At 38.6% G+C, this 144,179-nt stretch overlaps 1 protein-coding gene across 1 annotated transcript; it reads right to left on the bottom strand.

The window, feature by feature from the left end:
• Window positions 1–33,043: 33,043 nt before the first annotated feature.
• On the bottom strand, window positions 33,044–125,792 carry MME (membrane metalloendopeptidase). Its single transcript, XM_047099889.1, has 22 exons — window positions 125,636–125,792; window positions 124,869–124,904; window positions 95,351–95,512; window positions 94,098–94,178; window positions 93,916–94,011; window positions 93,679–93,797; window positions 91,832–91,897; window positions 79,840–79,974; window positions 77,538–77,639; window positions 75,852–75,988; window positions 75,649–75,742; window positions 74,374–74,502; window positions 73,306–73,404; window positions 70,266–70,346; window positions 68,879–68,982; window positions 52,056–52,114; window positions 45,993–46,112; window positions 44,829–44,962; window positions 43,934–43,999; window positions 40,925–41,020; window positions 40,518–40,594; window positions 33,044–33,143 (listed from the first exon to the last, which is right to left on the bottom strand). Exons 1-22 carry the CDS (start codon window positions 125,790–125,792, stop codon window positions 33,044–33,046), a joined length of 2,250 nt encoding a protein of 749 aa, XP_046955845.1.
• Between the last annotated feature and the right edge of the window lie 18,387 nt (window positions 125,793–144,179).

Below are 144,179 nucleotides of genomic sequence, written 5' to 3'. Positions count from 1 at the left end.
GAGGACTGTGGCAAAAGCTCCAATGGGGAAATGACACTTGGTAGAACCCAGAGTAGGCAGTTTAAGTTGACCTGAGGATATTAGAGAAGATGTCGCAGAGGAAGAGTCATTTGAGTTTGTGTGAAAGGATAAGCAAGATTTTGACTAGAGACAAGTGGGAGGCAGCAATTTCAAGCTTAAAAGTAGCTTCAATCAACAAGGAGGAGTGGGATTTGCAGGTAGTTAAAGGTTGCATCTTCAGTTAAAGGGTGCAGATCTAATTGAAAGACAAAACAGAAAACAGACACATTTATTTCAGATTCAGTCTGTGGATTGCTAGTTTTCAACCTTTGGGTTAAAAGATCAAAGGGCTCACAGTCAACAAACCCCATCCACCACTCAGAGCTTCAACTCATCTTTTTTATTGTCTTTTTCTTAAAAGGTGAACAGATAATCAGGTACCCGAGAAAACTTAGCATAAAAGACAAAGGCTAAAACACACACACAAAATGGACAATTTGAGGAAACCCAAAACTATGCATAAACATGAGAACATCGAAAGGAGAATTACCATTACTCCCCTTAGAGAGGTAGGAAAAGATATTGCATCTCGGAACCATGAGCAAGATGCTATTATAATTAAAAAAACCCAACTCTTAGAAATTACAAAATACTATAGCCAGACATAAGAAAAAAAATAAGAGTAATGTTATAAAGTAGAGAAAAGATCCTATAAAGCAGACTGTATTCATTTCCTAGGGCTGCTATAACAAAATATCAGTCTGGCTGGCTTAAACAAAGGAAATTTATTTTCTCACACTTCTGGAGTCTGGAGGTTTAATATCAAGATGTCACTAGGATTGGTTTCTTCTGAGGCCTCCTTCTTCTCCTTGTAGATAACCACTTTCATGTTCACATGGCATTCTCTCCCTGGGTGTGCCTGTATCCAAATTTCCTTTTCTTAAAAGTACCAGTCACATTGGATTAAAGCCCACTCTAATGACCTCATTTTAACTTAATTATCTCTTTAAAGACTCTGTGTCTAAATACAGTCACATTCTGAGGTACTGGCAGATAGAACTTCAACATTTTAATGTTTGGGAAACACGATCCAGCATATAGCATAGACTAAAAAGGATTAGAAATGGAAAACTGGGAGAAAAAGTAAAGAATGGTAGAAAACTAGGAGAGAAGATCCAATATCTGAAAAATATGAGCTCCAGAGTAAGAGAACAGATAAAAAAACAAAGAGGAGAATAAGTCATTAATGAAGAAATTTAACAAAAATTTCCAGAATTTTAAGACCCAAGTTGCAAGATTAAAAAGCACTTTATAGGGGAGCCTGGATGGCTCAGTTGGTTAAGTGTCTGACTTTGGATCAGGTCATGATCTCATGGTTCATGGGTTCGAGCCCCATGTGGGGTCTGTGCTGGCAGCCCAGAGCCTGAAGCCTGCTCTTGATTCTGTGTCTTCCTCTCTTTCTGCCCTTCCTCTGCTCACACTCTGTCTCTCTCTCTCTCTCTCTCTCTCAAAAATAAACATTAAAAAATTTTTTTAAAGTGCTTCATAGCAAGAAAATGGATGAAAATAGGCCCGCATCAAGACAATTATAAAAAAATTTTTAAATACCGAAGGCAAAGGGAAGTCCCTATAAAAATGTAGTGGGAAAAGCACAGGTCATATTTGAAAGACTAGGAATCAGAACACTTTCAGACTTCTCAAAAGCCAACATTGAGAGCTAGAAGATAGTGGATCAGTGCCTTCAACAATTTGGAGAAAAACAATATTTTCCAGTATGAATTCTATATTCGGCAAGTTATAAATTGAATGGATGGCAGAATATAAGTATGTTCAGAAAAGTAGTCTCAAAATTCTTCTTTTAAATACTCTTTCTCAGAGCTTCTGGAGGATGTGTGCCACCAAAATTGGAAAGCAAACAAAGAAAACTACAGACAGAGTAGTTGTTCTCATTCTTGGTTACTCACTGAAATCAACTGAAATGCTTTAAGAAATACTGCTTTTTGGGTCCCACCTCCAAAAGTTCTGTGTTAATTGGCCTTGGATGAGGCCCAGGCATCAGGATTTCTTAAAGTTCCCCCAGATGATTTTTATATATATTCAAGGTAGACATAGCAGAAACAAGAGACAGGAAGGGAATCCCCATGGTGATACAGAAGGAATTCTGAAACAAAAGGTCTACAATGAGAATAGAGTGCAAGTCATTTATGATGGAGCAAGTAGGAAAACCTCAAAAGAAATTTCTTCAAATAGACAAAATTGAAATAAGACATACTGAAAAGTATAGAGAAGAGACTTGGACAACTGATGGAGAGTTTTGTGTTGAGCCAATGCTAAGTACATAGGAAACCAAACAAATATAAAAACTAGAAAATTATTAATCCCGCCAACACACACACAAAAATTCAGGTAAGGAAAACTTATCAGAGCCTACTACATGGCTTCGTCATGGAAAGAACCTACATGAACTCTGAATATTGGGAAGGAAGGGCAGAGGAAGTCTACAGGTGTGCAATGGTATGTGTGTGTGTGTGTGTGTGTGCATGCACAAGAGTTGTGTTTACCTTTTCTATGGTAAGAAATCAAGATTTAATGGTTAAAAATAAAATATCAATGAGCAGCCATACAAGTGTGGTATTTAGAAAGCCAAAATCTTGGAAGTTTTGCTTCCGGAGAGTGTGAAGTAGGTTGGAAGGCTAGGGGATTGTTTTTTCTCATAAAAAGTTTTGTAAAACTGGGGCGCCTGGGTGGCTCAGTCAGTTAAGCGTCCGACTTCGGCTCAGGTCATGATCTCGCAGTCTGTGGGTTCAAGCCCCGCGTCGGGCTCTGTGCTGACAGCTCAGAGCCTGGAGCCTGTTTCAGATTCTGTGTCTCCCTCTTTCTCTGACACTCCCCTGTTCATGCTCTCTCTCTGTCTCAAAAATAAATAAATGTTAAAAAAAATTTTTTTTTAAGTTTTGTAAAACTATTTCACTCCTTAAACCATTTACATTTTTAATTTTATTAAAGTAAAAATCAAAATATACAAACAGTATAAGAACAAAAAAAGATGAGATATACTACTGAGGGATGACAGAGACAAACATGAGAACAGACAGGCTAGATCATGCCTTGACTTAAACATTGGTGTTAGGAAAATCAACCAGATCCTTCTACAGAGACCTCTTGGAGTTGAGATACCAATATGGAAGACTTATTTTAGGATGAAGGAGGGGAATCTTTCAGGGAATAGATATGTTCTAGATTTCCTTTTAAGGTCAGAGGATTTTATCAGAGAATAAACCTATCTAAGGACACTAAAGAACTCAGCATTTAATCACCCAACTATTTATTCAACAAACATTTATGGACCAATGGCACTACCCTGGATATTAGATATAATTGGGAAAGGTGACTAATCCCCCTTTGGACATCAATTTAGCAGAGGAATAAAGTGATTAAAAAAACAGGGTAGTAGATTCTGTGATGGAAGATATGGTGCTATGGACATATTTAAGAAGTTCATATAAAGACAGCTAAAAAGGAATTATTCAGAGGGTAGGTCAAGTAGCATCTTATGAACTCTGATAAGAATTGTGTACTTTTTTTTTAATCCTCAGGCCTTATTCATCTTATAGCTGAAAGTGTGTACCTTTTTGATTGATTGATTGATTTTTTAAATCAATCTCTTCCCTTTTCTCCCCACCCATAGCTCTTGGCAACCACTTTTCTATACTCCGTTTCTATGAATTTGACTTTTAATTTATATTCAATATATAAGGGAAACCATGGAGTATTTTCTTTTTCTGCCTGACTTATTTCATGTAGCATAATACCCTCAAGACCTATCCACATTGCCAGAAGCTTCAGGATTTCCTTCGTCCTTGTGACTAAATAATATCCAATTGTATATGTGTACCACATCTTTATTCATTCATCCATTGATGGGCATGTAGGTTGTTTTTGTTTCTTATAGACTTTACCCAAAGAGAAGCAGGTAGACATTAAGAGTTATACACAGAACTGCTATTTATAGAATAGATTAGAAAGGACAAGGATGAATAAAGAAAGGCTCTTGCCGCAACCATGTAACAAAGGCTTAAACTAGGGAAGAGTAAGAGGAATGGTGAGCAGATAAAGGACATATTGGAAGGCAAAATCCATGGAACTTAGGACTTCATGACTGATTGAATGTGGGCAGTAAGGGAAAGGAGGAAATGTACAATGTGGTACAATGTGGGTACAGCAATATGAACGACAGCACCATTCTCAAAAATGTGAAGAGGGGCAGATTCCAAGAGAAAGTCTTTAGTTCCATTTTGAGCATATTGAGTTTCATATATAATAGCCAAGCGAAAATGTATGCTCCAGTTTATGTGATTAGACCTTTAGAGAGAGAACTGTACAGGTGATATACAGCTGAGAGTCTTAGATGATAATTGGAAGCATGTATGCAGGAAAGGTTGTGAAAGGAAGGTATAGAGAGTAAGAAGAAAAGACACTGGTAGAACCATGAGGATCACTACTACTTGAAAAATAGAAGATTAGGTGGCTGGAAAAAAAAAACTGGAAAGAAGTAGCCCAATAGATAAGAAGAAAACTAGAAGACAAAGTATTAAGAAGGAAGGATCCAATTAGGAAGGATGAAGAAAATACAGAAGAATGGGAATAATTAATAGAACAATGTACTTGAGGGAATGAGAAGTGAGCTTCAGATAGAAGAGGAGGCAAGCTAGCTTCTCCAATTCAATGGGAGAGAAGAAGAAAAGGATAGATGCAAATACATGTAAGCTTTCATTTAAGATGGCAGTAAGTAGACTTGAGTCCAAATCTGCTTGATCCTTTCTCATCTTGGAAGTAGGAACCAGGGCATTTGCGGAGAGTGAAAGGGAAAAGTAAGTTTGGAAATCTGAGGAAAATAGGGAATGCTTGACGTTCCCTTTGTGGAAAATGAGAAATAAAGCTTATTAAGAAAATGCCAGAGAATTCCAGGTACCTATGATGGCTCCAGTGCTGTTGGGAACTATGTCATATCTGTGTTGCATGATTTTCTCCAGCAGCCTAAATCTAGCATTTAAATCTACCAGACCTCACAACATGCTGCCTTTAATTTCTTTGGTGTTCTCAATCCACACGGTTACTTCCAAAGCATTCATCATTTCTATCCTTCGCCTTGCTGTAAAAATTCCTGTCCCCTTCCACAACCAGGCTGGGGCAGAGGTGGGCATGGTTACCCAGTATTCACCTGAGGGATTTCTTATTATAGATGGATAGGGAAGCTCTGATAACTCTAAAAATAATGAGTGGCTACATTTCATTCTAGTTGATTAGTATACATAGAAGAAAGTTTTGAAAGTTGGTAATGATAACTGAGACCATCTATGACGATAAGACTATAGACAACCTAAGTCAACATGATTTTGTTGTTTACTCCAGAAAAGCTTTGCCTTGCAAACAAATAAACCAATAATAGAAACCAATATATAACTTTACTATTTGTTTCAGAAAATTCCTACAAATTATTAATTTGAGATAGCCCTATCTGCTCAGAAACTTACTTACAAACAGCTGTTTATATATCAAGGCTTACTTCAAGACTCTTGCCTTGTTGGGTTCACTGATTCTAAACCACTGTGTCACAAAATTTGCTGAATCCCAGTCTGTTCCCTATCTTGAAAGATATGTCTTAAACCATTTTACCTCAGACCCCAAAAGCCCTATATGTATCCCATTTCTTCCCATTGTTAAGATTCTGTTCATATTTTGGGGTGTTCAAATAGGGAAAATTTAGAGATATAGCAGAAAACAAATAATTGAAATTTAGAACTTTTCAGCACTTCTTAGCTATAAAATCTGTCCCCCAAGGACTGGGTCAAACTATTTTCAATTCTCCAAACTTGCATCTACTCCTCTTTGGTGGAGGAAGTTCCCCCATGTAAACAATCTTCCAGCTGAATCCATTGTTGCCCATCTTCACCTCCCACAAAAACTCGATTACCAACACCTGTTAACTCTACCTCATAAATAGCTCCCAAGTTCATGTACTCTTTACCATCACCACAGCCACACTCACATCCAGCTCACTTTGGCCTCTGCAACAGTGTCCTAATCCTCTTCTAGTGCTTCCTGCCATTTCTACAGGATGGGACCCACAGTACCCTGATATCAAGGGAGAAGTTTGCTTACGGTTTGAGAAAATTGGGTAGAGATTCTGACTATCTCAGTTTCCTCCTACATGCTCCCAAGACTGAAGAGATTAATATTTTGCTTTGGACAGAACAATTCTGAGCAATGAAACTGAATCATTAATAAAAAAAACCTCCTGACAAACAAAACTCCAGGATGAGATGGCTTCCCAGGGGAATTCTACCAAACATTTAACGAACAGTTAATACCTATTCTTCTCAAACTATTCAAAAAAATAGAAGAGGAAGAAAAACTTCCAAATTAATTCTATGAGGCCAGCATTACCCTGATACCAAACCCAGAGATGGACATGACAAAAAAAGTGAACTACAGGTCTATATCTCTGATGGATATAGATGCAAAAATTCTCAACAAAATACTAGCAAGCTGAATCCAACAATACATTAAAAAAATAATTCAACCATTATCAAGTGGGATTTATTTCTAGCATGCAGGGGTGGTTCAATATTTGCAAACCAATCAAAATTTTATATCCTATCTATAAGAGAAAAGATTAAAACTATTTGATCAACAGATGCAGAAAAAGCATTTGGCAAAATACAACACCCATTCATGATAAAAAAAAAAGTCAACAAAGCAGAGTCAGAGGGAACATACCTCAACATAATAAAGGCCATATATGAAAAACCCACAGCTAACATCATACTCAATTGTGAAGAACAGAACTTTTTGTTTAAAGTCAGGAACAAGACAAGGATGTCCACTGTCACCACTTTTATTCAATATAGTACTGGAAGTCCTAGTCATGGCAATCAGACAAGAAAAAGGAATAAAAGGCATCCAAATTGGTAGGGAAGAAGTAAAACTCTCACTATTTGCAGATGATATGACACTATATATAGAAAACCCTAAAGACTCCACCAAGAAACTACTAGAAATGATACATGAATTCAGTAAGGTCACAGGATACAAAATCAATATACAGAAATCTGTAGCATTTCTATACACTAATAATGAAGTAGCAGAAAGAAATTAAGATAACAATCCCATTTACAATTGCACTAAAAGTAATAAAATAGCTAGGAATACACTTAACCAAGAAAGAGAAAGACTTGTACTCTGAAAACTATAAAACATCAGTGAAAGAAATTGAAGATGACACAAATGGAAAGATATTCTATACTCATGAATTAGAAAAATTAATATTGTTGAAAATATCCATACTTTAACAAAGCCATCTACAGATTTAATGCAATCCCTATCTACATACCAATAGCATTTTTCCCATAGAACTGGAATTAATAATTCTAAAATTTGTCTGGAACCACAAAAGTCCCCAAATAGTCAAAGCAATCTCGAAAAAGAACAAAACTGGAGGTGTCACAAACCCAGATTTCAAAATACACTACAGAGCTATAAGAACCAAAACAGTATGGTACTGGCACATAGATCAATGGAACAAAATATCAAGCCCAGAAATGAACCCATGATTATATGGTCAATTAATCTTTGACAAAGGAGGAAGGAATATTCAATGGGAAAAAAAGATATTCTCTTCAAGTGGTGGGAAAACTGGACAGCTACATACTAAAGAATTAAACTGGACCACTTTCTTACATCATACACAAAAATAAATTCAAAATAGATTTAGGACCTAACCGTGAGAGCTGAAACCATAAAAATCCTAGAAGAGAACACAGGCAGTAATTTCTCTGATATTGGCTGTAGTAACATTTTTCTAGATGTATCTCCTAAGGCAAAGGAAACAAAAGCAAAAATAAACTATTGGGATTAAATCAAAATAAAAAGCTTCTGCACAGCAAAGTAAACAATCAACAAAACTATAACAATAAACAATATACTGAATGGAAGAAGATATTTACAAACAACATACCCAATAAAGAGTTAGCATCCAAAATACATAAAGAACTTATACAACTCAAGACTGAAGAAACCAAATAATCCAATTAAAAAATGGACCGAAGATATGAACAGACATTTCTTTAAAGAAGACATCCAGATAGCCAACTGACACATGAAAAGATGCTCAACATCAATCATCATTAGGGAAATGCAAATCAAAACTACCATGAGATACCCCTGCACAGCTATCAGAATAACTAAAATCAAAAACACAAAAAACAACAAGTGTTGGTGAGATTGTGGAGAATAAAGGAACGCTGTGGGTAGGAATGCAAACTGATGCAGCCACAGTAGTAGACAGTATGGAAGTTCCTCAAAAAATTGCAAGTAAAACTACCATATGATCCAGTAATTCTACTATTGGGTGTTAACCCAAAGAACACAAAAACACTAATTCAAAAGGATACAAGCACCCCTATGTTTATTGCAGCATTACTTACAATAGCCAAATTATGGAAACAGCTCAAATGTCCATTGATAGATGAATAGATAACGAAGATGTGGCATATATACACAATGGAATATTACTCAGCCATAGAAAAGGATGAAATCTTGCCATTTACAACAACATGGATGGAGCTAGAGAGTATAATGAAAAGTGAAATGAGCCAGTAAGAAAAAGCCAAATACCATATAATTTCACTTACATGTGTAATTTAAGAAACAAAAACAAACAAGCAAAGGAAAAAAGAGACAAACGACAAAGCAGACTCTTAACTGTGTAACAGAACAAACTGATGGTTAGTTACCAGGAGGGGAGATGGATGTGGGGGATGGGCAAAATAGGTGAAGGAGATTGAGACTAAACTCATCATGATGAGCACTGGGTAATGTACGGAATTACTGAATCACTATTGTACACCTGAAACTAATATAACACTGTATGTTAACTAACCGGAACTAAAATTTTAAACAGCTCAATATTTTGATGCACACACAGATGTGGATGGTATGTCTAACACACTGCATAGGAATCTTGGCACTAAATTCTTCTCAGTATATTAGCATTTGAAGCATTTATTCATCTTGTATCACCAATTTTTAGTCATCTGTCTCTCACATAGTGAATACCTAACATGTGTTGTCGAATTGGCACAAACTAATTTCTGGAGCTGATATCTTGAAACACAGATTACTCGGGGCACCTGGGTGGCTCAGTCGGTTAAGCGGCCTACTTTAGTTCAGGTCATGATCTCGTGGTCCGTGAGTTCCAGCCCCGCGTCGGGCTCTGTGCTGACAGCTCAGAGCCTGGAGCCTGTTTCAGATTCTGTGTCTCCCTCTCTCTGACCCTCCCCCGTTCATGCTCTGTCTCTCTCTGTCTCAAAAATACATAAAATGTTAAAAAAAAATTAAAAAAAAAAAAGAAACACAGATTACTCATGTCATGAAGAGCAAAACCTTTTGGGGAGCCAAGATAAAGCCTTACTTCCACAAACCATCTTTCAAGATCCTCTCTCTCCCTCACAAGGCACCTTTGCAATCTGACCTGGAATTCTACTAGTGAGTTATGTGGGATTTCACTTCAGGCTTCTGGACTCTACTCTGCATTCTTACAGTTTTGTATCCTTTCTCGTGTAATACCCTCAACTCAGCATGCCCTTCATCTCATTTTTGGCTTGAGGAAATTTGCTGATTCTTTAAAACCCAACTAAATGTCACCTCCTCATGTAAGTCTTCTCTAGATGACTGTGTCCTTTTTATGTTTTTTTAAAGTACTTCGTTAATAGTCTGTAGTGGAGATTAAAAAAAAAATACAGTTAACAGCTGACAGTATTCTTCTTAGGGAAGAAGATGCCTTTGGGTAGGATAAGGTCTTGACAATGCCCAAACAGGTAAAAGGAGAGCAAAAGATCTGGAAAAAAAAAAAATAAGTAGCCCAACCTCTGTGTGTGAGAAACGGGTAGGAAATGGCTGAGTAACATGGTGGAGTAATCTAAAGGGTCAGGATAGGGACTTTGTTATTCTATTTTAGGTTGTTATATCACTATGTGCTATTTCTAAAGATTTCAGTGAAGTATGCCACATGTTTAAAAGCCTCATGAATGTTGGTTTTATTTTATTTTATTTATTTTGGGGAGGCACAATTGGTTTGAAAGTGGTAGAAATAAAGGTACATTCACAAGATAGAGTAAAAAATAAGACAGCAGAGCAGAATGTGGAAATTGAAGGTGTTACGAGTTACAGGACAAAAATGGGGATTTAAGTCAGTCTTCTCTGTATCTCAAGGGACAGCAAAGCCTTGGCTGGGTTTCACCTCAATTATAGCAGTTATCATAGTGCATTTTAGATTATAGACGATTATAGGTGGTAGGTATTTTCCCTGGGGGGCAGGATCCCATTGAAACATGGATGCCTCGGCTGCAATCATGGATATGAAATGGGGACTGAGACAATTCATAGAAGAAGGGGAGTTCTAGGCAGAAAAGCAATGTATGTCTGTGACAAGCAATAATTTTCTTCATGTAACTCAGCATAATTGTTAATGTCACCTACTGGACTCTTAATCCTGTGTTGTACATTGTACTGCTGTTTGAGAGATCTTACTAGGTGGAGTCATCACAACACGCCATAAATTTCTTGTGGTAACTACATTTCTATGCACTCCCTTTGCACCAAATGCAAGTTTAGAAACAAGCTGAAGTGTGCCTTTTATGAGGGCAGAGATTGTATCTGTTCTGTTTACCACTGAATCCAAGCACAGTGCCTGGCTCACTCTGTAAGCAGAATAAATATTTGTTAAAATAATGAAAAAATTAATAGTTGCTCTGTAAACTTTTAACCAGTTTCTTGAATGATGCATTCTCATGATCTGGAAGTGGAAGAAATGTGGTGATTGGCAGCTGAAGAGAAATAAGGCATAGAAAAATACAGAATGTGCTGATCTATATAACCTATTTTTAAGGTTGCTTTTTCTTTTCTTGGTGCCAATTAACCTCATATGATACACAATTGAAGCATGGTTATCTAAAATCTGTGTTTGATGATTTTCCAATTAATTTGCAAATGAATTTCCATGTTTGCCAGCAAATTGAATTGGGTCCACTAAAATACAATCTTGCTTTCTGGGTTTTTTGAATTCTATTCCCTTTTCACTTTAAAGCAAACTAGAAATGCATATGAAAGTATGGCCTGAGTTGGGTTGCTGGAGACTACTCCGAAATGTTCTAGGAAAAGGTATCTATGAAGTGTATCCTTGCCTGTTGCTGTTCATTCCCCAGGTTTTCAAAATCCTAATCTGCCTGCTACTTAACTGAAATTTGTGACTGAGTTTCAATGGTTAAATATCCTCCAGTTTCTGGGCACTATCAATTCCTCCAGTTTCTGGGCACTATCAATTTCCTCTGGGAATTGAAAACACGTTTGTCAATTTCACATGCACGAATCTTGCAGAAATACAGTTCTAGGAGGCACTGAAAGTACTTACCAGACTAAAAGCTTTTTTTTTTTTTTTGTGAGCAATTAACGTAATTAAAATACTTGGTTACATCTGATGGCCTCATTTTCTGAATACTGTAATGATCAGAGTAGAATAAATACATTTGATACATATTGATCAAATATTGCAGTACTTTTGCCCTCTGAATTTTTATTTGATTTTTCTGAATAATTTTGTGTTATATAATTTGCAGCTGTTCTCTTGTTGCCCTATATACTCTTAGCCTTTACTGTCTTAGTTTCCTGGGACATGCATAAAAAGTACCACAGTAGTGTAGCTTAAGCAACAGAAATTTATTCTTTCACAGTTTTGGAGGCTAGAAGTCCAAAATCAAGATTAAGCTTAGTTACTTCTGAGAATGCGCTCCATGCCTCTCTCCTGGCTTCTGGTGGATTACTGACAAATGTTGGTGTTCCTGCCTCATAGAGGCCTCACCAGCATCTCTGCCTTCATCTTCATGTGGCTTTCTCCTTGTGTGTGTGTTTGCTCTTGGTGTCCAAATTTCCCTTCTAAGGACACCATCCATATTGGATTAGGGCCCACCCTAATAAACCCATCTTAACTTGATCATCAGCAAAGGCCCTATTTCCAAATGAGGTCCCATTCACAGGCACTATGGGTTAGGGCTTCAATATCTTTGGGAGACACAGTTTGGCCCATCATGGTGGCATAACATTGTCAGTGATGGCTGTAAGGGAGGATGAATAAGAAACTGAAATTTCTTTGAAGCATTGAGCTGGGCCCTGAAGGGGCCAAGTGCAAGGCTTGGTGGGGAGAGACAGAACACTTCACAAGCTATGAGAATAGAGATTCACTGTAATTCCTTTGATTACTGTCTAATACCTGAACCAAACACAAATGGAAGGGTTTTTTGGAAAGAGATAAATAGTCAAAAAAAAAAGGGCTGGATTTCAGTCCTGGCTCTGCCATTTTTCCAGCTCAGTAATCCCGTATAAGCAAACCAACTTCTGCAAGCCTCTCTTTCCTTGTTTGTAGATGGAAGATCTAATAGCTTGAGGGTTAAGTGAGACACTCTATGTAAAGTACCCAGAACTGTCCCTAAAATTTAGCAGAGCTCAAAAATAGGTCTTTCCTTCTCCTTACTCCTTTTTCAATGCTCTTTCCCTCTATCCTTGAGGTCCTAAAATTGCTCATACTAGTGGCTTTCAATAAGTGAAAATTTTGGAGCATCATATTGCAACTTTTTAAGAAAAGTGAACGAAGGATGAAGTGGTGTATGCATTGCAAAAATTGAAGGATTTTGAACTCTTCTGTCTCCCATTCTGACTCATGGGTTAAGCATTAGGGTTAAGACATAGTTTCAGCAGTTCTTTTAAAATGCTTTCCTTGGGGTGCCTGGGTGGCTCAGTTGGTTGAGTTACAGACTCTTGATTTTAGCTCAGGTCATGATCTCACGATCATGTTGGACTCTGAGCAGAGTGTGGAGCCTGCATAAGATTCTCTCTCTCTCTCTCTCTCTCTCTCTCTCTCTCTGTCTCTCTCTCCCACTGCCCCTCTCCCTCACTCAAGTTCTCTCTTTCTCTCTCTCAAATTGAAAAAAAAAATAACTTTTCTGTCTACTGGGAGATTGTCATACGAACACATTAGCATCTAATAACTCTTAAGGGGGGCTATTTATCAGATGAGCCAGCAGGGGCTTGAGGGAATGGGATAAGATCAGGTGGGTTTGTTATATCTAAAAGGATGAGAGCCATTTACCTGGTATTTACTAAGCTCCTCCCCGGTGCCAGGAATTGTGATTGAGCCAGGTGTCTGCCTTCAGAAAACTTGCCTTTTTCTCCCATGGGAAGCCTGTGTTTCTGGAAGCGTCTGCCATGCATGGTCTGTATGTGAGGGCTGGCTGTAGGGAGGGTACTGAGGAAAGTTATGGGTGAGAAGGGTAAGCCTCCAAGAACTTCACTTATGCCTCAGAACATTCCTGATGGAAGGGAAACAAAGACCCAAGAAACAATGTCTTATCAAGGAAATGAGTAGAGAACTTTGAATCTAGTTACAATGGGCCTCATTCAACAATAAGAAAGAAAGCATGGGCTTCCCTTGGGCTCTGTTTCTTATTGTTCACAGTTAGGTACCATTCCCCTTATTTAGTCACGTGGAGACTTCTCAAGTTTCAATGACATGCAATGTTAGATTTTAGACATCATCTATCCAACTCCCTCAATTTAGAAGAAAAATTGAAGTGGGGTGCCTGGGTGGCTCAGTTGATTGAGCGTCTGACTCTTGATTTCAGCTCAGGTCATGATCTCATGGTTTGTGAGTTCAAGCCCTGCATCGGGCTTCTCACTGGCAGTGTAGAGCCTGCTTGGGATTCTCTCTCTTTCCCTCTCTCCTATTTCTCTCTCTCTCTCAAAATAAATAAACTTTAAAAAAAATAGAGGAGAAATTGAAGCATTTAGAGACTAGGTTGCTTGCCCAAGGTCACAGCCTCCTTCGTGACAGGTTTCCTTACCTCCAGTTCTGCTCCCTTTCCTTTTGGAGTTGTTAACAAGACACAGCAATAATTTTAATTTGTATTCATTTTGAAGTTCTAATTGTCAATTTCTCTTTTGATATGCATAAATGGGACATGGATTTTCTGCTTTGTTTTCCCTCACTTCTATCAAAATTGAGTTGTTGGTTGGTGCCCAGATGCTCTGTCGTTTAAGCTTGGATTATTTGAAATAGAATTCATTACCTTGGGAAACTAGAATTTTTTTCATCTCCTTGCAGTGATCCTTCTTTTTTTTCTGTAAAGAGTCATCTTGACATGGTTTATTACCATGTCTTCCAACCATTCCTCTAGCTATTCTTACCATTTGATTTTGATTTTCATTAATGACCAGGTGTTAGGCAGCTGCTCTGCTCATTTTGGGTTCATCCTAATTTTCGAGTTCCTTCTTTATTAGCCTGGACTGTTTTGTATAGGCTATCTTTAATGGCTTGGCCCAGTTTCAAATTACAAAATAGGTTTTAATTAGTTAGATTCCTGCCAAAGCCAGTTGATTTCAGAATGAGGCATGGTTTTAAAATATTTTTCACTATTTTTCACTACTGGCCTTACATGACAACTTTATTTGTAATCTTGGATTTAAAAAGAAGTTATCTCATAATGATCAAGGCTGGGAATGCCAAATAATTCTAAATTTGTTTTTTGTGGTGCATAAGACACAGACATTTAAACAAAAGAATTATTATGTTAGTTTTATATTTCCTAATGAAGCTAGTATCTTACAGGAATTTATTGCAGACAGACCTAGTTTTATTAGTTCCAAGAAAGAAATAGTCTCTCTTTCCTCAGTAGAACCAAGTAATAAATAACCTTATTAGCTACCAGGTCAACCTGTGGTGATAGACATTTTGGAAATCTATGTTGCCACAAATGTTGTTTTATTTTGACTGTTGCATAACATATTGACAAGTCTATTAAAAATTTCTTGGGTTGACAAAGTCTTCACTGGCCCAGTTTATCTGCACTGACCCCTACATGACTTATCAAGGAAGACCTGGAATCCTAAGACGTGAGAAATATAGGTTGGTACTTGCCTGGCTGGGCTGAGTCTGGCTTAATGGGCCAGGTGTTTTCCTCCTCTCTACTCAGGGTCAAAGGATCTTTGGGCATAAAGTCCTTTGGAAGAAGTGCTGTTCTTTTCACAAATACCTCAGTAGTGTCTATGTCTGGATTGCCCTTCTGGGTAATAGAGCAGATACATATACTTTAGCAACAATTCTCTGTAGGGAGCTAATGGAAGACAGTGTGAAATACTGATTGAGTGATCTCCCTAACTTTTTGTAGAAAGGGTTCAACCCACTGAATTTCTTTGGATCAGAGACCAATTAGTTTGGCAACCCATGCAATTTTTAAGGTATTGAATTCCCATTTACTAGTACCTCAACTAGTGTAAATAATGTTTCCACATAAAACTAAATCTCTAGACCCATTTAAATATGCCTAACTTGTTCCCACAATCACATTCTGAGAACACTAAAGAACCATCAAGTCTGCTGACCCACATTGCTTGAATAGCTCTTGGCCTCCTCATCATGTTAGGTTACCCTTATCTACCAATCCTATTCCAGCTTCTTTGGTTTCCCAGGTGAGTGTAGTGACATGTATGGTCACTATGTTTAAAGAATAGAGTGTTTTAATATATGTTCCATTCCATAGGATCTTTGTACGATGGAACCCACAGAGCCACACTGAAATTTCTTTTGTGAGAATTTGGAGAATGATTCTTTGGAGGACCAATACTCTATCAATACAACGTTAAGGTCAATAAAATATTTTAGGCTTGAAAAATGTTTTTGGGTCCAAAATATGAAACTCATGTAAACTCACATAAATTATATTTCATGTGAAATCTAAGTATATTTCAATATGTTTGATATGAAGTAGGGTAGAACTTTTTTTTTTTAATTTTTTTTTCAACGTTTATTTATTTTTGGGACAGAGAGAGACAGAGCATGAACGGGGGAGGGGCAGAGAGAGAGGGAGACACAGAATCGGAAACAGGCTCCAGGCTCCGAGCCATCAGCCCAGAGCCCGACGCGGGGCTCGAACTCACGGACCGCGAGATCGTGACCTGGCTGAAGTCGGACGCTTAACCGACTGCGCCACCCAGGCGCCCCTAGAACTTCTAAAAGTAAGAATATTCAAAGTCTAGGAAGCTTTTAAAATGCCTTGGTTTTGTCCCTGCATGGCTCCCACAGCCCAGCGGAAGCTAATGGGCCAATGCCCCATCCCCGGCCATTCCCACAGTCTCACCAAAGCCAGTGGGTGTGTGCAGCTTACACAGGAAGATGCCCCTTGTGTGCCTGACTCTGGTGGCTGGTAGAATGGTGTTTCTGGGCCTCATGTGTCTGAAATAATCAGAGATACATCTCCAGAGCACTGGGTAGACAGCAAATGGAAACACACCTCAGTTTTCCTGTGAAAAAGGCCTACTTACTTGTCCCAGAGCTTCAGCCTGAGAGGCAGACATCAGGTTTGTCACACATATCGAGCTCTGGAGGTATTCCTAAGGAACATAAGCCAGGAGACATCATCTTTGCTGTCCCTTGGCCTCACTGCAGTTTGTCAGTACTTCTCAGAAAGGAGAGGAACCCGCATTTTTGCAACTGTGTCCAAGGGACCACCTTCAGATCACCTGGTCTGGAGGCCAGCAGGATTTATGATCAATTAATGTGATAAACTACATTAACAAAATGAAGGATTAAAATCATATGATCATTTCAACAGATGTAGAGAAATTACTTGACAAGATTCAACATTCATTTATGATAAAAACTCACAACAAAGTGGGTGTTGATAGAAAGTACCTCAACAGATTACAAAGGCCATATGTGATAAACCCACTGCTAACATCATACTCAACAGTGAAAACCTGAAAGCTTTTCCTTTATGATCAGGAACAAGACAAGAATGCCCACTCTTTCCACTTCTGTTTGACACAGTGTGGAAGTCCTAGCCACAGAAATGAAGCAGGAAAAGGAAATAAAAGCCATCAAAATTGGAAAGGAGGAAATAAAATGGTCACTATTTGCAGATGATATGATTTTATATTTAGAAAACTCAGGATCTGAATGGAAATTTTTTTCAGAAAAGACATACAGATGGCCAATAAGTACATGAAAAGACACTCAACATCGCTAATCATCAGGGAAATGCAAATCAAAACCATAATGAGATATTACCTCACACCTGTTAGAATGGCTATTATAAAAAAAAAAACCAACAAGAAATTACAAGTGTTGATGTGTGGAGAAAAGGGAACCCTCATGCATTGTTGGTGAGAATGTAAATTGCTGCAGCCCTGTGGAAAACAGTATGGGGATTCCTCAAAACAATTAAAAGGAGAACTAGCATATGATCTAGCAATTCCACCTCTGTGTATTTATAAAAAAAGAAAAGAAATAAGGGAAGAAAGAAAGAAAGAAAGAAAAATGTTAATTCAAAAAAATATATATGCACCCCTATATTTTTTTGCAGGCCTTATTTACAATAGCCAAGCTATGGAAACAACCTAAATGTCCATCAACGGATGAGTGGATAAAGAAGATGTGGTATATGTGTATACAACAGAATACTATTCAGCCATAAAAAGAATGAAATCTTGCCATTTGAGACAAAATGATGGTATTCTGCCAAAGGAAATAAGTTAAACAGAGAAAGACAAATACCATATGATTTCACTTAAATATGGAACAAATAAAAAATAAACAAATAAAATAAACAAATAAAAATAACAAATAAAAATAAATAAATAAAAATAAATAATAAATAAATAACAAATAAAAATAAACAAATAAAAAATAAACAAAACTAATAGATGTAGAGAACTGGTGATTTCCAGAGGGGAATGGGGTGGAGGGATGGGCAAAATGGGTGAAAGGGAGCAAGAGAAAATATATTTTAACCTCTTAACATTTTTTTTGGAGAGAGAGAGGACAGAGAGAGAAGAGAGAGAGGGAGAGAACAAGCTAGGAAGGGGCAGAGAGAGAGGGAGAGAGAGAATCTTAAGCAGGCTGCATGCCCAGTGTGGAGCCTGATGCTGGGCTCAATCTCACGACAATGAGATCATGACCTGAGCCAAATTAAGAGTTGGATGCTTAACTGAGCCACCCAGGTGCCCCTAACCTCTTACCTTTGATAAAATTAGGGCCAATATTGTAGAATAGGGACCATTCTGAGTCCTTTATACTTCATGGCATATTTCACAGAACTGTGGAAGATTGGGAGTTTCAGGGGACAACAGATCATAACTGATACATTTAGGGCTGTTGCTTTCCAAAGCAGTCAAAATGGCTGCTGCAGAAGTGACTGTGAATGTCATGACTCATGAATGACAATGAGTCTTTTTCAGACTCCTTTCTCAGTCTTGTGACTAGTTCTGGTCAACAAAGTGTGAGTGAAAATTGTGGCTCTCACTTTTACGCCTGGGTGTTCTATGTGATTTCTCCAAGATCTCTGTGTTCCCCCCAATCCATCTGGTGGGAAGTGAAGAATTCCAAGATGGTGCGTAAAAATGCTAGAAGGAGCCAGATAACAGTCATGGGTCAAAGAACACCTAGGGAAACTGTCCAGCTGTATTGGATTATTTTACTATAATTCCCTTTTGTCATATAAATTCTGAATAGGATTGGCTTCCATACTATCATATGGTTTGTAGCATATACAATCTAAAGTCCACAGTTATTCTTCTTGATAGTAATTAATCTCACATTGGCTGTGTGATCCTGAGATTTTATCATATAGTTTCTCTGGTCATTCATATATGATATTTAAATTTTTGTTTCTTCCTTCCAGAGACCGATGACTTTATAATGACTCCTTGTATTTGTTAGCACACAGATTAAGCTGCTGTAACAGACAGTCTCCCGTCCTCCTCATAAAACAAACTCAAACAAGATAGAAGTTTATTTCTTTCTCATTCAGTAGTTCAGAATAGGCCCAGAGTGAGCTTTCCCAGGGACCCAGAGTCTATCTATCTTGTAACTTTACCACCCCACATCGAAACTAGCTCCTCAGCACATTTGTATGCTCCAGGATGTACTATGGAGTGCAAGTAATATCCTTAAATAATATGATCCAGAAGTTGTACCCTCTGCTTCTGTTCACATTCTATTTGCTGAAACTTAATTATGTGTCCAACCACCCCTGGTTGGAAAATATAGTTTCTAGCTGAGTAGCCATGTGCTCACAAAACTCAAGAAATTCTGTTATAAAAAGGAAAAAAAAAGGACAGTGGCCACGGGGGCACAGCTGTTCTTACCTGACTAACCACTTTGAGACATTAGGCTACATTTCAGTATCAGAAGGGATCTATTTGGCATATCCTGTACTAGTCGATAGTAAAACTCCTTGCAGAGGAAAAGCATTGCCTCCCCTTGAAATAATAATGAATACATTTATTATCATACAGCAATCTTACATTTTTCTATTAAGGAACTAATCCATGGAAAATGCACTTTCCTGCAATATATTTAAAGTGCCATTTTGTGAGCCTGCACTGTATTTACACTAGGATTTAGGAAGTCCAAAATAATTTCTACCAACCAATTAGAATGGGTGCCAGTTGTGAACACAGGGCACACTCATATAGGTGCCTACCAGCTGAGTATCAGCCCTGTCTAGGGGTGGGTTATGCTCAACAAGAATTTGTTTACAGTGAACTGAGGAACCTAATGGAAGATAATTATCCTAAGGGAAGTGAGAATTGAGATTTAAGTTTGGTTTAGCAAAAACTAAACAAAACAAACGAGCAAAGGAAGAAAAAAAGAGAGAGAAAGAAAAAAGAAACAGACTCTTCACTATAGAAAACAAATTGGTTATCAGAGGGGAGGGGGGCGGGGATGGGTGAAATAGTTGATGGGGATTGAGGATCACATTTGTGAAAAGTACAAGTGATAATTATGGAAATGTTGAATTACTATATTGTACACCTAAAACTAATATAACACTGTATGTTATAGTATAGTACACTGGAATTTTTTTTTTTTAATTTTTTTTTTTTTTTTTAGCATTTATTTATTTTTGAGACAGAGAGAGACAGAGCATGAATGGGGGAGGGTCAGAGAGAGAGGGAGACACAGAATCCGAAACAGGCTCCAGGCTCTGAGCTGTCAGCACAGAGCCCGACGCGGGGCTCGAACTCACGGACCGCGAGATCGTGACCTGAGCCGAAGTCGGACGCTTAACCGACTGAGCCACCCAGGTGCCCCTGGAATTTTTTTTTTTAAAGTTTGGGTTAGGAGAAAGGAGATTCTGAGCTCAGTACATTGTCACCGAGAATGTGGCCACTTGTCTTTTTTTTTTTTTTTAATCTTAACATTTATTTATTTTTGAGAGAGAGAGAGAGAGAGAGCGAGTGGGGGAGGTGCAGAGAGAGAGGGAGACACAGAATCTGAAGCAGGTTCCAGGCTCCACACTGTCAACACAGAGCCCAGTGTGGGGCTTGAACTCACGAACTGTGAGATCATGTGAGATCATCACCTGAGCTGAAGTCAGACACTTAACTGACTGAGCCACCCAGGAGCCCCAGCCACTAGTACTAATTTGAACTTAGGTCAAGAGGTATGCAATAACAAGGCACATAAAAGCAATACACACGGGGCGCCTGGGTGGCGCAGTCGGTTAAGCGTCCGACTTCAGCCAGGTCACGATCTCGCGGTCCGTGAGTTCGAGCCCCGCGTCAGGCTCTGGGCTGATGGCTCGGAGCCTGGAGCCTGTTTCCGATTCTGTGTCTCCCTCTCTCTCTGCCCCTCCCCCGTTCATGCTCTGTGTCTCTCTGTCCCCAAAAAAAAAAAAAAAAAAAAAAAAAAAAAAACGTTGAAAAAAAAAAAAAAGCAATACACACACACACACACACACACGTATTCTATACTATATAGCACCATATATTCTATAATTATAGCATGTGATATATATATTATATATTACATATTATATTAGAATATTATTATATATTATATATTAGATAATTATAGCATGTTATATATATATATGTGTATATATATATATATATATATATATATCCTCTCTTTAAAAATAAAAATCTTTGTGGGATATGGAACACAAGGTGTCAATAACATGGTAGCTGATGCAATGGAAAGATTCTACACTGGAATCTTTGGCAGTAATAAGAGACAGAGCCCACAGGTCAGATGACAGCGTCCTCAGTGTCTGGCATTGGCACTCTGAGAGCTGTGTCACGGGGCATAGGTAGCTGTGGCTCTCCCTTTCGTGGGGATTAGCAGCAGTAGCGCCCTTTGTGAGCGCTGGAGCACAGCTACCACATTCGGAATTGGCACTAATAAGGAACATCTTTGCAGAAAACTGGAGCCAAAGAGGAAGGAATTCTTGAGTGGTCAAGAGTACTGAACTTGGTGTGACATGGAACATGTATGTGGTCCCCAAAGGACTCTCAGAAATATCTGGGAGGAAGTTGAGAAGGTCGGGAATTTGTTCCTACATAATGAATGGCAGTTAAGACAAAGTGAAACTGTTTGATGACATTTATTGTGATGCTTTCTCTACCATCTCTCCCTGCTTTATGAATAGTTAATGTTTTTGATCTATTGTATCTACTGCTTGTGGCCTTATCTAATAGAGCTAGCTCCAGGCCTTCCTGCCTCACTGCCCTTGGACTTTGTCATTGATTTGCCCTGATTTCCATAGGAAGGAGCAGCTCCAACATAGCACACTTTCTTTTTTTTTTTTTTTTAACTTTTATTATTGTTAAAATACTTTTTTATTTTTAAATTTTATTTAATTCCAAGTTAGTTACCATATAGTGTAATAATGATTTCAGGGGTAGAATTTGGTGATCATCACTTTTCATTTTTACTTTAGAGAGAGAGAGCATGTGAGTAGGGGAGAGGGGTAAGGGGAGAGAGAGAATCTAAAGTAGGCTTTACATTTAGGGTGGAGCCTGATGTGGGGCTCCATCCCATGATCTTGGGACCATCACCTGAGCTGAAATCAAGAGTTGGACACTCAACTGACTGAGCCACCCTGGTACCCTGCATATTCTATTCAGGGAACAGGTGATCCTGAGGCTGAAATTACGTAAAATATCCTTTCCCCTCTTCTACTCAACTGTTTCTTTTGTGTTGCCTTGACCTCTTTCTGAGTACCATTTGCAGCTTCTGATTCAAGGCTCGACAACAGAATCAGAACCACACTTCTAAAAAAGTCTCCCTTGTTCTAGCCTTTTGCCAGAAGTTTCTATTCTAATTATGTCTGCTCATCATTAGTCTTGCCTCTGAACTTTAACCTGTTAATTTTAATCTAGCAAAATGTCTTACCAGAGGAACGGATATAAAAGTCACTTTATTAAATGACTCAAAAAAATGGTTGGAGACCATCTTGGTTGGAATATATTGAAAATATTTTGACAGGTGTGTTTGGTGGTAGAATTAAATGACATAAACTCGGCTCATGGTCTCCAAACAGAAAAAGAATTGGAGTGCTACAAAGTACCAGATGCTGTACCCAGCCCAAAAGGTACAGTAGTGAAGAAAACAGGCATGAATTCCTGTGCTGTTTACTAGCTGTCTGGTTTCATGTCAGTACAATCCCCTCTTTCGGCAAAAAATCAGGCTTTAAATTTCAAAGGCACTTAGAGCATTTAAACTTTTTGGATTGGAATTCTAGATTCCCATAATTTTGGCCCCAAACTACTTTGAGAAGTGAACTTGCTTCTGATTAATTTTAGACAACTCCACTGGCTATGTGAAGAACTGTCCCAGCTACCAACTTTGACTCAGGTCATTCTCTTGTCTTGAAATTCCTGTCTTGTTATTTTCCCTTTAAAAATCTTTAAACCTAGTCAGTCCATATTTAAAACCTAGCTTAATAATGCATCTTACTAAAGTCTTTGCAAATGATTGCAACTGGATGTAGTCCTCTCATTTGAACTCCCTTATCATTTCCATAACTAAATCCCATATCATAATTATTCTGACTTAACTCCCTTGAATTGGCATTAACTCACGTGTTGCCATTGCGTGAATTGGAGAAAGGCATCCCTTTCTCAAGACACTTTACATTCATCTATTGGAAAATTGTGAGTTTGTAGAATAAGAAAATTATAGCCATCTGTGGGAAAAGTTACAAATACATAAATCAGTTATATCTAAGACATACAAGAAGCCCCCTAGATTGTGTCACTTTTGATGGCCACCCTGGTTTCACTTATTAGGTTACGAGTTGCCCTTGGTTATGCCAATGGTGTGCTGGTAAATGTTGAACAGCTGGCTCTCTGGGAAAAAGCAATCAACCAAGCCATCAGCCAACCAGCCAACCCTGATGCGTAGTGTTGGTTGATCTCAAGCTTCCAAAATGACATCAACTAGCTCACAAAACTCATAAAAATTTAAAAATCAGCTCTCATCAGCTGTCAATAGCTGGCTCCAGCATATCACAGGCTGGGCTTTGTTCACTCATTTTTCCATCTATAGGGCTCAGTAAGAGTTGAAGTCCTGCGTGATGCACGTATGGAGCTTACAGGTGTTATACGTTGAAAAATCAGGAATATTCTTGGTGTTGCTACCAAGGACAGCATGCACTTGCCAGTGTGACTATCTCCTCTTTATTTCTAACGTTGCAGGGCAATATGTCTTTTTTATGGCATACTCCTGAGGCTGAAGTGCAGAAGTTCCTGAGAACACAGCAATTTATTAGCTTGCCCTAAGGTAAAAATAATACCTATAAATAACTTTTCAGTAAAATGCAATATGCCAAGTGCAGTAAAATCTCAAGGCTGCTTTATGATTAGTATTTCCATGGTCCTGGGTTTCTATTTTCTCAAAGCTTTGCTTAAACAATTTATATTTTAGCTACTTTAGTGGATAAAGCCATAAATATTTTCCTGACATATTAGTGCTTAGACAGGGAAGGCCCTGTTGCTGGTTAATTACTTTGCATGCTGAGATGAAAGGTGGGTGATCGGTAAGGCTTGTTAAGTGTCAGATACCTAACCTTGGCTAAGATGAATTATGTTTATTTTATAAAGACCAATGTTTTAGTCTTCGTGTGAGTCAGTTACAACTTTGTATTAGTTGAGAATAATGAAAATTCATATCTAGTTATCTCAAATTGATGTCATACCATATACTTCACTACCTAATAACAGGTAAGTGAAGAAGAGTAAATATTCTTTGATATTTTTTTTTATTTAAAAAAATTTTTTTTAGGGGCGCCTGGGTGGCGCAGTCCGTTAAGCGTCCGACTTCAGCTCAGGTCACGATCTCACGGTCCGTGAGTTCGAGCCCCGCGTCGGGCTCTGGGCTAATGATGGCCCAGAGCCTGGAGCCTGTTTCCGATTCTGTGTCTCCCTCTCTCTCTGACCCTCCCCCGTTCATGCTCTGTCTCTCTCTGTCCCAAAAATAAAATAAAAACGTTGAAAAAAAAATTTAAAAAAAAAAATTTTTTTTAACGTTTATTTACTTTTGAGACAGAGAGAGTCAGAGCATGAACGGGGGAGGGTCAGAGAGAGAGGGAGACACAGAATCGGAAACAGGCTCCAGGCTCTGGGCCATCATTAGCCCAGAGCCCGACGCGGGGCTCGAACTCACGGACCGTGAGATCGTGACCTGAGCTGAAGTCGGACGCTTAACGGACTGCGCCACCCAGGCGCCCCAAATATTCTTTGATATTAAAACAGTTGCATATATTTTGCCATCAGAAGATAATATCTGAGCTTCGCATAATTTTCAAAACGTTTAAATAATTCTGAAGTATTGTGCAATGACTATTAGTATCATGTATATTCTATAGCTGCCTTAGCAAATTACCACAAACTTAGTGGTTTAAAAGAGCATGAATCTATTATTTTACAATTTGGTAGGTCAGAAATCTGATACAGGTCGCCTTGGGCCAAAAAAAAAAAAAAAAAAAAAAAAGGTATTAGCAGGGCTGTGTTCCTTCTGGAAGCTCTAGGGGAGAATCTGTCCTCCTTTGGTTTTTCCAGCTTCTAGAAGCCAGCTGCATCCCTTGGTTTGTTACCCTCCTCCTCTGCCCTCAAAGTCAGCCACAGCTGACTCTCACATAGAACTCTCATACGGTTTCACTCTCTGCTGTCCCCGTTTTCATTTTTAAGAACCTTTGTGGTTATGTTGAGCCTGCCTGGATAACCCAGGATAATTTCACCTTCTGAAGGTCAGGTCAGCAGCAACCCTAATTCCTCTTGCAACTTTTAATTCCCCTTTGCCCAAAACCCTAATATATTCACAGGTTCTGGGAATTAGTATGTGGACATACATAAAAATTTATATTTTTATACTTACTTCTGAGCAAACTGTGTTTCAAAGGAGTTAAATAGCTTCCCCAAGGTGTCTGGGTTGATGCCATTTTCTAAGCAAAGTGAAGATAACTTGCCTAAATTGTTTCCCCACAAATTATTGTCTCATTCAAATCTTCAATTTTGTTTAGAGTGTTCTTGCTTTTGCTCTTTACTTTTGAAGAAATCCTCTGCTACTTAAAGGATCACAGGTTTTGTGCCTTTTCTGTTTCAAGAATGTCTAGTGCAGAAAGTGATTTAAAAAGGGATCAAGTAAACGATTCACCTAGAGCAACATGAAAGACAACACGGTAAAAAGAAAAAAACAAAATTCTAGTCTTTTAGCCAAAAGCCCTCATGTTTTTAAAGACCCACAGGCTTAATTAGTGTCAAGGAAAAGTCGGAGGTAAGCATCAAAGTATTTAAATATCAACTCCGTTGAAAATACAATTTGCTGGCGACTGGTACAGTATCCTTCCCTGAGAGGTGCTTGTGATTATGACCATTTTGAAGAGGAGGAAATTGAGGCTTAGAGGAGCCAAATGCTTCCCATGTAGCCATTTGGCTGGTATTTGCTTTGACCCTGTGTATCCCTGGGTCTATCTGGCTCTCTCTCGATTCAGATTTTTTCCATAACACTGTGCCCTAGTTCCTCTGCACGATGATATCTTTCGTCATCTCCAAGGAGTTTGGTTTGCAAAATATTCCATCTGCCTGCCTTCTGGTTTTGAAAACGCTTTGATCTTAACTCTGATTTTAATTCTCAGACAATGGAAATGCAAAGAAATAGTCATTTGTTAAGAGTAGTGATTTAGCAACAGGACTGGAATAAGAACAGAATTCAAAATTCCCAGGAGATCTAGGATGAGTAACATCCTCATCACACAACTTCTAGCAAATGCAAGAAATAAACAGGACCTCTTTCTATGCGGAATGATGATGAACAAACTTCGAGGATAGCATCAGATATCTGGACAAATAAGGGAAGGTTTTCTTCCAAAAAATGTTTACGAAACATGTCAAAAAGCCAACAGTGAATAATGAATGACTGTGTCAGTTTTAGAGTGCAGACTCCCCTTTGCTGTGTCTTCCATCGCTACATAGATGAACTGTGGACTTCTTACTCTTTTGTTGACTAATTTTAACCTTCTCCAATATATTTCCTTGCCTCCTTCTGCAATTGTCAAGATCCTAACCATACGATCAAGTGCAACTTCAGTGTTGGTTCTTCCAGAATGCCTGGCATCCTGGGAGGGAAAAGTTTTCTGAATTCTCAAATTTTGCTTTCTCGTATCTCTTGGCACATCACACATTCAGCTGCATTTATTTGTGTGCATTTTTGATGTCTTTACTATATTAAAAGGCCAGCTGTCTTCATTTATTTTTATCTTCTAGTGGGCCCAGTAAAAGACTGTCTTCTAATGGGCCTTTTTATGTGATACAGTGCATCACACATAAAAGGTGCCTGATGTTTCACCAATGAATAAGTGAATGGATGTAGTGGACAAGTGTAGTGTCAGCCAAAGACTGTTACTTTGTCTTGTTTTTCTTTTCTAGCTCCTTTGATTGTTGCTTCTAATACAGTACCTTCAGCGTAGCAGATGTTCTATAAGTGTCTATGGACATGACTTCAAAATACTTAATGTTCTCTTAAAAATCACAATGGCTTATATAAAGTCATAAAAGTAATTGGAAAAGATATTATTTTCATTAATTTTCCTTAAAGGAGTATTTTGGGAATTATTAGCTACAAATGAGTTTATCTTGATAGATTAAAATGAATTTTACAGTGATGTAGAGAGTTTTGATAGTAAATTTATGTAGATTTTGGACTTCAGCATACCTTGGCCTTATCATTTACTACATGTGTGAATTTGGGCAAATTAGTTAACCTTTGTGAAACTCAAATTCACCATCCATAAAACAGGAGTAGAACATTACCTCACAGGTTAGTTATATTAAGTGGAAACTCTATACAAACAGCCTATATTATATGTCTGGCTCACAATAAATAATAGGTATTGTTTCTCTTCCTCACCCTCTTTTATTATTTTCACTTTTCTTAAATATTAAATCTAACTAAAATGCATGCATGTCTTCATTTTGATTACACAAAATTAAAGTCAACATATTCAAAATTTAATATGCATAATATAATCCAAACCTAGATGTTTTATAAAGCATTTAAGAAGCATCTTGTATTACTAGTGTTTTGGACATGTTTATTTTTCTTTCTTAGGAATGGTCCTTTTTGTCTTTTGGAAAGCTATCCTTCTCTGAGGGTAGGGTTAGGGGATCAATGATGATAATTTCTACAACCACACCATTTCCCCACGCCCTATCCACTGGGATAGACATGTTTCCAAAATAGACTTTTTCTCTAGGATTTTCATTGGGTTTTCTCTAAGATGTTAAGTGTGGACTGTAATTAGATGTTGTCCTTCCCCTGGGAAGGAAGCAGAGGATCTTTGAGCCTGGGCAGAGTTGACCATCACGCTTTCTTCTGGAGAAAGGCAGTCTGCAACAATGAGGTAGACACATGGAAAGAAGGCCTAGTCATACATATCCCACATTTGGTACTGTGGATCAATAAAGTCTCCAGTTTTGGCTAAACTAGCATGAGTGTGATCTTCACATTTACAACCAAAGTCATAAGTAAACACGTACGAGCAGGGAGTTACCTGGATTCATTGTATCCTTTTGCCTCCTCCCTGTTCTACCTCTAAATTCTAGTATCTGAGCCCCCAGGTACACCATGGTGCCTACCTGGTGGAGTATTTAGGTCTGATCACTGTATAATTTACATACTACTGTTTCAGTCAAATGCTGTAACCTTAACCTTGGCCAGGATTTGGCAAATGTTAGGATTTTGTATGAGTGGAGACCAGGTGGGAGAGAGTGGCAAGATCAGTCAACCCTTAGTATTTTTAGGGAGAAAAAAGAACAAAAAAACCTCTCAAACACATGTGTTGTTCTCACTGAATCACCTTGAAAACAGTCAGTGGAAGGTCCTTTAAATTCCCCTGCTCTGTGTGAAGCAGTGTGTGTCAAAACCACCTTGGGAAGCAGATCTGGCCCGTGGTGGGAGAAGGGGGCTCCTGACCAAAATCCATTTCACTGGATTCCTTGGGTCTAAGTGGTCTGAGCTACTAAACTGAATAGCTTCTTAAGTAAATGAACACAGCTTAAATTCATAGGAATTATTAGGTTTCTTTTGGGGGATCAATTTTCTCCTCATTCCTCTTCCTTCCATCTTTTCTCCCTTACTTACTTCCTCCTCTCTTCCAAATAACATTTTTTAGATGGCTTTAAAGTGTAATGTTGTCACCTTTTAGAGACATTTAAAATGCAGGCGGCAAAAGGAAGTAAGAATCACCTGTAATACTACCACTCAGAGATATTCCCTCTTAATTTGGGGCATACATTCTTCCAACTCCTTTTCTATGCAACGATATTTTAACATAATTGAAATCATGATGCATACTTAATTCCATCCTCTTCTGATTTTCTTTGAACAAATCTAAACATTTTCTGCTATTTCTTTTTTTCTCCCTATTGCTTTGATTCTAAAGGTAAAGCTGCCATGAACACCTTAGCATTGCATCTTTGATGCCATATTTCAGGAGACATAGAGCATTGATAGCATGCATGTTGGAAGACTTACACCAAGGTAATTGACAATCCAGATATTGTACTTGACCCCATTTTTGTCTTCCTGCATACAGAGTGGACTTTTAGGATGCATTATAATTGGAAATGACCAGATCAGAGATGACACCAAGTGCATTTATAGGAGTAGAATCAGATGTTAACATGCCGGATACCTGAAAAAATTGTTGTTAGTTTCTGGGTAGAAAGGAAATTCAGAAATATAAAACTTAGTCACAATTGCTAGACTTCCAGTCTTCCTACGCTGTTCCAGCTGAGAGCCCATCATTATTTCTGGCAAAAGTCAGTGCTCATTTGTCTGTCAGGCTTCTCTTGCACAACCTAGAGGTTCTGCTTTGTCAAACAACAAAACAGAAGCACAGTAGTTTGGCTATAAAGTTGAAAATAACAGTAGTATTTCTCACTGTTTTAGAGGAAATTCCAAATACAAAGGAGTTAAAATTAAGACAACACTGTTAAAGAAAAGAATAGAATGCAATACACATGTGCCATGTGTATTGACACTCGTTCCATGTGGCTCCTCTCTTCACCTGATTAACCAAAAGTCAAATCCTTCAACCCAGGGATGGTGCACAAAGACACTTTTGGTTTCTGCCTAAGTCAATTCCTATGCCATCTGGAAACCTTTGCACTGAATATGTGGAAAGAAATCAGATCAGAAAATGATAGTATCTTTGGAAGAATGGGGTGATATAAATAAGAAGATATTGGTGAAATAGTTTATATCATTCATTGTTAAAAGATCCATTTTGAAGCTGGCAGGAAGTATAAGATTACAGAGATAAAAGCTCTAACATTGGCTTTAACATTTTTCAAGACATAAACGCTGTGGGGGCTTATGTGGGCATTAGGGAAGACTGGACTAAGAGTAAAAGCAGTACTATGAAAAATGTTTGTTTTTATTTTGTATTTTTGACACTGGAACCCATAAAACCTTCTGATTTTCCATCTTTTCCAGGATGGAGTCTCATTTCCAAACTAACAGTTATCTTCTACTTTGAGAACTCCACCTGTGACAACAGGAATAATAAAGGCTTTCAAGAAAACTACTAAGAGCAGTGTAGACCCTAACTAGATAAAACTTTGGTCTGTGTCCTTTGAACTATAATGTTGTTGACTTGGACTCAGGCATTTACACAAGAGTTTTGAAATTATTTTACCCAGTGGTTCTTAACTGGGGGGATAAATTACAAGCAAAGAAGTACTGGATACATTCTCCTTCTCTTGTTGAGAACTACTGGTAGAATCTAACTTTCTTTTATTTCAGGGGGGAAAAGCAAAGACCCAAGAGAATGGATCAAATGTCCAAAATCACCTTGTCATTTATGGAAGAATAGGACTAGGAGAAGACTCTTCTCCCAGGATAGCATCCTTTCCACCTTAGAGCTAGAATCCACATGGACACTGAAGCATGAAGGCAGACTCCTTACCAAGGGTGGCTGCGGAGTAGTTCTTTGTCCTCTTCCTTGAGTTACATTGCCTCCCCACCCTTAATGTCTCAGCTTCTAAACTCTTTCCTTGACCAGGATTCATCCATGGTGAAATTGGATTTATGTTTGAGCTTACCTGATGGAACAACTCCAAGTGACTGGGATTGGTTGAGAGAGATCCATACAACTCAACAACAGTGCCATGCAAGATTAAGAACATCCTCATGTGTGAGTGAGGGGAAAGTTTTGGCCTTCTCACTTTGGTGTGTCCCTTAGTCCCAGGAAATCTGGTATTTCTAGACACAGGACATCCAGACACTAGAGAGTTGTTCCCCCCTGCCCCATCCGCCCATAAAATTTCACTCAAGTCCTTCCATAGGGATGGGAGTCTGACATTTTAAAGAGTGGGGAATCTAGTGTCTTTTCATAATTTGTACTAGTTGCTTTTTGGCTAAGATAGATACTAAGTGATTCAAAGATAGTTGTTCTCTTCAGAACTGGAACCTCCTATTGCTCAATTACCAATATTACTTAAAAGTGTTTTCAGTTTAGTTTAAAGAAAGATACCCATAAGTATACTTTTAATTGTCCATGATAACAGTGGTAGTGATACAAGAAGAAAAGATAAGGATATCCATGGCTAGTATAAAACTGTATTTTCAATATTTATAATAACTTTAGGAAATATTTGTGGAAATGAGCCCATTAAAATCTCAAGTTAAAAAAGATGGCACCATTTGTAACAACCCCAAACTGGAAACTTCTCAAGTGCCTATCAACAACGGAATGGGTGAACTGTAGTATAATCACAATAGAATATTATTGAATATTCTATTGAAATCACAATAGAATATTATTGAATATTCTATTGAAATCACAATAGAATATTATTGAGCAATGAGAATGAAAGATCCACAGTCAAATGCAACAATATGGATGAATCTCAAATGTAATGCTGAGTGAAAGAAGCCAGACGCAAAAGAATACATACTAATTAATTGAAACCAATGTATGATATTAAAAGTCAGGACAGTAGTTGTCCTTGGAGGAGCAAAGTGGTGGTTGGAAGAAGGGGCTTCTAAGGCACTAGTAATATTCTGTTTCTTAAAGGTGCTGGTTACAGGGCTGTCTACGATAGGAGAAAGTTCACTGAGCTGGGTACACTTACGTTTTATGAAACTGTTGTGTGTTATATTTCAATAACTTTTTTTTTCTTTAAAAAAGGCCAATGGGCATCTTTCAAGAAGCAAGAAAACCAACACTCATATTTTGAACAGAAATTCCCTCATTTTCGTTTTGTTAGGAAAAATAAGGATGTTGGAAGTGTGCCTCTTTTGTAAAATGTTAATCAAGTAATGAAATGAACCAAACTAGCTAAAAGGACAGGGAAAGAGAACATGAAAGCCTCAAGAGATGAGTTCCTATCAGGGACGCAACAGTCCCCTCCCAGAACTCTTATGTGAGTTAGGATTTTAGAAGCAGGTCTGTCTGAGGTGGGGAAGTCTCTCATTTATATTCAGAAATGCACTTTCCAAAGCTAGACAGCTAGCACAATAGGCTTAGTGAGTAATGGGCTCACAATTTCAATTTATTATCAAAATATTTCCATCAGACAACAAACCTGAAAAGATAAAGAGATGCAGAGCTATATAGATGCCCTTTTATCGGAGCCACCTCAGGGACAGATTTTATTCTGAAAATCCTGATTGTAAACCACAGGTCTTATGTATCTTTAGACAAATGTCCAATGGCCATTTTTCACCTAGTTTGTGCTTAAAGTTTCTTATCAATATGATTTATAAGTGTAAAAATCTCAAATCTTCATCTGTACATCACTTTACAGATCTTGGTTCGGAACTATCTGTCTGAAACTTCGATATTCAGTGATTACCTATAATAATAATTACTTAGTCATAAATGTAATAATTAAATATAAAAATTATTATTTATACATTACTACAAATCTCTTAAAAAGATCAAGTTTTGAGAGGGAGAGAGAACAAGAAATTGCTTAGAAAATTGCAGGGAGCCTTGAGAATTTCAACATCAGTGAAAGCAGGTATAATGAAAAATAGTTTCAGACATTCATTTTCGCCCTAAGAGTAGCTTAAAATACAATGATTTCAGGATGAATAACTGATGATTGGCAAAACTGGTTTAAAATTACATTAAGTCCCACGGCCCCAACATGTATAAGAATTCTTTGGAAGATTTTTGCAGGAGCATAAATGTTACAAACAAAAATAAAAATAAGTAATTAGGCAATGTGTGTTTTAACTCTCATGCCACTGCTGTGCTTTTGGAGCCAACTGTATTCTCCAATCTCTTCTTTCTCCCTTTGATTAGAAATCCCAGTCTACATCAAGTGGTTAACACTGTTTTCAAGAGGTGACATCAAACTGGCAGATCGTATGAGAAACAGAAATGAATGGTAATATCTTTAGACATAAAGCGTTATTTACACAGTGAGAAGTGATTGATTTGATAGACACCAGACCCCACCCCTCCTCTCCATACCTTTTCCAGAATAACCTAACTTCATTTCTAAATGATGCTCTCTCATCTCTGTTAACTACCCCCATATAATTACAGTGACTTCGGTGGCCCATTTTCTCTTGGACAGAGTTTCCCATTTTCATGGTGTTGGCAAGGCTAACCAAAGGCTACGTCGCTTTTTCTGAAGATCACCAAACTCGGCATTTCTTTTCTGGATTCATGTATGAGTTCTTGCGGCAATGATAGGCCTCTGAAAACTCAGGGGAGTTCTGCAAAGTCCCAATAATTCTGTGAAACAAAACAAAGTCACCATCAGCATTTGATACTTATGTCCATACCATATAGGAGAAGCTCTACAGAATTTCTATAGGTGTAGGCCTATTGAGGGAATTTGAAATTTACAGTTTAAGAGAGTAATAATTATCATAAAAAAGAAACAGGTAGAATAAATTTGTTATTTGTTAATAGAATTTTTAAGTGAGCAGGTAACAAACCACAGGAATTAAGAGCACAGATTTGAAGATGGCATGGCTTGAATCCTGGTTATAAGTTGAATCTATTTCGCTTCTCTGTGCTTCACTTTCCTTTTCTATAAATGCATGTAATAATAGTACCTGCATCTTAAGGTTGTCAGTAAAGTAAGTAAGATATACACGTTGTAAAATAAATGAATAATACATATTTGGAATTGCAGTTATTATAATAAGAGTTTGGCCAAAAATAAAATCATGAGTGTTCATTATCTTTTGGAAGGGCTCACACAATAACAAGTATAACAGACCAAATAGATATTTGTTGATTTAATAAGGAAGAGAATTATTTTCTTTCTTTCCAAAAGAACTCCATAGATATCAGAAACTGGATTCAGCCTGAGTAACTGGAAAAGGCTGGCAGAAAGTCAATTTCTTCTTATCTCTGACCCCAATGGGCAAAAACAACACTGTCCAACCCACTTTCGGCACCAAGCAACATTTGAGGAGACAGATAGGTCAGTACAGTGATGCAGAGGTGATGTTTTCACGTCAACCCCAAACCAGCTCCTTCCCTTCTCTTCCCACTGGGACCACCCCACCACACCCACCTTGGATTGGGAGGAAGGGCAGGGAGGCAAACAGACTAGGGTGATGGGAAGACCTCAAGCAAGTGACAGGAGAGTATGTTCTAATTACTGAGATTTCCTTACGTGGCAGATGTGCTAAGTGTAAATCTTTGCACTCTTATCTCCTCTAATCCATTCTCTAAATCAAATCCCCTAATTCCCTTATTTAAAATCTTCCAGGGGCTTGAATGAAAGTCAACTTCCTTTCTGTGGCTTCCAGTGTTTTGAGGGCTCCAGCCGACCTTCCCGGCTTCCTCATAGTACGTAAGTTCTTCATCCCATTTCTCTCAAACTACACCGACCTACTTTCCATTCATCAAACCAGCCAATTTCTTTCCCTCTTCAGGGCTTTCTGCTCCCACTGACCATAGTCCCTGGAAAGTTTACTCCCCAGTGACTACATGACTCACTCCTTCTCAGCCTTCATGCCTCCACTTAAACACCCCTCCTCAGAGGCTTTCTTCAAATAATGTCCAGATTAGTTCCTTCCACCTGCAGTAGCCCTCTTGGTTCACAGTGATTTGTTCTCCTTCTTTACTTCCTGACATAACCCTACCTTGTAATGTGAGGGCAAAATACTGTGTATCTCTTGCTCCCTGCTGCCCTCCCCCCAAGCCTAGCACAGTGCTTTGTATACTGTAGGACTCAGGACATACATACCGAATAAATGAGTCTGTTGGCTGGTCACGGTGATTACAAGGAATAGGGCATTATAAAGAAAATGTCCTGCTTGGCATTTTTGTTGTTTATTTGCTACAACCAACTAGAGAGAAAGCAAGCATTTGCTTTCCTTATTCCCATTCCGGGAAAGATAACTGAATTTCTGAAAATCTGACTCCCTAATGTGTCAACTATTACCACATCAACTATCTCTCATCCCCAACATCGCAACTCCTCTATCCCTTCAGGGAGAATGTAAACCTTTTTGGTTATGTGTGTATTTTTAGTACTCCTAGAAAAGTCCTAAAGATTAATACGAATCTTCCTGGTATTGGGGGGAGGGCGGGTGGTGATTGAAACGGGGTGGGGGCCAGAGCTGGGGCATTTACGTCTATTAGTCCATTTGATACGGAAAAGACTGGCTTCCCAGTGCTGAGGAGGGGCCCAGTAATGTGCCCTCTCCTTTGTGTGAATGGCACAGACATGCCTCCCACTATAAGCAGGGTCCTGAGAGAACCTCTGATAGGATGGGGTGTAATGGGCCCTTGCCCATGACCACCTGAAGGAAATGGAGCCACCTGACTTCAGAGGGAGCCCTTGAACTGCAGGGATATCAGCAGTGACCACAGCAGGCTGGAGATGGAGGCTAATTCCCTAATTTCTAGGTCTTCGGGTTCCTGAACAATCTTAAAAAGGAGTACACTGAAAACTACTGAAATTAAACTTCTTACTTCCTTGCTTAGGGTGGGAGCTTGCGATTGAGTTAATTTGCTATTATAGTAATAATAATAATAATAATAATAATAATAATAAATGTGTCACTTCTTACATCTAAAAGTTTAAGAACAAATTCACTTGATACTTGGTCAAAAGTGATTATATGCAGGAATAAAAAGATTTTATTTTATTTTTAGTAATCTCTATTCCCAACGTGGGGCTCGAACTCATGACCCCATGATCAAGAGTCACATGTTCTACCGACTGAGCCAGCCAGGCGCTCCAAAGAATAAAAGGATTTTAGACATCAGGAATTTGTATTGGTCTTTAGTCTTTTAAGTTTCTGGGCTCATGGACTCTGAGACAGAAAGATGCTTTGATTCATTTAATTCAATCCCCTTTCCACTTTAGGAAGCCCTATATGCTGGCTGAATGACAGTCATCGTGGTGGCCCGATTGTTCCTCCAACTGGGGAGGAAGCTCCCTGATGGGCAAGGAAATCATCTGAGAGTCACTGAATGGAAGAGCTGCTCTTTTTTGTTTTCATTTTAGTAAACTTTTTTAATAAAAGGATTGTGTCTTAGATATAATCATATGGGGACAAGTACTTCAGTAAAATGTCCAAACCCATGACTTAATTCTACATTTGTCATAAAAATATTAAGGAAATTAAACACACACACACACACACACACACACACACACACACCCTCAAAAAAGGGAAGTCTTCACAAAGCACCAATGGGAGTTAGCAATGTGGCAACACTCAACCTCAGGCACACTTAGCTCTTCATTTCAATTCCAGCTCTTCTCTTTCCATCCAAAGGCTTCGCTTAGACAATTTGATTCTGAATAATTAGGTCAACAACGTACCAGGCCTTCACTTACCTTTCTAGCACTCTAATTAATGTCTTATTGTTTACATTAAATCTTTGGATGGAGGACATAAATAATCTATTTCAAAAAATGGATACATTATTAATCAAACGAATCCCTTCTCTTAAGAGTGGGGTCATATTTCATTAATATTACATAAAATACTTACCTGAATTTCGTGCTACATGAAAACTGTGTGGCATATGTGTTTATAATAACAAAGATAAATGGCTCTTATTAATTATTTCTTAAAGTGATTTACTTGAAAGTTTTATTTTATTATATAAAATATTTTATTGTACTATTGTTGTTTATTGCCTTGGCAAATAATCACTTCTTTTAAAAACATTTAAGATATAGAGAGTTGAACATCAGGTGACCAAGAAGACTACCTCTGCCTGCACTTAACTGGATTTTTGAATTACTGAATGAGCTTTTTGCAATTAATTGGTCTTCTGACAACCCTTTGTTCCTTCTTTTAAATGAATGACTTGGTTACCAGGTTAACTAGCTTCATTCATAAGTAAACTATCCAATCTTTATCATTAACTGTTGTTGATGATTTTGTTAAAGTAAGGTCACCTTGATCAGCTTATGCTCCACTATGGAATGACAAAGAAATAAATGCCAGAATAGATTCCCAGATCCAGTCTGAAGATTAACAAGTGCTAACAGGAATTCTACAGGGTTCACCAAAATCCAAACTAACACTTACAAAATATCAAAACCAATGCTAATATTTAAGGTAAATGGAGGAAACATTAGTATTTCAAAGACGATTTAGCATATGCATACTATATCATAGAATAATAGGGAATAAAATCATCATATTACTTGGAAATGTCTACATAAAACACTAGAAAGACTATCTTACAAAAAGTGCTAGAAATTAATCTGTGGGGAAAATTTCTTGCTTTATTAGTAGTGTTAGTTCTATAAAGTGCCCTTATATTCTGACTGGAAGACAATTATCCACCAATTTAAGCATCTATTTTAAAAATTTGTCTTAAGTGTTTGTTTTTCAGAGAGAGAGACAGAGCATGCGCAGGGGAGTGGCAGGAAGAGAGGGAGACACAGAATCTGAAGCAGGTTCAAGGCTCTGAGCTGTCAGCACAGAGCCCGATGCAGGGCTCAAACTCACAGACTGCAAGATCATGACCTGAGCCAAAGTCGGATGCTTAACTGAGCCACCAAGGGGACCCTAGCAACTTAAGCATCTAAATTAGCACTTTTACTATTTAAGTAGCATATACATTGGTATCACTTTGTCCCTTTGGACTTCCTTTAAAAAAAAGTATCAGACCCTTTTATATTGTTTAGAAGTATTACATCTGAATAACTTAGAAACACATGTGTAGTTTATATGGTAAATATTATCATAACAACCATTCTGAGTGACTGCAGATGGCTAAGAAAAACTGAATTTCCAAAGAAGTCATTTAAATTTTGAGTTCAATTTCTAGAACCTCATGGGGAAATGTTTTTGTTTTAAATACTAAAGTTTTTAGAAGTTTATGTAAAGTACATAAGACTTTGGTTAGGAAGAATAAGACAATTACAGCTCAGACCTAACAAATTGTTTTATAGATTCAGCTTTATATCAAGTATATTTTGTCTTTTGTTGTTAATACTGTGAATATTTAAGTGTAAGCTTACAAAATCTCCCTCTATTTCAGAAATGTTTCTACACATCCCACTATGCACAATTTTTCACTAGCAATTCAATTTCTATTAGTTTTTAAGGCTCTTTAAAAAATATGTTTTACTTTGTAGAGCCAGGAAGCAGCTTGTTTCCAAAACTAAATGTAACCTCAACCTTTTGCCAAGGAAATCCCTTTACCTCCAGAGAAAATAATAATTTCCTTGACAAAGGGTTGGCATTCCATTTACCCTTTTAAAAAAAAAACAACACATACTTTTCTTGCTATAAATGAAAAATAGTCAAGGAGGCATCTTTTGCACCAGGATAGAGAAAATGAAAGTTACAAATAATTTTACATATTTTATAATAAAATAATATGTACTTTTATAGGGAGCAAATTTTACATATTTATAATAAAATCCTTTCAGTTTAAAATTGAAGGTAGGACAGTTACATATTTACCTACATATCATTTAACCGGTGATCAGTTACTGACATTCTGAACTATACAGACATAAGAAATGAGCAACAAAGAGCCCTTGACTTTAGTTAATAAAAACTGTTTCAAATTACTCATGGAAATTCTTATTCTGTTTTTACCTTTCGTGTCTAAAAATAATTCTAGTACTAATTTTCACACACATATATGTAACAGACACTTCTATATTAACATTAATATTCAATGGCTCTTATGAGAATTTAATCCTCATTTTATATATTAAGAAATTGATTAAGTAACAGCTTGCAAATGGCAGAATCATGGGTGGAACGCAAGTGTTTCTTACTTCAAAGCTTGCATTCATTTTTTTTTTTTTTACCATACAAGTTTAAAGATATGCTTTCTGACCTAATCAGAATAAAGGAATGAAATGGCAAAAGGCAGGCAATGTAGTAACAGAAAAGAGAACTAGGAAAGAAACAAACAGAAAAACCCTAATAAAAAGCCAAAATTAAAAGTCAAAAAAAGCACTATTGTATCCCCATCAGTGGCTCCGTATTGTAGGAATAAGTCGCTCCCCACACTAGCTTTTGAGGATTTCAGGAGACTAATAAGCACTAAAATGCCAACTAGTAGTCATAACAATAGTCTGTGTCATTTAAAAACAAAGGCTAGGTTTTGTTGAGGATACTGTGTTAATAAGGCAACAGGGTAGAAAATATTTTAAACAGAAAAATTTTCATCCAGTGGTTAAGATGAAAACATTAACACTCAAGGGACAAATTGTAGCTATCAAAAGCTTTCAATTTGCAAGCCTCATTCTCTGAGGATGCCAGGTGTATCACGTACTACAATGATATTACTTAAATTCACTTAGGTTTCTACGGACATATGCTTTAGTTCATCGGGATATGGAGGGAAGAACTTTGACCAATTAGATTGTTATCATGGTTAATGTGAGCGTATAAATTGCATTCGTTGCCTTCAGAATTAGATTCCCGTACCTTCATTTCTGAAGACTTCAGTAAGGAAAAAGCAAATTCTAGAAACGAAACAGTTACTTGGGTAAACCATGATGGGAATTGACCTAGTGACTTTTGCTGCTCATTACCTAAAAAAGAAGTTAATTTGAATATTCTACCAAGACTGAATTTACCTTGGATTATAAACATTGGGCATACAATAAACAGTTGCTGAAAGAATGCATTTTGAAAGAACTGTTAAGGCAAATACTAAATGATGGTGATTACAATGATGATACTAGAACAAGCTGAGTAAATTCTTTAATTTGTAAATGTGCTATTTTATTGTTTCATAATTGAATGTGGTTTTTCCCCAGGAGTGAATGATCCGGGCAGTATACTTATGGCTATTTTAGGAAGGGCTTTTAAAACTCAGCCCCTTGATTCTCTCTTGTTCTCAAACTGTTTTCTAACCACTCTACAAAATTTTTAATTTGTTTTTCAGAGTTCCTGCTTGAGAAGTGTTGTTGATCATTTAGCAGTGATGAAGTGGTATAGTATGTTGGAAGGGGGAGCATTAATAATTTAGTCCTAACTGGATACACAGGGATCCAGGATTTAACACTTGAACACTGGTTTGACTGATTCTCTTTCACTGTTTTGATTTCTCTGAGATTTTCTGGTCTCGGAAGGACTTCAGATTTCTTCTAACTCAACCCTTCACTCTACAGCGCATTTTTCTCCAGCATCCTTAATGACCTGTTCTCTGACTTCTGCTTCAAGGTATCCTCTCCTGGAGCTCTGGGGCTAACTTTATGTTGGACAGCCACTGATTACCTCTAATTAAGCCTCTAATTCTAATCAACCTCTAATTAAAGAACATTTCTCTTTATGTTGAGTGCAAATCTTTCTTTGGAATAGGTACTCATTGGTGCTAGGCTTAAACTTTTCATAGCCTCTTAAAAATGTCTATGCTAGCTTTAAATAGAGCTACTATTCTCAGGCAGCATCTTTGTTGGAATCCATCAAGCACTGAGCATTGGTCACATATATTCTGAGGATAACAGCAGTCAAGGCTATGCTCATGTAAACATGACATTTATCCTGTTTTGTTCTGGTGATCATTTGTTCTATGACCCTCAAAAGAAAAAAACAACAACTGTATTTCAAAATTTTATAGTCACAGTTAGAAAAAAAAAACAATTTCCAAATTTAGAAGTAATGGAGTCAATATTGGAGCACCGGACTGCTGTTCAAACCCATGTACCTGAAATTCCCTGGGCTGTGAACATCTGTTTTAATGGAGTTGACAGCATACTCTGGCCTGTAGGTCCCACACCACACCTAGGGATAGGGATAGAAAAAGGAAAGTAGTGTGCTTAGGTTCAAAGATTATTTGTTTGAGAAAGCCAACTTCCTATTGCAAAAATTAAATTGGAATTCTGCATTCCCCAACCATTTACTCTTCAAATAATTGTTCAGTGATAGGCAACCAGAAACATAATTATCATTAATATGATATGATAGTCTGTTATAAACAATGAAAGTCACTCAAGTCAAATGCTCTGCCATAACTGATTAAAACAAGAAAACTCAGCATGCAATATCTAACTTACTATGAAATTATAACTCAACATGATTTTCATATCTATCAATCAAAAAAAGATACACTACCTGGGCAAAGTTCAAGAAGAATAGTTGTTTGTGATTTAGGTCAAGTCCAGGAAGTAGTTTTTCTTCACCATTCTTTTTAACATAATTTTGATAGGCCTAGGCAGTTAATGAAATAGAAACATGATGTTTATAATTTTGAAATTTATGTATAAATCTATGCAAAAGACCATGTAACCAAGTAACCAAGTAATTAACTTTTTATATCAGGATCGCCATAAAAATATATTTACAGATGGAAACTTAACAACTATTTCATGGATTAGAAAGAAAACCATAATTTATTTACAAATGGTCTGAAAATATCAATGATCAATAAATGTCAGTTGAATGAATGGATGACTTAAATAAATGATGAAAAACTTATCTAAATATTGTTCTATAGAGAGATGGATAAGTCTGGTTGTTGGAAGAATGGATTGCCAAGGGAGTTTGTGATGGTTATATTTAGCACAGTTATTACTCTTAGCAAAAAGACTTTCATCAGACTTCGTTTGAATGTTCAGGCCCAAAGTCAAGGCACTCCTTAAGATCTCTTAAAAATTAGTATCCTGTGATTCTAAGCATAAAGATGAGCAGTTATTGCGGCCCCCTGGAAGACAAGGCAAAATAGACTGAACCTCAGTTGCATTAGGAAGAAGGAATTTAGGTTACTTGAATGTCAGAAAGTGTTCTTAATTCTTAAGGCTTTATGAACTCTATTAAAAAATGCAGTTTTTCTCTACTAAATATACTTAAGAGATTTACAACAAACTTTCTGAGATGTGTTACTTCCAATTTAATACAAAGGAAAGCGATCACTCAGATAGGCAGAAGATATATTTCATTTCTTCCTCCTTGCCATTGACATAGATTTACTGAGTATCTCCTTTGTAAAGATGCTAGGAGCACGGGGAAGACTTGATCCTGCTCCCTCCTAGGAAGCTCACAATATAGCAAGGGGACAAGGTATTAGATTCTATGATTTCACATATAATAAAATATTTGCACACTTGTAATTTGCTTCATTATAATAATTCTGTACTTGTTTTAGGTGAGGATCTTCATGGAAGTACCATCAACCCAGATTTTGACTAGAGTTTTACAGGAATGATTTTTAATCTGTCTGAATATTAGAATAACTGTGGGGGTTTGGGAGTATTAAGAGTGCCAATTCCATCCACTTCCAGGCAAAATGAAGTGACAAGAACTGGATTTACCTTCCTGCTGAAACAACCAAATGATGGACAAAATATATGGAACAATGGTGCACATTACACTGGACATCAGGCAAAAAGGAGAGTGACCTCTCTGAGATGGTGAACATATAGGATAAACCCTATAATTGCCCCAGTGTATTGCCTTAAGCATTTGCAGTTTACAACGTAGAGAAGGGAAACTCAATCAGAGCTTAAGAGACTGCTTGAGTTGAGAAGGAGCTGAGAGTTCACGGACACCAAGGACAGAGTCCTGAAGAGGAGAAAGCCACACAGAAGAGGATCTCTAGAGATCAAGTATTCAGCTGAGTATGTGAGTATGCATATGAGCAAACTACCAGAAACTAGGGAAGGAACCATGAAAAAGGATTAGAGATAAAAATGCCTAGTATTCACACAGGACAAAAATGGAAGACCTTGAGTTTCACACAGTAGGGTCTTGCCTCAGCAGTGGAGAATAATTGTCCCTGGACTGAACACTACCCTAGTCCCACCAAACAAGTTGTAAAAGCAAGATCCAAAAGGATCAAACCATTTCTAAGGAATTTACCTGTGTCCAAGTATAAAGCTCAAGAATATTTGTGCGAAAACAAAATACCTAGTATCATAAGAGGTAAAATGCACATTGACTGGCATCCAGTCAAAATATTACCAAGGATTCAAAGAAGCAGCAACGTACCACCCTCCACCCACCGCAGATTCTGTTGGGATTCATTCTTTTGGAAACTTTGCAGGCAGCTTAATCTCTCAAGTCTCACACTTTGATCATCCATGGTCACTGCCAAGTCACAGGTTCTACCAGTCATCTTTCCCTCACTGCTTCCCCTTTCCTGGCCCAACCATTAAGGCCCTCCTACTCCCCTCTAACCCATACATTTCTATAGTGGGAAAATAACCCTACATCTTCATCCATTGCATAGGACATTCCATCTGTGTTGGTTTTAGAGAAGCCTGGTTCTGTCCTGAGGCACCTTGACCCTTGTACCTTCTCAAGTAGACACTGCTCACTGTCTCACATGTGAGCTACCTCGGGGTTAGAAGAGGCATTTAAAACTACCCTCTCTCTTTCTCCTTGTTGATTCCAAGACCAGTATCCCTCTACTCTTTTGTGAAAATCCTTACTTTTTCTTGTGCACATGGCATTGACTAGGTCATCCTTCAACCCATCAAATAATGACATCTTTCATGGAAGGTTTGCAGTTACATCTCCAGCGCTGAGAATAGTAAGGTCCTCAACAAGTATTTGTTGAATGCAAGAATGAATGGAAGGCTAAACGAGATTCTAAGGGATGCTCCATGGATATACCCCTCTGGATATAATAGTTTGGATGACTACAAGGCCACATGCCACAAGGCCATATCACTTCAGTCCCTCACTGTATCAGTGTAACTGGACTGTGGTTGATGCTGATTATGGTTCCTAACTGCTTCACCTGCTGTGAAACTGGGGGTCCCATTTAGTACACTGATCAATGACTGAAATAATCCTTTTTATGAGATACCTTTTCTAAAAAATTATTTCAGAGATTATTTCTTAGAAAAATGTTGCTTCCTCTATGGAACGTGCATGTCTCCTCATTTCTGCTCATATAACATTCCATGTTTCTTCTCCTCAGCTTCTCAGGAGCTTAGACTGGTGTTCAGCTCAATCATAAGTGTACTGCCCAATCCCCTTTTTCCCCATGTATTTTCTACTTTCTATTCATTGCTTACTCCCTACATTATATGCACCTTTTGCTAAAGGCTTTACATCAGTGATTAAGTATGATAAATATATACTCCAAACATTAAAATGGGAAACAATATTATTACTCACTCTGTATGCTTGGCCAATGCCTCCATTATCAGCAATATTTTCTCCCAGTGTATTAATTCCATTGAGCTGTTAAAAAACAAAAGATGCTTAAAGATTCTTACCTGTATTTGGATTGTTAAGAAGGCATCAATAATGCACTTAAGATGGACTATATATCTATTCCTCAAAAAATTGAAAATAGAAATACCATATGATTCAATAATTTCACTATTGGGTATTTACCCAGGGAAAACAAAAACACTACTTGAAAAGATATATTTACTTACTGTAGCATTACCACAGCCAGGGCACAGAAACAACCTAAGTGTCTATGGATAGGCAAACAGGTAAGGAAGAAGTGACACACACACACGCCCACACACACACAGGAATATTACACAGCCATAAAAAAATATGAGATCATGCCATTCGAGGCAACATGGATGGACCTAGAAGGTATTATGTTGTCAGGCTGAGAAAGACAAATACCATATGACTCCACGCATAAATGGAATCTAAAAAGGATGAATTAAAAAACCAGAACTATAAATATAGAGAACAAACTGATAGTTGCCAGAGGGGAAGGGGACAGGGGGATGGACCAAATGGGTGAAGACCAGAGGGATATTCAGGCTTCCAGTTATAGAATGAGGAAGGCACAAGAATAAAAAGCAGAGCATAAGGAATACAGTCAGTGATACTGTAATAACAATGTCAAGAGACAGATGGTAGCTACACTTGTGGTGAAACCACAGTGTATAAAATTGTCAAGTCACTAAGTTATATATCTGAAACTAATGTAACATTACATGTCATCTACATTCAAACAAAATAAAACATCATCGTCGTCAACAACAACAACAATAAAAAAGATTGAATATATCTAAAACTTTTCAAGAGAGTGCTGATGACATACATGTTGTCCACCAGCTAGGTCCCAGGAGAAGTTTCCATACTGGTACACCATGCATTGGGATTGGTCTTTAAAGTTATTTGCAGACTGTTGAGTCCACCAGTCAACAAGGTCTCCATCCTTATTAAAATTCCTGCCTGTAATATAATGATTTAAGTAGAATGGGAACTCATTACATCAAGAACTACAATAAGGTATCTTTAATCTGAAAGGCAAGGAACAAAATACCACTGTGTGAGAGAACACTACACTGGACAGGTAATGAGAGGAACTGCTCCCCTCCTCATCCTGTGTTGATGAAACCTGGGCTGCCAGGGCCTGCTTTGCTGATGTGCCTTAGTATTAATCTGAGCCTTGCGTCCACTTGGTTCCTGATATCTCAGCCGAGGCCACCAGGTAAACCACTCCTGAAATCGTGCCTTGTTTCTCTTGGAGAGTTTTCATGTTGACCAAGACTGTTTAATTTGATATTTTGAAACTTAAAAAGACCATTATTTTTATTCTGCATTCATTTCATATCTCAGACCCTTCATGAAACACACCGTGGACTCAGTTTCCCTCGACTTCAAGCACTCAGAAAGAAGTGCCTTCCTCCTGGGGCTTTCCCACTAATGCTAAACACATTGATCTTTCCCTTTTTTGAGCTACAGTGGCATTTATTACATGTCATGTTTTAAGACTTCATTTTATTATCCTTTTAAATAGTTACTTATGATGTAGTGAATAAGAAAAGGGCTACAAAGACAAATTACTTGAACTCACATCCTGATTCCACTAATTCCTAGCAATTCTTTCATGTGCCTTTACTTTTTTCCATTAAAAAAACTGAAATGGTATTAGTACCTACCTGTGAAAATTACTGTATAGTTGAATTAATAGACACTTTCATGAAATAAGAGCAAACATTTATCATTGACAAATATCAGTGTCTTCTCAATGTAAATATTTGTGTTATTCCGTCAAGAGTGGAAAGCACACATTGCTTACCTCACTACTAGAAATTTCTGATCTTCCTAAGAACAATTTAAAAGGAATACTAAAAGTATGATTATTAGCCAGTGGTACACTGATGAATAAATATGCTCTTGTATTGATCAAGTATAATAACTCTTAATCAGGTTTATTAGGATCTGTCTCAGCCAAAGGAAAGTGTCCACGGCACTTTACCATTGTCATCGAAGCCATGGGTGATTTCATGTCCTATGACCATGCCGATACCCCCATAGTTCAATGAGTTAGACTGCTGAGCACTGAAGAAGGGGGGCTGCAGGATGCCAGCTGGGAAGACTACAAAGAAAGAAGATGGTTAAAGATTATTGGCATTATTCTGTGATGGCAGGCCTGGGGCTGGCTTTCTGCCTGGTAAGCTATTTTCCAGTATGTCAGTTTCACTTAATTGTATATAAAAATCTTCTGTGATAAGACAAATGTAGGTCTTTTATTATTGATGACAACAGAGAGCTCATCCCAAAGCAGTACTGTAATCTATGATTTATAATCACAATTCACTTTACAAACTCTGCTAAGATTGTTTTTTGCTATAAAGAGTTTAGAGCAAGGGAAAATTATCATCTTCATTCAGAAAGTCTTTTCCCCGCTGCAAATATTTGGGAGAAACAGTTATTTAATAACACAAGTATTTCTTTTAATGTCATCTCTAACATTTTATTCATCTACAATAGCTTGTTAAATAAACAGAACTACTCAATGAAAGGCATCCTCCAATCACATTGCCCAATTTTACTTTTAACAAGGCACCTGTGGCTGTTTATTTCTTTATTTTTGGTTGTTGTTCTTCCTTTTCTTATTGCCCTCACCTGCTCTAGACCCTCGACTATCAGTCCTTTGAGAGCAGAGATTTGTGGGCCCAGAGATACATTTGTTTATTTGTTGAGTCCATTTGTTTTTTGAGTTCATTATCTTCAGCATCTAAAACTAGCAAGGTGCCTGGAACATAATAGGTGCTTAAGAAATAGGTTGAATAGGTGAATGATCAATGATAAATGAATGAACAAATGAATTCACTAAAGACTTTATTAAATAAATAAGTATTTTTATGTCTACCCTGACATCTGCATTAACTTGCTAGTTTTTTACACTTAGATGTCTCACAAACTTTAAATTTCATGTGTCAAACATCAAACTCACCATTTTCCCTTCTAAACCATCACTCTCTTGACTTTATTTCTGATAATGGCATCTGAAGGGTCTCAATCATCCAACATGAACATTTTTTATTTATCTTACATGCTTTTTTTATTGTTTAAATATTTGTTTATTTGTTTGTTTGTTTTTACAAAGTCTTATATAGTCTACTTAGGAAAAGACCAGGTCATGTATCCTTCCTTCCAGAAGCGTTTCTTCTGTTTATCTCCTCCTATCAGTCTTATTGCCACCATCCTACTTCATATTATCATTCCTTGTCTTAAGAATTACTTAATTTCCATGGGGCACCTGGGTGGCTCAGTTGGCTAAGCATCCAACTTTGGCTCAGGTCATGATCTCATGGTTCATGAGTCCGAGCCCTGCATCGGGCTCTGGGCTGATAGCTTAGAGCCTGTAGCCTGCTTGGATGCTCTCTCTCTCTCTCTCTCTCTCTCTCTCTCTGTCCCTCCCCTGCTAGTGCTCTGTCTCTCAAAAATAAATAACCATTAAAAATTAAAAAAAAATAATTTAATTTCCTATGTGATCTTTCCACTTCCTGTCTCACCCAACTATAATCTATCCTAGATCTAATCCATCCTGCAGCCAGACTAAAATGCACCTCTTTGATGGGGGGTGGGGGAAAGGGGAAAGTGGGTGATGGACATTGAGGAGGGCACTTGCTGGGATGAGCCCTGGGTATTGTATGGAAAGCAATCTGACAATAAATCATATTTTTACAAAAAACCACGCAACTCTGGTCATTATCACTCCCCTGAGAAAAATCCTTGGGTGGCTTTGATACTTTCTAACTAAATATAGCATCTTTTTCCTAGCCTTTGCCTCCATGGTCCTCTCCTAATTCATCTTCCTCATGCCCACCCCCTTCCTCATAGTACTCATAACTTAGCAATTTCATCTTACATGTTTTAAAATTCTAGTATCTACTGAGTTACATCCTGTAATAATAATAATAATAATAATAATAATAATAATAATAAAATCTTTGGTAGCAACACCTCTTGCATGCAAAACCCTAGGCGACTGCTATGTGGGATTCTAAGAAAAGTCAAGAGAAGGTTCCAACCTTAAGAAATCTAAGATCTAGTTATACAGAGTAGCAAATGTTGTTTCTTTGTCTTTTGGGTGGGGCGAATATGGCACAGCCTTGAATGGATTTCAAGGATAAATATTGGATATTTACAGAGGAGACTTTAAAAATATGCTGGACAATTTAAATGCTCTCCAGACCTTTAAAAAAATCTGGAAAGTTGCCATAACATCCAAAATGACAAAATAATTAGAAAATAAATACTTCTGTCCTTGGAGAATTTTGATGAAAGTTATACTCACATGTAGCTGCCTGAGTTATCAACAGTGCCAAGAAATTATTTTTAGCTTAAAGTATTAAAATTATGTGCAGTACGTTATTCACTTAAAGTGAATACTATCTCCCACACTATGTACTTTGATTAAAATCCACCCGTTATATAAAATGCTCTTATGAAATGTGCTATCAAGACTAAACATTAACTGTAAAGATCCTGCTGCTTTAATTGTACCCTGATATGTCATTCTTCAGGCAAGTGATAATATTTTTATGGCTCATATTAAATACTAGTCTTCAAGATCAGCTTTGCAAATTATGATTTCTTGTTTTACGCTATCAGCTAAATCTCAGTGATGAGGATTTTCCCCATTAGCCTATCACTATTACCAGTAGACTTCACAACTGTTGATAACAACTGCTTAGTTGTACATTTTTTACATTCATGATTGTCAATTAGTCAATTACATAAGTCACTGGTCCATGAAACAAAAAACTGTGTTTCTCCCTAACTCCCATGCCCTCGCTTCCCTGGTTTATTTTTTTAAGGCTGCGAGCAATTCAATTTTAGAATCTTGTATAAAGCTTGATGATATCAGGTGAAATCAATTTGGGGTGGAAAAAGGTTAAAGATTATTTTTTATGTTAAATGGAATATCAATATGTTTGGAAACATTTGCTCTTAATTTTCAAGCCTGAAAATGAGATTCCTAAGAACAAGTAATGTAACTTTAGAAAATTTATTATTTCAACGTCATCATACATTACCCAGGTTGAATACACTAGATAATCCATGGGAGGTTTCTGGAGCTCTATGGAGCAAATGTGTGGGGAATAAGAACCAGTGAATTAAACACTTTCAGTATGCCTTCCTGTCTGGGAAGCTGATTTTTTTTTAAATTGATGGAAACTGGCAGGGGTGCATAAGGCAGAATAGAGTCTTCCTGTGTGAGTTAGAACAAAAAGTGTTTGGAATTGAATTAAAAAGAAGAAATTATTAATATGATAACTCCCTAAATGATAATAAAACAAGTTCTTTTTTACCATAACATAAAAAGGCCAATCCCATGAGAAATTATATGTGATCTAATTTAAGGTATTTGTGTGAGGGTAGGAGGGTCATTTATGAGACACATGCTATTCTATAGCTATTCTAATTTTGTAATGCACAATTCCAAAATCAAAAGTTGTATATCTATGTATGTATACAGACAGACACACACACACACACACACACACACACACACACACACACTTCTATCTAGAAGAAAGATGAAGGTCTGGATCTTCAATTATTTTTAGTTAAGACAATCCCCACGTTGAAGATTTAAATGAATTGTCAAAGAAAAAACATACACATGTCAAAGATTTCTTCTTGCATGACACTTTTCCTTTCCTCTGAATTGCTGTTATTGTAACACAAGCATATGAAAAGATGTTAACAATTTTTCAGATACTGAATTTCTACCTGATGAATTTATCTTCAGAATCTTTAAAAGGTCTTTCTTATTAAGAATGCTTATTGTAGCCAATTCTTGATTATTCAGAGGATAACTGACTACTTTGTGAAGTGTTAGGCCACTTTTACCTTCTGCCTTTTTCCTTTTGCTGTGTGCTTCTTTGGTTAGAGGGTATCAAATTCAAATTGAGAACATTCTCTGGTCTTCTCTGATCAGGGAATCTCTGAAGTAAACCAATTTTGAGCCAGCTCCAGGGATATGAGGTTAATTCAGAGCCTAACAAGATCCTGCCTTGACCTAAACTGTAGATCTGCTCTAGAGAGGGGCTGAAGGGATTATCATACCAGAGTGGTTCTACAAAAGGTCTGTATGGGTCTTCTTGTTGGAATGAATCAGCACCAGGTCTGATAGGATCCAGGGTCCTTCCTCAGCTGGATTAAAATAAAGCTGTATCTTTTAGTCTGCTCAAATACAGACTGAAGTCCAGGCTGCCTCATTTTGCCTTGGAATTCCATAAAAGCTCATTATCCTGTTTAACTCCAAGTCTATAATGAACTAGATATTACACTGACAGAACTAGTGAATATCAAAAAGAGGTCTTCAAAGTGAAGGCTCTCCAGAGAGAAAGGCACTTTTAAGAAAGGACTGAATGGTTTCTAGGAATACACTGAAAAGGGTAGACTGCATGCATTCTTAGTTGATCATTAAACAGACTCTGGTTTGGGTTTAGGTAATCATTGCACTAGCTAGGAAATGTACTAGACTAGACTTTGAACTAATTGATTTTAACCAACTGCATATGACTTACTTATTATTGATATGTTATAAAAAACAAGTCTTGGGGCACCTGGGTGGCTGTTGGTTAAGCATCCGACTTAATTTTACCTCAGGTCATGATCTCATGGTTGTGAGAATGAGCCCTGCATTGGGCTCTACACTGAGCATACAGCCTGCTTGGGATTCTCTCTCTCCCTCTCTCTCTGCCCCTCCCCCACTGGCTCCACTTGCTCCTACAGTCTCTCTCTCTCTAAATAAATAAATTTAAAAAAACACACCAAAACCCCCCCAAAACACACACAACTTTTCTGATTATTTTATATAATTAATTTTCATGTCATATACCAAAATAAATTCCAGATGGCTAATGATTTACTCCAAAAATAAAGACCATAAACATACCAGAAGAAAATGTAGCTAATTTCTTAATTTAACTTTTCCTTGGTTTAAAAGCAAGGGGGAAAGGTATAATCGAACTTTAAAACAAAATCAGAGTTATAATTTCTTTTAAAGTTTGTTTTTTAACCAATGGTAAAAAATATTGCAGATTTTCCACCATATCTAATCTAATTTGTAACAGAATTCAAGAAAAATGAGGTTTAGGGCATGAGATTTTATTTGAGAATAATGCTGAAAATATTTCCCCTCTTGATTCTCGACCACACTTTGAAATGAAGGGCTAGACTAAGTACACCTGGAGACACTGGCTGTACTGTTTGTTTAGTATACCTCTGATAGTAGTCAATCTGTTGGGTGCCTTTCTACATATTTAAAACCCTTGGGGAAAAATAGGTCCATTTATGTAATACTTAAGAAAAAGTTTAAAGATCTCAAAGTCTTCCCAGGGGAAAAAATTATATATCTTTGTTCTATTAAGTCATTTAGTTATTCATTATACCTCTCACTCATGTATTCATTTCTACACATATTCCTATAACATTACTATTCATGAACATATTAGTTTTTTTCTTTTTTGATTAAAAGTAGTTAAGCAAATATAATTTCACATGGTTCAACCTAATATAACTGACTTTTCAACTTTCTGAGACCTTTGGAATCTTCCAGAAAAATGGGTGATAGAGATCAGGACCATCCCCACCAGAGCTAACATACATAATTGCCTGGAGGATGGGATTTCTGCAAAGCTGGTTCATGGAACCTTAAACTTATGCTGATGCTTAGAAAGTCCTAAAGTCAATATAACTTGATGGAGACATGAGAGACATTTAAAAAGCATTCAGAGATAAAATAAAAGTACTTAGACATAAGATAAACCATTTAGCCACAGATGAGAACATTGCAAAAGAAAGAAAACCACTTAATGTAATTTGTACTAACTTAAAATTTGCTATTACAGTGAAAAGAGGTACATGGATGCATTTACTTTTAAGGAGTATATTCAATAAATCAATAACTCAGCCTCTGCTGTGCTTTTATGGGGAGTACTTTAAATTGGTCATGCAATTCACTACAAGTTGGTAACAACAGAGAAATATTAAAGAATTGTTTAGGAATAGACCTTACCTATCTGATTTCTGCCTGAAGAATAAAATGCATTGACTACAGCTGCTCCACTTATCCACCTATGGAAAACATAAGAACTCATTACAAATTATACTATTATCATCCGATTCAATCTACTCAACGCAATAAAAGCATTATTACTATTCCAAGAGGAATCTTAACTTTCTGTTTGAAATATGACCAACAAGTTAAAATTAATTCACTAGGTAAGACAGCTCATTTGAAAATATTTCTACTTTTTGAAAAATCAGAATATATCCCCATCTGCAAATCTGTTATTTCACCTGTGTGAATTTTGTGGAGGCATCTCACAGTACAAAACCTATTCATATGTACCTTTTTGGAAACTGCAATGGATTAACATTATATTGAAATATGCTTACCTTTAGGTTCCTGATACTTGGTAACTATACCAACAATTCTGGAGCAATTGGCAGAATATTGAAGTGTAAGTTGTTAAAACTTCATATTCAAATATATTTACATCTTTTAAATGTTCTAGTTTATTTTGAAACTAAGATATCCCCTTCTCAGGTAGTTAGTTTCAGGTAGTCTGCCTCTGATTACTGCCATTTAAAATTACCTTTTTTAAATGAAGCAATCCAGCTAATTGAGCAAAGGCATATTTTGGTATAATGACTGCAAAGTGAAATCCAGGTGGATCTTAAGTGGATTTGTCTCTCTGTCTATGTATACCATGACTTAGTCTCCATGCAGCATTTAGAGATTTCATAAAATACAGTTCCTGACTTCAGTTTAGTTGAAGAGATGAAAAAGCAGCATAAATTACCATAAGACTAAATGAGAAAATGGAAAAAAAAATAGCTCGCAGACAATAATTTGAGGGCAGTATTAAGCTAAAGAACAGGTGACAATGGTCCCATGTCTTTCTGCTCAGATATTATGAAAATTGCACACCAGTAATCATTGTTGGGGGTGTCTGGGTGGCTCACTCAGTTAAGGGTCCAACTCTTGGTTTTGGCTCAGGTCATGATCTTACAGTTTGTGAGATAGAGCTCCACGCTGGGCTCTGCACTGACAGTGCTGAGCCTGCTTGGGGTTCTCTCTCTCTCTCTCTCTCTCTCTCTCTCTGTGTGTGTGTGTGTGTGTGCATGTGTCTCCTTGCCCCTCCCCTGCTTGTGTACATGCTCTCTCTCTCTCTCAAAATAAATTTTGATAATAAATAATTTTTTAAAAAAATTAAAAAAGACACAATAATCATTGTTAGAATATTACTCAGGCTTAAAAAGGAATGAAATCATGCCATTTGTGGCAACATGGATGAACTTAGAGGGTATTATGCTAAGTGAAAGATGTTAGGCAGAGAAAGACAAATACTACATGATTTCACTTATATGTGGAATCTAAAAAAACAAAACAAATGAACAAACAAAAATCAAAAACAGACCCCATAAATACAGAGAATGAACTGATGATTTCCAGAGGGGAGGGGTGTGGGGAGGATGAGCAAAATGGGTGAAGGACAGTGGGAGGTACAGGCTTCTAGTTATGGAATAAATGTCACAGGAGGAAAGGTACCGCACAGGGAATATAATCAATGGTATTATAATAGCATTGTATGGTGACAGATAGTAGCTACACTTGTAGTGAGCATAGCATAATACAGACTTGTTGAATCACTATATTGTACCCTTGAAACTCATGTAACATTGTATGTCAACTATACTTCAGTAAAATAAAAAACAAAATTATTGTTCAGCACTTTTTTGCAACAGGAGTAATATTCCAATCTTAAGACTTTTATATATACATTTTATTTATACATATTATATATACTAGTATATATATGTGTATACACACACACACACAGTCATTGAATAATAGATAATACTTAATTTCAGATAACCCCTTAAATGTCAGCACACATGCATACACTTAAGACAATCATATATTATTAGCTAACGGTTTCACTGTAGTTATGCCACTTTCAGGGCAATAATTAGTGTGCCAATTATTATCCTACTCATGGAAGGAGTTTACAGTAATTAGTACAATGAGGTTAAATCAGAACTGTTTCCAGACCCTGCTTTGCAAGGTAAGCAGTACAAAGTCAGCTGTCCAAATCAACATTTTAGCTACAATTTCAGTAACTATTGTGGGATGTCAGATGTGAGTTCCTATTTTGATCTCTTAAAAAGAACTGAGCGAAAGCCATATATAACAACTGTCTGATAAATTCTAATTAAGTATGAGTTTTATCTCCAATAACACGACTCAGACATTCATAGAAAAAATCGGGAAATTAAAAAAAAAATCCAGATAACACTTCTCTGAATTTTTCTTTAGAAAGAAAATAAATTTGAAGACGGAGTGTGTGTGTGGGAGCGGATGGTTGAACAATATTTTTGTAGTTTGATGCCATTTTAAATAGATAAAAATATTTTCAAACAGGATGGTGTGACTGATAGATCAGTTTTTCCCAATTTCATCATAGGTGAGTCATCACTATTTAAATTTCTTGCAGGTTGAGGATTACAAGCAAATAATTACATTTATTTTAATTAAACTCCACTTGATTCCCACATGATTCTCACATGACTCACAGCAAAAACATATAAATCCAGGGGTGTTAAGACTAAAATCAAGAGATCAGGAACCATACAGAGCAAGTCGATTTTGTTCGTGTGACCAAAAAGGCATTACGAAAGACAATACTTATGTAAGTAAAAACCATGATCAGGAAAAATGACTTATCAGGATTATGTTTACATATATTCACATAGTTATTCACATAGTTATTCCGACTTAGGTTCAAGTGTGGCTCTGAGTTGTGTGGCAGGAGGGGCAAAATGGACAGCATGCTCTCGCTACTCCTGAGGAGAAACACCATTCCTTATAGCGACTCTTCAGAAAGGTATTTTTCATGTGGTCTCAACATTTTGATAGCACCTATGGCAGTAGACTTTATGCACAAATAGCTTAAAATTATTCATTTTAATTGTTATAAAATCGATGTAACATGTTTCCAGGTCTCAGTTGTTTTAAGGTTCAGTTTTCTCAATTATGAACCGATTTAGTGATGGTATACTCCTCATGGACTTTTATGGGTAATCACAAATCATGTGCCAATTTTTTGGTTCTGGACTCAGGCACATGCTACAAATGACAGACCAAAGGTGCCAATCCAAAATGTTTTCTTAAAATAAGTAAAGCACAGAGGAAAGGAGCTGGATGTATGAAAATGTTTCAGAGAGCAACAGGTGTCAGAAGGAGGACATAGATGAATGAAGTTTATAGACCCTTCTCATGTTTACTGCTTTGGTAAAAATAAATGTCATACCTTTGTTTTAGTGCTTTTCTGCTGTTCTGTTACATGACTTTGAGGGGTTTATGATTGCATTTTGATTCATGTCTGTAACTTTCCAGGAGGGAGTGCTTTACATATTAAAACGTCCATGGTGAATTATGCTTTCAAGAAAATATGGAGCTATTTATGACCACAAAACTCCCAAATAAAATTGGAATTACACACTACAGAGCAGTAGTGTGTAGCGTTTGCTTTTTCTTCCCTGAGAACCTGCACAATGCATCCTTAGACTACCCCTGGGTGATTCAAGATTGAAAAGCACAGGGCATACTGTCCCTGGGAACAACAGGAACTTGAAATACTGAGATTGAATCGTTACACCTTAAATAAAATGATGATAACAGCTACAGGTTCAGCATCTAACATGTGTGGTCAGTCATGAAATATCTCAGTACGCTGGATGTAAAAAGCTAAATTAGGGCAAAGAAAATATTTTTCAAGTTAAAGGTGATGTAATGGAAACCATAAGTTCATTTGATTTGGACACAGCCTCAAAGTTTCAGGAAAAGCTTCCATTTATGGAACAGAAACACATTTGATGCTGAATAGCAGCACAGAAAAGAGAAAATGCACAACAGAAGAGAAAACCAAATGGTGGTGATTCTTGCCCTAAAATAATGGGTAGTGCAGGTTGACGGTACCTTTAACGTCCAGGCTGGAGGCCAGATACTAGCAGCTGCCTGGAGCAGGTATCAGACCTGAGTGATGAAATCACACCCATTCTTTGATTTTTCTTCCTGCCTCCAATGGTCTGAGTGGGTAGGAGTTTGGGTGTGTGTGGTATTAAGCAAAGAATGGGAAAGCAAGAAGGAGGAAAACTTTATTTTTAATTTTGGAGCCATCACTTCGTCAGGTGAACGGATTTTGGTTTGGGGGCATTTGACAGTAGAACAAAGACGGGCCACTCTAAGCAGCACAGACCTCAAAGCTGAACTAACAGTGTGGATGGGAAATATGACTGAAATACCCTTGAGATGGGGACCAGGTGTTTCTCTTCTATCTCTTATTACCCTGAAGAACCCAGGCAGTGATGAATTAAAGCACAAAGACATCAGTTTTATAGCAGAGACGAAAGGCAGAAGTCGACAGCCTGATCCCGCAGCCTTTTGGATGTAATAAACCCACTGGATTGCAAAAGCACCTGGAATTTAACTCCTCTTTCACCCTCTCATGTGTAACTTTAAAACTTAAAACAACAAAACTGTTAATGCCCCTTTCCCTGAAAGTGTTCCATTTCCCAGCACCTAGTGGTCCCAAAGCAACTCCTTTAAGATCAGCAGTACGAAACAATGGTTTTCTCTATCTTCCTCAAGTCCTTGTGGAAAGGAGAATTCTCATTTTGTAATCCCAATAACCACTGTAACCTTTTACATTTATTAATATTCTTCCATCAAGACTTCAGAGTTTCCTATACCTATAGACCTTCATTCAGCCAAACCAATCATACAAGATAGATGACACGTCCAGTTTTCAGGTGTAGAAACTAAGGCACAGCATGCTTTTCTGACCTTCGAATGCACTTAAAAACTAAGCAATACAACAGGGACATGAATATGTAAACTACGGAGAAAGAGGACCCTCTCATCTTCCATCCAAATCCTCTACTTCTGAGCTGTCGATCTGTATTATATAACACATTTCAGTACAAGGATGAATGCCATTTCCTCGCTAAACTCTTTAAAAATGAAAGTGCCCATTTTTACTTACTTATCTTCAATATACAAAACTCAGTTTTATTTATATACACTGGCAATGTCAGTCCAAAATGAATTAAGAAAACAATGCCATCTACAATACTACTAAGAACAATAAAAGATTTAGGCACAAATTTAACAAAAGAAGGGCAAGATGTGTACGTTGAAAACTCCAAAACACTACTGAAAGAAATTAAAGAGGACTTAAAAACCTAGAAGAGATATGCCACTTTCATGAATCAGAAAACTTAATTTTTTATTGAGGTATAATTAACATATAACATATTAGTTTCAGGTGTACAATATAATGCTTTGATATTTGTATACACTGCAAAATGATCATCACAATGAATCTAATTACCATCTGTCACAATACAAAGTTATGAAAAACATGTTTTTGTTTTCTCTTTTGGCAGCTTTCAAATATGCACTACATATTATTGACTGTAATCACCATGTTATATACATTACATCCCCACAACTAATTATTTTATACCTAGAAGTCTGCATCTCTTGATCCCCTTTATATATATTACCCAGCCCCAAACCATCCTCTGCCCTGACAACCACCATTCTGTTCTATGTATCTATGAGTTTTGTTTTTTCATTTGTTTTCTAGATATCACATATAAGGGAAATCATACAGTATTTGTTTTTCTCTGCCTCGTTTCTCTTAGCATTTACCATCAAATTCCATCCATGTTGTCACAAATGGCAATATTTCACCCTTTTTATGGCTGAATAGTATTCCCTTGTGTGTGTGCATGTGTGTGTATATGATGTATATGTATAAATATACACACACGTACACACACACACACACACATGCATACATACATACTGCATCTTCTATCTATTCATTCATCAATGAACACTTAGGTTGTTCCCACATCTTGGCTGTTGTAAATAATGCTGCAATAAATATAAGGGTGCATATATCTTTCTAAATTAGTGTTATTATTTTCTTCAAATAAATACCAGGAAGTGGAATTGCTGGGTCATATGGCATACTTCTATTTGTATCTTTAGGAAACTCCACACTGTTTTCCATTGTGGCTGCACCAATTTATATTCCCACCATAGTGTACAACAGGTCCCCTGCTAAACTTGCCATTTTTTTCTTTTTGGTAATAAACATTCTAACATTGTGAGGTGATATCTCATTGTGATTGCTTTGCATTTCCCTGGTTAGTAACATTGAGCATCATATCATGTGCCTCTTAGTCATCTTTTGTGTCTTCTTTGGAAAAATGATTATTGAGATCCTCTGCTCATTTTTTAATTGGACTGGTTTTTTGTTTTTGTTTTTTTTTGCTGATGAGTTGTAGGATACACACACACACACACACACACACACACACACACACACATATATAAAGTCTCCAGCTTTTATCTTCTCCTCTCACTATTGCTTTGGCTATTTGGGATGTCTTGTGTTTCAATACAAATTTTAGGATTGTTTGTTCTTTTTCTGTGAAAAATGCTACTGGAATTTTGATAGAGATTGCATTAAACCTATAGATTGATTTGGTAATATGGAATATATGGTTTTAATGCTCTTTCATTGGGAACATATTTGTCTGCTTTCTCATTTTGTTTGACTCTTTTCACTTGTTTCTATGTACTAGGCAAAACAACTACCTTTCGAAGTATTGAAGGAGTGCCCTTGTGTAGGAAACTTATCTCTCAACCTTGCCCTAGGTCTTTGCTGTCTCTCAACCTTTGTAGGTATCAAAGCAACCTGATTCATTCTTCATAGATCCCAGTTGTTGAGGGTGTGGCAAGACTTGTCAGTGTTCCAAAGGGAGGAATCTCATTTAGCACCCAGTTTGAGGTTGACTGGAAGCCCCTGAGACAGCAGTTTCTAAAGTACACAAATATATAGTTTTGAGGGACTGCAATTGTAAACCCTGCTGGCCTCCAGACCACTTGATCTGCAGGTGTCCCTGTTGTATAGTTATAAAAATTGGGGCTTCTGAAGAGTGTATAAGCTCCTTTTTGGGAGGTACTGGGGAGGTGTAGTGAGACGCAAAGATGGTATCCCCAGCCTACATTCCCTGAGAGCACCTCCATAGCCTCTAGATCTGTAGCACACCTGAAGTCTGCCCCTCAGACTGAAAAGCTCCTGGACAAATAAATAGGGCTTTCACATAGAAATACTGGAGGTATGTTTTAGTCTACAGTCTGTGTAGTACTCTGGGGGTGGTTGCCTGCCAAAAACTATCTCTCAAATTGTTACAGTCCTTGGGATCTGGTGGCTTCTTAACACAAGCCCCCTGGCCACCAGAGCCAGGTAATTAAGGAGCATCCCCTGTGTGTCCTGTATATGCTCGTTCACTTCAGCAAGGCAGAATAGCACAGAGCTGAGGCACTCCTACCTATGCTATCAAGGTAGAGAGAGAGAGAGAGAGAGAGAAAGAGAGCAAAGTTGGTGTCCACCCATTCCTCTCTCCGCATGGAGTCCCAACAGGCCCATGCCCTTTTGGCAGATGAGTTAGGATTAGCAAATAAATCTCCTTCACATATAATCTAGGCCCTTTTCAAACTGCTGCTTTTGTGCTGGTCCCTGGAGTGACTCCATGGAGTCTGCATGCAAGCCCTTTAAGATAATTATCTCAGTTCTCTCTGTCCTTTTGGGTCTCTTGGATTTGAGTCCCACTGGTTTTCACATCTCTCCATTGCAGGTCCCACAGGTTGGTGTGATGTGGGGAACAAACACCTCAGTCCTCAGAAAGAAGCTCTGGATTGGTGAAATCCCCCCTTCCCAGTTGTGGGTCACTGCACCAAGGATAGTGTTTTTGGCAAGACCACCAAACTGCCTCTCCCACCCATCTCAATTTGGCCCTTTTACTGTTTGTCATGAAGAAGCTGTTCAGCTAGTTTTCAGGTCTTTATCAGAGGGAATAATTGTTCCATATGTAGCTATAGATTCAGTCCATGGAATGACGTGAGTTCAGGATCTTCCTAGGCTGCCATTTGGGACTGCCCCTTTGAAAGTGCTCCTTTTAAAATTGTTTCACACTTAGGTCTCCCCCTTACCCTAATACACTTTAGGATGCTGGCCTCTACCCTACAACGAAGTCATTTTAGAAGACCGATCATGACCAGACTGTAACAAAAACAGCTACTATTTAATAAGCACCTAAGTTATACGACAGGCACATATACAATATATAACACAACAACCCCATAAGGCAAAAGTAGATGTTATTTTCCTCAGTTTATAAAGGAATCACTGATACTCATATTATGGAGGTTGTCTAAGTTTACACAGTAAGTGGCAGAGCAAGAACCTTAACTCAGGGCTGCCCATTCTGTCTAAGTCCCATTTTCCACGGTCCCACCGTCCCTCCCTGACTGCAAATTCTTTCCACTGTTCCATAAAGTGCAATGTTTTTTACCCAAAGATAAAAGCACAGCAGGATAAAAGAGCCCCTTTAAACTATTCATTGATGTTGCAGAAGAGTTGTTAACATAACTGAAGTACTCTGATTACCTGAGAGGTGAGAACCAAGACACCCATTGTGACCTGAAATTGGGAGAATCCACTTCTTCAACAAAATGCAACAGAAATCACTGATGTGATTTTCTTCCTAGAAGTCATCAGTTGGTGGCATGTAGTTCTAAGTTTGGCAACAAGGCACATTCTTTTTAGTCTTTGATAAGTTTCTATCTGTATACGCACAAATGTGTGCCCCTTCATTTGTGTGATGTGCCAAATTCAGAGAAATTCCCAAACTGGAAAATATATGGGTGGGTGAATCAGTTGTCAGAATTTTCTTTTGATGACTTTTTTCCTGATTTAGAATAATCTTGGGATCTTTCAAGAACTGAAACTTCTTCTATCCTAGATAACCCTTAGCAATAACATAACTTACATTATGTCTATTGTCTATCTCATTAGACAGTAACTCCATGGAATCAATGATATTTCTTTTTTTTTTAATTATAGTAAGAACATCTGCCAGAAGCTATATCCTCTTAATACACTTTAACGCATTGAAAACTGTGTACAAAGCTGCACAGAAGATCTCTAGAGGTTATTGATCTTGCTTAATTTAAACTTTATGCCTTTTGACTAATAACTCCCCATCTACTCCTCTCCTCCAGCCCCTGGTAATCACAATTCCATTCTTTGGTTTTATGAATTTGACTATTTTAGAAAAACTCACATAAGTGGAATCATGCAGTATTTGTCTTTCTCTCTCTGGCTTATTTCACTTAGCATAATGTTTTCATGTTCATCCATGTTGTATATTGCAGAATCTCCTACTCTTTAAAAGCTGAATGTGGGGCGCCTGGGTGGCGCAGTCGGTTAAGCGTCCGACTTCAGCCAGGTCACGATCTTGCGGTCCGTGAGTTCGAGCCCCGCGTTGGGCTCTGGGCTGATGGCTCAGAGCCTGGAGCCTGTTTCCGATTCTGTGTCTCCCTCTCTCTCTGCCCCTCCCCCGTTCATGCTCTGTCTCTCTCTGTCCCAAAAATAAATAAACGTTGAAAAAAAAAATTAAAAAAAAAAAAGCTGAATGTATCCCATTGTATATATGAACCACATTTTCTTTATCCATTTATCGGTCAGTGGAAACAGGTTGTTTCCACATCTATCTGTTCTGAATGGTGCTGCAATGAACAAGGGAGCGCAAATATTCCCTGAAGATATCGATTTCAATTCTTTGGAATATATTTAGAAATGGGTTTCCTGGGTCATATGGTAGTTCTATTTCTAATTTTTTGAGGAACTGCCATACTGTTTTCCATAGCAGCTGCACCATTTTGCATTCCCACCAATGGTGTGCAAGCTCTCCAATTTCTCCATATCCATTACCAATACTTCTCTCTCTCTCTCTCTCTCTCTCTCTTTTTATAACAGTCATCCTGACAGCAGTGATGTGTTATCTCATTGTTGGTTTTGACTTGCATTTCCCTGATGATTACTAACGCTGAGCATCTTTTCACGTGTCTGTCAGCCATTTATAAGTCTTCTTTGGAGAAATGTCTATTCAAGCCCTTAACCCATTTTTAAATTGGCTTATTACTTTTTTTGTTACTGAGTTTTAGAGGTCTCTTATATATTTTGTAGATTATCACCTTATCAGAAATATGATTTAACCAATGTTTTCTCCCACTTCATACATTGCTTTTTTATTCTGTTGGTCATTTCCTTTGCTGTGCAGAAGCTTTTTAGTTTAACACTGTCTCACTTGTTTATTTTATGCTTTGTTCTTAATTGTATCTCTAAGACTTAGGGAACATGATAGGTGCTCAATATGTATTTGGGCCTTGGCATATGAATGAGTCCTCCAACCTCCAAGAGAGATGACTCCCCTCCTTGGACTCTGGGAAGGGGGAAGGCACTAGGCCTAGGTGAGGCACTCCTTCTATGCAGGCTATAGAGAGCCATGGCCACCAAGAGCTATGCACCAACTGAAATATCATCCCCTCAAGATGGTACACTAGTAGGGGCACCTGGGTGGCTCAGTTGGTTAAGCCTCCGACTTCAGTTCAGGTCATGATCTTGCGGTTTGTGAGTTCGAGCCCCGTGTCGGGCTCTGTGCTGACAGCTTGGAGCCTGGAGCCTGTTTCAGATTCTGTGTCTCCCTCTGCCCCTCTCCTGCTCACACTCTGTCTCTCAATAATAAATAAACGTTAAAAAAAATAAAAAAAAATAAAAAGATGGTACACTAGTGTAAAAGTTCTAGAATTCTTTTGCAAAATTCTCTTAGTTTAAAACTTCAACCTTTAAACCATTTAATTCCCTTCTCTACTTCCCATCCCCTCTAAAAAAGCCAAAAACCAAAACCAAACACACAAAAAAACCCAAAGCCTTCCTTGGGTGCTAATTAAAAAGCAGAAATGTTTTTATCCTTATCATGAAGAGCACTGAGTAATGTATAGAATTATTGAATCACTAATCTAATGCTGTATGTTAATCATACAGGAATTGCAATAAAAACTTAATTTTAAAAAAGCAGAAATGTTTTTAATGATCAAATATGTTTTGCTTATAGCCTCCAAAACACAGCGGAAAACCACAAAGACTGGCAGTTTAATGGGAGCCTAAAAGATGGAAATCTCAAATTTTCAACTATTACAACAAATGTAGAACACAAGAATTCCATGGCAGTATGTGGGAACCAGAATGATTTGTCCAAATTTAGTCTATCTGTTATTCCATGTTCCTGGCTCAGTAGTGCTTGATGAACCAAATAATCTTTTTTGTAAATCCTCCCCATACATCTATGCTCATGGAGACTCATTTGTGTCTCAAGTCTCCAGCACTCCGCACACACACCCTGGACAGTTCCTACCAACACCACCTCTATACCATCTCATTTACCCACATTATATTATATTATATTATATTATATTATATTATATTATATATTATATTAGTGGATATATTATACGATATATAATATAATAGCCCTGCATACTATTTTTCTTTTGATAACCAAGCTCACTGATATAGGACTTCATTAGAAAGAAGACTGGCTCTAGAAATATCAGTGAAGGGGAAAAATAGAAGGGTTATTTTAGAAAGAAGTGAGCTACTTCCCTACCTCTCTGGAGAGCATGTTCTTTTTCTCTCGAGTCACCTGATGTGTAGAAGCCAAGGAGGAAAACTTCTTGGCTCTTATCAAAACTTCACAGTTAGGCCCACAGAATTTGAATGCTGGAATCTTAAAGATGATATACAATCTAAATCAACCTGCTCATTTTATAAATAAGAAAACTACATGCCTTTTAAAGGGCCACAGGTAGTAAGTGGCAGAACTGGGACACTGAAAGAGAGTTAGTGACTCATTGCAGTGGCAAATCCATGGTGTCGCTTCACAGGGTACCAACCTCCCTGCTGTTTTTGGTGGTGTTGACCTTTCAGAAAAAAACACACAGAGCCACAGTGCTGGTTGCCAGGGATTGCCACCACCCAATGAGCCCAGATTAGAAAAGACAGCAGGCTTGAAGCAATGACAGGGAAGACAGATGAACCAACCATTTTGTTCTGTTTTGTTTCTAGTGAATCTTCTGTTCATGTCAATATTAATTTAAATGCTGACATGTTGCTTCTAGAGAATGTTCTACTAATAAGTAAAGGTTTAATGGTGGTTTTAAAAAAGTGCTGTTCTAGCACTTGTAACAGAACCAAGCAAACTCTGCCTTTTATCAGATTTAACTGTTACTTACTTGCTTCTTTCTTTAGATTGTGAGCTCCTGGCTCCAGGGCCACATTTTATTCATCTATATCCTTTACAGTGTTTATTTAGCACAATGATTTGCACGTTGCAGCTGCTCAATAAAATGCTTATTGAACTGGCTCTTGTCAATATACCTGTGTTTTTATTTTGAAACACAACAGCAGGAAAGATGAAGCAATGAAATGAATCTTTGTAGTTTTTGATAAGTAACGCCGTGGCTCAGTGGTCATGATTTACAAACAGGGCCACATCACAGTTATATCACAGGAAGTTGTGTCCTGAGAAACTAACAAAATAACATCAAATCTAAAACACAAGAAAAAGAATGCTTTCTGTTGTTATTCTTGTACATTTTTCTTTCTCTTTAGAGGTTTATGTTCTATTGACTCTAAGTGAATAATCATGTTACTGGAAATAAAATCATTATAGATATATATCTAAGTAATTTTGCCAAAGGATATTACATTCTAAGTTTATCACTCTTACTATCTGATAATATGACATATTTGAAATTCTTTACAAACTGGTACCAAAGACCCAGAGAACACAATGTTTGGGATAATTTTGGAAACACTAGGCACTCAGAAACCCCATGAACCAAGCTTTTCAAATTTAAATCCCTGTCCTTTGCAGTAGCTGCCTGCTCAAATGGGCAGAAGGCTCTTTTAGTGAAATGATTAAATCAGGTAGATCACATACAGACTTCCAGGACTTTCTCAATGTTTTGAATCTGTTAAACAGAGAGAGCAGCGGAGAGCTGTTATATAACTTCACTGACCATGATGGTGAAACGCTTGGATGTGACACTCTCTACCTTAGCAGTTGAGTTCACTTCATCAGCATGATCACAAACCACTATTGTATCATTTATTAACCCCAGAAACATTGAGGAAGGATCTACATTCTGTTCATCAGTGTTCAGGCTCTGGTGACACAAACATCTGGTTTCTGCTTTCATCAAGGACTAGGGGAGGCACAAGGTGAAGAGAAAAATGCAGTGGGGTGCTATGAATAAGGAAGTAATGTTCTAGTTGAGTCCAACAATATATAGGCTTCTGTTAGATGAACAAGGACAGAAAGGGTGATCCACGGTAAGGGACAAGGAGGAAGAAAAGATGGAAGAATGACCTAGAGTTATTCCTATAGCTGGAGGTTTGGGCAATGCTGGGAGGGTGGGCAGGGTGAATCTAAAGGAATTCTGGAGAGCTAATGGGAGGAATGCAGAGCCTTGTATCATGAGAAAGGCAATAGGGATATATTGAAAGGTTTTCATCAGGAAATAACACGACTCATTCTATGTCTTTAAAAAATCTCTAGGGTATTAGTAAGGAGAATGAGCTGAAGGAAAGTAAGATGATTGGTGATAAGATTAGGAAAAAATTAGTAATAACTTTGGTGAACAATGAGACATGCCTGAATTTACTCAGTGACCATGGAGAGAGTAAGATGGAGATCCCCTAACAATACCTATATAATCTTTAATTAGCAGCTGGTAGATGTAAACTTTTGGTTTTTAATGGGGATCTGGAGTAGATATTACTATAGATGTCAGAGATGAGAGAAAGAGATCAGTCTAGAATGGTGAGTCCCTGATTTCTGTCTTGATAACAATAAGATGAAAGTTGCTGGAAAATATAGGGCAATATGAGGATATGGGGAGAAAGATGATCAAGTTTTGTCCCAAATGGAAAATTCTGTGTTTGTAGGGTCTGTGGAACACCTATGTAGAGATGTTTCATGGGTAGCTAGACATGTGGGTTGAAAACAAATCTGGGCCAGGTACAAATATTCAGTGGTCATAATGGCGGTAGAAGATGCCAAGAAGCATATGAGTTTGCCCAGTGAGGGGAAAAACAAACAAACAAACAAACAAACAAACAAACAAAAACAGGTCCAGAAGCTTATTACTTGGTTAATTGACTGAATTAATTCAAATTGATTGTTGTCTTGAAAATATAATGCATCTACAATACCCTACAACATAAACCCTACATAATCCATAGTTTTTCCCATCCCTGTCCCATCAATTGTGGGCATGGGCACTATTTCTCCTGAAAGACCTTAGGAGTGAGGACTTGAGCATCTGAAAATGTAGTTCTCTGAGACGTAACTACAAACTATGTGAACAAAGCAGAAGCAGTAGATGTGTCTGCCTGAACACACACAGTGAGGATTTGAATTTGGTATACATAAAAAAGGAAGGAGAACATAGTGACTTTATTACTACTACACAATTACAAAATAGGTCTGAAACTTTCACTCCAAGAAACCTCAAAAAAATATAAGGAACTGTCATGACATTGTATCCCACAGTCCTAATGGTTTGACGTGATCATTGTCAAAAGTGCTTCCAATATTTTGGAAAACAAAAAATAAATTTTAAACCTAAACTGCCAAATTAAAAGCATCACCCTGTAAAAAGAAAATGACACAAAACTAAATACAAAGAGTATCATTAACCAAAAGGAACTAACGCTGACTCAGAGGTTCTCACTTGAAGTTGGGGGGTAGTACTTAAAAAGAATCCAATACCTGGGTCCCCACCCACAGGCAAGTACATCACAGGCAAGGGTAGTGAGATTAGGGCCTCAGTACTATTTCTAGGGCTCCCCAGGTGACTCTCCTGTACAGCCAGAATTTAGAACCCTTGGACTCAGTACACAGGCAGAAGAAGAGAAAGGAAAAGAAACTAGTCTGACATGGCAGAGAAGACCTTAGAAGCCATATTGCACTTATGATGACTATCAGAAGCTCATGGGAAGGACCCAAAATGTTCTGTTGACCTATGCGTGCTACTGAACAAACATTCATTAAAACAGTGTACACAGCTTTCACTTGTGATTATTGTAAGGGAAAAGGACTCAAGAGAAAAGCAACACATATGATGAAAGGGAATGAAAAATGCAAACTATATTACGAAATAATTGTAGAACTTTGGACTACATTAAGTTCAAAAGAAAACATGAAGCCATAACTCAACAACTATTTTTAAAATTATGAAAAAGTCTTCTGGTGTCATATGGATGCAGGTTATATTAGCTATTTTCAGAAACACTATTTGACAATATTTCTCTGTAGATATTTCACACAGTACTAACAATTATTAAATGTAAGTATATGCATCTTAAAGAAAAAAATTCAGACTTACAAGAAACTTCTCAGTTTATAAGTTTACCCACTGAATATTCTTTTTGATGACTTTTTCTTGAAATAGGGTTTTTTGAAATAGGGTTTCACAACCAATTACAACACAAACCATATGCACCCACTCTTCTTCCTTCTTTGCCAGCTAGGACACTAAACGTTCTCTGACATTTGCAGCCCTGTTTTTAGCACCAGACAATACATTTACTGCAGTATAAACCCAGAGGTCAGCAAAGGAAATCAATCTCTCTTTCATGGCACCTGACAGGTTCAAAATGCTGTACAGAGATTGAATGTATTGGCATTTTCACTTAGGAATTTTGTCCAACCTGTACTTAGTTAACTGAGAACAGAACAGCCTGTCATCAAACAGTCTCACATCACTTTGTACACTTCCTGGCACTTCCCTCCTAGTGGTAGAGTTTATTATATATGTCTTTCTTACCTTCTGCTGTTGTAATGTAATATAATATAATATAATATAATATAATATAATATAATATAAAGTTCACTTGTGATTCTCCCAGTTCCCAATGAAACCTGGACTTAGTGTTCTACAATATTAGTTTAGTAAATGAATAAAAGAATGAATAAATGAATACATGAATAATAAACCAAGCACCTCACTGTCATGTTATTTTGTTGGCTACCACACGGATCAAGTTAGTACATTTCTTTTTTATTCGCTCACTCACTCTTTAACTCAGTTTTAACTGAAAACCTTCCATGTGTTCAGCATGCTGCTGAGCAGTCAAAAGGAATAGCCCCTGTTCTCTAGAAGTTAAGAGCCCAGCAAGAAAAAGTCAACATAAGCAGCTCTAGGGCTCTATGTGCACAAACACACAAGTTGATGCATGTTAATATGTTAGACATACTGAGTTAGACACACCCATTTAGCTGAAAAATAAACACTAAGCTGATGTTAACATGAAGCACCAATGCCACTGATAAGCAGGGATTAAGAGCATTTGAAGGCAACTCCCATTATCTCTTATTTGGCTGCCACAAGTTTGAGGGGCGTGTCACACGGAACAGTCTAGAAGGGGATGGAGTTGTGGGATGACTAACCCATAGAAAACAGGTGGGGCTGTGGGCAGGAGATAATTCTGAGTTCCACAAGTGTGGCCTCAGAGAAAACTTGCAGGAGCTCTGGGTTACCTAGGTTAAGGTGTTCTTGAGAAACTTGTCCACAAAGTAGAGGAAACAGGTAATAATATGAGAGGAAACCAAAGAAATGAGGTAGCCTGAGGCCACCGTAATAAAAAAAAATTTAATTTTGCTTAAATCTTTGACCCACCTTTAGTATGATATTCTTGGATGCTCTTAGAGGTATTCACTCCATTGAAGGAGGATATTGTACTTTTTTAACATTAACATTGAGTCAGGTTCTTTTTCTTAACCCAACAATGAGAGGGGAAAAGCCCCTTTTCTGAATGAACATATAGCAAACTGGAATATACATACTCATCCTTGTCCACCTTTTCTCGGAGCTTCTTTAGTTGTTTATTTTGGCCAAACTTCAAGTTTTGAATTATGTTCTCAAAGTATTGATCTTCCTTGTAGTTCAACTATATTACATAAAAGGTTTTGGGAAAAATAGTCAAAATTTCTGCTAAAAAAACATAGGGAACATTTTCTTAAATTGTATCAGTTAATAAAGTTAACGGAGAGCATTAAAACTTACCAAAGAAGGATTTAATTCCATTTAGCCTAGTTCTATATAATAGGTCACTGTCGCTCTAACTAAATCGCTACTTTAGTCTATTCTTCTGTAACTAATCAAATGAACCGAGTGTCAGACAAGCTTTCCTATATTGATAGTAACCCTTACATGACAGATAAGAGCACATTCCATTTTAGCACCTACAATGTACCAGGCACTGTTCTCAGCACTTTATATATTACATGTTTTTAATCCTTATAATAATCTTATGAAGATGGGTTGTTATTGCCATTTTAAAGCTGAGGAAACCAAGGCAATTAAGTCACTTGCCCAAGTTAGTGAATGGTGGAGCTGGGATTTGAACCCAAGAATTTCCCTGTGGGTCTATGTTCTTAGCCATCAGACTCCTGCCACAAAGGCCCCCAGGACTCAGATGCTGCAGCCAGCTCATTTACAAGAAATAGTCAACCTTTTCTATAAATGTAAAGAGAGAAGAGGACACTGTGGCTTGCAAACTCCCATGTTAGACCGGTAATCAATGGATTAGGAATCACTGACATCCCCACTTCTGGGCAAGGATCACCTTGTTGTCACCAGGGTCTCAAGGAGTTGCAGGGACCAAGATTAGCAACAGGATCCTCAGCTGGGTCTTAAATCAATAGTGTAGTGACTTGAATCAATTCTGTTCTCTTTTCATTGTTACATTACCAGAGGGGAATAAAACCGATTCTGGTTTTCAAATGGTAGGTTTTTGTTTTGTTTTATTTTTTTTTTTTTGAATACAGAGGCATAACCTGGTTTTTATCCAGTGGAGGAATAATAGGAAAGTGAAGGGGAACTGAAGACGTGACTTTCCAGGCCTGGACCAGAGGAGATAAGGAGCCTGAGTGCGGCCTGTTGCTCATCACTTTGATGTCTACCCCTTGATGCTCTTTAAAGGACACCAGATTTTTCCAGTACTGTTCAATGGAATATATGGAGACCAAGATCACAAAAACCAAATATGAACCAGGCCAATGAAACAAAAGGATAAAACTAAAACACAAGTTCTGGCTTCGGTGGAAAAGGCTTTTATATAACAAGACCTTTGGCCTTAGGCTACTTCACATCATTTCGGGCACCCCACAGCTGCAAATGACATCATCACCAGCCCCAGGTATCATTAGCACAGTCTGCATAGAGACTTACCTCGAGGTATTCATTATTCAGTTTGTTGTCATTTGAAATAATGTCATCAGGATAGCCAATTCTTTCTTTAATTGCTAAGGCCTATGAAAATTAAAATATTGAATATAAGGATAATTCTATAGCTTTCAAATGCAAACATTATATATATACATTTTTAAATGCAAACATTATAATTTGCCCATGACTGCCAATTGAATAACCTGCTCCATACTGTTTACAAAAATAGTATCTGACAACACTTAAATAGAGATCTTTGCAATGGCTTCTCCCTGGGGTTGAAAATAAACAAAAACCGGTTCTGAAATTTAGCTTCTAATACCCTATTCTTATAGGTTCCAGCTTTCCCAAGAAAACCAAAATGAAAACTGACAAGTCATTGTTCCTCATGTATTGTACTTCTATGAATTTTTTCTCTGAAAGGCTTTTTTCTTCCATTTCTTAGGAGGGGTAAGTAATAGAGCTTCCATTCTACCAGCTTATAATTGTCTTTCCATTTCACTGATTTGGCTGAGAAAACAGATATGGGCTTATAAGTTTAGTGCTAATGTTCTTTCTGAGTATGGAGTCCTGGAGTTTATATGTTCTCTTTTGGTCTCCAAGGCCTGTGTACCTATCTTCCACAGTTAAAAAAATGGCATTATTTAAATGAGTAGAAGACAGGACTTGCCTTGTTGTACTAGCTCCTGTTTACCACTTGCTTACTACCCTTGCTAATTTTTATTTTTATTATTTTAAAATTGTTTACTTATTTTTTTATTATTTTATTACTAGTTTACTATTGCAATATCTTTCCATTTTTTATTTCTCTCATTTTTTCAAAGATATTTGACTTTTGATTCTATCATATTACATTGCTCTTAAATATTTTAATTATGCAGGGCGCCTGGGTGGCTCAGTCAGTTGAACGTCCGACTCTTGGTTTCGGCTCGGGTCATGATCTCACAGTTTGTGAGTTTGAGCCCCGCTTCGGGTTCTGTGCTGATGGTGTGGAGCCTGCTTGGGATCCTCTCTCTCCCTCTTTCTGCCCCTCCCCTGCTCACTTTCTCTCTCTTTCAAAATAAATAAATAAAAACCTAAAAAAGTAATTTAATTATGCTACAAATCTGTTTCATAAGCACAGGATTTCCACAGTGGATCAGACAGGATATGCATAAGTCTGTTTTAGGCCAAGCCCATTTTCTTGTAGGTTTCCACACCACTGCCCATTACCGTAAGCCCCTTCTCAGAGGTTTTTTATTTTCTAGAAGACACTTCCCCAAAGAGTGTCCTAAGGGACACAAACTACAGAATTAGGTCTACATAAAAAGGATTTATTGTCAAATACTTTGGGTAAATACTGTGACAAAAACATTAAGCAGGCTTCTTTACTGCAGCTTAAAATTAGGTAATTGTAAGTGTCCAATTGTAAGCATAAGGAATTAATTTGTCTATTTACTCATTCAATACATATTCAAGCATCTATGATGAGTCAGGTACTTTGTAAGGGGCTGAGAATACAATGCTAGGAAAAAATTTCTCCCCCCAGAGAGCTTACCATAAAGTTCAATGACAGACAATGTAATGAGTGTTAGGTATGGTGCCTTAAAATCATCTCCTAGAAGCATGTAACCTAGTCTAGGATGGGATCAGGAAAGTCTTCCTACAGGAAATGTTCCCTAAATTCTTTGACCGTGAGAGTCTTCTTCAGGGAACTACTTGTGGGTTCAGTGGCTTATGATACTGCCTTGGGAAATGATGATCTAGCATAATCCAGTTGTGCTACATCAAATAGACCCAGGTCAAGATAGCTAGTACATGAAAGGAGTAGACCCGGCCAGAATTTCTGACAAATTTCTGAGTCAGTGATGAAAAGACAGATATACTTTGGTGCCTAAATTCTAGACCTAACCTATCTCCAGCTTTGAGAATACTGAAAAAGATAGTCCTTCCACATGATTTAATCCTGGAAAGAACTAGACTGTATCTTGGTTTTTTATTATAGTAGGTTCATAAACTCTTTCTGTATCAGTTTGAAGAATGGTCTGTTCTTCTTGCCATCCCAACTACAGAGGAATTATCAGGTTGCATGTGAATTTTGCTGCCAAAGTATATAGAATTTCCACTGGACATATTCCTTCTAGTTTTATATAGTTATCAAGACAAATGATCGTAGTAAGTTTAAACCTAAGATTTCCTTAGGCATCTGACACCTTTATTCTTTAAAAAAAATTTTTTTAACATTTATTCATTTTTTTGAGAGAGAGCATGAGTCGGGGAGGACAGAGGGAGACACAGAATCTGAAGCAGGTTCCAGGCTCTGAGCTGTCAGTGCAGAGCCTGACGCCAGGCTTAAACCCATGAACCATGAGATCGTGACCTGAGCCAAAGTCGGACACTTAACCGACTAAGCCACCCAGAAGCCCTGACACCTTTGTTCTTATGCAAGATATGAGAAGTCCCAGTAACAGGTGCACAATGGGGTAGATAAGAATAGCTATAACAAGGCTCCTTCAACATCCCTTTAACTGTAGATCACCATGTAATACTCAAATAATGCATCACCTTACACTTAACAGAAATTTAGCACTTTTCTCCCTAGGTCATATAAAAGTCTAAATCAGGCATGTTTTCTAAAACTTGAGCTGGAAATCTGCATTAAACATTAAGGGATATTTTTTAGGCTTTAGTAGAGTCCTTTTGCATAAGCTTTATGAAAAGAGGAGATGAACCATTGAGAGTATCTTTCAGTTCTTGTTCATCTAAGATTTTTCCTTGTTTTCTGAAGACTCCTTAAAAAAAAAAAAAAGGAAAATTGGAGATCTTTCAAAGGTTTGAACTGAACATGGACAGTAGGAGCTGGATGCAAAGAGATAATGAAAGGTGAAAAATCATAGAAACAAATCTTTATCCACGAAAACTGTTCCTGGAAACATGACATCTTGAAGGAGCTTGCTTAATTTTATGCAATCCTTGAACTTCTTTCTTCTGAACTTCCTTAAAAGTTGATCTTTGCTTGTAAAGCAATTGTTAGCTAATAGTTAGCTTTGTGTTTCTTTTTTACCTTTTCCTCAGCTTTCTTTTTCGTCTCAGCATCCATCCAAGTGAGGTCATCTAAAGTCTGGATAAAAACCTCTCGGATCTGTGTAATCAAATCCTCAACCTAAAATGAAAGGAACAGAAGACAAATTTAGGCCATGAATTGATTTTCTGTAACACAAATTTTAACAAACAGGGCTTTGAGCTGCCTTTATAGGACTCAATAATATGTTAATGCATGTAAATTTATAGACAAACCATGACCTAAACAAATGGATACATGTGGATAATTATGTTTTCAAAGGAATCTTGCTACTATTGACACTAATGGTGAAATAGGTCTTATATATGCATTAATGAAAAAATTATCTTTAGAATGTAATGGCTTCAGGACGCCTGGGTGGCTCAATCTGACTTTGGCTCAGGTCATGATCTCACCATTAGTGAGTTCGAGCCCTGTGTAGAGTTCTGTGCTGACAGCTCGGATTCTGTGTCTCCCTCTCTTTCTGCCCTCCCCCACCTGTGCTCTGTCTCTCTTTCTCTCAAAAATAAACATAAAAAAAAAGAACATAATGGTTTCAATTATCATAAAAAAACACATAAAATAGTAGCTGTCATCACTGTTAGTAGTTCAATTAAGCATAAAGTAGCATTTTAATAGTTTCTTTCACTTAGTCTTTAAGTTCCATGGTCTTCATTTCAATAACAATGAAAAATGGAGTACTTTTTTAGATATTTCAAATAAACCCTAAAACCTTACTTTCAAAGTTTTTCAGAAAACTCTAATTCTTGGTCAGTCTTGCCAATAGGAGAATTTACAATTAACTGTATCAACAGAACATGTGAGTGAGTGGGTACTCTGAATACATTGTTTCGGGACGGGGGACGATTGGTTTTGGACTAGACAACTTTAAGATCAGAAACAGAAGCAGACCTTTTGGGAGAGGGAGGAGGAGAGTGGTTGAGAAATAACCACAAATTGTGATACAGAGATTCTCCGCCAATTAACAAACTTTAGCCCAATTATGAACTATTGTAATTGCCCATTGATGGAAACAATTAACTGATAAAAGTATTGTGCTGAAAACATTACCACATGTTTACTCTCTCCAGCGAATGCAGCTTCCACGTACAGCCTTCCCACAGCATTTTCCATATTCCCATTGACATAGTTCGCACAACGTCTCCACGTTGCTGTCTCTGATGTTGTGCCATAAAGGGCCTAAGGGCGAGAGAAAGGAAATGACATCTGACCACGAGAAGATGGCCAGAGCAAGGTAGAACACATATTTCACAGGGACTCTGTTCTTTATGTCCTCTAAATTCTGCTTCTCCTCACAAGGCATGTTGTCCTTGCCCAAGACAAAAAAGTAATCCAACTGGAGCATTTACTTACAAATAATCTGAAAACAAGGTATATTTTCGGCAGCACATCCCAGTGGAACTTTGGGCCGTTACAGGTGAATACCCTTGTAGACAGTTTTAGAAAACAACAACAAAATGGCCCCCCTTCCACCAAAACCAAAAAAATATATATAACAGTTACAACTGCATAAACGTAAACACGAAGTAATGTTCAATTTATGTAACAAGGGACGTATCTGGTATACAAGAAAACACATTTCAGTTTTTTAATAATTTAGCTGAATTTCCAGTACTTAGAAGAACTGTATGTGAATAAATTTAAGTACTAACGAGGGAATTAACTGAGGTAAGGGAAATCGAGCAAAAGACCATTTTTGCAGGCTTTAATTTCAAAACTTTGTCTATATTTTCTTTCAAAGGGTAAATGCTAGAAATGTCAAATAAACAGTTGTTTCCTTTCCATAACACCAATCAATACGTTTGCCAGAGTTTTTCCTCTTCAATCCCTCCTGCCCTCTCCCCTCACCACAGCACTAATAGGATGATTGTTTAAATAATGCAGGTACAGCCTAGTAAAAAGCCTTAAGGTTGTCTCCAGGTAGCTGTACTCTCAGTGGATTGTCCACATCAATGTAGTCCACCTGTCTGTATGTCTAGTGTGCTACAGGCACCTGAAAATGAAATTTATTCAGATAGACCCCCTTGCAGTTACGTTTAACACAACAAAAAACCAAGCCAGTATTCTCTCACGAACTGCTCAAATAACCAAACGCATCTCCTTCCAGGGCAATTCAATCATGCTGCCAGAGTAGACAATCATGGGATGGCAAAGCCCTTGAAAGCTGGCTTTCCTAGGCAACAGAGCCAAAATATGGGCAAAATAACCAACATTTGGCATTTTGACTCTTGGCAAAGTTCACCACATTCTAGCACATGGCAAGCCTTCATAACCATGTATCTCTTTATGCGTTAAGTCTTAAGAAAAGAGAGATTTTTTCTTCACCTTGCGGAAAGCATTTCTGGACTCCTTGTAGGTTCGGCTGAGGCTGCTTACAAGATCCATTATGAATCGCCAGGACATTAAATTTTGAAGATCTCTGTATAAAAAAACCCACCACCCAGCAACAGAAAAGATGAGGCTGCAAAGCTTCTAAAGAGTGATATTAAATGTAAATTTTGAGGACATAGGCACTCTGACATACCTACCTGGCAGAATATTTGGTAAGAGTGAGCTTAAGTTTGGTTAAATATTCTGGAGCATAAACAACCACCTCTTCTTCATTTGGAATATTAATATTCACAGTTGACATGATTTCATTTGTGAAATTTGACCAGCTGAATGGCTGGAAAAAAGCAGGCATAAAACATTCAGTCATTTTGGATTTCTCTTCTTGGTTCTAAGACTCAATTATGGTTATGGAGTCAGACATGCTTAGGGTGTCATTTGCATCACTATAGAATTACCACAATGGCCAGTTTATTTGCGTGGGATTTTTCCTCCATTGTTTCAATCAGTTCCTGAATAGAAATTAGTTCTGTAGCATGATTATTTAGAGAGCAGCATTCAACCAACCATTTAAGAGCAAGAGCAAAGCCCTTAAGCATAGAGAATATACAGCTAGAAATTAAGCTCGATGTCATCTTCTTGGTCTAACTCACATTAAAAAAAAATGAAAAAGAAATTTAGCTTTCTAAAATAAAGCTTCCTACATTTATGCAAAAATTTAAATGGGTATAAAGTGTTTATCTTTAAAAGGTGGATATTAAACAATCCATTCAAACACAGTGATACATCTCAGTGGAGATCCTGCTATAAATGAAAGCATACTATTGTAGGAGAGGTACAATAATGTCACAGATACAACACAAATGGTCCAATGAAGCCAAACAACACATTTGAAACTATCAATATTGGGTCTATAGGCATATGCAATTTTTACACTTTGGAGCTGCTAAGAGATGAAATCTTATCTGTTATTCTCTAAATGGTTATTCAACCACCAGTAGATATAAGAAAAAAACACAGATGTGGAAGTACATAAAAATAAAGATCACTAAGTATGTAGTACTATATACTTTTCTTAATTTCCTTTGGTAGTCCGGACCATTGTTTCAAAATATATTTATTAAAACCCTTAACACTTATTATTTTAAGCAGCTTCATGTGAAAAATTCCTAACAATAGGTCATGACTTTACAAAGTATCCCCCCTCCCTTTTTTTCCTGTAATTAGTGCCAAAGAGAATTCTATCAGTGAATGTGATGGTTTGTACATTTTCCCATGGATCTTGCTACTTTTCGCAATCATGTGTATGAACTTATACACAAGGATACATGCATAGTCCCCAAAAGAGATTATTACGTACTGGCTAATGAATTACAACTGTTTATAAATGGAATCTATGAGACAGATTTTTCTTCTTATTTCTTGTGTTCTATTTCTCCACTATTGCTCGGAACATCTCGATAGATGGCCTTGATGAGAATATGGCAAGTTCCATAAATAAATTATCCTTTTTAAGAGTTAAAAAGAAATTAGTGGCTTTATTATTTGACTGGCCAAGTCCAATGGCTATACAGTTGTATTTCAGAAGGATTTTCCAGTTTAATGTTTTCCAAACTTTTTGTTACAATAGTCTAATATCATTGCATAGCTGCCTTGAAAGGAGTTTTAATTTGAAATTCACTCTAACTAAATATAATACAATGATTTCACATGGTTTTTTTTTTCCCAGTCTTGTCATCAAGTCAAATGGTTGGTGTCCTCTAAATTCATTTTGACATTCAATTTACTTCAAAAAGTAAATAATCACTGAATTTTAACCAACTATATTTCAATGTTATAATTTTAGAAATGGCACAATAACAGAGCACATAAAACTTGGTACTTACCTTCCCATTGATCTCTAGTGAAAAGTTATTTTGGAGCTGGGCTAATGTCATTTTGTTATAAAGAAGCATTGGATCATTTCGATCTTCAGATTTAGTTGTAGCCTATGGATTTAATTTTTGATCATTGTTTTAGAACTAAGAATGATTTAGAAAAATATAACTCTATATGAAGGAAAAAGAAGTATGGAATAGGTACAACATAACTCAAGCTCTATTTTGTATACTTGTTTAATGGTTAAAATAAATTGATATCAAAAAGAGAAGTGAAATTTAGGAGATTTTAAGTATATTTAGTAATAATCATCACTATTTGGCTGCCATGTCGAATATAAAATTCTTCAAAAATCTTTTTATACTTTGACAACTGCTGAACCACACAGACAGTGTCCACAGGCCTCTTTCTTTTTAAGGGTCATGGCCAGCTCAGTTGTTGCTGTGGTTGTTTTATATGATAACTTTCTCAAATACAGTCTTCTCCAATGCAGCTCTCAAATACTCTCTCCCACCTCCTCATTGCCACTATCCAGCGTCCCAGGTAAAATCCAGACACGAAAAACAAAAACAAAAACAAACCAAAAACCATAATGACTTCTGCAAGAATTTAAAGCCAGTAAGAGAGAAAATTCCTAGTGCACACCACAGTCATATGAGGAGAGTGCCAGCACCTTCTATTTTTGTGACTCCTATCCCACCTAATTAGTTTAACACACTATACTCAACAGCATCCAGTTTTATTTACTTGTTTATTTATTTTTCACTCAACCAAAAAAGAAAATCGTAGTAGCAACTCCTCAACTAGTGGCTGAAATTAGCAAAGTCAATTTTAAGTGAGGAGAGACAAAAGGTAGAAGTTTAATATGGGAATTATTTCTCGGTGACAATGGCTCCAATTTTCCCTTTAGGTACTTATTTATTCACTACTTAAAAAATTATTTATTGAACATCTCCTGAATGCAATAATTAGCCGGATTCTGTTGGAGATACACAGGTGATTCAAACAAGACTAAGACCTCACCCTAACCTGAATTTAAGAGAGAAGGAAAAACAAAGACACGAATAATTTTGAGGTAAGATACAACTATCACAGAGCTAAGGCTGATCAAAGGATGACATGGTCTGGGAACAGCCAAGTGGTAAAAACCCAGGGCAATAAACTATTCTCCTCTCACCACTCTGTGTCCAGCACAGAATCACATGTAACCCATCCAAACGCCATTCATCCAGCTGCAGCTCCAAGCAAAGTCTGGCTCTGGTTGGAGATTTTTGGTCGCATGTAGCTCCAGGAAAGCTAAAATTGCCCTCAAAGATCTTTAGTCTTCAAGATGCTGAGGGCAGTGGCAAGCACATGGGGATTTAGGAACACGGGTTGTTTGCAATGTCAGAGAGAGGTCTATAGATTCTAGACTGAACCTGACCATGCGTTTAATCAATAACCTTGATACTGCTTAGACAGAATTCACTCCTTGAGACTGCAGACTCTTGTCAGAGCAAAGTCAGACAAGAAAGTGCCAATTCACGCCTGGGTGGCTCAGTCAGTTAAGCGTCCGACTTCAGCTCAGGTCATGATCTCGCGGTCCGTGAGTTCGAGCCCTGCGTCGGGCTCTGTGCTGACAGCTCAGAGCCTGGAGCCTGCTTCAGATTCTGTGTCTCCCTCTCTCTCTGACCCTCCCCCGTTCATGCTCTGTCTCTCTCTGTCTCAAAAATAAATAAACATTAAAAAAAAAAATTGAAAAAAAGAAAGTGCCAGTTCAGACTCCAAGGGTTCATCTGAAACTAGAGGAAACTCACGAAAACACCCTGTGGGCTGTGCTGCTAAACCTTGCCTGTCAGACCCTTTGAGCCAGCCTGGTGGTCTGAACTCAGTAACATCACACTGTCATGTGGTCATATTCAGGGACTAGTATTTCTAAGCAAAAGGACAGTCAATCTCTGTGATCACCTTAAACTTTAAAATAAAGCAAAGGAAAACTATACATAGCAATTGCATGTGCCCTGAATCTCAAGGACATTTCAACAAATGACTGCAAATAGGCTTTTGGTATAATCCACTTATAATAAGTAATTAAGTGTATCTAGTTTAATATTTGCCAAACTTAGTATGCCTCCTGGCTATCAGGAACCCAGTTTACTACAAAATTCTACAGTTTCAAAGGTCCTCATAAAGTCAATGATTCATTACTGAGCTATGCATTCTTACCAGTTGGTTACAAAGTTGCACATTTTACCTTTAAAATATGATAGAGAGGAGAAAAGAAAAAAAAGAGTGGTGAAAATTTAGTGTATTAAAGAAAATGTGTTTTACATTGGCAATTTCTTTTTCCAATTCCATAACTCTCTTCATTTCCAAAGAAAGTTGGTTTTCATCGATGGGCAGTCCTTTCTCCTTACGAATCAATCTGGCCACAGAAATCATAAAATCCACATATGCTATACAAGCCTGCAAGAAATAAATAATAATGAACTGTCGGAGAACATTCTAAATATTTAGCATGACGATTTAACTTAAAATTTATTAATTTTTGGTAACACATAAAGCGCAGTAAAACAGATATCATTTTCTAAATCCTAAAAGAAATGACCTGCCCAGGGGCGCCTGGGTGGCTCTGTCCGTGAAGTGTCTGACTTCGGCTCAGGTCATGATCTCAAGGTTCATGAGTTTAAGCCCCACATCAGGCTCTGTGCTGACAGCTTGGAGCCTGGAGCCTGCTTCAGATTCTGTGTTTCCCTCTCTCTCTGCCCCTTCCCCACTTGCGCTCTGTCTCTCAAAAATAAATAAACATTAAAAACAATTAAAAAAAGAAAAAGACCTGCACAAATTCTTAGAAAGTCATCATGTGTTTGAATTAGAGCAGAACAAAAAAAGTATCATTTGAAGGTACTAAGTAATTTATCACTATTTGATTTGGGAATTCTATAATTTTCTATTCATTATCAAGTTATTTTAAATTGCCTTACTAAGAATGCAGTTGCAAAAACACTTGATAAGCAATAACCTAGCATTTTTTCTTGAATAATAATAAATTCTTTTACTGAATTCCATTCTCAGATTTTCTATGCTTATGTATGTCCTTTTCAAATGTTCTTGAAGAGATGGCCACAAACTCATATAACATTATCAGGACATCTTTAGATCTTTTCTTTGGCCAAGCATTTGTTTTTTGTTTATTTTTGTTGTTTTTGCTGCTGTTGTTGTCTAAGCAGCAAATGAGACTGTGTGCTCATAATTTGGCTCACAATGTAAAATTTCTATATCTGGATATTTGAGCTTTTCTAAGGACTTAAATTCTTTCCATTTTATCTTCACATGCATTTTAACTTTGAGAAGGTAAACCATAAACTAGTTATATTATCAACCTTTTACAGAATATATAATGCCTTACTCAAATTCAGAGTGGCATCAACACCAGGAAATGGAATAACACTTATGTAGATTTCAACCCATTGCTATTCAGCCATTATTATCCATCAGCAATTAAAATAAATTATGATCCCACCCCATAAAATTTACTCAAAATTCAAGTTCCTAGCACCAGCTTAATGACAAACAGACAACCATGATTAGGGAAGTCATGCCACACAAGTTTGCAGTTAATGGGCACTTCTGTGCTTCTAATACTCATTCACAGGGTAAATACGAAGGGAGGTTATACAGTGCTTAACACTTTGTAGTTTCAAGAGGGTTTAATATCCCTACTTATTGATTATCAGTGAAAGGAGCACACTTATATTCACTGTGAGTACAAAAGGCGCATCTGAATTTGTAGTGACTCATTAAGAGGATCAAACATAAAACCTACAGGCAAGTAAAAAAAATATTTTATCAAGCAAGATGTACAGGTATTATCAATTTGAAAATCAAGAGGACCACTTAAAGTAAGGTTTAGATACTGGCATTCTATGACCTTCACTAAATGCTAAGTAAACAGTTCCCCAGGGAGAGGGTTTCTCTTTTCATGGACACCCCGTGATGCTGGGGTATCCAGCTAGCATCTCTATTCTTGGAACTGCTACTCAATAGAACAAACTATTTTTTCAGCTGTGAGCCTGTATTAAAAACCTAATCACTAAGGCAACAGGGATAAAAGGATGTTTTTATGTATATTCTCACCAAGTCATTCTTTTCCTATTAAAAGGTAATCAGAATTCTTGTTTCCCTTTGAAGTAAACAAATATGTCTGATTTCACATCTCACGGGACCAACTATTCCAAAGTATAAGCATGCAGCGTTTTGAATTAACCATATTTCTAATCATATAAATTCATCTGCATTCAGCAGGGAATTACTACTGACTATGAAGGAAATGGTAATTTGAATTTCCCAGTATCAGTCTGCTGAGATTCCTTTTGATTTTGTGGGATGCTTTTTTTGGTAATGAGGTAAGAAAGCAATAACAAGAACGCTCTCCTGCCCTTCACTGATGCTGCAAACTGGTTCTACTCCAGTATCTTTACCTTTACACGTTCATTTAAAGACTCTAGAACTTGGCATAAGGCAAGCACAAGAACTCTGGATGGTGCTTCCAGTCTGCTGAGCTGGTAAGGTTTCCCAGAAAACTGGAAGCATATGATATCACCAATCTCTGGGATTCTTGAATATTTAATACAGCTACATGGAATACACTACCTCCTTTAATGAGCTCCATTACCTGGCAACTACTCCAATGTGACTGATTAAAATGTGTGTCTTAGTATCTTGATTATCTTCCCTGGCTTCCAAATTTATCTAGTAGCTGTCAGAACCCAAGCTTACTCCTGCTGTTAAATCCTTTTTACAAGATGTGATTCCACTCTAAGGTTTTAATACTCTTCCCTGAGATACTTATAGATATGTAATATGCCAAATGATAGTAATTGTCATGATTTGGGGAGAAAGTAATCAACGTATATTTTAACATTTAAATAGTACATTGGCCAGGATATTTTTAAAATTGAAATTCAATTTTTCTTTTTTGTTACTGAAAGAGCAATTAGTTACTAGGACAAGGGTCACAGCCAGTGGTCATAAGGTGGCCTTGTTTAAGCCTTCACACAGTGAATCCTTTATGTGAAAAAGAATCGGGGCGCCTGGGTGGCTCATTCTGTTGAGCATCTGACCTCGGCTCAGGTCTGATCTCACTGTTTGTGAGTTCGAGCCCCACATCAGGCTCTGTGCTGATAGCTCAGAGCCTGGAGCCTGCTTTGGATTCTGTGTCTCCCTCTCTGTCTCTGATCCTCTCCCACTAACACTCTGTGTGCATCTCTCTCTCAAAAATAAATAAACATCAAAAAACTTTTTTTTAAAAAAAGAATCCACCTAAATATCTACAGAGCCCTCCTTTTAAAAATAAAACTTTGTACATCCCAATTCCTATAATAGCAGGTTCAGAGATGATCATTGGTTTCACATGGTTTTATGGTAAAATTCGTAATAATAGCTTTGTGAATTTTTAAATTACGTATTATCAATGGGACGATATTTACTAACATCCAAGACCATGAATTGTCACTCTAATTAGAACTATCTTCATTTTGCAGGACCAAAAAATGGTACTTATAAATTGGCTCCATTCAGAAATTGGGCTTCTCCTGCTTAGAACAAAGCTGGTATTTGTTGGTTGCCAAAGAGAAAAAGAGCAATGACATATTACTATTGTCCTTCAAAATTTAGCATCTTTGTTTATGAACAACAGCAAAACCCAGGGAGGAACAGATAGCTTTCTAGTTAGATTGGCTGATATTTGGGTACCTGAGGGCAACAACAACCTAAGGATCAGGGTTTCGCTTCCAAAGATTCTGTCCTGGGACACCCAGCTCTTACCAATTTTCTGCGTTCCCTTTTCTAGAGGAGTCATGTGGAGATGACTGAGAAGTCATCGAACTGTGCTATTCTTATCCACTGATGCCCAGGGATTTTTTTTTTTTGAAGTTTTCCTCACTTTTTTTTTTTTAATTTTATTTTTTATTTTTTAAAATTTACATCCAAATTAGTTAGCATATAGTGAAACACTGATTTCAGGAGTAGATTCCTCAATGCCCCTTACCCATTTAGCCCATCCCCCATCCCACAACCCCTCCTGTAACCCTCAGTTCTCCATATTTATGAGTCTCTTCTGTTTTGTCCCCCTCCCTGTTTTTATATTATTTTTGTTTCCCTTCCCTTAGGTTCATCTGTTTTGTCTCTTAAAGTCCTCATATGAGTGAAGTCATGTGATATGTCTTTCTCTGATTGACTGATTTCACTTAGCATAATACCCTGCAGTTCCATCCACGTAGTTGCAAATGGCAAGATTTCATTCTTTTTGATTACCGAGTAATACTCTATTGTATATATATACCACATCTTCTTTATCCATTCATCCATCAATGGACATTTGGATGCCCAGAGATTTTTTTTTTAATTTTTTTTAATGTTTATTTATTTTTGAGACAGAGAGAGACAGAGCATGAATGGGGGAGGGGCAGAGAGAGAGGGAGACACAGAATCAGAAGCAGGCTCCAGGCTCCGAGCCATCAGCCCAGAGCCTGACGCGGGGCTCAAACTCACGAACCGTGAGATCGTGACCTGAGCCGAAGTCGGACGCTCAACCGACTGAGCCACCCAGGCGCCCCTTGATGCCCAGAGATTTTTAATAATGCTCCACAGAAAGTTTCCTGAAGGAACACACAGGGGACACCAAGTGGGAAAGACAGGTTTCCCATCAAAAAGGCTTGTTATTTTTTTGACCGCTTAAACATCATTGTCAGGGAGCACGCACCTGTCGCACTAGAGACCTGCTCCCCTGCAGGGACTGCAGACAGAATTGAGAAAGAGCACCCAATCTGAGCAGGAGAAACACCAGACTCGAGAGGATCCACTGTAGACCAGCATGGGGACTCTTTGGGGGCTTTCATCAGATTATGAATGAGGAGAACCTAGAGACTGATGTGAGCACTTATTGTGTAACTTCTAAGGTTTATTGCAGATGTTTGAGAAGCTGTATGTAGTTCCTTTTATAAACCACGTTCAATCCATCTCAAAAAATTCTCTTGTCAGTGCCACACATGCCAAGACAAGTCTTGTCATATTCACATATTCTTGTCATATTCACTAAGTCTCAAGTTTAAAAGCTCCTTTACATTTTGTTAAATACAGATGCCTGGACTGGGTACAATCTCCTGACTGTTAGTCACCTGGTGCCCAGAAAGGACAAAATGAGGTCAGCAGTTTCCCTTGCAGAATCTGTTTTATCAAGTCAGCCAAGCAGCGGCCAGTGTGATCTTTTTAAAAACCAAACCAAATTACATCTAAATTCTCCACCAACCCCTATCCCCAGTCACTCACCTTGTATCACCTTGTTTTGTTTCCTTTATAACACTACTGTCTGCATTTATCTTATTTCCTTATATTATTTACTTGTTTCTTTGCTTTCTATCTCTTGACATTAGAACATGAGTTCTAGGTGAACAGGAACTTTTCTGCCTTGTTTCCTTGGTATATCTGCCACCTAGAAAAATATCTGTCACATAGCAGAAGCTCAATAAATATCTACTGATTTTAAAAAATGAATTTTGGGGTGCCTGGTGGCTCAGTCACTTAAGCATCATGATCCACTCAGGTCATGATCTCACAGTTCATGGGTTTGAGCCCCACATCAGGCTCTGCGCTGATGGTGTGGAGCCTGCTTGGGATTCTTTCTTTCTCCCTCTCTCTCTGCCCTTCCCCTGCTCGTGTGCACTCTCTCTCTCTTGCTCTCTCAAAATAGATAAATAAACTTAAAAAATTAAAAAATAAATTAAAAAATGAAGCTAAATTTTAAGTATATTAAGTAAGTTTCCCTCACTTCCTATGTCATCAGACTTCCATTCTCAGCCCAAGTCTGGAACAGTTTCTCTCTGCTTGTATTTTGGGTAAGTGAGCAAACAAAATCCTCTGTAGGTTTAACTCAATTCCAGCTTGCGCCTGCTCATCGAAAGGATTGCAAACCTCAGCTTTTGTTCCTTCCTTCTTTCCCGTCTGCATTTTCTCTTATTCAGACACACAGAACCTGGGTCATCTCTTTTTGGCTTCCAACCGTCCTGGCCATGTTCCAAGTCCTCTATCCTCATCCCTCAAACATCTCCATTTTCATGAGCCCTCAGTTTTTCTAAGAGGATTGAATTTGTTCATGATTCTGGACTCCTTCTTCCCTCCTATGCCCCTATAGCACTATATCCTGTGGCTTCTAATTTCCAATTTCTGCCCCACCTCCTCTGGTTCTCATCTGCTAGACCAGTGGTTTGCTCACTTTTCTTTTAGCCCTGAAATGCTCTGTTCAAATAAATATTTTGTTGATGTGTAAGCAAGTAAAATAAATCATGATGGATTGTCCTGAAGCATGCAGGCAAGAAGGTGTGGCTACACAGAGCCCTGCTATTGACACACACAAAGAGGTCTTAGGTTTGGAAACTGCTACTGTGGCTTATTCTACTTTCTCAGACAAACACGGAGCATAAATAAACATATCTATAACCCAATTATGTTCAAATATTTGGTGTGGCTAACCTACAGATTTCTTTACAAAACAGGACAAGGTAACAATTAGCCTTGATAATCTAGAGGTAATTAAAGGGAAGCTTTGAAAACTGTTCCAATTTATCCTCAAATACAGAGTTGGGAGACTCTTCTGAAGGTGAGTAGCTTCTTAAGAAAATTCACGCCATCATTCCTTTCAGTGACTCAATCAATATACAAGAACTTTCTCACATAAGGCTGGTTCCAATGAAAAATTATGGATAGGATGATTATCTTTTATGGGTAATGTGTATCTTTCCTATTGTTTTCTTTGCATAGAAACTATACCCTTAGAATGTACAGAATTATTTCAAATCTCAACTTCTGTCCTGTGAGGTAGTAGTGTGTCATTCAAATTAATCAGAGTAGGTTTTATTACTTACAATTAATGTTCTTTTTTATTTATTTATTTCTTTATTTTTCATTTATTTATTTTTGAGAGACAGAGAGCGACAGAGCGTGAGCAGGGGAGGGGCAGAGAGAGAGGGAGACACAGAATCCAAAGCAGGCTCCAGGCTCCGAACTGTCCGCACAGAGTCCGACGCAGGGCTTGAACCCACGAACTGTGAGATCATGACCTGAGCCGAAGTTGGACGCTCAACCGACTGAGCCACCCAGACGCCCCTACAATTAATGTTCTTAACTGACACATGGATCTTTTAATCTGTGAGTTTAAGCAAGTCATTTTACTTCTTTGGGTCTCTGTTTCCTCATTTGTAAGAGAAGAGTTTGGACTAAATCCTCTAATGTCCCATTTAGTTCTTAAAGTCTGTGCATGAGTAACCTTAATTGTTAAGAAAACATATGAATGTGTCATGTACGAAATATTAGAATATATATCTTTGGTTTCTATTATCATAGGGCATGTTCTCTTAAGTGAGACAGAAAGTACAGAAAATGAAAAGGAACAGAGGTATTTAAGTTCAGAAAGATAACCAGACGAATATCATACGCATTTCTCAAAATATAACATTTAAAACTGCCAGAATAAAAGCACATAGTAAGTCTGAAAAGCAAGAAGGCCTTTTAACAAGAGAAAAATAGGTTTTGTCTTTGAGGAAGGAGGTGAGAGATAGTTCCTGGGGAAAAAAAATGCATCATCTATTTTCATTACTTAGTAGTGTAATGACACAAAGTATTTTATTGTTTTGAATGCCAAACAATTATCACAACACAAAAATTCCATTTGGAGGGTATCAAAAGCAAACACACATACACACACACACACCACAAACATATTTCTATGAAGGAGAATGCGCTTTCATAGTAGGTGCTGTTTCCATTGTTCATGATAAGTTTAGTTTAGGATTATGAGGAAGACTTCTGGAATGAGCTGGATATCCTCAAAGAGGAGCCAAGAAGGATCTGGGGAAATGGGCTTAGGTAATGATCTGATCAAGATTTATGTTTAGGGTCCTTATGATCAAAGAGGGGATGTGACCCTCCCTCATTACCCTGCCCCTGAGGCATAACTGCAGAATCAGACTCCACACTATAGTTTGAAAATCATTGGTTAGAGTGACTGGCAAGGAAGCCAGGCTTCTCTAATCAAAGATGGAGCCCCTTTCCTGGTAAAATTTGGTGACCTCATGCCAATCCTCAAAGTTTCTCTTGGTTATTTCCAATAAAATAATGTGGAATGCAAAAGTATGGGGCCCACTGACTATGTGAATATATCTCAGACAAACTGAAAGTATAGCAGAGAAAGAATTAGACATTAAAAAGAGGAAGAGGGATACATCATTTATAGGATGTTTGTAAGATACTTAGGAAATATAGTCCATTAGCCACTGATATTCTAGAGTTCATACTTGCCCCAAAATCAAGGTGAGGAACTAGGACGGAGCTCTAAGAGATTGGGTGTTTCTACCTTCCTTTTCTTTCCTCTCTTCCCTGCCATCTTCCCCCTCAACTGTTCATCTACTGATTCCGTTCATCCCTTGATTCACTTAGTATTCATTTGATAACTAATAAGGGTCAGGAACCAAGCTGGACACTAGAAATGAAGCAAAGAATAAGTGAGACATGCCACTGTTGCCACTAATTTTACACTTTCCTAGGGGGGGAAAGTGACATTAAATAAAAAAGTATCCAGTAATCCATGCGCTATGGGAACATAAAGGTATTTTCGTCTAGTTACAAGTTCCAGGGAAGGCCTTCATGAGGAAATAAAATTTAAACGTAGATTGACAGGGTGAGGAGAAAAGGAAGAGAGAGGGCTGGGCAGGTGGCAGGTATGCGAGCAGTACTCCAGGCAAGGGAACAGATATATAAAAGCCTATAAGTGAGAAAATCAATGAAGACCAGTGTTACACTGATACAATGATATTAAGATTTCTTCTAGTTTTATAACTTTTCCACTAGATGTTATTTCATTACTCTATCCTTTTCATCATTTTTTTTTTCATGAAGCAATACAACACTAAGGAAAAAGTATTCACAGAGGTTAACTTTTTTCAGAGATAGCAAGGTAGTGGGAAAACTAGAATTAACTTTTACTTGAGAGCTGGCTAGGGATACAGAATAGAAACTAAGTGAGGGATTACAGGTAGGTGTGGCTGGGAGAGAGTAGCATATATCATGAGGGCAATAAGGAAAAATATGGAATTTCTTCTGTGGCCACACATATTCTTTGTTCTCCCCCTGACATCCCCCCGCCCCATGCAGTTAATGGATTTGAAAAGAGGGGGAGGGTCCACAAATATTCTAGTAATTATCCATTTCCAGGATGAAAATTAGATTTTATCCCATATGCCAACCCCCCCCTCGACTGGTTGCTTGGAGCTGGAGCACCGAGTTGAGAAGTATTCTGGGACCTGATGTTAGCAGGAAAGGGTACAATTACCAATAGCCCTATTTATGGAAGCGGGGCAAGGCAGCAAGCACGCTGTGTGTTTCCTTGTCTAATCCAGATCACTGAGGGGCACCTAATTTGAACTGGTAACTTCCTGGCTGTAAATGCCAATGCTGCTGGATTTTCCCTATCATTTGCTCATTTAAAGAACCTTCCTAGTATAAAGTCCTACTCTTATGTCTTTGGCATCCAAAATTCCCTTCTTCTGTTTAGTAATAGAGCTTTCCTCCCTGTCAACCACATGTTAAAGGCACACACATGGCCACCCAGCTTAAGACTACATTTCCCAGAATACTTAGAATTTAGCTGTGGCCACATGGCAATGTTCTAACCAATGGAATGTATGCAACTTCTGCATCACTTACATAAAAAGAATTTTTTTTTTCTTTCCTCGTGGCAGGAAATGTGAACAGAGCATTGGCGAACCAACTCTGACCAAACAGACTAATATAAAACATGAGAAGACTTAATGTTAGAGCAATAAGGTGGTCAAAGAAGCTGTGGTCTCAGCCACTCCCATGGAGCAGTGTTTCCTTCCTCCCCTGACTGCCCGCCTCCTTCTGTATTACAACAGGAGATAGAAATAAGCCTCTCTCTGGTTGGAGCTTCAGTATTTTTAGGTCTCTGTTACCGTAGCTTAGCCAGAACCCAAATAATTTACAAACTCAAGGGCACACAGGGACCAGGAAGTCCATATAACCCAGTAATCATCTAAATGACTGCTCAAGGCTGAAGAACAAGTGCACTATGGAAAGCAGCAGCCACCACGGCTCTGCTCAAAAGCTGCCACCTGGGAACGCAGGCCTAGGGCTTCCAACCCTACTAATTTATCAAGAAATCTAGATTCGCAGATCTTACACTATCGTTATCTTACAATATTGTTAACAATATTGGCAACTAATCCAAACTTAAAAAACAAAACAAAACGGCGGGTTGAACAAAAATGCCTCTGTGTCGGACTCAAGTCTATGATGGCCAGTGTGTGACCTGTTCTAGATTACAAGACAGCATTGAATCAAAAACACACAAATACCCCATCATCCTAAGAACTGCTTTTTTTAGCGGGGGGGAATAAATTTCCCCCCAAATACACTGACTGCCAGGTAGTTCCTGATATCAGAGACATTAGAGGTCAAAAAAAACCTGACATATTTTTAGGATTGGAAAAATTAATGTTTTTTAGGACACAATCCTGAATATGAGAAACATTCCAGTTCATGATGATGACAGTGTAACATAATGAGCCAAAATTCCTCAATCACCCTCAACTCTGCAGCAGGAAGTAGCTCATAAAGCCTGTAATAGCTACAGCCCACACAGTTACTAGATGATAATGAACTCAAATATCCCACCTCCATTTGACTGTCTGTGCTACTAGTAGTGGCCTTTTATAACATATCTTTTTCTTCATTTCAATGTTGTGTAGCCTCTCAAAAAGGCACTTTACAGTGGATTGATTCCACGTTATCTGAACTTAATAATTAGGCAAAATAAATGCTTGGCACAAACACATTTAGCTAATAATTTTCACTATGAAGTCATTTCAGCCATATCACTACCTTGTAACCCATCAGGATCATCAAACGTAAACTTATTTCTGAGTTACCAAACAATTATGAGGAAAACATTTATAACACCTTCCCCAAATATCTAATTATACGTCCCATTGCTGGGTTTGTCTTGTGTTGTGTTTTACATCAATAAGCATAGGCACACAAACATCAGTGTGAGGGCAGTAAGGCTGTGACATAATACAAAGCATTCTAGAATACCCCCCAGTTCTGTGGCGTATGATGCTCCCTGGCTCCCTGACCAATGTTAGAGTCAGAAAGTGGCTGCAAAACTTTGTCTGAACCCGATGCTCCTTCCTAGGTAGTCCTCTGAAAGTCACATCTGGTGACTGGTTCTGAAAGGGCACTATAGAGTATGATGTGTCTCATTCTCATACTGGACCATTCCCTGAACCTCAATGGCACTGCCCTAGACCATGATTATCTGTTTTTGTTTGTTTGTTTGTTTGTTTAAGTAGGCTCCATGCTGGGCGTGTAGCCCAGGATGGGACTTGAAATCACCACCCTGAACTGAGATCAAGACCTGAGCTGAGATCAAGAGTTGGGTGCTTAACCAACTGAGCCACCTGGGCAGTTCCATTTACTTTTTAAATGACTCAATTTATAGAGGAAATGAAACATTTATAATTCACCTTTCAAAATGGGTCATATGACTTAAATAGTAAGAATCAAGACACAAATAGGGAATTTCAAGTTTCCTTATTCCTTAAAAGACTTTCACGGAGCGTCTGGGTGGATCAGTCAGTTAAGCGTCCAGCTTCGGCTCAGGGCATGATCTCGCGGTTTGTGAGTACAAGCCCAGCGTCGGGCTCTGTGCTGACACCTTGGAGCCTGGAGCCTGCTTTGGATTCTGTGTCTTCCTCTCTCTCTGCCCCTACCCCACTCACATTCTTGTCTCTCTCTCAAAAATAAATAAACATTTAAAAAAAAAAAGGACTTTTGGGAGCCTGGGTGGCTCAGTGGGTTGAGCGTCCCACTTTCAGCTCAGGTCATGATCTCACGGCTTGTGGGTTCAAGCCCACGTCGGGCTCTGTGCTGACAGCTCGGAGCCTGAAGCCTGCTTCAGATTCTGTGTCTCCCTCTCTCTCTGCCCCTACCCCTCTCATGCTCTGTCTCTGTCTCTGTCTCTGTCTCTCTCTCTCAAAGATAAATAAATGTCAAAAAAAAAATTTTTTTTTAATTTAAAAAAATTAAAAAATAAAAAAAAAGGACTTTGATTCATTCTGCTGAGAGTATGCACTCAGTCCAAGGAAGCTCACTAGTATGTATATTAAGTTTAAATTTGGCCTTAATCTTTTTCGGTATTTATAAGTTTACACCAATTGTTTCTGTAGCTTTCTGTTGTTGTTTGTTTGTTTACCTCTTCGTATATTCCAGTGCATTCATAGTAGTCTCTGGAAGGGAGGCCAAGTCGAGGCTGATCAATCTGTAAAAAATATACCAAGAAGAAAATAAAGCATTCAGTTGATGTGGGACAGTTGGACAAAATACAAGCATGTCTATCTCTGTATGAGCAAGAGCCTAGTGTTCTTGCTGTTTATAAGGGTAACAACAGTCAGACAATGAGTGAATACAAATTAGGCACTGGTTTCCATACTACTTGGCAGTTTTACAGTGATGGGTAGTTAGGTAATCTGGAAGAGTATGCTGCAGGTATTTGAGGAAAACCAAAGAAACTTGAATGAAATACACCAGGAAGAATTTTTTAATGCAAAACCAAAGGTGCAGGTGGACAAAAACATGTTAGAATCTAGGACTTGGAAGTTTCTAAATTACACATTTACAGGACATTTGGCTTGCTGAGATTCTAATACGCTCTCCTGGAAGACATTCTCTTCTCCCACCCTTAATGGGGATGAGAAAAAACCAAAAAAGTGGAAACCTCTGTGGTAACTCTACAACTGTTTCTCTAGTGGAAATCTTGCCAGAGATTTTTTTTTGAGATTCCCTACCCTGGGGGTGGGGGGTAGGGGAGACTCCTCCTGGGTTCTCTCCTGCTCTGCTCAACACTTGAGCAGACCCAGCTGACAGCAGAGTGTGTGAAAGAGGAAACTAGTCTCTGCTCGAGTGTGTCTGGTCCACTGGACCACCTGGAGAGCCACCTGGACACATGTGCAGCTTTGCGAGATTGCTTCCTATGCACCGCATGGTTTGATGGGTACAGGGCAAACTAGGGCATGTATGGGTTAAAGTGAGAAACCCAGCAGCTGTAAAGAGCCCAGGACAATACAAAAGAAACAGAACCCAGAGGATTAGCATGGAAAGAGCCAGAAGGTGTCACCACAGATAGGGCTCTGCCCCCTTTCCAACCTCCCCACTCTCCCTAAGAAATCTCTTCATGGTGATCATGCAGGATGCTGGTACTGAAGAGCCAAAGGAGTGAATTCCAGAAGGGAGAAGGGGGCCCACTGTAGAAGACAGCTGGGTTCAATTCCTTTCATGATTTTAATAAAAATGGCCATAAAGATTTATACAACAGTGACATAAATACGAATCTGTGTCTTGCAACTTTTGGGGTACTTTCTTTCACAGGAGACCAAAAATAAAGCTCTGTAAATATTTTAGTCCATTCCAAACATACTCATTAAGTATTAATTTCATCTTAGGTGACACCTTAAGTAAACCTAAATGAATGGCTTACATGAGGGGGAAAAATCTAAAACACTGATTTTAAAAGAACAGTATTTTATTTACCTTCACTGAGAAAAAAGTTCAGATATTCTTTAGTAACAGCCAAAACTATATTCAAAATCCTTTTCTCAAAAAACAAACAAAAAACCAAAAAAAACCCACTCCCCCACCCCCAAATCCCCCAAATCCCTTTTCTGTGTCCTTTTGGGAAGCAGTTGGAAATTTCTGGTTTCCAGATTTGCATTACTAATGTAAACCAAACTATGCTCCTTTCATGAACATATGGAGAAATCAGGTGCTGTTTCAAATTAGGGGGCCCTTTCATTTCTTTAATTTATTTTATGAAGAAAGCAGTATCAAACCTAAGGTAGCAGAAGGGAGACACGACCACAGCATTAAGAGAATACTTTCAAAATTGGGAATCCAGGTTTCAGGGACAGAGCACAAATTTATTACTATCTTGCTCATGCAATTCAAATGAGAATATGCATTATTTCTAAATACCAACAACAACAATGTATGCAGAAATTTTATTAACAATTTAAAGCTAACTTGGCTGTCAGCCCACAAACTTACATGAATTATATGGTTCACAGAGTTCTTATCATCAGTGCCAACAAAAAAATTAAGAATGACTTTTTTCCCAAATTTAGAATTCAGCTGTGCAATAGATTTCTCAGCTGTCCAAGAAGGACCTAAAGCAAAGAAAGGTGAAGAATACTTTTAGAAGTTTCAGTGCATTAATGTGATACTATAATAACATAGATTCTATATGGAAATTATATTTTTAAAAAAGAATGAAAATCACCTTACCATAGGTCTGCTCCCAGTTTTCTGTTGCTACGGGCCAATCATATATATCTGGTAGTAGACTGAGTAGAGGTTTTCCGCCTCTGCTATCAATAGCGGCTTTTGGAAACAATGAAAATAAATTCCTTATGAAGTCTTTGCATATTTTGGCACTCTCTTAATGAAATACAAGGAAGAGCACTTACATTCATTTATACAAGATCTGTACAGTGTTTTTGCTTTCTGCACTGCTATTATATCTTCAGTTTTGGGTTCCTGAAGAACATCTGAAATAGAGCATTGAGTACAACCCATCAATACAATTGCTCATTTGCAGCTGTAATTAACATTTGCAGTGCAGGTTCAGAAAAAAAGCTTGCTTTTGTGTATGTATGTTCACTCCCTCCCCATGCTAAAACCCTCCAGGAAAAACTAAACCCCCTACCAGATCATTATTCCTAGTGCAGAACTGGGAGTTGATTTCATTAGCCAAGTTAGATGAAAGTCTTTTTGACTAGATTCTCTTTTTTTGTGAACAACGACGTGTACTGCTCTGCCATACATAAGTTCCTGTTTTTTTTTTTTAAATTAAGATGAAAAAGAAATAATAATGCAGAGGAATATGGAATTTAATATGATAGTCTTCTCGATAGCTGGAAATAATTATCTTTGTGTGATTGTACTGTTCATGCTCCAGATGAATTGAATGAATTATTCTACTTGTTTGGATGTTCTAAAATAGCAAAAATTGTTTTTCTACAAAGTAACTTCTAGAAGTGGGGAACAGAAGACGGAGGATAGCAGAAGACTAGACAAGACTTCCTCAACTTCCCAGGGAGAGTATCTTAGCTGGGTTAGAATAAATACCCACCCAGGGATATAAACATCAGTAACATCTTCAACACAGTAATGGCTCAATATCGACATCAACCCAGGGCCAGGGTGGGAAAATATAATGGAGGTGGTGTTTGGTGGCAATCAATTAACTCATTTAAAATTTTTTTTAATGTTTATTTTTGAGAGAGAGAGACAGAGAGGCAGAGCCAGGGGGACAGAGGATCCCAAGCGGATCTGTGCTGACAGCAGTGAGCCGATGTGGGGCTTGAACTCTTGGACCACGAGATCATGACCTGAACTAAACTCGGAAGCTTAACTAACTGAGCCACCCAGGCACCCCAATTAATTTCTTATTGTGTGAAATGGCATAAGATGCCACCCTGTAGAGAGGACAGATTTTGTTGTATGTGTACCCACAAATGAAAGCAGGAATGCTGAGATGCCAACATATCCATTTCAGCGTTACCACCCTCAGAGAGACTTGGTGGTGAGCCACAAAACTTGGAGGGATTATCGGCTTTAATCTTCTGTGACATTCTCTGTAATGGCTAAGAGTTGTATCTTTAAAAAATGGATATATTAAGAGAGAAATCTTTGATGCACAGACACAAACTCCACTAACCTTTCAAAACGACTTCTAGTTCATCTCTTAAAATGTCAAAGTTACTGTAACGGGAGCTGGTCTCAGGAATGACGTTGCGTTTCAACCAGCCTCCACAGGCATATTTAAAAAAGTCTGTACAAGGCTCAGCAGTGGCATCCATGTTCTGGATCAGTCGAGCAGCTGAAAGACCAGAGGATGAACGAGATCAAATGAAGGGTGTATTTCTTAAGTAGTTTGGAAGGGGGGAAAAGAGGCATGTTATTTCTCCTTTATGATCAAGTCAACTGCACTGATGCTCCTTTTTCTTACTTCTCTAATGGTCAATTGAGGAGGAATGATGACTCTTATCTATGTATAGTCCTCCCTTCCTTTGTTAGAGTTGGTTAGGTTTATTCCGGACAGGTCTCGGTCTTCCCATCCTACATTCCACCCCCACCTCCAAATAACTGAGGTTCTTGCTAGCTCCTATCTCAGATGACAACAAAGAACACAGGTCTGCCTTACCAGGCCTGAACCTGGGGCTGACACAGGCGGCTCTTCACTCTATTAATTTTAGCGGCTGACTCTACTTTTCAAATTTCTGTGACTTTTCAATGTCTCTGAGATTCTAAGGGAAGTGGGATTGTTCTTTGTTTTTTTAAAGTAATCTCTAAACCTAATGTGAGGCTCAAACTCACGACCCTGAGATCAAGCGTCTCATGCTCCGCTGAGGGGAGCAAGCCAGGTGCCCCTGTGGGACTGTTAATGAATTTTATCACTCTACTATTATTACTTCTCGGACCTCGCTCACAATATTTTTGCAATTCAAATTTGACATCCGATTTGCACTTGTTTATGTAGAGTCTGTCATTACAAAATCGGCTGTAAGCTCATTAGCTTTTCTTATGTCCACTCTTTTATCTTTGAAAAACTACGATGAAAATACAAATGAGCCAACACCGAGTATTTACAACGTGCAAAACCCTGACTGTGCTAGGTGCTGCAGTTGATAGAAGGATGTATAAAATATGAATTACTGCCATTGAGGAGAAGGATAATATGCACAGGAGGCCCAACACCCACAATTCCTACACCTGGAAGAGTGAGAAAACCCTCCCACTGTCCTCCCCACGTTCTTTCTCATCCAAGTTGAACTGTTTTGCAGTAAAAACAAAAGACCAATTGAGAATTCATCTGTATCAAGAGAGTATAAGTTCTCAAATGAGCTTTTGAAAAGACTTCACTTTCTGAATTAATTAATTAATTTTAAAACTTCAAACAATTGCTGAGCTGTGTGGATTCTTCCAACCTGGAATGGTTAAGTCTGTTTTCCAGCTGAATCTTAAGCCTCGGCTTCTTACCACCCTCTGGATGTGTTTGCCTGGCTGCCACTTCAGGCTCCAAGTCTTTAATGCTGAACTACGGGTCGTCTCCAGACCATAGTCTGGACTCGTGCACCTTGGTACACAGCACAACCATCATCAAGGCCTCCCGGGTTTGAACTTTGGGTAACGCTCTGTATTTCCCCCTCCCGCTTAGGTTATTGGTAACTCCTTTGTCTCTTTCCTATACTCGCCATGATGAGTTTACATTTTCACTCCCTTTTGGCTGGAAGTCACCCAACTATTCATCTTGCTAATACCATCTCTCTACTTGTATATATTCCACATATCTTTCACAGATTAAACTTCCCCAAATACACTTTTGCAGGCCACTCTCTCACTGGAATATGGCAGTAGCTTGCCACTGCCCAGGTTAAATTACAAAATTCTTTAATTTGGCCTCTAAATCTTTACTAATCAAAAAAAGTCTCTACCTTCTCTTTTTTTCCTCTCTGTGTTTTTACTCAAACTCTCTGCCCCAACCAGACAGCCTCGCTACATGTGCCACAAACGTTCCTGTGTTTCTCTGCTGGGTGCTGGTGCTTCTCAATTCCTCATCCTACCCTTCTAACTTCTCTTCCCTTTCTTCCCAAATGCTGCCCACCATTCAAGGTTCAGCATGTGGCCCATCTCTTCCCTGAGGCTCCCATGACTCCATACTTTCAGGGAATATTTCTTTCCCTGAACTTCTGAGAGCTCATTGCCTCACTCAGTCCTTAATGCTCATTGTGACACCTACACCATCTTCCTAACCATTCTGTTGATGAACTTAGCCTCTTTGCATTCCCATCACCTAGCACCTCATAAAAGACAGGCACAAATGGCTGTGTGTGATGACATTACTGAGTTATCTGTGAGTCCTCTTACTCCTTCCTCTGACACACCCCCTCCCCCGCTCCTGCACGTCAGACCAGTTCTCATCTCCTGGCCTCCAGTCCATCCCTTCCTTTCAATGCCCACTGTTTCTGCTCTCTTTCGGGCCCTCCTTCTTTTAGGATCTATCCATGCCCTTTTGCCCAAGTTGTGGCCCCAGGCCTGTGCCCACTGCAATCCACCCTGTGAGTCGACTGGATTAATGTTGCCATAACATTTCAGCATGCCATTTCCATTCCGAGGTTTTCAAAATACTCCATCTGCATTTATAATAAAATCCAGAAAAAATATATAAATATATACCAACATATCATAAAATCCCCACCTGAAACTAATGTTAACGCTTTATGTTAATTTTACATGAGTAAAAAGAAAACAAACAAAATCATAGATGGAATAAATGACTCTGGGAGAAATTTTAAAATAAATACAGACTCCACAGCATATTCTCATTCTGATGCGTCTAGTGAAGCTTCTCTCTCACTACTTCCTCACACACGCCTTCTGCCCCAGTAAAATGGCTGCGTCAGTTTGTGCTGTGAACACCTTACAGTTTTCTGCTTTTGTAACTGTGACCGTGTTGCATCAAGCCCTACTAAAATATCCTTTTTAATATTTTCATATTTAGAGATTTCAGGCATTTTCAAGGCCTCAGTTCAAATCATCCTTCTTCATGAAGGACTGTCCTCGCAAAATCTATATCAGCTGCCATCGTACTCATTTTTTTGTTGTTGGAAAAAAACATTAGCTCCTCACCTGGACTGTGTAGTTCTGGTAAAGAAGGGAATGTGTTTTCCAGGTCTCTTACAGAGCCCAATGTCGCAGTGAATCAAAATTGGTCAGTAAAAACTCTTAATTTAAAACCTCAGGTAAAGATTAGGAAATTGATTTTAAAAAGATAGAAAAACTAACTCCCTTAAATGCTGAGGGAAATGAAAATATGATGACAGGGGAGGTGAAAATAAAGACCCTAAAACTTGGAGAATTATCACATTTAAAGTGAAAAACCAGAAAACTGGGGGCCTGAAAGAAGAGCTAACCAAAGATGGTCTAAGCAGACATTTTTAGCAATTTTATGTACCTTTTGTCTTTTAAAATACTTTTAAGTATTTAAAATGAGCATTGTAAAGGCAACTGCCATTCTGGGAGCACTTCTAGTTTCTTCCCTCCCTGGGGAAATGGAAGGTTTATGCCCCTAACATCACAAGGAGCAAGCAATAAACTCCGAGGGGGAAGAGCAGTGAACCAGTAATGAGTCAGTAGAATGAACAAGTCTTACTGCCTATTTGGAAACAGCACATACCCTTTTAAACACCTTGAACAAAAAGGAGGAGCAGTGAAGCGGCTCTATGCTCATGAGCACAAATCCACTGCCACGTGAATGCCTCTGTACGTCTCACTTCTCCCACAAACAAAAAAGGAGGATCCTTCCCATCTAGGTGGAATTCATCACCTGACACCCGGTTCAACTACCTACATCTGGAAAACAAACCAAAGAAGCAGGATTCAAACAATTTGTGAGGGCTTAGCAGGCCAGAGATAGGAAGAGACAACTTTGCAAACTCTTTCCTGTGCCACTTTTCAAATTTCCTTTGACCAGAGCTCATCTGAGCATGGGCGCTTCCAATCACTTCAAAGAGAGCTTGCTGTCCTGGTGAATATTTTGGGGCCATGGACCAAGGCAAGTCATGGGCTAGCACTTTTATGCCGGGTCTTTGATCAAGCTTCCTTTAATCTCTTATCGTGGGTTTGATTCTCATTTTGCACCTTACCATCCGGACCTCTGTGCTGACTTTTCTTTGAAGTCAGCAGTAGACCTGCGGGTAGAAGGCCTGTAGGAAACAGACGCTCAGCTGTCAAACTGGTCGTAATTGTTTTTATATTTTGCGCTTTGTTTTGAATTACTCAACCTCTCCACACAGCCACACCTGGGCTCTTCAGATGTTTCCTTATCTGTGTGTTTCTGACTCCTGAGTAAATAAATGTGGTTTAAAAACAAATAAAATTATTCACCTTAATAAGTAGACATAAAGAATGATGTAGTAAAGGCAAAAGTATTGACACAGAATGATGCTGACCACATGTTCTTAAAGTGAAAGAAACAGTATTTAAGCTATTTTTAAAAATCTACATAAAAGCACAGAAAGTCTAAAAGACATAGCAGTTACATCTGGTTGGAGGATTATGAGTGTGTTTAATTTTGTATTAGTTGCTTATCTTTATTTTCCAATTTGTATTAGATGAACATGCACTGCTTTTGCAATAAGAAAAAAAGCATTTTTAATTTAAGAAAATAGTCACATAAAGACAAGAAAAGTAATCTTCTATTAATAATGAGCTTATTTCTTATGAATGACAATTCCAAATGTTCGAGGCTGATAATACATGACACACCATTTTTTTTCCTAACTAATCTTCTTGTAACATTCTCCTAACTTGCTTGACTATAGGAAATTTAAAACAAGCTCAACTACCATCCGGGAAGTTATTAATTACTGTATTCATTACCAAGGGTCTATTGTGTGGGAATGGATTAGAAGATGCTGTAGAAGCTGGGAAAATGTTTGGGGTCCTTAAATCAGGCAGACTGGTTTTGAATCCCTGAGCTTCACCACTTTTTACTTGTACAAGATTAAGTAATGTCCCCAAGATCAAGCAGCTAGTAAATGATGGAGTCACAGGCCTTGCACGTAGGCTCCCAGGGCCCCAGGTTCACCACCCTCTTCCCTCGGTATTTTGGATAGACCAGGTGGGGGTATGTGAGAAGCAGCGACTTGCATTCTTTCCCTTTCTTCTTCTTTTTCCACTTCTTCTCAGTTACCCTCTATTTTGCCCTTGCCCTCTCCCCTCTCTGCCACTCTGTAACCACAGCTTCCCAACTTTATCACCAGCAACAAGTCTCGGGTCAAAGGTAAGAGAAAGTATCAGGGCTTGGAAGGTCTGTGGTGGCCAGGAAGAAGGAAAAAGGTTAACCCCTCCCCCCCCCCAACAAACAAACAAAACAGATGAATTCCTCACGGCAGGGTAAGTGGACAGGCAAGTGGCATACAGCCCATTTGTATTCAAGAAGGGCGTCTTCTTTTTTTTTTTTTTTTTTAACTTTTTAAACGTTTATTTATTTTTGAGAGAGAGAGGCAGAGTACAAGCTGGGGAGGGGCAGAGAGAGAGGGAGACATAGAATCCGAAGCAGGCACTAACCTCTGAGCTGTTAGCACAGAGCCCGATGTGGGGCTCGAACCCACGAACTGTGAGATCATGACCTGAGCCAAAGTCAGATGCTTAACTGACTGAGCCATCCAGATGCCCCAACAACCTACACTTCTAAGTGCACTTCAGTCCCTTATAAACCCCTGGCCCCATACTGCAGGAAGCCACACATATATCTCCTGTGTACAGGCCCACTCCTTCCAGGCCTCCTCTCTACTATACTGCCTTTGGCCTCCATAACCTTTTGCCCCATCCATGACCCAGTTCGGTCTGGTGCAGGACCTGTGTGAAAATGCCTTCCTTTCATCTGTCATCGTCCTGGAGGAGTCTCAAAGAGGCTCCTCGTGTCTCCAGGTAAATAGCTGTCTGACATTTTAGCTCCATGCCTCCCTCTCCCAAGAACCACAAGGACTGATAGGCCTGGTTTGGGGGAGACAATAATAGCAAAACCTGCACTCTGTTCAGAATTATTTCTCTCCTCTGATGGGCAAATCTTTGTTTAAGGGACATGTTTGTTGAGCTTGACTTTCTATTCCTCCAAGATGAGCTCTCTCTAATCTCAGGAGCCTCTTGGGCCTCTCAGGCAATAGACTGGGGGCATAACTACACCAGTTTTCAGATAGGATTGGACATGAGGAAGCTCCAGCTACACTGGAATTCCACTTCATGTCACCAGTGGCTTCCATGCCACACGATCCCCTGCTTTCCAACAATATCAATAGTTTGCTACCTGAAAATAGGACTTTTGGCACTATGCCCAAGAAATATTTCAATGTTTATACATATACATTCCCTAGAGACTAGTTTTCTGGGTGTATGTGTGTGTGTGTGTGTGTGTGTGTGTGTGTGTTTTAAAAAGATTTCTGAATGTGTCAAGTGCTCTTGGGGAAATTTTCAGGAAAATAAGGGAAACCTGAAATAAATAGGATTGCCACAAGCAGCAAATAAATAAACTGGATAGCATAAAGCTTTGTGCTGTGGCACTTTTTTTGTGGACTTAACATTAGTTAATACTGGTCCCTACTCAGTAGTTCACTGATGCTTTCCCATAAGAATGAATTCATGGGAATTATGAACATGGTCCATTCTTTTTATTTGATGGAGTTCTAACATCACAACTAACACTGAATTAGCAAGTACAGAGTCATTGACAATTGGGGAAATACAGAGTTAGGTTCTTATTAGCTTCTGACCACAGAGCATTTTCATCAACGGATCAATACATAATCTTGTTTTATGTGTTTCTACTTGATTGAAAGACATTTTATTTAATATATATCATTGAGTCATTAATACCGAACTCACAGCCAATAGTGCTACAACTCATGAGGGAACAGAGCTTATCTAACACAGGTGTTTTCTTTGTAAGGCACAACACAGCTTTCTGGTGCTTAGAAATACTAACAGTATTTCAGCACAATGTTTGGAACCCTTTTTAAATAGGGAAATAACCAACAAAAAAAAAACACAAAAAATACGACAAATACGACACTAAATAGACCAAGAACCCTTGCTTACAGTCCTTGTTAGACCTCAGCCGGACACACACGTGTCGGGTGACTCAGATCTTTCACCAATCTGCTCAGGTCTGCAAATGACCTCAAAAGCACCACACACATTGATTTTGGGGGTTACAAATAAATTTTAGCCAGCCAGGTGAGTTGGCAAACGGGGAACTCTCAAAGAATTTGGATCAACTATATACTTTCGTTTGTTTCTTCTTTGAGGCTTTTTAACTATCCAGAAGATGTACAAACCAGGCAACAATATGTAGTGGCAATGAATTCAAATAATTTCATCCTCAATTACCAAACTTATATTCTAGTGTCAAAGATTTTGAATAGGTTAGGCATCTATTTACAACATAAGTGCCACACATCTGATTCTGTGAAAAAATTTCTTCCCTGACTGTTCTTACTCTGCACGTAACTAAGTCTTAGGAAATGGTATATAAGCAAAACTGTTTTCAGCCTGTTCTCTCCAAATCAGCCTAAGTCGTTGGCTTTTTGACCCCAACCACACAACATTTTCATTTCATTATCTTAAAATCACTATAATCAGCCTAGCTTATGACTGTTCTGGAAGTGTCCAGAAGAGGTCAGAGAAATGTTGGGGTACCTACAAATGCTCTTGTAAAGACCTTAGGACACCCATTTCTGACCCAACCTTCTTTCCTAAATGTGTGCTTTATTAATACCTGATATTACTTACTGGGAAAATTTGACAATTTAAAAATCTCTTTTGACAACATTCTGAAAGTACTGCTGACCTTATTCCCCTGCTGTTACCCTCCTCCCGCCATCCCCCAGCCAAAATTAAGGCCAAGTCAGAACGTTTTGAAAGAACACAAGGAAAATGCAATGTAATCACAACGGGTCACAAAGGACTCCATTCAAAAGGCAGTAATGTAGAAACTGGATTCTAGAGGACCATTCCTAAAGGGAAAATGACTGAAAATTAGCAAGCACACAGACTAATGCTAATAAAAACCAAATGGTTTTCATTGCAAACATTCTGGATTCTTCCACTTTTAAATGAAATCCTTGTCCCCGAATTGCTTTTGTAATACCTTGGTGAAGGAAAGGTTGCAGGAGTGGGATGGGGAAATATCTGATGCTGAATTTAATCCAGACTGCTAGTTTATCATTTAATCAACCACTCCCTGTCAACCTCTGGTGAAGTTCCAGCTAAGCCAAGGTCAAGTCTTAACACTAGTCTAATTGATCAGCATCAAGAAAAGCCATCACTATACATTTGTTCAGAAACTGTGGATTTATACAAGTAGGTCTGAGGAAAGCATAGCGGCTTTACTCTGTAGAGCTGCAACTCCCCGGAAAGGAGACCTATTATTTCATGTCTTAACTTGAGATGTAGTTAGTATATAAGTATATTTCAGATATGCATGTGATCAATTTACCTTAAATGTATAGACAAAAACACATGTCTGCATGCACGTGCTACAGTTAACCTGGTATCCATTTGCTATCAGATTTACAGATAAACTCACTACCAGATTCACATATAGAATGTAAACTATAGGATTTCACTTGGGTTGAGCCAAAGATGCTTATGTAATAATAATAATAATAATAATAATAATAATAATAAATAATAGCCAATGGTGGACATGTGTCAGGCACCAAGCCCTTACTGTGTGAAAAGTACTGTTTTAAGTTCTTCAAAATTTGTTTTCATTAAACTGTATATGGTAACTACATTTTTGTCCCCATTTTAGAGCTAGAGAAATTGAGGATGGTTGGTAAGCAACAAAGCCAAGGTTTGACTCAAGCAGTGGTGGCCAGAGTCTGAGCTCTTCTGTGATGCTAAGTTGCCTCTTTGCTTTAAATGTTTTTTTTCTTATAATTGCTCAACAGAGTAATACATATTACCTCTATTTTAAGGAAATCTAAGCACAGAGTCGTCACATGTCCAAGATGACCAAGATAACTTTAGATAGAGCATTGGCTTAATTTTAGGCTGTTGTTTTTAATACAGTATCATTCTGCCATGACCAAATAACATTAAAGAAATTTTAGAAGCTACACAGAAAGGGGAAGAAAATCCAAATTAAATTAAACAGCAACCAGTTTGGGGGGGGGAGCGGGAGGGCAGTTTTGATGCCAAATTAAGGTTTTAATTGCTCTATAATGTGAGTATAGCTACATGAATTTTTTTTTTTTTACCTCATTTGGCCCTGAATTTTAGAATTTGTTGAGATAATCACAGAAATCTCAAGTCTAGTAGACACACAATAATAATTCTTTTTTGGCTCTCCCCAAATTAGTGAAATTCTTATTAGTGAAATTCATTATCTTATAGTCCATTTAAATGAATGGCTCACAGCCAAGAGAGGACAGTCAATAATTTTCCAATAGGGATTCCTCCAAAAATCAAAACCCAAAATATATTCTTTTAATAACCCAAAGCCTTGACACCGTGTTACAGTTAAGTTAAAGTGCCATATGTCTAAAAATAATTTTTCTTTCCCAGGTCCAATTTGCATTTTGAATCCTAAAAGATTCTTTGCTAGCAAAAAGCTATTAGAGATTATACTGCAATTTAAATACAATATATCACTTAAAATAAGTTATCAGGGCTGCAGGTTCATTATAATGTTAATGAATAATAATGCTCCTTTTTGAGGAAAGATAGAGAAGGTTACTGAAAGGCTAGGTTGTTCTCTCAGTAACTTCTGTCAGGTAGATTCCAAGATCCCTGGACACTGGTGGATGTCTCTAAAGAGAAAGCAGTGAACTTACATACCCCTGTTTCTCCCATTGAAACATTTTGTTAATTTAGACCACGGTACTGAGCAAGAATGACCAGACACCTTCACTAATATGCAATTACTGAGAATAACTCAAAACATTCCGCCTTTGCATCAATTTTGGTTACAGGGTGGTGCAAAAAGATCACAGCAGGAAGATGAGCTGGGTCATCAGTGCTTTTATAAAACTGATGTTGGAATCATAAGACAGCTCTTTTCTAGTGAGCACTATTCAATGCAGTATGTATAACAAACTAAGCACTTAGTGGACACGAGGTCGTGTTTGGCTCCAAATGTTTATATTTTTTGATGAATAGCTCTTTTATAGTATCAAAAACACAGAGGATTACGCTAAGTCATTTGCCTTTTCCAAAAAAATGTTCTCCTTGTGGGGCATGAAAAGACTCCAAAACTTTTCAATTCATTTTGACAAGTATTTTTGAGTATCCCCATGATATCTGACAGTACTCAGAACTGAACACACCAGGCTGAATAAACAGGTATCATCCCTGCCCTCGAAGAGCTTGCAGGTTTTCCTCTGAAACGAGACTATTTCTTTCGTAATGCACATAAACTCCTATAATGTCACTGTATCTAGACATGCGTGGTTCTCATTTTCAATCGCTAAATTTAGCCAGTATTCAGTTGATAAGTAAAGCTCTTATTTTATATGCAACCTGAGATAAGGAGGCACATGCAGTGTTTCCATGTGCCTGTGTTTGCACGTGTGAGCCGACCAGGAATCTGAACGGTCACGTTGTGAATGAAATGACCAGGGATAGGGAACCTGAGGAGATGATGGTTGAAAACAAGCAACACTTAGCTAATCTGGGGCATCCAAGAGAAGGAAAGCACAGGGACTTCATTAAATGAGAGTGGAAATGGATTATGGAGAAGAGAGAGGCTCCGAGAGAGCTGGAGTCAAACAAGAAGGGCCAGACTAGTGGTAATTTGGGTCCTAGAGAGCTGGTTATGCTTACCTGAGTAGGAAATTCATTGAAAATTCTCCCTGAAATACCTCCAGAAACGGTTTCCTTGTTGACCTAATTCTAGCTTAGGAGGGTAGAATTAGCAAGGTAAATTAAACAATTGAGAAGAGAGTCATTGGCTTTGCCGCTAGCAAAGGAGATGAATCAGACAGAAAAGGGCTCAACTTAGGTTGCTTGACAGAGAAACACAGAACTGAGAAACCTGACTTACGTAAGCAGGACAAAGCCAGAATGAAAACACTTCTTTGCTGCCATATTTGTGGATCAGGTGCCCTGACAAATCACTTTGCCTGAACAACAGTGGTTTTGTGACATCAAGATAAGGAAGTTGAGAATAAACATAAAACATCAGTGAAAACTTTATTTACTCAACCAATATGTATGGACAATTTACTATGTGCCATGCACCTTGCTAGGTGGTGAAGACAGGAGGATAAATAAGATAGAAAGAGTTGAAACTTTCACTATAGTGGGAAAAACTAGACATTGGACAACTAACTACAAGTGAGATGTAAGTTATGGGTATGTAGGGAATGAAGGAAGAATTAGCTAGGCAAAGGTGGAGAGAAGACCATTTCATTCATTCATTCATTCATTCATTCATTCATTGTTCCACAAATATTTGAGTCAGGTACCAAGCTGTGTTCCAGGTGGAGAAGGTGGGTGATGGCCTTGACAAAAGAGGACTGGAGTGTAAGAGTCTATGGGTGTGAAAAGGTAGGCTAACCTGAGGAAGGGATGCAGGATGGATAAAGGATGAAAAGCTACGTTCCCAAAGCTTCAGCACCTACATTCCCAAAGCTTTTCCTATCTTTGATTGGTGGAAGCAGACTTGTGGGAACTAATAAGCAGGGGCTTGGCCCTTATCACTCTGTCCAGTGAAGGGGAGGGATATGATCATGGGAAAGAGGATTTACTCCTGCTGAGGCTGCAGGAAACAGCCAGCCTTGTCCTGTAAGTTCTCATCATGAGCATCTCATGGAGACAGCTTTCCCTTTATTTTCTACCTTGATGGCTGGTCACAAAGTTCTCAAGAATCTCTTGGACACATGCCCTGCCAAATGGACTTATGCTTTCACGAGCCCTAGCTTAGATGGATCTTCTCCATGAATCCAGAGTTCTTGTGGACTACAGATGTTAAGCTGTGGGCTGACCTCCTCCGTAAGTTTCATATATTGTAGCATCATTTGTATGATGATATGGTTAGATGAGAGATGGGGCCTCGGATCATCAATGATGATGTATCAGTATGAGACATGCAATTACTGAGAAATAACTCAAAGCATATTTCCAGGTAACCCACAGAATACAGAAGCAATAATAATTGTAGGTACACTCTTTACCCAGAACAAGGGATCTACTCTGCACAACCAGGCCATAATGGTCATTCCAAAAGAATTCTTCCTTCTCAATTAAGTATGTCTTCTCATAGTAAATTATCACCATCTGTTATTTAAAAGCTTTGAAAATCACACATGTGCTCTATCAGCATCTTAAAATATTTTGACACTGGGTTCTTTTTCCTGTTACTATGCTTGAATTAAAAATGACTTTTTGGGGATGCAAACTGTTGCAGTCACTCTGGAAAACAGCATGGAAGTTCCTCAAAAAATTTTTAAAAATTAAAAATAGAACTACCCTACGACCCAACAATTGCACCACTAGGTATTTATCCAAGGGATACAGGTATGCTATTTTGAAGGGACACATGTACCCCCATGTTTATAGCAGCGCTATCGACAAGAGCCAAAGTATGGAAAGAGCCCAAATGTCCATAGATGGAGAATGGATAAAGAAGATGTGGTATATGCAGTATTACTCGGCAATCAAAAAAGAATGAAATCTTGTCATTTGCCACTACGTGGATAGAACTAGAGGGTATTATGCTAAGCAAAATTAGTCAGAGAAAGACAAATATCATGTGACTTCACTCATATGAGGACTTTAAGATACAAAACAGATGAACATAAGGGAAGGGAAGCAAAAATAATATAAAAACGAGGGGGACAAAACATAAAAGACTCTTAAATATAGAGAACAGAGGGCTGCTGGAGGGGTTGTGGGAGGGGGGATGGGCTAAATGGGTAAGGGGCATTAAGGAATCTACTCCAGAAATCATTGTTGCACTTAATTAAAAAATTAATTAATTTTTAAAACTGACTTTTATGGGCCCTGCACTGAACATGGAAGCTGCTTGAGATTCTCTCGCTCTCTTCCTCTGCCCTGCTCCCCTGTTCTCTCTCTCCCTCCTTTTCTCTCTCTAAAATAAAATTAAAAATTAAAAAAAAAAAGGACTTTTATTGTTCATTTAAAGTCAGGTAGGCAATATCCGAAAAAAAATTTAACTTTTCACACATAATTAGATTTTCTTGTATTAAATAAACAGGACAAAAAATGGATTCCTCCCTCCTAAGTTTTTAAAATTAACAGGTATGGTAGCTGATGTATGAGAGAAAAAGCAGGATCCTTGGCTTTCTGTGTTGACGTACAAAATTAGTGGCCTGTCCCTCCCTCAGTAAAGGAAGAAACATTTTTGTTCCACGTAAAATGTTTGTCATGTACATAACCTGGGCTCAGGTAGAAGCAGTACGAGCCAGTCCAGTGAGACTGAATCCTATTTTAGATGGACTACAAGTGTCAGCAACAGAGGAAGCTTCCAGCTAAGAGCAATGTTGGGATTGGAACCCACAGGCAGTTCCAAAGAAGGAGATGTAACCAGCAGTGTGCTGATCCAAGAAAGTTCTGCAAGGTCTGGCAAAAGGTAATGAGGTTAGGAGCTAAGCTAGGTTTCAGTCCCAGAAGACAGGAAAGGAAAAGTGGAAAGAGACTCCAGAAGCGGGGAACGAGCCAGAAGTGAGGTCCCAAGGGACAAGGTAGGACCCTACACAACTGGAGCTGAGGTCAGAGGCAGCTCACCCATTAGACTCACCAGATTTGGAGCCAGAGCCACTGACCATGACCTTAGTGAGTGCCTGGGCCTGAAATGGGTCTGACTCTACAACAGAGACCCTGTGTGGAACCCAACTAGTTTGTAAACTTTTTAAATCTTCTCATCTCTTTTCTCGGTTTTAATTTTATTATTGCAGTTAAAATACATCATGTCAAGTTTCATAGCAATTATTGCTACTATCTTATATTCTCTTTTAAAAGATTCATATTGGGGCGCCTGGGTGGCTCAGTCAGTTAAGCATCCTACTTGGGCTCAGGTCATGATCTCACAGTCCGTGAGTTCGAGCCCCACGTCGGGCTCTGTGCTGACCGCTCAGAGCCTGGAGCCTGCTTCGGATTCTGTGTCTCCCTTTCTCTAACCCTCCCCCGTTCATGCTCTCTCTCTGTCTCAAAAATAAATAAACATTAAAAAAAATTTTAAAGATTCATATTTGCATGGATAGGGGTTTAAGAGGACTTTCAAGGCTTCACTTGTGCCATTTCTTCTCAACATGCTTCTCAACATGTATCCTTGCTACAGAATAGTGTATACAGGGCTTTGAGAAATTTTCTGTTCGGTTAATGACTTTTTATATATTGCTTCTTTCACTCGATCCACTCAAATATAATTATTTCTCTGAACAAATACAATTATTAATATTTTGCTTCTTGGCAATATCTAAGTTAGTGAAATCATTAACTGTTATATACATATGTTTGGGGATAATGAATTCATCTGGCTTCAGACTAGCAGATGTATCAAAACATCCTAATTTCACTCAGCTAATTTCATTATACCAGAAAATTAAGCCCATGGATTTAACAAAAGCTTTCTTTTCTGGGAGTATTTTTAAGTAACTACTGGATCCTCAAGCACATCTTATTATAAGTCTTTAATGATTTGGGAGTCCTTTCAATAAGAATTTCTTTGAAGTTCAGGAAAGTCTTGATTAACAAAAGAAACTTTTTAAAGAGATGGCCTGGGCCATATCCATCATGTTATAGTTGGCTTGCTTCTTTCTGCTTTAAGCATCAAGCGCTGAGGAACAGACACACTGAGGGCTATTGGTTGCCTGCTAACTGATTTCAATTTGACTTCCCAATCATCTGGTCTGTGCTGTGGACCAAATCCCTTTTTTCAGGTTCACAGCTAAGGTCCTACTACTTGTTAGACTCCTGCCGACTGAAGTTTCTAAAAAAGATATTTTGGGGTGCCTGGCTGGCTCAGTCGGTAAAGCATGCTACTCTTGACCTCAGGGTTGTAAGTTTGAGTGTAGAAATCACTTAAAAACAAAATCTTTAAAGAAAATAAAAACTAATTAATTAATTAAAATTCAAAAAGATATTTTTATTTCTAAAATGTGACAATTCCAAGGCGTCTGGGTGGCTCAGTCAGGTTAGCATCTGACTCTCGATCTCAGCTCAGGTCATGAGCTCATGGTTCGTGAGTTCAAGTCCTATATGTGGCTCTGCGCTGACAGCGTGGAACCTGCTTGGAATTATCTTTCTCCTCTCTCTCCGCCCCTCTCCTGTTCTCTCTGTCTCTGTCTCTCAAAATAAATAAACTTAAAAAAATAAAAATAAGTAAATAAAATGTGACAATTCCACTTTGTTCTTTTTTTTTTAATTTTGAAGGAAGATCGTGTCTCTGAGAAACATTTAAACAAACATTTTGTTTTAAGGTAAGAACTCACTGATTCACTTTGACTCTTCTACCTAGGCTAGTGAAAAGATAAATAGAATGAATTCATTAGTGATTCTGTCAAATGGAGTTCAACAACAACATGCCAGACGGGTGGTCCTCCACCATGACCTCTTGCTGGTTGCTGTTTACCCACTTGAATTATATAATTACATATGACAGCACGTGAGCCAAAAGCCCTAACCGGCGTGAACTAATTTCTAGCTCTGGTGGCACATCCTAAGACTCTAGAATCTCATTCCTGTCAGCATTTACCTCCATTCGGAAGGGTATCTCCCGCAAACTTTTCTCTGGAGAAGGAATGATAAGGGTGTGGGATGTGAAACAGGAGAGCATTTTAAGTATTTAAGTATTAAATGAAGTATTTCAGTATTAGGCTCTAAGCCTTATAGAGTGCAGCCACCAGCTCTCTGCTTTAATCAGAAAGCCTTCCCCTGAAGCTCCCTGGCCTTCCGGCACTCTGAGACACTGAGAGACAAAACTAGCCTTCTATTATCACTACAGGTAGCATCCAAATCATTTCTCTTCACACTGCTTGTTTAGGCTTCTGCCAGTTGATCATTCCAGCATCAACTACCTTACCTCTTTAAGGTAAGGTAGTTACCTTACCTTATGTCTGGACATTCTTCATTATTTATTAAATATTAACACCTTGCTCAGTCTTCCCTTCCATGAAAGTTCTGCCATCTTCCCAGGTAACATCAGGGATTTTAGGGACCACCTCTGCTACTCTCCAGCTCTAGAATTTCTGAACTTTCTGAACTGTCATGACCTTCACCTCCACTCCACATCAGTACATGCATTTTGATGGTAACATCCTGAGGTTGCCATCACCCAGAACAGTTCTACCTTTGAAATCTTCGACTTGAGTAACCTATGTGCCGACCTTCTGATCCTTAGAAGGTTTTTCATTTGTTTATTCCCTCTATACCTGCTTTTGAACTTCACTGAGAACTCACCTCGCACCTACTCTATTTTCCCTTTGTGTTTATCTTCTATCCAGCCTACATTCTTAGTGCCATCATTTAAACCAACATCTCATCACAGTATTTCATTCCCTTGCTTCCTGCAAATAAGCCTACCCTGAATCTATCCAGCTGCCCTCCAACTATAGGCTAAGATATTTAGTAGTGTATTTTAGGCCCACCTGGATGGCTCAGTCAGTTAAGAGCCTGACTTTGGCTCAGGTCACGATCTCACAGTTCGTGAGTTCAAGCCCCACATCGGGCCCTCTGTCAGTGCACAGCCTGCTTTAGATCCTCTGTACCCTCTGCTCTCTCTGCCCCTGCCCCATTTGTGCTCTCTCTCAAAAATAAACATCAAAAAGTAATATATTTTACACATTGATTCATTGACCGTCTCCTTTTTTATTGTGAGCTTCTTGTAAGCCTGGACTTTGTGTTAAATACTTCTACATCCTCTGCAACCAGTGTAGTGCTCAATATCTGTTGAAGATATTATCAGTGGTGCTGGAAAATCCCAAAACTACCTGGGTTAATGCCATTTCAAATAATGGCCTTAAGCTTCAACAGGGTTATCAATCCTGTGCACAGTCCTTCTGCATACATGGCCCTGGCTGGCCTTCCCTTCCCTTCTATACACTGCCCCTTTTCAGCCTCTGATACTCTCACTTTCTCTGCCAGCTCAGGCCCAGCAGCAGACTATGCTTCTTACTTCACAGGGAAAACTGAAGTAACTGGATGATAACCAACACACCTTCCTATCCTTCCCAGCCTCCAAACATACTTGTATTCAAGCCATCGTTGCCTCCTCCCCCGGTAAGAGAGGAAGAGGGGGCTCTCCTCTGTCTCAGGAGTCCTACCACCTTTTCCCTGGATATAACCTCTCTTATGTCCCCAGAAACTAGACTTAGCAATTTTCCCACTTTCCACCTGAAACTTCAACTTCTTCCTCTGTGCTCCCATTTCTTATCAACCTCTCAGCTGCAGTAAACTCCAACAATCTTACTTTTTAACATACTCTCTTCCTTATGGTTTGGTGATTTTTACACTTCCCTGGTTTTCCATTTACCTCCCTGACTCCTCCCCTTCTATCCCTTTTGGAAGTCTTCATTTCCTTCCTGGGAAATCTCAACCACACCCTCTGTATGCTGACGGTTCCTGAATCCTTATATCCAACCCTGACTTTGCCACATGGAAGACTTATGAGTATCTCCAATCTACACTGTCTCGAAAGAGACTTTTCACTGCATATTAAAATCTATCCATTCTCTCCAACCTGTTACCAGTCAAACCCAGGCAACCATTAGTTCTCATCCCAGAGAAGTGGGCAGTAGCCTAGTTTCCTGCCCACAGCCATTCTTTAGTTACAGTTCTGATCAAGTCATGCTTCATTTGAAACCCCTCCTTCCATAACTTCTCTGGGCTATTAGTTAAAGGTAACATCCTGATAACATCCAGGTAACTTTACCATGGTCCACATGATCCAGCTCCTGCTCATCTCTGTGCCAACACTCAACACTTCCCCTCCTCATCCCCACTTTCACATCCTCATACGCACCCTCTGTGCCTTAGCCCTACAGCTATTCCTTCAGTTCCTCAATATTGTCAAGCTATCCCTCACACTTGGGATGCAGAAATGTTATTCCCTTGTATGTATGGGTAAATCTCTTCCTCCACCTCACCAGGTATGAGCTAGATAGGAGGCAAACCTCTGCTTAAAATCCTTCCGATCCTCCCTATAATATATTTATTTTCCATAAGCTTTAGGAGGAATTACAACCCATGTAGTATGTGAACTACCCCAATTAATTTTTCCAATATCATGTCTTGCTAGCCTGGTGCATTTTTCCAGCCATCATGAATCATGTGCAGGTCCTAAACTCAACTCAGCCTTTGCTTGCATGCTGCATCTAGCCTATGCACATGCTGTTCTCTGCTCCACTGGTCTGGCAGTCTCTGACTATCCTTCAGAACTTAGTGGGTGACATTTCCTCTTGATAATGAGTTCCTGGCCCCATCACAGTCACTCGAGCTGCCCATTCCCATGACTTATCTGGTTCAGGTGTTCCTTTCTCAGAGTGCCTACAGCACAGTCTGCTTACTTCTGTCATAGCACTTACCCACACCATATGGTTATTTAGTTTATTGGTCTGTCATGCTGACTGGCCTACCACTTTCCTGACAACAGGGGGTATCTGAGTTCATGGTCCTGAGTGTCTAGGAAAAGGCTCAGCATTTAGATGGTGCCCACTTAATGTTTTTGGAAAAAAATCAATAAACGAACAGAGGCATGGATAAACAAATGAATGGATGGATGAGGAAAGAAGTTGTCTTGTTCTCTGTGAAGACATCCCTGTCCACATTTTTCCAGGGAAATTCAGGAGAACATTCCAGGTTCAACTTCTCCATTACTAGCAGATAAAAAGGCCAGTGCCTCACCCACTCTGAGTTTTCAGTGGGTAGCACAGCCTGAAACTGCACCTGTTAAAGCAATTATTTGGTTAACATATATACTTCTTTTTAAAAATGCAAACATCCAGGTAATTCCTATATACCTTAATGTCAACTGATATACTTAAAATGCTTTTCTTCTGACCCCTAACAGAGACCACTCCATTGAAGGAACAAGAACTTTGTGTGTCAGGGAGGAGAGATGGTTTGGCATGGGTATATTTTTAAAGCTTCCCAAATTATCCCAATAAGCAGCCGTAGCTGAGAATCACTATTCTTCAGCACTTCTCAGACTTTATTGTGCACACTATTCTCCTGGGGACTACCCTAAAAATGCAGCTGCAGATTCAATAGGTCTGAGGTGGGGCCTGAGAATTTGCACTTTTGCAAGTTTCCTAGCTGATGCCGATACTGATGCTGCCAGTCTGTGGGCCACACTTTGAACAGCAAGGATCTAGTTATTCTTATTGCCACAGGTCTCTGGTTTATTTACTTTTGGGGTCAGTGAGTGGCGAGGGAAGGGATAACAGAGAGAGTGTGCAAGGGCAAGCATGGAGTAACTATGGATTCAAATCAGTGTGCCTGATGGTAAGTTTTGTTCTATAGGAAATGTGGATCTAAGTGCCCATTTCTGACTGTGCACACTTTAACTTATTCACAGGCGGACCTGTCATACCTTGTGCCACGATAGAGCACAGAAGTCAAGGAAAATGTTAATAAGGGATGACAAATTATAGACTATATAGACTATATAGAACTATATAGAATATATAGACTATACAGAACATTCTCTCTCTCTCTCTCCTTCCCTCTCTTTTGACCATGCTTTCATCTTTAAAAATATGTTGATTGCTTTTTGGTTCTCAATAAATAGCCTAAAGAGGGCATCTGCAACTTGCATGAAAAAAACACATTAAATGGAATATATCCGTGCATTATACCTACGGTGCATCTCCATGAAGGATGTGTCATGTGAAATGGGCTATCATTATTAGTCTTTGCTGTTTCTCTGTAAAATGAGACACTGTAATTCCAATTTTGTAGATAAGGAAAATAAAATGCAGAAAGCTAAACTGACTTAATTAAGATCACATGCTAACAACACAGGATGTGGCCAAAACTTGTATCTTTGCTCTCCCATGCTAAGTTGGCTTAGTGGAAAAAGGAGCAGTAATCTTTCAAAAGATTGTGCCTTAATTATTCATAACACTTGTATCTCTTTGAAATAAAGCTTACTATTTAACATTCTTTCTTCTACACATATCTACTGCTGGAATTTGTCTATGTTCTATTCATCCAATTATTAACCTATTGAAATGAATTCAAAGTGGCCTTACAGGGATACATAAATTAACTCATATACACTGGATGAGAAAGAAAAAAGAGGATAGGAATAATGCTAATGAATCAAATGGTATACAAAGAGGTCTTATAATTACAAGGTGAAAACAAATTTGACTCTTGACTTACTAGCAGTCAAGGTGAAACGGGACACATTTCACAGAACCCATATGTGAAACCAACACATTTTTTCCAAGAGCAGGATTATTTCCAAAAGCAAACTGCTTTGTGGTAGACCCCATATTCTGACTTTGTTTCAGAAATGGCTGGCCTACCTTGCCCTATGATATCACATGCATCTCTGACACCCTCTGAAAGCGAAACCCCCCGGTGCATGCAAACAATGTTTCCAATGTCCAATTTTGAATTTTAACTTCCTACTTGATTTTCTGTTTCCATAGACTTTCGTCAATATTAGCCTAATACAATCCAATAATCGATACTCAAACTGAGAAGCTTGAGTTATTTAGTGAAGATTTGGTAGACACTTAAAAGGAAATGTAATCATTTTTAATTGCAAGAATGGGATTAAACACTTAATAGCAAGCAGAAGATCAAAATATAATTACTTAGAGGCGCCTGGGTGGCTCGGTAGGTTAAGCGTCTGACTTCGGGTCCGGTCATGATCTCACAGTTCGTGGTTTCAAGCCCCGCGTTGGGCTCTGTGCTGACAGCTCAGAGCCTGGAGCCTGCTTCAGATTCTGTGTCTCCCTCTCTCTCTGCCCCTCCCCTGCTCATGCTCTGTCTCTCTCTCTCTCAAAAATAAATAAAAGCAATGTTAAAAAATATAATGATTTATAGATGGACACTGGAGAGATACAAAAAGGGATGAGGGTGGTTTTGTTTTGTCTGTCAATGGCTTTATTAAGTTACAATTTGCATACCATAAAATTTAACCAACACTTTTTAATAAATTATCCAGTTGCACAAAACCATCACTGTAATCCAACTTTAGAATGTGTCCATTACCCAAAAGCCTCCCTAGGGCCCATTTGCTGCAATTCCTGCCCCACTCCCAGCCCCAGGCAATAGCTGTTCTGCCTTCTGCCTCTTTAATTTTGCCTTCTCTGAAAATTTCATGTAAGTGGAATTGTATAATATGCACGTTTTCGTGTCTGGTTTATTTCACTTAACAATGTCTGAGGTTCATGCATACCGTTGCATGTGTCATAGTTTGTTCCTTTTTATTGCTGTGTTGTATTGCCGTTTACAGCTATACCTTATTTTGTTCATTTACCTGTTGATAGACATTTGGGTTGTTTCCATGTTTTGGCTATTATGAATAATCCCATAATGAACAATCACACAGAAGTTCTTGTGAGGACATGTGCTTTCATTTCTTTTAGGGAAATACCTAGGTATGAAATTGCTGGTCATATGCAAAGAGTATGTTTAACTTTTTATGAAAATTGCCAAATGCTTTCCCAATTGGTTTTTAGATACTCACCTGGGAGGTACTGAGGTATTTTTCCATTCCCACCAACAATGTTTGATGTCTCCAGTCTCTATATCCTCACTAACACTTGATACTCTTTTTTTTTTTTAGTGTTTATTTATTCATTTTGAGAGAGAGAGAGAGAGAGAGCCCACGCAAGCAAGTATGAGTGAGTGGGAGAGGGGCAGAGAGTGAGGGAAGAGAACCCCAAACAGGTTCCATGCTGTTAGCATTGAGCCCAATGCGGGGCTCAATCCCACAAACTGTGAGATCATGACCTGAGCTGGTACCAAGAGTTGGATGCCTAATCAACTGAACTACCTGGGCGCCTTTATTTATTTATTTATTTATTTATTTATTTATTTATTTATTTAATTTATTTTTATTTTTTTAATTACAGCCTTTCTGATGGTTATAAGGTGAGGGTATGTTGAATAGAGAGAATATATCCTGGTTTTCAGTCAGTCAGTCATAGGATAAAAACTAGTTCCTTCCCCCCACCCCATGCGCCCCCCCCCCCCCCCCACCTCTACTGTATCTCCTTTTCTGAACAATCAGAGAGAATGAAATCTTTCAGGATTCAAGGGTTTGGGAACTGTCCTCTTATGAATTTTTAATTCTCTATTTTTCAATTTCCCTTAAATAATCTAATATTATCAACTTGATCTTCATATTATATCAAAGGCTTATTGGAAAGCACTTGCCACCCCACAGTTTGCTGAGGAACAGAACAAAGCAAGACTCTTGAACTACAGCCATACCTCTCACTCTGCAATGTTAAGTGAGTGCAAAGCCAGAGGCCTCATCCTAGCCAAAGCAGAGTTTATATCCACTCTCCTTTATATATAGGTGATGTTCACAGCTGTGAAACAAACCTTAGGATTCCAAATAAGCTTACCAGGCATTGCTAAATTTCCTTCCCTTTAACCATTTCATTCAACTTATCTATGTTTTCCATACCTTGGCCATGCATTAAGGAAAAAAAATAAAATAATGGTGTACCACTGCTTAAATTCTACCCAGAAGGTAAGAAAAATATGTTACATATGTTTGTTTTTATCACATAATTGATTCCCTTCTTGGAAAGGATTTGATTGACAGATGCTAATTTTGACCGGGGAAATTTTCAAGGAAGTATTGCTACACAATATTCGGGAGAATGGTGTCGGGAAAGCTGCCCAAAGCAAACTGCCACATGCCACATTTACATGAACAAAGGTGTGTCTCAGCCAGCTTTCTACTAAGATACCTGCTAGCCGGAAGGATTTTTCTCAAACTTAATTACAAAATAAAATAGCCTCATCTCCTACTCCGAAAGGTTGCTACACACCTGGTAGCCCTGAAGAGTCAGTCTGCAGTCTTTCTTGTACTTATCTAGTTGTGCCATTTTTCTTCATGGAGGCTTCATGGGGTGTTAACAGGCAAGAAAGGAGAGACCGTGGCCAACAGTGAGAGACCTTTTCCTGTTGCTGCCAGGAAAAGGCCAGTTGGTTCCAAGATACTTCACCCAGGGCATTACCAGAATCTGACCCTTACAAAAATGAGCAGAAATTTGAAGGTTCATACTCTGAATATGAATACATTATCTCACCATGCTGAATATATCTTTCAAGTGAACAGAATGCCTCCTTTCCTTCTATTAATAATTAAGTACTTATCAAAAGTTTGCTTGGTAGGAAAAAAAAAGTTTGCTTGGTGAGTAGAGATTTAAAGGAAAGGAAATGAATAGTTCTGAGAGATTTTATCCAAGGTTTGATGCTCCATGAACCTGTCTCTCAGTGTCTCTCGGGCTACCATGATTATGCAGTATACAACCTGCACAATGTACAGACAGTCTTTCTCTCTCTCTTGTGCATTGTATTGCTCATGTATCTTAACTTGGCTTCTCCATCCCCCAAAGAGTCTAAGACAACACTGTTAATATTTGCTTCTTTAAGACCACTCAATTGCAGTTGTATTTGATGTACTAAAATCACTGATGAAGCTGCTCACTGTTCTCAGTAAAATAGCTGTTTTCTGGAGTGGAGAGATATTTGTTCTCCTCCTTCTCAGTCTGGATTTAATTATTTCAACTCTCCGAGAGTCATCTTATGCCTCTTAGCATTAGGTTCTAGCAGGAGGGGAGGCAATCTGCTTTCATACAATGTAAAGACATTGGGTATTAAAAGTTTGATAGACTCCTAGTCTCCTTCGAGGCAACACGGAGGAATGGTCACCATTACGAGCTTCAGAATCAGGCTACCTGGGCTGGCATCCCAGGCCAAGTTTGTTCATTTATAAAAATAAGATATAATGGTACCTACCTCACAGGGTCATTGTAAGAATCAAACGTATCGATACATATAAACTGCTTAAATAGTGTCAGACAAATAACTCTTCAGTGTTAACTATTATTACTTTCTTTTATTATCGTCTCTTTCTATTCTATTCTATTCTATTCTATTCTATTCTATTCTATTCTATTCCACTCTATTCTATTATTATTCTCCTATATTCTATTATTATACTCCCCTGTAAATCTATTTAACATTCCTTCCCCATACTCTATATCACACACCTCCATTTAGTAATAAAGCAGCAGCTTGGTGGGAAACGCTTGTGCATGTATGTATGTACATATTTTAATTCCTTACCAACAGTCTGAAAATAAAGGAATGATGGAGGGTGTATTAGAAGTTCCCTCTCACTGCTATAACAAATTACCACAAACTTAATGGCTTAAAGCAGCACAAATTTCCTGCCGTACAGTCCCAAGAAGGGTTGCCAGCACTGTACTCTGTCTGGATGCTGTAAGAGAGAAACGTTCCTTTCCCCTCCCAGCTTCTCAAGGTGGCACACATTTCTTGGCTTGGGGCTGTATCATTCCAACCTCTGCTTTCTGCACTGCTTTGGTCATATCCCTTTCTCTGATTCTACCCTTCTGCTCCCTTCTCCTTATAAGCATGCTTATGATTACATAAATCCATCCAAATAATTCAGGATAATCTCCCCATTTCAAGATTCTTAAGTTAAATTTGCAAAGTCCTTCCCCCCCACCACCATATAAGGTAATATATTTGCAGGATCCAGGGATAGGAAGTGGATATCTTTAGGGAGGCATTATTCCACCTACCACAATGGGAAAAGCACTGGATGATCTCTTGAGATCATTCAAGCCAGTGGTACCTAATTGGAGGTGGCTCTGATGTCCCAAGGGGACAATGGCAGTATCTGGAGACATTTTTTGGTTGTCACAAGTTGGGAAGGGAATGGTACTAGATATCTAGTGGGTAAGAGGTCAGGGATGTTGCTAAACATCTTATAATGCACAGGACGGCCTCCTCACCCCGACAAAGAATTATCCAGGCCAAAATGGCAACAGCGATGAAGCTGAGAAACTCTGATTTAAAGCATGTGATTCCTTGAAATCTTCCGAGCTAGTAAGGTTACAACACAATGGAAACCAGTTTCAGGATTTAGATGTATATGGAGAAGTTTGAGAAATCACAGCAAGCTCTATAACTCCGTGTTTTGACAATCTTATATAGTAAATAAGAGATGAATAACATTACTCATGCTTTAATAGTAGGGTTTTGAACACTACCTTAACTTGTTATTTGTTAAGTAGTGTTTCTTTTATTTTAGGTTGGTATAATCTTTCATACTGGTGCATTTCATATACATGTAAATTATCTTTAAGTATGTATTATAAACATAATTTATGTATGTTATAAATATTAAAACTCATAGATTCTCAGATTTAAAGTACCTAACACCAAACAGATTTCAAGATGATCTACATTTTTGCCTTCGTATGACCTGATATCTATCCCTTGACTTGAAAGGATCAGAGAAGTACACTTGCTATGACATCCTCATCTATCAAGAGAAAGACATAAGTTAGAACCAACTTTTACTTAAAGTAAGCACCTTGGCTCTCAATACCTACTTTTCCAATTCTTATCAATCTCTGTGCTCAGGGTTGAATTCTCCCAGTCTTTGTATGTATCTATTTTAATGCTTATTTATTTATTTTGAAAGAAAGAGAGATTTCAAGCAGGGGGAGGGGCAGAGAGAGAGAGGGAGAGAGAGAATCCCAAGAAGGCTCCATGTTGCCAACACAGATCCCAACGCTGGACTCAAGGTCATGAACCATGAGATCATGATCTAAGCCGAAATCAAGAGTCAGACATTTAACCGACTGAGCCACCCAGGAGCCCCTCTCCCAGTCATTTTTTTAAAAATTTTTTCAATATTTATTTATTTTTTGAGAGAGAGAGAGAGAGAGAGAGACAGAGTGTGAGCGGGGGAGGAGCAGAGAGAGAGACACACACAGAATCTAAAGCAGGCTACACGCTCTGAGCTGTCAGAACAAAGCCTGACACGGGGCTCAAACCCATGAACCGTGAGATCATGACCTGAACTGAAGTTGGACGTTTAACCAACTGAGTCACCCAGGCACCCCTCTCCCAGTCTTTTTAAAGCAATCTAGAAATCGTTGGTAGGAGACCTTATATTCTTTTCAACATCTTTTTTTCCCCATGTTTCTTTTCCTTTCCATTCACTGCTCATTCATTTTTCTTTAATACTTTTTTCTGTCTAAGAATTCCCCTAGAATTTTGTTAATTTGCAGCAATTTTTTTTAAGTTTATTTATTTTGAGACAGACAAAGAGTGCGAGTGGGGGAGGGGCAGAGAAAGAGAGAGAATCTCAAGCAGGCTCTGTGCTGTCAGCACAGAACCCACATGGGGCTCCAGCTCACGAAACAGTGAGCCAAAATCAAGAGTCAGATGCTTAACCAACTGAGCCACCCAGGCGCCCCAATTTGAGCTGCTAAAAACAGTAGTTGTATCTTTTATGGCAGAAAAGGTTGACTAACAAGCAGGGAACTGTGGGTGTGTAAGTGGGCACGTGTGTGAATACCGTACCCATAAGGGTGAGTTTCAATCTTCATTTTTCCCCCCAGGAAGAACAGTAACTAGCAATATGAAAGTATTTTAACAGCTTGTAAACAAACAGAGCCAAATAAAGAAGATCACAGTTATTCAGCAACTTTGTTTACCACTGACACTATTTCTATTGTATACATTTCCCTGCCAAGGTACAATTCTATAAGGTGTTTTACATTTGGTATGATTTCTAAGCTACAATGAAAGGATACATGTTAAATATGTCTTAATGAATTGAGATTTCCCAAACACCACTTTAAGAAAAAAAAGCCAAAGTCCAATCCCTAAGCAGTAAATCACACCTAAGATTCCAGATTCCAGATATCACATTGCTAATTGGGGTAGGTACCACTAGATGAGCCTGCCCAGACTCTCTGTATCTGCCTAGTTAAAAAATTCCATTTCTTCACGGTACCCAGGTAGCTCAGCCAGTTAAGCATCTGACTTCAGCTCAGGTCATGATCTCACGGTTCATGGGTTTGAGCCCCATGTCGGGTTCTATGTTGACAGCTCAGAGCCTGGAGCCTGCTTTGGATTCTGTGTCTCCCTCTCTCTGCCCCTCTCCCACTTGACTCTATCTGTCTCTCAAAAATGAACATTAAAACATTTTTTTAGTTCCATTTCTTTGTATTAAATTAAAATTACAGAGAAAGAGAATGAGAGACTATGTGTGAAAGAGAACCTATAGATTAAGAGACTTAGAAGACATGTCAAGTGTATTAAGGACAGAGAAACTTGGAGATAATTAGAGGTCAATACATAAGTGGGAGTTTCTCAAAACAGGATAAGAATGAGCATATAAAAAAAGAAAAGTGGGGGATGAGCAAATGATAACTTTGACAACTTGGGCACATACCAACTCTGGCACAGTGCCCCTGGACATCTCCCAGCCAAGGGATCTGTGCAGCCATTTTCTGGGGAACAAAGAAACTTCTTTTGTTTCTGGAAAGCCCTTGGGTGGGCAAGTGACTGTTAGTATGTTGAGCAACCAGTGGCTAATGTCCCAATCAGGCCTCCCTCCAGTCACCCACATCATATCTCAGGTGTCCTGTCAGTGCACATGAGATCCAGAGCAACTACAGCAATAAAAACATCAAAAAGCAATATACAGAAGAGCAAAGGGCAAACATTCAGAACATTAAACTATCACCTAAAATCCCAAGATATTTTCTCATCATTATTTTGCAAAGGTCAATGCATAACAAAAACCCAGATAAAACCATCTAATAGGAAATGGTTCAAAATCATTTGGGACAGGCTATTTCTTAGAAGACATGTGAACATTAGAAAAGAGGTCTAGAATCTCCTGACAAAGGAGACAGGAGGTAAATAGTGTTCATATCCCAGGCTTGCACCCAGCTACCACCTTCTTCTTGTCAAATGCTCTTCTCTTTTTCACCACTCTCTAATTGATGTGACAGCTTATAACTCCACACACTTTCTCGGTTCCCTTCTCTGACTTTTCTTTTCCTTGTACTCTAACTCTTGATGTCCTCTTAAGTTCAGCCCTTGTAGCTCATCTCCTTTTAAGAACCCAAATACCCCACAAGGCTTCACCTATCGCTCCTGGACAGATCCTAAATGACCCACACGAGAGATCTTCCTACACCCCATCTCTACCCTCTTGTCGTCTATACCCACTTGTGCATAACCCCTGGCTTAGACCCAACCTGTCCAAATCCATATTAATCACATCTCTCCCTTAAACAAATTTACCTCCAAACTTCTCTATTTCTGTGCACATGGTTACCATTTTCCTGAGTCCCGTAGATTTTAAAACTTGGGATCAGATCATTTTCTTTTTTTCTTTTTTTAAAGTTTATTTATTTTTTTAATTTTTTTTTTCAACATTTATTTATTTTTGGAACAGAGAGAGACAGAGCATGAACAGGGGAGGGGCAGAGAGAGAGGGAGACACAGAATCGGAAACAGGCTCCAGGCTCTGAGCCATCAGCCCAGAGCCCGACGCGGGGCTCGAACCCACGGACTGCGAGATCGTGACCTGGCTGAAGTCGGACGCTCAACCGACTGCGCCACCCAGGCGCCCCATAAAGTTTATTTATTTATTTACAGGGCACGGGAGGGGCAGAGAGAGAGAGAATCCCAAGTAGGCCCCGTACCATCAGTGCAGAGCTGATGCGGGGCTCAAACTTACAAACCGTGAGATCATGACCCAAGCCAAAACCAAGAGTCGGACGCTTACCTGACTGAGCCACCCAGGTGCCCCAAAACTTGGCATTATTTTCAGATCATTCATATTCTTCACTTAGCAATACTGTTCCACTGAGTCATCCAATTCTCCCTTCATGTGGTCACAGGGCTCTCTCATACCACTCTAAGCTGCTCCTCAAGGCACCCCTCCATTACAGCAGCAGTCCCTACCTGCCCACCCTCTCTGGCTCATCACTTTGCACTGAACCTACCCAACCCCGCACTCCCAGAATCATCTTTCGGCTTTGCCTTACTGAATGATCTGTCCTAGAAAATATCTGTTTCTCCTTCATTACAACATCAAAGCTAACACATGCATTTCCAAAGCTCTCCATCACGTGGCCCTATCTATCAAGCCTATATATTCACTGTTTCTCAACAACATGATTGATTCCTGTTCTCTGTCCTTACTTGGAATTCCCTCTTCTATACCTGTACTTCTAACCCTTAGCCCATATCAAGGCTCCTCCCAAATCTCTCTTCTCCAACTGGCTTTACGGACCACACAACACTCCCTTCTTAGTTCATGCCCCTCTGATCACCTGCATCGAGAAGTCAACATGATCATATGATGCTCTGGCCATTTCAGTGTGTTGTCTTTCTCCAACTACCTGGCAAACTCCAAGAAGCTAGAGATATAGTCCTCTATCACCCTTACCACACACTCCAGAGCTGGAAAGAGCAAATTCTTTTTTAGAATAAACTAGCTAATCAACCTAGTACTTAAGTACTTTTGGATTTTCCTTGACTATAAATAAATGATCTATAATAAATAAAAGTATACACGAAGGAAATATAGAGATATTTGTCTATTAGCATTTGATTTTTAAATGTTAATATGTTACTTGCAAAACTATTCCATTTGAAAACCATCTTCTTACCTGATTTTATGCAGTCTGACGACTTGCAAATGCCATCTAGAAAAAGAAGGGAATATGCATAAATATCTGCAATGCGGGTTTGTAATTTCTCCCTATATTCTGTTCTTTTAAAAACTGCCAATTAAATAATAAATTCCTTAAAGCAAGAACTAAAACCTGAGTATTGTATGTCATTGCCAATAGTTAGAAAGAACATAGAGAAATAAAATAGGTAAATCCTAAATTTAAACACTTTATTATGAAAAAAACCAATTTATTGTATCATCGCTACTCACTAAGCCCTAGATCTACTAAATTGAAATAATCAGTTGTTTTAGTACGGTAATCTTTTTTTTTCCCCCTATTAAGGAACCAATCTTTTCTAATCCTTATTGTGAAAACTGCTAAGACTCAAATTAGACCTCTTAGATTCCTGTGAAGCCCTTTAGAATTTCAATGACACAACAAATTTCACTAATTGAAGCTGGCCACAAAATGGTGTATACTTTAATCAAACAAAATTATACACTAGAATCCTTATAAAATAAGCATGAGTGCACTAAATATACTTGGCAATTAATAACTTAGCTCAAACATAAAAGACATTGTACTTTAGTCAGAGTTAACCGTTTCGACATATTGATGTTACATTTTATGAAGAAATCTTTATCCCACCATCCTTAAGTATCTCTCTCCATAACACATTCGCTTGGTAGACGGAAAAGGCGTAAGATGAAGATTTCACTCTCTTGTGCATTTTTGTGTGCACAGGTGTGGGAGTCACTCACCATCATAGGTTGCATAGAGTGCGATCATTGTCACGGCGATGATGGTAAGGAGCAGGACAAGGACGGAGAGACTGATCTCCAGTGAGGTCCATCGTTGTTTCTTTGGCCTTGGAGTGTTGATATCAGTTATATCCATCTGACTTTCTGATTTGCCCATCACCTAAAATCTGGAAAAAAAATTTTTGTTAAGTCTTTAAATACTACCAACAACAAACTAATACATAGATAAAAAGAAGAGAAGATGCATGTACAACTTTCCAAATGCTAATGTGGCTAGATAAAAGTAAATGACTAATTAATTTTAAGTAAGAAATCAAGTTCTGCTGTTGTTGAAAGTCAGAATTTTGATTCTGAAAACAGAGTATAGAGCCAATGAATTTGACATGATCAGTCACAATTTTTTTTTAAATAACAGTAAAGATCCAAACAAAATTAGACAAGAAGACTTAGCTAAATACTCACATAAGATTCCTATGGCAGTTCATAAGCAAATAATTGCTGTACCATCATAAAGCAAAGTTTTAAACTCACCCTTCTGAACTTTGGACAACATCAAAGGTGAATTTTATATCTTGCTCCAATGGTTTCCTTCATAAGCATGGAAATCAATGACTAATACTTTGAGGTTTTGACTAAGCAGTAATTTGAAACATGAATACAGATAAAAACAAAAAGGAACAAACACTTGTGATAGCTTATTTTTAGTCTTTTTTTTTTAATGTTTTATTTATTTTTGAGACAGACGGGGACAGAGCATGAGCAGGGGAAGGGCAGAGAGAGAGGGAGACACGGAATCTGAAGCAGGCTCCAGGCTCTGAGCTGTCAGCACAGCTCAGAGCCTGACGCGTGGCTCGAACTCACGAACTGCGAGATCATGACCTGAACCGCAGTCGGACGCTTAACCGACTGAGCCACCCAAGCACCCCTTGTTTTTAGTCTTAAAAACAACTTTTATTTTTACAAGCTCAAAATTACAGCTACTGCTGATGTGGGTATCTATTAACTGGTTAGACAACATTCTGATGGTCACTCAGTGAACCAAAAGTCAATGGTTTACACCCAGAGATAGCTGTTAACCTTAATCACTGTTTCTTCGTGCGACTGAAGAAAAAAATATATGCATTAAAAAACCCTCCTTGCAGGTCAGGGTAACAATTGTTAAGATACTTACTTAACTTATATTTAAATTAATATTAATACTTCTAATAATAGCTGACATTTGTTGAGTGCTTCCTGTGTGTCAGTCACTAGCTCTTAGTGCTTTACCTGTGCTGATTATTTTAATCTTTGTATGGTGGGTATTAATATTCCAATTCTATACTTTAGGAAACCGAGGCACATAAAACTCAGGGAACTTTCCCCACTACAAAACTAGTAAATGTTCTTTACAGAGAACACATTTGGTCACTGTTTGAAATAAAAATGTATCATATCATCACACAATAAAAGCTATTTTAGATCTTATTGCAGAAGTTTTGGAAAGGGGGAGGGAAGTTAAGGGGATGAAAGCCTAAATATTAAATTTAATTAGGTTTCTTTTAGAGCCCTCGTGGTTCTTTATTGACCATCCACCAAAGCTCCAACTTCAATTTTTCTGCATGACTGTAGAAAAGGGCATCATAAACTAACAGATTAGCTGTTTATAACTTTATACCAATTAAGCATATAACTTAGTTCCTAGAAGAAGTGACTCCTCAGAAATACTCTTAAAGATCTTTGTTGAACACCCACAATTTGCCTGATGGTATGTTTTGTGGAAACTGAGGCACAGGATAAAGTAGAAAATTGATTCTACATTTGAAGTGTGGACTGGGAGATCCCACTGATAGCTAGGAATTTAATCTCCCCAGTGAGTTATTAATAAGTGAACCACAGCTGGACTTTAGAGTTCTGGATACAAAGTCTTAAGCACGCTGTCCTCTTGATTACAGGAGGCTATAACCAAGGACAGACTATCAAATAAAAATATTTTATTAGACCATGAAAACTGTGTCTGCTCAATAAAAGTGGGATGTAATGTACCTGAATGTTAAAATGTCTTACTTAATGGTTATGTAACTCATGTTGGCTTAGTCTCACAGACCCTGGGGTTATGATATGGAATTGCATTGATCGTGGCCCTTGGAGTTTTAATACGGATGGTGATTGGGGAAAGAAAAGATGGGACCAAATTTAATACTTGGACACCATTCAGAGAGGTAAACAATAAAAAGAATAATTTTCCCAGTTTCCCCAGAAGAATTCAAGAGTGGCGTAAACAGCATCTGAATATTAATCACATTTGCCTTTCATAAGCATTTGTCTTCCTGCTCTAATATTTCAGAAGACAATCTAGCCAAGTTTCCCTGAAATAATACGATCCACTTCTCATTAAAAAAAAATTTTTTTTTTTAACATTTATTTATTATTGAGAGACCAAGAGACACAGAGCATGAGCAGGGGAGAAGCAGAGAGAGGGGGAGACACAGAATCTGAAATAAGCTCCAGGCTCTGAGCTGTCAGCACAGAGCCCAACATGGGGCTCGAACCCACAAACTGTGAGATCATGACCTGAGCCGAAGTCGGTCGCCCAACCAACTGAGCCACCCAGGCGCCCTGATCCACTTCTCATTTTAGTTCTCTCTGAGAAACAACAATCAGTTTCTGTAGTAAAACTTAGGGCCAGGAACCAGGGTAGCCACAGGGTTAAATTAAAGGTGCTCTTTGGCTCCACCAGGCTTCCAACTTCAGAAAACTGGTAGGCAGGCATGTCTTTCTCCCGTCTAGGTTACTTTTCCCTCACTTCTCCTTACCCTTGAGACTGGGGTACAGAGGCAGCTGGGCTTTTAATGGTTCTGCACCTAAGACTGCAGAAATTGTCACAGGGAAATAAAGGCAGTGACTACAGCTGTTAGCCCTTTTACCTGCATCAAAAGAATATCATCTTTGAATCACCTGCAAACCCTCCATCTGCCCCTCTTGTAAACACGCTGATTTTTTTTTTTTTTTTTTTTTGTCTTTTGCTCCTAAGTAGCAATTTTGAACAGCACTGAGCAAAAGGAGAAATGATACAAGTTTAACTTCCTGGTTAACTTTGCCATTCATTTCCAGACACTTCTGGTGGATTCACTATGTTCCTATAAGAAAACAGGAGCCAGAATCTTGAACACCAAGATGAATCACCAACCCCCTAGATACAGAATATTCAAGTCAACTACACCCAACCCCATTTTAGAGAAGGGAGGGAAGAGGGCAAAAGGATACAAAAAAAATTATAAAGTTGATACTTATAGTTCCATATAAAGCAGGATATGCCCCCCACCCCAAAATACCTACATGTTTAAAATAGTACATCTCAATTGGAGATATGGTCAGAAAGTTTCAACCAAAAAGGAGACACTTCCAGAAGAGAGAACAGAGAATTAGGAGATCTAACCCAACAAGAAATCTGCCAACTTCAGCTAAATAACATTACCAAAAGAATGATTATTTTGCTTAAGTAGAAACAGCATTCCAAAGCAATATAAAGCAGCAATTCTTACACCAGTTGAGAATAGAGTCAAATCAACCTACAGGATAACTGCTTTGTTAAAGGGAAGTCTATAAACCTAAGCGATTTTCATCTTCACAGCACTTTCCCACATTAGCATTTCTGCAAGTCCCTGAGGGTACACTATTAAAACAATCTTGTGTTATGGAAACTGAGGCACAGGAAGCAGGAGAGACAGGTTGCATATTTAGGCTGTAGCTGCGGAGGCTGAAGAGGCAGGTCAAGAGAGAAACCATCTCCTTTTTTCCCAGGACATTACTGTGTAGGTGTTCCCGGGGGTCTGGACACAAAGTAACAACCACATCACTCCCATATGCCGTGCAGCTATTCAACAGAAGTCACAGCAGCGAGTTCAAGAAAGTACCGGACAAATTTTTGTTAAGTGCTGGGGCCCAGAAATAATGCAAGAGTGAAGACGCTGCAAGCATCCAAAGCCGGCCTGCCGATTGGCAGCTCCCCAATGCTGACACTGCACGTCAGGTACTACTTTCCAGTTTAATAAAATTACCATTTGCATCACCTATGGGGGAGGAACAGACTCAATCAAGTGGCTAAAGAGGAACGTTTGGTTGCAATTACCCTTATTTTCGAATAATACAAATACACTGAGGCCAATGAGGTAAGAAAACTTTCACCTACCTAGGAACTCCCCCCTGCTCCCGCCAACCAACCCTCTGTGATTTAAGCACGCTATCAGCATAAATTATATAATAGCAAGCTAAGGTTAAGGCAAGATGAAGAGCTAGGGTAATGAAAGGATCTTCAGGTTAGGAAAAGTAAAAACAGAAAAGTGAGTTACAAATGAGAAAATCCAAAAGAAACCAAAATGAAAACAAACCTTGCTTAGAAAAAAAAAAAAAAAAAAATCCGTGTCTGTACAGCGGAATGGCAAATTCCCAGCCCCCAGATCAGACCCCCTGCAATTTGGTAGCGCTGATCCCGGCAACCAAACATAACTCCCCGAGGCAGAGGCTGCAGGGAGCTGTGGAAATGAACCCGAAGACTCGACCCCACATCACTCGCAGACCCCTCCTCCAGGTCACCCTCTTCGCCCCTTCCCTCACTCTTCGAGTCCCAGATGCGGCACCTTCCCAGGGCACGCCTCCCTCGCCCACGGCCGCGGGGTCCCGGGCGCTCGATTGCGCCGGAGCCGAGCCGCTGCCCCTGCTCCGTGCGCCTCCCGGGCGGCCGCTGCCCTCGGTCGGCTGTGCCCGCCCCGTGCCCGTCCCACCGGCTCCCACCGCCCGTGCTCTCGCGCCCTTCGGACCCTTCTCCCCAGCTCCCAGGTGCGGGCTCGCTCTCCCAGGACTCACCAGTGGGATTCGGGAGAAGTTGGAGGCTGCTGAGCAGACACATCCCGACCAATGAGCGCGCGGGGCCGGGCGTGGGGAGCCCCGCCGAGCGCCGGTCGGTCCGTGCGTCCGCCCCAGCGCGCCCCGAGCGGCGCGGGCTCCGGGAGGCGGGCGGCGGCGGCGCCGAGCGAGGCCGGACTCGGGGGAGGTTCCGGCCCCGCGGCGGCCCGGGCCGAAGGAGCGAGGGGGAACCGGGCATCCCTCGGACCCGCACCCGGAGGGACTCACCGTGGCCTCTCAGCGGATCCCGCGCCGGGAGTTGGGCGGCTGCTCCCGCCTGCGCGCGGTCAAGCTTCGCCACTTGCACATCTCCGCGCCCCGCGCGTCTCGGCGCTCTCACCCCCCCCCCGTCCCCCCCGCCGCAGGACGAGCGAGAGGAGCAGTTCCCTGGGTGACCTGAAGGTTTCCGCTAGGTCTCCCGAACCCTGTCACATCGTGTGTGGGGGCCGGGTGTGCGTGCGTGCGAGAAAGCCCCCCCACCTCACCCTTCCCAAAAGGGCTTTGCCAAACATTCTTGGAATTGCTTAGCGTCGGGGCTTTCAAGAAAACAATGCATCGCCTCTTCGAGAATGTGTAGTGCTGATGAAGGTTCTGTTGCTCTCCCTAGTCAACCTGAGACCGAAATGATTCTCTTCTCACATTCTTCTTTCGCTCTCCTTCTCCTCCCTCCATCCCAGCTTCCTTCCTTTCCTATTTGTTTTGTTCTGTCCCTTCCCTTTTTTGTTTCCTTTCTTTCTTGACCCCTCTCCCTTTTCCTTCTTCCCGTCTTTCTCCTCCTCTCTCCTCTTTCTTCTCTTCCTTTCTTTTTCTTGGTCAGACCAAAATGATGTCAAGAGCTATATTCTGTATTGAAACTCCCCACTCCCACCTCCTGACTCTTGGGAATCTAGTGATGTGTATATCCAAAGGCTTGGGGACCGGGAGCGAGAGAGTCACAGAAAAATAAGCGAAGGTGTGTCTGCTCTGCCTTCTAAAATTGGCTATAATGTGTCTGGACCCTTCTCATTTTCATGGAGCCAGGTAGCAGCACAGCATTCTCATGTGAGACATGCGATTCCCCCTCACGGAAGTTTAAAAAAAATACTTTTTGCACAAAGGCGATTTCCTTATAAAAGCTACCTTCAGCAGCTCTAAGTGTCAAGGAGCTCAGAAGAACTAGACCTCCCATATTGGTGTGGTTTGGGGGTTTGGGGGTTTTGTTTTGCTTACATGATTTTTAGTTCAATTATTCAAGGCCATAGCTTCAACAGTGTCCTTTTCCTTTTTCAAATCATGTCTCATTGCAAACACAGACACACACACACACCCTGAGGAAGTCATACTGAAATACAGGTGACTTTTCCTGAACTCGCAATTACCTGTTTTGACATCAAGTAACTGACAGATTTTACATTCTTTACGTGGTAGACCTGAAAAGCAAGGAGAAATAGTAATACTTGCTAGTGAAATAGTAAGTGGGATACAATGTAGAGACATTTTTTAAGAAGTTAAAATAATTATTAAATAACTAGATTAATATACATCAATCTAATATATAGGCTTCAAAAGAATTCTCTCCATATCTCTATGCTTTACTCTTGTCTGGTTCACGTGTTACACACCACTTAATCCTGATGACAACCCTAAAATATGGATGTAATTGCCCCATAAATGAGCATAAGGAGCTTGGCCAAGTTAAAACTACTGGGAACTGTTTCAACTGGAATATGAACCCAGTTCATTTTTTTTAAGATCTGATTTTTAAGTAATCTCTGCACCCAATGTGGGGATTGGGGATTGAACTTACAAACCCCAAGATCAAGAGTCTCCCGTTCTACCAACTGAGCCAGCCAGGAGCCCCTGAGTCTAGTTCATTTTTGATTCAAATGCTGAGTTACAGTTCTCCTCATTTTACAGAAAGGACTGAAGCATAGGTACGTGATTTACTAAAATTCATTGTGTGAGAAATCTTGTTCTTCTAACACTCTAGTGCTTAATTTTTATTACTTTTCAGCTAAATTACCAAAATGTTATTTCAACCTTACATAATCAACAATGAACTACAAGCAGTTAGAAAAGTCTTTTTTTTTTTTTTCCCATGTAGCCAGGCCTCAGTTTCTTCACAGGGAGCCCCATGTATTAAAAATGTAATATGTTTCTTCTGATTAACATAATAATGAATATTGGGGGGTGCCTGGCCAGAATAATCCCCAAATTTGCATACCAACAGAAAATTCAACTTAAATTCATGCCTGATCTTAACATTTCCATTTAAACTTTTCAAGCTACATTTTGTTTTCCAATTTGCACAAAAATTTTAAACAGAAAAAGGTTCTTTTTGGAAGGTAATAGAATACCCTCGCAGTTCAGGAATATCTAATTACCAGTAGAAAATAAGACAATCAATCGGGTTTGTGTATAGTGCCTCTAAACTTATAGCTGGAAGTTGAAAATAAAGGTAATTCATTTAAATTCTTTTAAAAATTAAAGATTTGTTAATGAGAACTTTTCGGACTATTCAGTGATAAGCATATATCATAGTTTTAGTTCTGTCTTGTTGCAAGAGGAAAACATTGCAGGAAGCCAATTCAAAGATCCACTCTTAGTGGTAGGGGTATTTTACAGGGGAAGAAAAATGAAAAGAGAATATACAGAAAAAGAAAAAAGGTATAGTTAAAGTTGTTTTTAGACTGTCTTTCAGCTGATAGTCAAGAAGGTGTGTTTCCCACAAGTCTTAATCTCATTAAAGTTTACCAAAATTTAAGGGTTTCATCAGGAATGCTAAATCTCTTCCTAGAAGGAGGTTAAACAAGTTTAAGAAGATTTCTCCTTTAAAGGATCTAATAAGGAAAGAGTCCCCAGGTTAGGAAACTCAGAAAACCTGAGACTTATAGAGGTTGTACAAGGTCATGCAATTTAGTGGGTTATAGAGATGGACCAGAAAGTAGTCCTCCGGGCTACCATGCATAAGTTATTAACAGTGGAATGATGCGTTGGTTCCGACAAGTTACAGAGTAGATCCTTAAAAGCTCTCCCTGTACACAACACTTACAAACGCTTGATACAGGATTTTTTTTTTTTAATTTTTTTTTTCAACGTTTTTTATTTATTTTTGGGACAGAGAGAGACAGAGCATGAACGGGGGAGGGGCCGAGAGAGAGAGAGAGAGACACAGAATCGGAAACAGGCTCCAGGCTCTGAGCCATCAGCCCAGAGCCTGACGCGGGGCTCGAACCCACGGACCGCGAGATCGTGACCTGGCTGAAGTCGGACGCTTAACCGACTGCGCCACCCAGGCGCCCCGATACAGGATTTTTTAAAGGCCCTTTAAATGCACCACTGAGCCAGCAAGAAAGGGAAGGAAACGCCAAGCTTAAAGTCATGAATTCAGAAAGTCTTGTAAGTGTTAAAGGTGGTGCTGTCCTGGGGTGGCTACCCGTCTGCAGCCTCACCAAACCTACGGTTGCATTTGTAACAGGACTTGTAAGTGCCAGAGACTTCTTAGAGAGCAAGGTGAAAAGTCAAGTCAGAGATTCCTACCTAAAACTGAGGCCACTGAAAAGAAACATCTGCAGTGCAAAGGGGAACTAGAAAAAGAAAAAACAAAACTCAAACCCCATTCACATTCCCTCCCTTCCCTCCCTACCCCAAACCAAAATATGTTTGCTTTTTTCAGCCTTGACTCTGGCAGGTAAATTTACACCAAAAAGCTACTGGTGAATCATAATCAGATGGACAGTAGGGCTAGCTAGGATTTAAACGGATTCTGTGGCCTGAAAATTCCCAAGTTAAAAGTTTGTAGTAAAGTGGTTCCAGCTAGACTATACCAAACAAAAATTGAAAGAATTATTATCACTCAGCTCTCACTAAAGGAACTTACTGAGAATACATTTATAAAACAAAATGATACTGAAGTAGGAAAGCTGAAAGGACTCCATTTTATTTATTTATTTATTTATTTATTTTCAAATTTTTATTTTATTATTTTTTTTAAATACAATTTTTATTGTCAGGTTAGCTAACATACAGTGTATATAGTATGCTCTTGATTTCAGGATTAGATTCCCATGATTCCTCGCTTACCATTTTAGAAAGGTTCCATCTTTACTGTTTTTTTGCTAGGCTCCATTTATTCATATTCCATATTTACCTCTGAATAAGCCAAAGAAGCTATGTTCCCACTTCAAGGGGGAAAAAGAAAGTTAATTGTTCTCTGAATTTTGTCCTAGGCCTCAAACACCTAATAACGCTTAAGAAGAACCAGATCCCAAATATGTTCCAGAACATTAGCTTCAAACAAACCTCAGCTGATATTGGCATCAATACCCCTACCTTCAGTAATTCATGGAATAACATCTATTGTTCACCTGACACTCACCTCTGATTGGACCCAACCATGGATTCCTGAAGATATACATCCCCTACACCCTTGTCCAAGATAAACCCCAAGCCCCAAGCAATGATGAGACTCATTCTCCTTTTCTTTGGGGGTCGCCCAGATATTCTGTCTACTATTCTCTGTCACTCACTCTATTCAATAAAGTCTGTTTTCATTTTCTCCAGCTTGCATTTGATTTCTATCCTGTGTGAAGCCAAGGACCCTCTTGACTGGGTTCTTGGACTCAGCTTGCCTGCATCAATACTAGATAGATAAGTTATTTAAAGGAGTGATAAGCAAAGAATATAGTAACAATGTAAGAAAATCTAAGTAAACATTGACTTAAAAAAATGTTTGGGTATACAGATGGCCAATAGACACATGAAAAGGTGTTCAGCATCACTCATCATCAGGAAAATGCAAATCAAAACTACAATGGGATATCATCTCACACCTATCAGAATGGCTAAAATCAGCAACACAAGAAATGACAGGTGTTGGCAAGGATGTGGAGAAAAGGGAACACTTATGCACTGTTGGTGGGAATGCAAACTGGTGCAGCTACTCTGGAAAGTAGTATGGAGTTTACTCAAAAAGTTAAAAATAGGGGCACCTGGGTGGCTCAGTCGGTTAAGCGTCCTACTCTTGATCTCCGCTCAGGTCATGATCTCTCAGTTCATGGGATCGAGCCCTACATTGAGCTCTGTCCTGACAGTGTGGAGCCTGCTTAGGGTTCTCTCTCTGCTTCTCTCTTTGCCCCTCCCTGCCTCAAAATAGATAAATAAGTTTTTTCTTAAAGCTAAAAGTAGAACTACTCTATAATCCAGCAATTACACTACTAGGTATTTACCCAAAAACTACAAAAATACTAATTCAAAGGGATACATGCATCCCAATGTTTTTTGGGTTTTTTTTTTAATTTTTTTAAATGTTTATTTATTTTTGAAGGAGAGAGAGACAGAGTGTGAATGGGGGAGGGGCAAAGAGAGAGGGAGACACAGAATCTGAAGCAGGCTCCAGGCTCTGAGCTGTCAGCACAGAGCCTGATGCAGGGCTTAAACTCACAAACTGTGAGATCGTGACCTGAGCCAAAGTTGGACACTCAACCAACTGAGCCACCCAGGCACCCCCATGCATCCCAAAGTTTATAGCAGCATTATCTACAATAGACAAACTTTGGAAAAAGCCCAAATGTCCATTGGCTGGAATATTAGTGATAAAAAGGAATGACATCTTGCCATTTGTAACAACATGGATGGATCTAGAGAGTATTATGCTAAGTGAAATAAGTCAGTCAAAAAAAGACAAATACCATATGATTTCACTCATATGTGGAATTAAGCAACAAAATAAAGGAGCATAGGGAAAACAAAGAGAGAAGCAAACCAAGAAACAGACTCTTAACTGTAGATAACAAACTGATGGTTACCAGAGAGGAGGGGGGTGGAGGGATGGATGAAATAGGTGATGGGGATTAAGGAGTACACTTGTGATGAGCACCAGATGTTGTATGGACATGCTGAATCACTAAATTGTACACCTGAAACTAATATTACACTGTATGCTAACTAACTGGAATTTGAATTAAAAAAAAAGTCTGGGGATAAAAAAGATCAACTAAAATATTAGACAATAATGGTGTATAACTTGATAGTTTGATTAGAGCTAAAGCACTCTAACAGTGCTTATTTATGTTGTCGGAAAGGAAGATAATGATAATGATAATGATAATGATTTTAGACTTTATTAAATTAATTATACATGTAAAAATTACTAGTGTAAGTATTCAATGAGGAGAAATTGAGTGCATGAGGTCAAATGTTGCAGAGAGGTAAAAAAAACTAGAATTAATAAAAGGAAATCTAAAGGAAAATAAGGAAAGAGAAAAAGGAAACATTAGAAAAGACATACGGTACAAAATTAACATGGTAGAAATAAATCTAAATGTATCAATTACAATAAATATAATTGGACTTAATTCTCCAGTTACAGGACAAAGATTGTAATGCAATAAATAGACAAAATTCAGCTATCTTCTATTTAGGAAACAAATCTAAAATATAAGAACATAGAATGGTTGAAAGCAAAATGATGGATAAACATATGTCAAATATTAACCAAAAGACAACTGGTACAGAAATACTGTAATCAGATAAAACAGACTTCAATTTACCAAAAAAAAAAACCAAATAAAGTAATCAGTTCAGCAGGATAATACAATTCTAAATGTGATTACATCCAGTAGCATAAATTTTAAATATGTATTGCAAAAAATAACAGAACTATAAAAAGAAATTGATAATTCACCGTGATAAGGATGATTTCATTTTTTATTAAAAAATTTTTTTTAATGTTTATTTATTTTTGAGAGAGAGAGAGAGAGAGACAAAGAGGGGTAGAAAGAGAAAGAGAATCTGAAGCAGGTTCCAGGCTCTCAGCTATCAGCACAGAGACTGACATGGGGCTCGAACTCACAAACCACAAAATCATAACTTGAGACTAAGTTGGAAGCTCAACCCACTGCCACCCAGGCACCCCCATGATAAGGATTATTTGAATACACTTTTCTCAATATTTAATAAATCATGTGAACAAATTAGTAACAACCCAGAAGATCTGAATAACAATACTAACATTCTTCCATAAGTATATTGAACATTTCATCCAAGGATTGGAGAACACACACTTGTCCTTGACAAGTAATCTTATGGAAGCTGTGGGCTAGATTTTGGACAAGGGAGCTTCTATAGCAGTTTGTATTTGAAAGCCTCTTTCTCTTTCTTTCTTTTCTTTCTTTCTTTTTTTTTTTTTCTGTAGAGAATTACCTCCCTGAAGTTTGCATTTCAAGGAGATGGCCCAGATAAGAAGGTAAGAGTTAGTTTTATTTTAGCTTAGGGGAGAAGACCTTAAAAAAAAAAAAAAAAAATCCTATCAGGTTCTGAGTATCAGCTTCCAGTTTGGCCAACAATTAAAAAAAAAAAATCCTTTTAAATATCTTTCAATTTCTGCTGGGAAAACAGTAAATATTTCTGGCAATACTGAACACCCCCTTAGACTTAAGAGGCATTCACGAATTGAGTGCGAAAGCTATTTTATTTTTCTCTGTTTATCAGGTACTACAGACAGAGATCTGGAAGAGCTGACTCTGGTGAGAATCCTCACCCTTAGCTGGCTTCTGCCCGTTTTCCATCCACAGGCTATGCGTGGGGGTTAAAGCAGAGGGTATGGCTCTGGTATCTACCAGAATTTGCCAAGGGTTTTCTTTAACTGTGATTTTAGTTTCCCTTAGCTGTTTAAGGGAATAATATAGCAGTTTGCCAGAAAATTCCTGAGTGTCATCAACTCTGGGAGGGGTCCGTAAGGAGGTTCTCCGTTGACGGTAGATTCAGGGTTATCTGTAAGGCCACTGACTTGGTGGACTTGCGCTCATGGTCTTGTAATCTCTTTAGAGTGGAAAGATAATGTAGAGAGAGGATAAATGATTGAATGCTTTAAAGGAGGAAGGAGAGGAGAAGTAGGAATTGCATCCATCTTTCATTTCAGGTGCCTCTTGTGTTGTGTGTGTGTGATTTTTTTTTGCAATGAAGCTATTTTAGAATCTTGAAGCGTTTTTGAAGCCTTCAGCTTACCTATTAAAATAGGTATCTCATTCTGTTTGTTTAATTTGGGAACACAATTTTTAAGTGCACTTCTTAAATGATCTCAGCTAATTGGAACATTCCTCAGAATGGCCATTGTAATTTCCCTCCCTGAGGGCTGGCAGCAGTTTTGTAGGACCCTTAACCACAAATGGAGTTCAACCCACATTTCTGTCCAGCCATATTTTAAGAACCCCAACCTGACAGTTACTAAGTTCTCAGGACACAAAACAATGATCTTGTCTAATTCTAGGGGGTTTGGGGGTAAGATTTTTTCATTTTTGTAAATATTTATAATTTCCAGGACCATAGCAATTAGATGTCAAATAAGCAGATTTAAGTATCCCATTCTTTTTCAGCTAAGCCTTTGGATCTCTTGGAGCCAAACTAATACCTGAGGAAGATGTGCCACTGGAGTGGAGATTGTGTGATGTTTTAGAGCGAACGTCATTGCATAGAGATTTTCTTGAGGTTGGCAGGTGACCTAGAGTCAATCTAACCTGTTCTGAGACCAACTTATCCTAACCCAGGAGTCTTCTTAGAGTTAGGTGGCAAACACTCTAACAACTTTTAAGTGCTCAACCCATGCCCACCACGTTTTGTGGCCTTTTATCTTCCAAGATTCCCAGAAGCAATATAGCCTTTACTTAGTGGACCCAGTTCAGCTTAACCTCGACCCAGTCTGATCCCATATCCAGTCCAGTTCTTAAGTCTGACCTGTCTCATCTTGGACCTGGTCCAGTTTTTAAATTGAATCCAATCCATTCCAAACCAATCAGCACTTCCCAATGTGAAACCTAGGGAGTGGGGAGAGGACTGAACTAGTGGACCCCAAAGAATGGGGATTGCAGACTGATTGCAAACAAATTGGGAAATACAGCTGCCACCAGCGCTTCCCAACATGGAATATCGGGAAGAATTCCAAACAAATGTGGAACTGCAGACTAAACTACCAGCAGTTCCCAAAGTAGAATCTGGGGGCAGAATTAAGGCCTGGGGTTTCTAATCAAATAGGGAACTGACTAGAAATTCAATTAGATCAGGAGCTTCACAAAGAGAGTGGAGCCTAGAATCCAGAGAAACTTACCCACAGCCCTCTGAAATGGCGGAATGGTGGAAATGGCGAGCAAGACTGAACTCAAAGGGTTCTCAGGTTACCACTCCTGTTTTTCTTTTCCTCTCTGAAGCTATCAGAAGTTTGCTTCTTATGTTTGCCACCGCCGCCACCAAAACTGCTTTTAAAAATTCAGCTGAGTAAATATGAAGATCTAATTGGCTTTATTCAATGATTCATGAATCAGGCAGCATCCCATCTGGCAAATGGAAAGGAGTTTCAAAGAGCTATACAAACAAAATGGGAGACTTTTATAGGCAAAGGGGTGGGAACAATGGAAGAGTTGATTATCTCATCTTCCTTTGGGGACAGAAAGGGGTCTATCAGGTGGATTACTTCACCATCCCTTAAACCAGATTGACTGGTTTAAGATTACATTCCTGGGAGAGGTTGAAACTGCAATTACATTAGGTACTAAGTCTTGGTTTGCTGAAGTGGGGCTTAGCACAAGTGACTCAATTTGGGGCCTATTTTTTCTTTTTTTATCACTATATATTAGAGAATGTCTTTATGACCTTGCAATAAGGAATTGTTTCAAAGCCCAAAAAGTTCAAAATATAAAGAGATTGCTAAATTTAATTTACAAATTAAATTCTATTTGTTGGCCAAAAACCTTTGTAAAGAAAATAAAAAGCAAAGCACTAGGAAAAGATCTACAACATATTAAAGTGGAAAATTATTAGAATATATAAAGAACTGCAAATGAAAGCCAGACAATCCCTCCAAATCGATAAAAGACAGACATTAAAACAAAGGCTAAATAAAAATGACCATAGCATATAAGAAGATACACAATCTTATTAATAGGTAACTGCCAATTAAAACTCCAATGTAAGCCCAAGTTTTACTCAATGTGACTTCTTACACATCGCTGGGAAGAGTATTAATTTGTATAATCTTCCAGGAGGAAAAAAATAGTTGTCCTTGTAAAGGGCAAATGATATTATTGGCTGTCTTTTCAATAGAGTTTGGGGCATTGGCTAGCATAAGAGTAGGAAAACTTGCTCTGCAACGGGCCAGATAGTTAATGTTTTAGACTGTTCACATATATTTCTGTTGCATATCTTCTTTTTTTTCTTTTTTACAACCCCTTAAAAAGTATCTTAGCTTGTGGGCTCCATAAAAGCAGGCTACTGACCACTACTGAATTTGTCCAGTCAGCTATAGTTTGCAGATCCCTGGCTAGCAGATCTCTCAGGATTATCTGACTTTATTGGGGTGTATACCTCAGGTTGACTTTCTATTGACCATACTATTTTGCAACTGTGAAAAGGTAACCTTTATTGGAAACTGATAGCAATGCAAATGTACTTGTGTGGGAATTTGTGGGAAAACGACAGCAATGGAAATGATTCTTGTTGAAAATAATGCAAATAAATCTTTTCCTGCAAAGACACTAATGATTTCCATTGAAAAGATAACCCCAAACATTACATTTCGTTGGCCTAGGCCAATAAAAGTTTGACAGGCCAATATAGTGTTGGAAAAAAACTACACTTTAGCAAACCATTTTGGAAAACATTTGCATTATCTGGAAAGTTGAAAAGGCACACAATTTACAATCCAGCAATTCTCCCTTCAGATACATATTCTAGAAGAAAGCCTGCACATGTGCACCTGGAGATATGAGCAAGACTTCACCACAGCATTATCTATAAGAATCCTGAAAAATAACTAGAAACAACACAAAATTCCATTGATGGCAGAAGGGGTAAAATATTGTAATACATCCATAACATGGAATACTAGTAGAACACTACACAGAATGCAAAATAAGCAACTGCAGCTAAACAAATCAATATGGATGATTCAGAAAAATGATGTTGAGTGAAAAAGCAAGCAAATCCTGTGCAGGATTGCATAGATTCAAAGAAAACAAAAGATATGATGCTTATGTAATCAAGGAAGCCATAGTTTAGTGGGTAAGAGAAACACGAATAAGCATGGACACTAGAACACGGTAATTTTCATAACTGAGTTATATATAAAGTTCATTTGCTATGTGATAGGCAACTTTTTACCACTGGGCATATCAGAATACTTCATCACATAACATATCTTTTATTTGGTTTGAGGAATTTGTTAGGTAGAGGAGAGGACAAAAACATTCAAGACAGAGAGAACATAGAGAACATTCTCCGTGTCTTGAATATTGTATGACATACATTGTAATATTTTAATGACTTCAAACGGTTTAGCATTGCTGAAGGCTAAAAGGCATGGGGAGGAAGAACAGATGGGGAGCAGTTTCTTGCGAAAAGACTGAAGAGGTAGGGACCAGATAATGAAGGAATTTGTACCTGATGCAAACTGTTTACACTTTGTTGCATGCAATAGAAAATCATGGTGGAATTCATGCAAGGGAGCAATAAAGTCAGCCTTGTACATGAGAATGCCCAGCCTGCATTGATGGTCATGGAAATCATGGACAACAGGGCAAAAAGGTAGGCAGACATCTGCTAGAAAGCTACTACAATGAAGGGTGCCTGGGTGGCTCAGTTGGTTAAGCATCCGGCTTTGGGTCAGGTCATGATCTCATGGTTCATGGTTCAAGCCCTGTGTCAGGCTCTGCGCTGGCAGCTCAGAGCCTGGAGCCTGCTTCGGAGTCGGTGTCTCCCTCTCTCTCTGCCCTTCCTCGCTCACACTCTCTCTCTGAAAAATAAATAAACATTTAAAAAAAAGGCTAGTTCAATGATTTTTTTAAGTTTATTTTTTATTTTGAGAGACAAAGAGAGCAACAGGAGAGGGGCAGAGAGAGAGGGAGGGAGAGAATTTCAAACAGGCTTCACACTGTCAGTGCTGAGCCTGACACAGGGTCCATCTCATGAATTGTGAGATCACAATCTGAGAAGAAATCAAAAGTCAGACACAAGTGACTGAGCCACCCAGGCACGCCAGCTAGTACAATGATTCTTATAAGAGGTGTTTTTAAAATAACTGAATGATCTAAGGCAATTCAAGATTAAAGAATCCATAGGATTTAGTGATTTTTTAATATTGAGGGTAGGAAAGAAGCAGGAATCTAGAGGGACTCCTGCATTTGGGCAACCAGGTGGGTCTGTCACTTCACAGAGCGAGGGATCATTTAGTGGTGAGCTGTGGATAGGATGTTGGACATCTCGTTGAAATTGTAGCATTTCTGTCATGTGATAGAATGTTTGTTGCTTCCAACAGTCCAGCAAAACATCTAAATATCTGTTATGTGACACATGCAATAATTATCTGCGATGATGGGACAAATGAAACTCAGAAACATTGTAACTTCAGGTTTCACTCCCCAAGCAGTTTTTTGATTGACCATAACTGACGGACTGAAAATTAAATTTCAAAACGTGGAATTGAGCCTATTCTCTGGCTAAACTGTTCCATGTGCTCTGATATTGCAGGGCAGGAAAGTCCCTACGGGGACCCGCTGCACTTTCCCCTCACATGAGGACGTGACTAAGCTCAATTACGGAACCATGCTCATCCCCCAGCCACGTTCCCAAGCAGCTCTGAAATTCCCGCATTGACAACGTATAAAGGGGAAGAGTGGAGATTCTACGGCACAGCTTGTGTGGACACTGGGCATTCACAAACCTGGAACTAATTCTAGCTTGGAGGGAGGGCTGTCTGTGGCAGGCACGTCGAGGCTGCCCATCACCACATGCTAAGGAACATGTGCATCTGATTCACTGCCATTAGACCTCTCTGATGCATTTCCTGTGGACATCTGTGGCAAGAGCAGGGAATTGAGTAGTACATCACAGCAGCGACAGGAAGAACCCAGATTGGGGACAGCTGTTCAGCCTTGGCACAGTTTACCTTTAAATCTCTGGTTCTTTCTGATTCTGACCTTGAATGGGGTTGCTGATTACAAACAGTCAAAACTAGGACAAGCAAGATAAAGAAAAGAAGTGTGGCTTCTAAGCAACCTCTGAGTGGGAAACTTTGCATCTTACCTTGATATAATCATATTGTAAATGTAATCAATTCCCAGCTTCTCTTGGATCCATAGTTTCCCAGAAAAATTGCCAAATGAAATAGAAATATCTTGATTTTAGACTCGTGTTTTCTGCTTTATGCCTTAGCAATTCATTTGCAAAGATAAAGTTTATCTTTAACCCCATCATTCTTAATCCTTTCCATCAGATAGACATTCTTACCAGTTCAGATTATTGCATTTCCTTACATTCTTTAAGTCCAAATGAAGTCTTTAAAATTCACCCTGATCTGTACGTGCAGATGTATGCACATAGAGGCTTTTAGTGTATATTTTTATTATAATGTTTACAATTTCTGAAAGCCAAATCCTAAGGAAAACTCACTGCTGTAACTAATTGTTATGACTCTTTTCAATGTTAAAAAAAAATCCCTTCAAGTACAGTGACTTGGGAATACTTCACAATAGTTTGCTCTGTGCACATTAATACGCTATAACTTTCTAAGTTAGGCCAGAAAAATTAAAGAAATGAAAGTAGGATCCATTTGACAAGGGCAAAATTTGTGTAATTGAAAGCTCCAAAAATATTAAATAATGTGGTCTGTCTTGTTTTTGCTCCTATCAGACTAATT

Source organism: Lynx rufus, unplaced genomic scaffold (assembly GCF_022079265.1).
Source record: "Lynx rufus isolate CCGP_SWC_20201006 ecotype Redwood Valley unplaced genomic scaffold, mLynRuf1.p SCAF_5, whole genome shotgun sequence".
NCBI classification, from domain to species: domain Eukaryota; kingdom Metazoa; phylum Chordata; class Mammalia; order Carnivora; family Felidae; genus Lynx; species Lynx rufus.
The sequence above is the reverse complement of the archived record's forward strand: the minus strand, read 5'-3'. Positions and strand labels throughout refer to the sequence as shown.

Bases quoted from the DNA above. Each gene is read 5' to 3' on its own strand.
- MME (XM_047099889.1), bottom strand. From the start codon at position 125,792: ATGGGCAAATCAGAAAGTCAGATGGATATAACTGATATCAACACTCCA. The intron at 75,743-75,851 runs GTAGGTATGTCA...TTTTTTATACAG, and splicing joins CTTACCAAATATTCTGCCAG to AGATCTTCAAAATTTAATGT. The intron at 74,503-75,648 runs GTGAAGAAAAAA...TCTCGCCCTTAG, and splicing joins CCAGAAATGCTTTCCGCAAG to GCCCTTTATGGCACAACATC.